Below are 144,179 nucleotides of genomic sequence, written 5' to 3'. Positions count from 1 at the left end.
TAGATGGCTTAAAACAACAAAAATTTATTTTCTCACAGTTCTGGAGGCCATAAATGCAGAAGTCTGAAATCAAGCTGTCAGCTGGGGTGGCTCCCCCCTCCCGTGGCTTGGAGGAAGTATCCATTCAATGGATGCTCATTTCCTTCCTGGTGACTGCTAACAATCCTTGCATTATAGACACCACTCCATCTCTGCCCCTGTCTTCACATCATCTTTTCTTCTGTGATAAGCACACTTCATTGGATTTAGAACAATGCACGTTACATTTCCAAAAATGTTTTTTGCAAATAGGGTCACATTCACGGGTTCTGGGAGGGCATATCTTTGGGGGGCCACCATTCAACCCACTAGAAGGGGAGTTGTGGTAAGACATTAAGCAGGTGAGTAGGCAGGACTTCCCATCTGATATTGTGAGATCACAGCATTGCTTGTTTAAAACAGTTTATGGTTCACTGATATTCAAATATTTGTCACTTACTTGATGTTTATTTCAGTCTATGCAGTCTTTCCTCATTTTATACTTGTGTGGTTTGGTTTTGTCCTGACAAGACAAGTCAATTGTTTTATTTTATTATTATTTTTTAATGTTTATTATTTATTTAGTTAGTTAGTTTTTAATTTTAATGTTTATTTTTGAGAGAGACAGAGCATGAGCAGGGGAGGGGCAGAGAGGGAGACACAGAATCTGAAGCAGGCTCCAGGCTCTGAGCTGTCAGCACAGAGCCCAACGTGGGGCTTGAACTTGAGAACAGCAAGACCATGACCTGGGCTGAAGTCTGATGCTCTATGGACTAAGCCACCAAGGCGCCCCAAGGCAATTGTTTTAATCAGAAAAGCACACTTTCCTTTACACATTTCTTTCTTTTTTTTTTAAAAAAAGTTTAGTTACTTATTTTGAGAGAGAGAAAGGGCAAGCAAGGAAGGGGCAGAGAGTGAAGGGGGAGAGAGAGAATCCCAAGCAGATCCCACACCGTCAGCACAGAGCCCTCTGCAAGGCTTGAACTCACGAACTATGAGATCGTGACCTTGAGCCAAAACCAAGAGTCAGCTACTTAACCAACTGAGCCACCCAGGTGCCCCAAACACTTCTTACCTCTTAAAGATGAAAAGTCCCTGAGTTGCTGTTGGTAGTCTTTGAGTTTGAACCTAAATTTTTCTACTTGCCTAGAACTTGTTTTAAATTGTTGATATCCTAGAGACATCATTTTCCTACTAATGTCTTTGTGGATTGATTTTCATTGAAGTATTAAAACCCTTCTATAATTAATGAATTCTCTTTGGCCCTCTGTGTTTCAGAATGACAAATAGTATCTAATGTACCTTAGATGAGAAAGATTCCAGTGGGATGTATATTTACAGGCTGTTAATGCTCATTGTCACATATCCCAGTGCCCATGGGTTTTTAAATTAGAATAAAGAAAAGGCTCTTTTTCTGAAATGAGGTTAATGACGAAATGAAATAAATTGCTCTCTCATGGAATTAAAGAATATTAGAGGTGAAGGTTTCTGTTGATTAATCTAATCTAGCTCATACATTTTACAAGCTAGGAAGCTGATGCAAGAGAGACTGACTTGTCAGAGACCACCCAGCCAGAGAGTAAAGCGAGAGCACTAGATCTAGGGATCATCCCATTCACCTTTACTGCTTAAAGGTAAATTTGCAACAGTTTTTCAGATTACGTACATAGGTAGAAACCCTGATGAAATGAAAATTGTATTTAAAATAGGAGTTCCTATTTCATAATGATGCATCTAGAATGACAAACCTGATCTTATCCTTCTTCAGTTGCTTATTCCCAAACCAGAGGATGGTTTCTCTTCCACCACCATTTTGCATCTTTCTAATTAAATATATTAATTGAATAAATGCATCCTTTGCTTTCTGATATTATTTTGTATTTCCTTCTGCCAATATCTCCCAATATCTGCTACTGAACTCCTTTCTTGTCATAGTTTCTCTTAACTTTTTATTTTTTCCCCAAAACTCTATTTAATATGTTTTACTATTTTCCTTCCATGGAATAAGTGGGAAGGTCAGAGGTTGGGGTGAAATGAAGAAGAAATGTGGAAAAGAATAAAGAGAGAGAGAGAGAGAGAGAGAGAGAGAGATTTCTTTCTAACTTTCTATTTCTTTTGTTTTCAGGTATCATTTTTTCCCAATGTTTTGCATAAACAAATAGAACTACATGTGCATCAAAAAGAAACTTATGAACTAAGTGTTTCTCAAAATTTGGCTTGTATCAGAATCTCTTCTGAACACTCTTAAAAATATGGTGAGTCCCATGCTGGGCCTTATGAATCTAAACATGTATAAGCTGGACATTGGCAGCAGGGTAATTACTAAATTTACATGAGCGTAAGTAATGTAAACTGAAATTTGCTTAGTGCATTAAAGCACTTTATGATAAATCTGTGTGAAGGAGTACTATATAGCCATCAAAATGTAGAGTGATATTAACTGACATTGACAAATGCCCATAATCTGGGGCATGAAGGTTACGGACAAGCTGGTGCCACTGGTGAAGGTCTCTCCGCTCATCAAGGTTACCTGAAACCTTGGGCAGAAGAGGAAAGGAGGATAGCAGCTGAGGAGAAAAAGAAGCAGGACGAATGGAAATGGAATGAGAGAAAACTGGCAGACGCCCAAGATGACAGCATGCTAAAGTGAGCCTGCCTTTGTCTGGAACAGTGTGCATGAATAAAGTTTTCCGTGTTATGTGATGCTTTCCAAAAAAAAAAAAAAAAAAAATCCCATCATCTGTTGAGTGAAAGGTCAAGTTAAAGCATGATCAGGTTTAATATGATCTCATTTATTTTAATGCATATCATATATGTAATATAATATATAGCATATATGCTATGTAGAATATTATATTACATGTATGCATATAAGTATAATGTCTGATAAACTACAGAGCCAGTATACTGTTGTATTGGAGACTCAATACAGTTCTGTTTTCAAATTTTCATAATGAGTCTATTATGAACCATGCATAATTGGGGGAAAATATTAAAATAAGAAGCTGCCTAAAGCTCCTGTCCTTAAATGACAATGTCAAGGAAACTTCTGAGGAGGCTTAAATTAATTAATACCATTTAAATAATTTACTACTGTGAAAAATGTTTTATTCATTTCTTTCCCGAGCTTACTCTTTTCAAACATTCTAAATTACAGATGGAACATGTTTAACTTAGCTCATAAATTAACCTCTTCATCTAGAACAGGGAGGAATACAAATTTCTGTGCCCACATTTTTTATTGTGGTCAAAGCTGTAACTCTTAATGAGGCCAGTTGATCAACATCTATGAGTGAGAAATTAATAAAATGATCATCGTTCAAGCCAGAAACCTTGTTTGGGTTATAGGTACTAGTGAAATATTTTACTAAGTTCTAACACTATGGTGTCTTGGAACATCAGTGAATATTTTATTAAAGAGGAAAAACACTGGTTTCCTCAGTGGCATTAACTATTTAAAAACAAGAAATGTAAAAATAAATCAATTAACTATTTCTCACAGATAAGGGTCTGGTTAATCATTTTGGGTCTCTGAGTAAAAAGTTCAGAAAAAAATGGACTTTCAGATTCTTATTGGCAAGGAAAGTGGTTTCCTAGATACTGTGCTATGCAGCCACTCTTACGAAGAGAAAAAAAACACAGACAAGCAGTGACTGTTTATGTTTCTCTGTGTTTTCCTTCTTCCTTTCATCCACCTCCCCGGTATATACCAAGGTGCACGAGGAAGTGTCCACTCAACATAGATGTTAATCGATAGGCAACTCTTGCAATTTAAGCATGTGAACATGGTTAATGTTTTAGAGTTCTCACGGAACACCCAGAAAGCTTCTCCTCCCGCATTAGTAGAGTCCTCAGATTTATCTTAATGATGCTGCTATTGTTTCTCACTAGGTCTGTTTATGTACTTTCAGCTAAGGGATACTAAGCCTAAAACAGGCGTGAGCATATTGTTATTGGTTATTACCATTAAAGTTTCTAGAAGACATTAATGTGAGTAATAGGAAATATGGAAATATACAGAGATTCTTTTGAAGTTGCATAAGGTTCTTGATAGTAAATGTGTTATGTATATGATATATACATTAATTTTATACATATAATTCATGTACATATGTGTGTATATATACATCTAATACATTTATACAGACATCTGTGTGTGTTTCCCCTGTGAACAGCATTATATATATATTTTTTAATGTTTATTTATTTTTGAGACAGAGAGAGACAGAGCATGAATGGGGGAGGGTCAGAGAGAGGGAGACACAGAATCTGAAACAGGCTCCAGGCTCTGAGCTGTCAGCACAGAGCCCGACGCGGGGCTCGAACTCACGGACCGCGAGATCATGACCCGAGCCGAAGTCGGCCGCTTAACCGACTGAGCCACCCAGGCGCCCCCAGCATTATATTTTTTATAAGGTTGGAGGAATTAGGATGTGAAACTTCATGAAATCTAATGTTTATGAGCATTTACTGTGTTCTATACTTGTCTTATTTAATCATTGTTACTACCTGTCTCTGTAAATTTCAAGGAACTAAAAACATGATTCTCATTCCAATATAGAATCAATATATACTAAAGATTTATTAACTCATTAATGAGCAAATCAACAACATAATAAAGCTGTTCAAAAAGCATTTTGAGGAACTGGGTATTTACAGACACATAAGACAACAGAATAAGACTGATCTTGAGGGCAGTAAAAAAATATCTTTTCTTTGGAGCTATCTTTTCCACCTGACAGAAATTACTTGCAGTTCCATTGTGTCTACCTTCAAATTAACATACCACTTCACAGAGTCTAAGATCTTAATTTATGTACAAGTCAAACACAAAGGTCTGTATGAAAATCAAACAAAGAAATGTTACCTTAGCTCACGAAATAATCCGTGGATAGGCTGGCTAAACAATGCCCAGTAGGATACTGAAAGTGTACCTTCACTTTCCCTGCCTTAGAGCCAAGTTTTAGATAATAACTTTTAATGTACTCTAACGTGTAAGTACTTTCATTATCCTCATTAATTTGTTAGGAGTTAAGAAAAAATATCAGACTCAAATATGCTAAGTCACATATATTTTACAAGGTAGTAAAAAGATTGGAGTTTGAAGTCAGCTCAACTTTATATTCCCATCTATAAACTGAGAAAAGCTATATTCATATAGGACCATATTTATTACTTGACTTTTGTCTTATTTATCTTATTTGACTGATTTGGTATTGTGTTGTATCATGAATTTTAAATGACAGTCTATGGCCAATTCTTTTGGTAGGGGAATAGAATATTAATATAGTGTTATAACTATAAAGATTTGACTTTGTATGCCTACGTACATTTCTCTATACATCTCTTATACCTCTTTCAAATGGCAAATTAATTACTAATCATGTGACTCTTTTCATGTCCCCAAAACTCTGGGCCAGTCAGCCCAGTTGATTATTGTATGTGACAAATGAGGTCATTAGGGGTTGCTTAGCTTTAATATGGAAAACACAAACAAACAAACAAACAAACAAACAAACAGAAAAAAACCCTCTTCAATGGCCACGGCCTGCGTCCCTAAACCAACTGGTTAAGTCACAAATATGTTGGTCAGGAGAGAGCAAAAGCCTACACATTATGTCTTCTAAAGATGCTATCTGTCATCAATCTTAGAAAAATAAATCCAGTTTTGTTAATCATATGTTTTGTTAGTTTTTGTAAATATCCTACATCCACTTGAAAAAATGTTTCACTTTTTTTTGGCACTTATGTGGCGTATATATTTCAATAATGCAATTTATTAAAAAAAAAGAAGGCCATATCCAAATACCTATTTATGAGTACAAATATTTGGAAAAGGCATAACAACGACTGTACTGAGAATATATACAGGACTTCTTTTGAAATAAAAAAAGACGTTCTGTGCTGTTTTATGAAAGATCTTGGGTTTGCTTAACTGATTCTATTATTTGTCTATATCTTGAAGCCCTTTAAATTCTTCAGATTAGTAATTAATTGTAAAATTATCATGAATTATTATTATTATGTGTACTTGATAGTCTATGTATCATTTACCCCAAGAATTTTCTAGGGCCAGCTTTCTACATTCAGTTTTTGTTGCTGTCATTAATGTTGTTTTTGCAGAAAACAGAAACAACAAAGAAGGATTAAAATTCCAGGCCTGGCTATATGATTTATTATGATGGAAAAAGTCTGATAGCCTCTTCTGAATCACAACACACTGGCTATCAATTCCCAGAATATTGAAACCTCTTAACCCTGCTGATATGAAAAAGAGCCAATGCAAAGCAGTTGAGCTCAGAGCTTTACATATTCCTCCATATGAATTCTTAGACATTTGCGGAATACCTGAGTCAGACCTGTCCTTGAATACATTTATTTGCCTCTCCTCGAGTTCTATATATATCACACAGCTCCCCAGGCATCCTAGAGCTCTAGCTGTTTAGGCTCACTCTTTTCTTAACATTGGCTTGGTCTCTGACCTCAAATATGGCAAAAATCAGCATCCCTCCTACATTGCTGAAGACTTTCTAGGGGCTTATGCTTTTCCAAGTCAGATTCTGTCCCAATTTCCGGCTTTGGATGAAATGCATTTTTTGTGTGTCTGTCCAACTGTAATTCTTCTTTATTCTCGGTCCTAAAACAGCCCAAACAGGAAACAGAGTCCTATCCCTTTAATCTCTCCCACCCATTCTAACCACATACCATGAGTACAAGCAGTGAATATGGCTTGTTTTTCTGAAGAATTGGGGTAATACAAAACTGGGTATTGGAGAGCATGTTCTTAGAGTTCTGTGTCATTCTGGTCCTTTTTTCTCCTTAGGTCTTAGCTATCCAGCATTTCCTGTGTCCCTTGTATCTTTCCTCAAATTTTTCACTTGTTTGGGGCACCTGGCTGGCTCACTCAGTCAACCATGTACTCTTGATCTCAGGATTGTGAGTTTGAGCGCTATGTTAGGGGTAGAGCATATTTAAAAAAAAAAAAATCCTCACTTCCTGCTTTCTACTCATTGCTGGGTTCCCTCACTCTCTTCAAATTATTCTTCAAATTCTTTCTCTCTCTTTCGCTTCTCAGACCTCTTTTTCTTCAGCTAGAATGACTTCCCAAGATGTTTGCTAAACAAGCGTATTCTCCCTAAAAGAATTTCTGCCACCAGCTGCTTTTTAAATCAAAAAAATAATACACGCATAAGGTTATAAAAATTTCAACAGTTAAATAAACAATCCAGAGAAAATCTGATTTCTTTCCACCTCATATTTCAAAGATCCCCATTCCCATGGCTCTCTTTCTCAAAGGCCCCTCATGCCAGATTCTTGGGTATGTAAGTATGAGTATACTCTCTTTCCAAAACATAGAGTGCTATATCTCACCCATTTCCCAGATACACTCTCTACCTCTCTTTCCCTGCTCAGAGCTCCATTAGGGATTAATCCACAGACTTGCTCACCTCTGGCTTCATGTTGGAAGATCTAAGGGGGAGAAGAGAGAGGTGGGGCCTCAGTCTGCCTTCCTAAGGTCCCATTGGTGACTCTCCAACTACTCTATCATTCCAATTCTGGTAACTGTGCCTTTCTTTCATCTTTCCAAGTCTATGGTTACCATGCCTTGCATTATCTCTAGAGGTTTCTCCACCCCACCCACATGAATTTATAAACAGTGTCCTTTGAAAACTCAGATGATCCAGTATGAATGTGGCCTGGTGGAATCCTAAAGATATAAATGGGGGCAGCATTTATGCAATTTTCTGGAGGTTAGATGTCAGGATCTCAGCTCACATGAAATCTACCTTAGGTCTTTATAAATGTAATTTTCAATCACACCTGCTGTAATTTATTTACCTGTTCCTTAATGTTGGCAGTTAGGTTTTTTCCTGTTTATGACACTGATGCAAACATATACCTTGTGTTTATATCTTTGCACGTATTTGTAAGTAAAAGCGTGGAATAAGTTTTAAAAAATAGTAATTGCCAGGGGTGCCTGGGTGGCTCAGTTGGCTGGGCGTCCGACTTAGGCCCAGGTCATCATATCACTGTCCACTCTGTGAGTTGGAGCCCCATGTCTGGCTCTGTGCTGACAGCTCGGAGCCTGGAGCCTGCTTCTGATTCTGTCTCCCTCTTTCCCTACCTTTCCCGACTCATGCTCTGTCTCTGTCTCTCTCAAAAATAAATAAACATTAAAAAAAAATAGTAACTGCTATACCAAAGACTATAAACACTTAAAATATTAGCCAATTGTATTAATTTATACTGCCTGTGATAGTATCTTGCCAATACAGTTAATTCCTTACCAAACCCATAAGTGAAAGATGGTATTTCATTGTCATTTTAACTCGCATCTTAAAAATTGTGAGTAAAAGCTTAACAACTTTCTATTTTTTTAAACTATTTTTTCCCAGAAAGTTCCTTTTTTCCATCTCTTATTAATATGTGAGCACTTATATATTAAAGAAATTAATCCTTTGTCTCTTTCATGCATTTCAGATACTTGTTTTCAGATTGCCATTGATTTTTAACTTTGCTTATGGAATATTTCCAATGAAGAAAATGTATATTTGCTTGGTAACAGTTCTCAATCATTTCTTTTAACGTCTTTGTTAGGAATACCCTCCCCATTCTGAGACAGTCAAGAGATTTGTCTTGTTTTCTTCTAGTAGTTTTGCAATGTCAGTTCTTATATTTTCATGTTTAAAGCTTCGAACCCTGGGCATTTTTAGTGTAAAAAATTAAGCAGATCTAGTTCCTTCCAGATGTTAGTATTGTTCCTTCACCATTTAATGACTAATCTTGCCCATTCTTATGACTTCAAAAGAGCACTTTAATATATATATTGAATTCCTATATTCATTTAGTTCTGAATTTATATTCTGTTCTATTGTTTTGGTAATGGAGTTTATTAGTTGATGGTAGTCTGCATTGACTCAATGATTACATCATTCCTTTACTGTCATTTCTTTATTCAGTTCTTTGCTAGCTGACATTCTCTGTACAGAAGGTTTTTCAAGAAGGGGTTCATGGGAAGCATACTATTTGACTTCTTCCATGTTTGAAAGTATCTGTTGCCTTTATGCTAAGCAATAATTTCTTTGGATATAAAATTATTGCATGACATTTTTTCTCCCTGGTGACTTCTGGAAATTAATGTAGAATTCAACACCCCTGTGGAGAAGTCTGGATCCAGTTAATTGTTTTCCTTGCTGTAATGATTTGATCTTTTTTGCTTGGATGTCCAGAAGAGACTCTTTCTTTTTTGCTGTGTACTGAGTATACTGATCAGTGTTGATTAGTCTGTATTTATTTGCCTTCTGGGACATGGCATGCACTTTGAACATGTTGACTTAAGCCTTCAACCTCCTGTACGATGGTCTCTGAGTTCACAAGACAGGGGCATCCCTTCCATTGTAAACACATTGAAAAGATCAATAAGAAGAACAGAGAAGCAATGCAATAACTGAATTGAGTACTGCTGAGGCTCTAACTCAGAGATGAAGAGATGGAAAACCACAGGAGAAATTAAAAGACAGGCAGGGGGAATGGGAAGATTCAACATATGCCAAACAGAATTCCTGAAGAAGCACATAGGGAGGATGGGGAATAAGCAATATTCAGAGAACTGATGACTGCAAATTTTTCATAATTTAAGAAAGGCATTACACACTGATTCCCTAGCAGTCTAAGTAAAAACATATTTCAAACACATAATAATGAAACCACAGAACATCCCCAAAGAGAGAAAATTGTAACGGTGATGGAGGGAAAATTATCTAGTAAAGAATGATAATCAGTCAAATAGCAACCATAGGTACCATAAGACAATGACACAATTCCTTCAAAGGCTGAAGGAAGAATAATTGTCAACCTATAATTCTATGCCAGGCTAGTAATCATTTAGTACTGAGGGCAAAGTAAAGTCGTATTTATACACACAATGATTGAGGGTTTAAGACCACAGACTCTTGCTGTAAGAACTATAAAGGATGTATTTGAGCAAGAAGGAAAATGAACTTAGATGAAACAGCTGATGTAAGAAGCCATGGTAAGAAGAGAAATGGATAAAACATCTTAGAAAAAAATACAGAAGTATTAATCCTAAAAGCTGCAGCAACTATAATTTAAAAAAAAAAGAATTTGGATACCATATGATTTCACTCATATGTGGAATTTAGGAAACAAAACAGATGAACATAAGGAAAGGGAAAAGAGAGAGAGAGAGGGAGAGAGAGAGAGAGAAACAAACCATAAGAGACTCTTAATGATAGAGAACAAACTGAGGGTTGCTGGAGGGGAGGTGGGTGATGGGATGGGCTAAATGGGTGATGGGTACTAAGAAGGGCACTTCTTGGGAGGAGCACTGGCTGCTGTATGTAAGCAATGAATCACTAAATTCTACACCTGAAACCAATATCACACTATATGTTAACTAGCTAGGATTTAAATGAGAATTTGAAAAAAAAAAACAAAATAAAGAAATTTGATGGGGTTTAAAGCAATAAAGATAAAATGGTAGGCATGGCATATTATATGGAATGTAGGCTGTTTGGAGAAAAGTTAAATTGCTTTGGATCTTTGAGGAGACACTGATAATTTTAGAATTACTTAAGAATAATAAAAATTTGGGGGCGCCTGGGTAGCTTAGTCATTCGAGTGTTCGACTCTTGATTTAGGCTCAGGTGATGATCCCAGGGTGGTGGGATTGAGCCCCATGTTGGGATCCGTGCTGAGTGCGGAGCCTGATTGGAATTCTCTGTCTTTCCCTCTGCCACTTCTCTGCTCTCTCTCTCTTTCCCTCTCCCTCTCAAAATAAATATTTAAAACAATAATTAAAATTTTAATATGCATGTTAAAAATTTGAGGATAATCAATAAAGTAATAGAAATAGAATGTAGGAAACAGTAAAGGAGAAAAGGCAATGAAATCAAACTTGATTAATCAAATGCAAGACTTGATAGGAATAAACAAAGCCAAAAAAATCTATAATGAATAGAGATATTCTTTGTTTTTAGTTTGTTCAACTATATTTTTGAATTTTTTTTCTGTTGCATTTATTCTGTTTTCTTCTTCAGCAATACCAAATCCCTGATGAATTCTGCTGGCATCTTTTTTTAATATTAGCTTTATTGAGGTTTAATTAACAGAATTATAGTATCTTTAACGTGTACATCATGGTGGTTTGATATATGCATACATGAAAGGAATCCCCCATCTAAACTAACACATCTATCACCTGTCTTTCACATCTACTTTTTCATTTACTATTTCACTTTGCTCAGTTTTCTCAAGCCTGTTACCTCACACCTCTGATTGTATTTTCACCAATATCTGTTATTCATTTATTTCTGCTCTCCATATGGATATTTTTGTGATGGTATTATTCTTCTCTTTCATTTTTCTCCTGAGCTCTGCCGGTTTATTTTGCACCTGCTTCCTTGAGCTCTTGTAAAACTCTCTACACTTATCCCAGGTAAGTGTGTATGTGTGTATAAAAATTCTTTGGAATTAAAAAAAATCTATATTGATCTCATTTATGGTATAATTTTTCTGGTGTGTGGTTATCTGCCTACCTTACATCATGTCCTTTTTCCTCTTGTTTTTCTTGTGTTTTATGGCGGCCCCTTCTTGACTATTTCTGTTTGGAATGGAGTTATTCCCAGTGGAGTAGCAGGTAAGGGCCAGGGAGCGCCCCCGCGGAACGGCTGCATTACAAGATGCTGCCTGAGAAAGTGTTTACCACTTTGCCCTGTGGCGTAATTCTTATCCAGCTTAGCAGTTGCACTGGTTTTTCACGAATCTCTATATGATACAATTTTCCAGGATGTTTCCCTTTGCCTTAGCTTTCACAACTGTGCAGTTTCTAGAAGCTGGCAGCTCAGGGTTGCAGGTCATCCAGGGTTTTGCCTCCCCATGATACACTGCTTCTTATGGACATAGTGCGTCTGTACTTTGCTGGTTGGACACTTCCCCTGCCACACGACAGAAGAGGTGAGAGAAGCCCCTCAGGCAGCCCAGCTATCACCTCTCCTTCCAACGGCTCCAAGAGCTCTGTCCCAAACGGTCTGAGTAGGGATCCTCTTCCAGCATTCTCCATGACAATATTCCCAGGCTTCCTTCATATGTAACTGTTCAGAATCTTAGGTGTTTTCTTGCATCATTGAAGATTTTTCTTGTATTACTCTTATTTACAGTTGATTTCAGGAGGAAGAGGTGACAGAGCTATTTTTTCTTAATGTTTATTTATTTTTGAGAGAGAGAGAGAGAGAGAGAGAGAGAGAGGCAGAGAGAGGAAGAGAATCCCAAGCAGGGTCCTTGTGCTGTGAGTGCAGAGCCTGATGTGGGGCTTGAACTCACCAACCATGAGATCATGACCTGAGTGGAAACCAGGAGTCTGACACTTAACCCTGACTGAGCTGCCCAGGCGCCCCTGAAGAACTATTTTTATTTCATTCGGTTAAACTGGAAATCACCTTTTGCCAGCCTAGCCTTTTTATAACAAGTTACCTCCTGCTACATGTCTCCTTTTACTGTTTTAGCCCCTCTCTCTGTGGGAGTGGAGAAGGGCTTACCAGAAAGGTTTTTCTTAGAAGTAGGAAAAAAGTCATTCCCACCTTATTTTAATGAGACTTCTATTTCATCAGATCAGTATTCCCTCTCCACTGCATAGCATGGTTCTTCAGAACTGCCATACATGATAAAGGCTCCCAAGAGATTTTAAGGTTATTTTACAAGCAGACCCAGAACTCAATCAGGAATGTTTAAAATTAAATGTCTTTATTAATCACAACGCAATTCACATTGCTAAGATTATTCTACCATTAACCGTTTAAAGACTTATGGGGTCTGGGGATGACCGGTATGTCAAATGTGGTGGAGTAAAATTTATTTGTTGTTTTGTACTATCAGTTTCACAGTTAATGCATATTGTTTTGGTAAGGTGGGATTTTAAGCTATCTTTATCATACAGCAAAAATAAGGACTTTTTACAATGGAAGTTATTTGAAGAAAATTCACAGCAGGACCAGAGGCAAAACCAATTATAACTCAGTAATAATTGCCAGTTGCTGCAAATTATGTGAACAAAAGCCCAACAGATGCTTTTCATTTGACCAGGGGTGAAGATCGTATAGCCAAGGACTCTACCTGAAGTCACTTCATATCCTCTCCTTAGTACACTGGCTCTCCCAAGTCGCTGTGGAGCCTGGAGAGACACTGAACAATCATTCCCTATCTAGTACACGTAGTCCTGAGGAGGTTAGTGTGTTCAAAGGTGTCTAGTATTGTCTGTACACATCTGTGCTCTGGGTAAGCAAAGGGGTATCACGCCGAGTGCAAGCATTTCCACCTAGGAAGGCAAGTCTTGCTTATGAGAGCTGACCTTCTCCACCTCAGACGCTTTAGCTGACTAGTCTGGAAATACTTCCTGTTTACCTTACCTCTTCCTGAAGAAAGACTTCATTTATTTAAGGATAGATTAATCTTTTTTCTCACCTTGACAATAACCATATTTTTCATGCTTGTCAGATGAAGAATGCTAGGAACATAATTGGTTATATGTATAGATATATACAGATAGGGAGTTGTCCTTTGCTTTGGAAGCACGTTTACTGCTGTGTGTCCTGTCTCAAACCATTTATTTTTGGGATAAGTGACTGTAACTCTTTAACTTGGTCATTCTCCAGCATTCACGGTCACCTTTGGGGAGAGTCCACATCATTGTAATACTGAATTCATCCATCCTTCCCATTTATATATATATATATATATAAATATATATATACATATATACATATATATATGTATATATATATACACACACACATATATACATATATGTGCATATATACACATATATACATACACATATGTATATATATATATACACATATGCACACACATGTGTGCACACACACACATTTATTTATTTAAGTTTATTTATTTATTTTGAGAGAGAAAGAAAGCATGAGTAGGAGAGGAACAAGTGAAAAGAGAGTGAGAATCCCAAGCTGGCCCCCGCTACAACATGGGGCTCAAACCCACAATCTATGAGAACATGACCTGAACTGAAGTTGGCCGCTTAACTGACTGAGCCACCTAGGCGCCACCATCCATTCCACTTCTCATTTCTTTTGGGTCTCCATTTTTTCTGGAAGCAAATTATTTATTTATTTATTTATTTATTTATTTATTTATTTAATGTTTATTTTTGAGAGAGAGAGAGAGAGAGACAGATTGAGAGTGGGGACTGGTCAGAGAGAGAGAGGGAGACACAGAATCTGAAGTGGGCTCCAGGCTCTGAGCTTGTCAGCACAGAGCCCGATGCGGGGCTTGAACTTGAGAACAGCAAGATCATGACCTGGGCTGAAGTCTGATGCTCAACGGACTAAGCCACCAAGGCGCCCCAAGGCAATTGTTTTAATCAGAAAAGCACACTTTCCTTTATACATTTCTTACTTTTTTTTTTTTTTAAAGTTTATTTACTTATTTTGAGACAGAGGTATACTCTTCATATACGGTTTATAATCAGTGTGTAGATATCCATAAAACAACCTGCTAGGATTTTTATTGGGATTGCACTGAATCTATAGATCAATTTGGGAACTTGATAGATCAACTGATGTCTTAGGCTGGAACTGGATATTCTCTTAGGCCACATGGAAGGCTAGAGCTGACTGGAATTTGGTATTCCCTCTCCCCTAGGTCAATTAGGCTCTGATAATGCCCCAGCTAGTTGGGCTGTGGTTAACTCACAGGTTAATATTTGGGATGAGTTGATTGAATTTTATCCATTTTGTAATATAGTTAGGTACATTACATTTCCCATTTGCTATTTGTCCTTATGATATTTTCAAAGATAGAATATGCTATATGAATAACAGTACATTTACATATTTAATAATACATCATATTGCCCTGTTAATAGGCTTTTTCTCTATGCTCCGAGTGCCATCACATGCTCAGCCCATGAGGTTCTAGAGGACTACCTGCTACCAAACATAACCAGTGAGTGATGTCCCAGCCTTCCTGAGATGAGTGTTTCTACAATGGGTGTTGTTTTCTCTGCTTTAACCTCTCCTGCATTTTGAGCTCTAGTAAATAATTTTGACATAAACCGACTAACAAAGTTATGGTGCTACACAGTGCTTTATCTACTACAAAGGAAAAAGGAGGACCAGAAGCTAGGTTAGAAGACAGATTTTCTGGAAACTTGTGATACTTTCAAGGAACTGCTTGAGGAAGCAGAAAATTAGAGGATTGGTAGGAGTTTTTTCTTTTGACATTTTGAGGGACATCTTAAATATTGCTAAAAGCTGCGAGGATTGAAAAATTGCTTCAGTACAATACTTAAAATACTTCTCCATAGGAACTATAGAACCTCATATAACTAACTGTTACAGCTCTGATTCCTAGGAATTAATCTCCATGCTGAACTGGGTAAGTGTGCATATATTGTTTTCATTGGCTCTTTACTGATCTATCCTATTAGAAGAAACAGGTTTTCCAGTTAGTACTTTCTGGTAGTCACAAACCTATGAATAACAATAATTTTTCTCACTTTCTTTCCACTACTTTTACCTCTTCATATTCTCATCCAAGTGCATTGCTTAATTCTTGCCAGTCCATGTCTTTTTCATGATTTGAATGAGGATAATTCTATATTAATCATACTGATGCTTCTTGGTCTTTTAAAAATAAGAACATTTCTGTTTATCCCTATTTTATGAAGAGTTTTAACATCAGAAATTGCTTAATTGTATCAAATGTTTTTCTAGCCTCTATACAAGATATTGTATGCCAATAAATTTATGACAAATTGCTCAATCTTTTTGGTAGTCCTTAGGAAAGTGCAAATTAAAACCAAGATGAGGCACCACTACATTCTATCTGGAATGCTAATATTTATAGGGTTGATTACACCAAGTGTTGGTGAGAACATAAGGAACTTGAGCTCTCAAACCCTACTAGTGGGAATGTAAATTGATAGAACCATTTTGGGGAAATAGTTGCCATTATTTGTGAAATCTGAGCACACTCATATCATGAAGCAAGAATTCTGACTAGTAGGAATATAGCCAACAGAAATGCACAAATATGTGTGCGTTATAATAGTTTATAATGTGTGCATTATACTAGTTTTATTTGTAATTGGATCCAATTGCAAAGCAATGTTCATTCACAAATAATAGGATAGGTAATCAAATTGTAGTATATTTATACAATCACCTACTTAAAAATATACTAAATTTCTTTTCTTTGGTCTAATATGTTGGGTTATGCTAATAACTTGCCTAGGTTTTTGCATTTCTGGGGCATTCCTTATTGGTTATGGTGAATTGGTGTTATTCATACTTTTTAACCTGAAAAGACTGGCTTCTTTGTTTGTTTGTTTTAAGTTTTTAATTTATTTTGAGAGAGAGAGAGCAAGCACAAGCAGGGGAGGGACAGAGAGAGAGAGAGAGAGAGAGAGAGAGAGAGAGATTGAGAGAGAGAATTCCAAGCAGGCACTACACTGTCAGTGCAGAGCCCAAGCACAGATGGAACTCACAAACCACGAGATCATGACCTGAGCCTAGCCGAAGTCAGACTCTCAACAGATTGAGTCATCCTGGTGCCCCAAGACTGGCTTCTTTCTTTTGGTTAGCTCTGATATATTTAAACTTAGGTTTTTACATCCCTTGGGTTTTTTTTTTTTTTTTAGTGTTTTACCATGATTATTTTATTTATTTTTTTACATCCCTTGTATGGTAACTTAAATCCTTCCTGTGACTATGAACGTGTGAATTTTAATTTAAGTCAGGACCTCAGTATTCCAAAATTCTCTTCTCAGGCACAGAAGCACTGAAATCCTTTATCAAATTTACTTGAATCCTCTTTCTCACTTCAACATTTATCCATTTAAACTCTAAAATTATGTTAGTCACTAAAAGAATAGATGAGTTAGTCACTAAAAGAATAGATGGAGAAAATCCTGTGAGCCCTATGATGTCACATAGGATAAAAAAAATGGATAAAAAATTGCCTATGAATGTCCTTCATTAAAAGTTTATTCTGTATTTTAAATTCTATATTTTTGATTGCTTTTGGCTGCCACAGGTTATAGGATTCTTGATATGATAGAAGAACATTTTAATAATATCCTAGCTTTTATCTATGCATTTTATCTTCTACTTTTATGATTCATTCACCTATGAAGATGGCTCTTTTGATAAAATGCTCCTGGTAAATTAAAGTGAACTAACTTGTACTCCTTGTTACACTACTCAAAGGAATATATATAATCACGTAAAAGGTTAAAAGTAATGTTGATTGACTCATTCAATAATTATTTATTGCCTTGTTTTTGTACAAGGTTTTGGGGTACTACTGTATGTCATCAAAATAGAATCATGTACAGGAAATGATTTTTTAAAAAATTCAATGAACTGTGTCAAGTAATGAGTGTTTTTTTCTTCCTTCTTTTTAACGTGTGTGTATGTGTGTATCGATAAGAAAGATATCTCTCAAAGTTACCCAGGACTAACTGCTGTTTAGAATTCAAGGCGGTTCTGGGAATGTGGTTATTGCTTTGTGTGTTTAGTAGCCAGGTTTATGGACCCTCTCTCTAGGGTGGGATTGATCAGCTGGTATGTATAATGCCCACTTGTCCTCTGCATCTGTTTCTATGTGTGCTGATACTGTGATTTCCCTTAGCTTTCTGGGAACCTGGGTGGTGGAAGCCTCAAACAGGAAGAGGAAACCTACATTTCACCCTGGTGGGTGCTTAAATAACACCCTTTCCCATGGAAGGCACAAGGCACTACCTTTTATGTGACCCAGCTGCTCTCTGTCTCCCGTGTCTTTGCTTTTCATTGTCTGTTCCTCCACCTCCAACCTCAAGTTTTCTGAACATATTCTTATTTCATCTGCCATGGGGAGGTTTTTTTTTTTTTTTCTAGGCAGCCTAGAGGCTAGTTAGGGGCATTGGCTGGCAGCTCAGATTCTCTTTAAAGCAAAACTAGCAATCTGTTGAATAAACCAACATTATGCTGAGGAAAAAAAAATGGATAAAGCAAACACAATCTATTAATTTTTCATTTTGACCTATCAATTGCTTTAACTAGACAGATGGGCCTTAACTTTATGCTTTATGCTATAAACTATAAACATAATTTATATGCTTTGTGACACAGATATGAGACAAAATTAGTAAAGATAGTTTGAAAGATTTCTAGAAAAAAATTTTTAAAAATACACTAAATAAAACATTTGCCCCCATAGACAACATAATCCCTGTGAAAACTGGAGCAGGTGTGGTTTGTGGAAAGGGCACTGAATGAGGCTGATAACATCTTGGCTCTCTGCCCAGCTCTGCTACCTTATTACCATGTGACCTCAGGCCAGATATTGTACCTTACTGAGCTTTAGTGACATAATAATACTTGCCAAACGTACCCCAAAGGGATGTTGTGAAAATGATAGAAAGGTGGTTTGAATACTTGAAAACGCTATAGGGCATTCTTATGATGGGAAAGAATGATTTTGGATTTAGGATGAAAGGGTTAAGGAAATTTGGGTCAACTGCTGAAGTAGAGATTGTTATTACTACGATGGTTTTCCTTTTAAATGTTAACCACAATACAGTATCACCTTACAGCTTGTATTTTTTCATATATATAAGATTATTAAAATCTGCCTTTAAAGTGATTGTTTGCTTTCAAATGTAAGACACTTATTTTAATATTTATTTAATACAACCTAAATAAGATATAGAAAAATCTGCTGATTTTTCTCAGCAGAACTCTGACTGTATTTATAATGAAAATCAGTGGGGAAAATGGGCTTTATTTAAGAGAAGTGTCTGTGCCACAACAATATCTTAGAATATATATTCCATTTCATAAATCACACCAAAGTCTAATTCTTATACAATCTACACCCCAATAATGTAAGTAAAAAATTCAAGTATCTAAGCATAATTCATCAACCCAACAATTTTCTTTAACTGAATATCAGATGCTGAGACCATGTGTTTAAATATATAAAATTACCATATTTAATCAGTGATTGTAATATAGAGGTCTGAACCTTAACCAACCATAAAAGTAAGATTCTATGTGCTTTCATGCATTCCTCCACCTCCACCCCCACCCAGTTTAGAGGAAAAAAACAAAAAACAAAAAACCTTACAGATTTTTATGCTACCAAGGTTGTGAGCAAATCCCAAACCCTTAATGGATATTGTTTATCCTCACTCAGCACAGACCAAGTAAAATGTCACCCACCTCATCAAACAAGTACATTTTTCTATTCTGTTGTAATCACAATCTCAGTAATATATTTCTGATTAATATAAATAGAAAACCATTAGTTTTAACTTATTCAGTTTGACACGCAGATATTTAAGAGCAGGGGGCTCTCATAAACAGAAAATAATAGAAGGAATACTTGGTAGTAATAAATGTAAAACAAAGCAGTTAAATGAAATTTACTTATGTCTTACTATTGTTAAGTTTTGTCTTATTATAAGTTTAAAGTCTTACTGATGTTATAAAATTAAACCTTGATATTATAAAATTAAACTTTCTGCAAGGTCATTCCTCTGCTGTGGGCTTTACCTGGCTCCTGAAGAAGTGTCAGTTGATAATCTGGGCTTGAAAAGGTTTGGTTAGCATTTCTTCAGTTCTAAGTATTTCATCGATTATTGCTTTACAAATGAGCTGAGACCCTGAGGCATCCTTCAGACTACTGGAAACTTAATGGATGACTCAGTAGGAAATTTGGTATTTAAACAGGAAGAGACCGGCATCACTCTTTACTGTTGGCAGAGTGTGATCTAAAAGAGATAAAAAAAACAACAACAACCAAATTTAACAAATATTCTTGTTGTGCTTAGTAGGTACCAGGCTCCCCAAAGCTCTTTAGAGGCATTACCTCATTTAATTTAATCCTTACAACAACCCTAATAGGCAGTATGATTATCTTCTTTAGCTGATGAGGAAATGAAGGCACAGGGAGCTTACGTAAACTTCAAGGTCACTTGATCAGTGATTGGGATTCGACCCCTGGCTCCCTGGCTCCAGAGGCTTGGCTGCTGACGCTCTTTGTGAGTGGTGATAAAAGAGGTAACAGGCACACCAACTAAGCTGGTTTTCTGGTACGCTGCTTTACTCCAGAGGAGAATCAACCAGTCTTTTTCTTTTTAGAACTAGTCTTTTTTTTTTTTTTTTTTAATTTTTCTATAATGGACTTTTTTTCTTATTGATGTACAGTTCACATACAATCTTATATTACTTTCAGGTACAAAGAATGATTCGATATATGTATACTCTACAAAATGATCGCCACAATAAGTCTGGTTACCATCTGTCACCATGCATAAATACAAATTTTCTTTTTCTTGTGATGTGAGCCTTTTAAGATTTACTCTCTTAGCAACCAGTTTTAACAAGTACTGTAGTGAACCTGAAAGAGATACCAGTGGCAGTAATCTATGCCAGCCAGGCACATCTATACATAGACGTCAGATTTCTTAAAATAAGATTCATAATCAATTTCTAAGATGTTAATACTTCCCTCTTCGTTTTATGATAAAGTTTCCTAATAAAAAGCCAACCTCACCTGAGACCTGGCCGTTGCTAAGCCAGCAGTTGAACTGGTGCAAATAAGATGAAAAGTCAGCAGGATCTGAGAAACTACAACTTTGCTTCCTCAACATTCATGGATTTCTTTCGTTTGCAAAGGTATTTTTTTAAGCGAGTTTTATCTTGTATTTAATGGGGCGCCATTTGTATTTCACATTTCCCTTAAGCATCTAAAAATGTTACAGAATCGTGTCATTTCCTTTCACATTAAATATCCAATCAACCAGAGAAGTTGAGTAACTTGTAAGTATCCCAAAAAACAAAATGTTAAAAAATGAATTTGAACTTGGCGATTTCATTCAGTCATGCGTCCAATGGGATGTGAGGGAATCTCTTATGTGCCAGACATCGTGTTTGGCATTTTACAGTTATCCGGTTTAACCCCACAGCCTTACAAGGTCACACCCATCATCTGGGGGCCGAGAAAAGAGGCTTGCAGAGGGTAGTAGCTTGCTATGAATTTCACAGTTAATAAAAGGCCTTAGTGAATTATAAACTCAGATGTTTCAGGCTCCACGGAGCATAGTACTATTTAAGAGACGATCCAAGGCCTGGGTATCTTGCTAAGAAGGTACCAAATTTGCTGGCAATCAAATGATGGTTCAATACCACCGCATCTGGAAATAGTGAGCAAATCATGGCGGTAGGGTGCATCCAACCACTTCCTAACATGATTGGTTGAAATAGAAACACCTTCACATACGTTGGAAAATGTGACATAGCTAAGGATCCGGACTTCTTCACTTAGCTAGCAGGAAGAAGCAGCTTTTGAACAAAAGGGAGACCACGGCCTAGGAGGGGGGATTAAAACAATTTGCCTACTGAAGCTGGTTGGTGCTGCAGTACTCAAGGGCCAGTTGACTGCACGGAAGTCTTTTCCGCCACGCCTGAATGGGTATAGCTACCGTGGGACCACCCAGTGCTCACCTTCAGATGAGAGGGCAAGTCCCATTACAAGGGATATATACACAGATCCATAACACATCCTGACAATATGTTTCTATAAGAAGTGCGAGATGGAAGGTTTCATTAATCTGGGACTGGAAAAACCCTTGTTCCCGGAGCGTGGTATTTTGGGAGGAAATTACACCATTGAAGTCCCCTCCTTGAGATACCCTTTTTCCTCCAGGTACATCATACTTCTTTATCGATCTCCAGGGGGAGGCGTACCCGAAGCTCAAGACCAGTCCCTCAACGCCGAGGGGCGCGGGGTCCCCGGGCTCGCGGGGGCGGCAGTGACGCAGGAGGCAGCGGCGGCCCAGGTCGCGGCGCGAGGTGGGGGCAGGTTGCTCCGCGCGGTGCGGCGCCAGCCAATCAGGAGGCGCGGTGTTTCGGGCGAAGGGAGGAGAGTGGGTGGGTGGGGGCCTCCAGGTTTCCTCCGGTGCCCGGGCAGCGCCGCCTGCAGTTTCGAGCCCGAGCGCGGAGCCCCGCGGGGGTCTCCGGGTGCGCCCGCCGGTCCCGGTTTTCCGCCTCTTCCCCGCCCTTTCGGGCCCGCCCCCTCCTGCGATCCAGACGCGGCTCAGACGGCGCCCGGCCTCCTCCTCTTCGGGCCCCCGGCTCTGCCCGCAGCGCGAGTCTCCCGGTCGCTCTACGCCTGGTGTCCGGGGGCGGAGTGGGGGGGGGCGGCGCCGGCGGGGGCGCCTGACCCCGGGCGGGCGGCGGTAATGTTGCTGCGGTTGCCGCCCTTGCGGCCGGGCGGGCAGCTGGCGGTGGCAGGAGCCGGGGTCGGAGCGCGCTCGCCGCTAGCCGGGACGCCGCCCTCGCCTGCGCTCGGCTCCCGCGGCCGCCGCGGGGCGCCGGGGCCCGGCGCGGCATGAGGAGGTGGCTGCGCGTCCGCGAGCGCTCAGCTCCTCGGCCCCCAGGGCCCCCGCGGGCCCCCGCGCGTCGCGCGCGCCGGCTGCGGCCCCGGCGCCCACGCTAGCCCCGCGCAGGCACGAGACGCCGCGGCCCGGACGAGGCGGCGGCGCAGGCCTGCCGAGCGCAGGCGGGCAGCCTCCGGAGCGCGGGGGCTTCGCGTCCCGCACCCCGGTGAACGCGGGTAGCCCGGGCGTGCTGCATTTTGCTGCCCCTCTCCGCAGGGGCGCCGCGGCGTGCAGCCCGCGCTTCTCCCCACCTGCAGCCCCTCCTCCCGCCGCTGCCGGTGGGGGGGGATAAAGCGCACGTCCTTGCCCTTCCTCGGCCTCTTCAGGTCCTGCTGTCCCCCCCCACCCCACCTTGCCAACCCCCCCCCCCCGCTCCTCCCCTCCCCCGACTCTCCGGCCTCCCATTCATTCCGTGCGCTGCCTCCCTCCCCTTTCCTCTTTCCCGCCCCGGCCCTCCCCCGGAGCCTCCCCACGCGGACCCCGTTGCAGTCTCGCTATTCTTGGCACATTCGTGGAAGTTTAGGGCCTGGATGGTGCCCCCAAGTCCGGCCTGAGAACGCAGCCCGAGCTGCTGGCCGGGAACAGGAAGATGTCTGTGCTCAAGCGGATGATGCGGGTCTCCAATCGCTCCCTCCTTGCCTTCATCTTCTTCTTCTCCCTCTCCTCGTCCTGCCTCTACTTCGTCTATGTGGCTCCAGGCATCGGTAAGCACCGAGACACACCCTCACTTCTCTCGGTCACGCCGAAGGAAACGGAGGATGTGCACTTACGGGATTTGGAAGGCGTGCGAACAGGGGCCCCGGCAGAAAGCGTTTTATTTGAAATGTTATTTCAGGAGTGTCAGATAAACTGCTTGGGGGGCATCGCTTTGGTACGTGAGTGAGTTTCGTTTGTGCACGTTTGAATAACTTGAAGACTGCATTAAACGGACACAGCAAAATTAGGTGTGGTGACCCCGGATGCCCTGGTTGCTTTCTTGAGTATTCATGACAGCGTTATTCACTTAATATCGGGTCCTTTAAGCTTAAACTCAGTGCTTAATCTTAGTTTTATTCACACACTCTCAGATATAATAGCTGATTGTAAAAATATGATGGAGAAACCAACACCAGCGAATGTGATTGAGTTCAAGAATGTATGTTTTCAAGTGTTCTAGGTCACTTTTTTAGAATGGGGTCAGTGAACCTTTGTGCCACATACTTCAGGAATTTTTAGGCGATGAGTTTTCTTATGAAAACAATGCTCCATTATTTTGTCTGCTTTTCAAGGGTAGGTAGAGTCTGCTACCTGTTAGGATGACTTCTGAGATAAAATAACGATTAAAACAACAATTTTGTGGGATAGTTTGTAGTTTAACTTTATCCTACTTATCATTTTTTGGGCCTTTGGCCTAAATACCCTTCTTAATAATCTACTTGAATTGGCTTATTATATATTCTAATTACTCAGCCCCCTTTGGTTGAAAAGGTGTCAATGTGGCATTCTAGCGACTAAAACCTAGGAACCTCATATGGGATTAAAACACATCGTGTCTCCCAAACTTTTTCTGGGTTTTTCCTGGTTATTATGTAGTTAATGTTAAATATTTATGGTATGTATTTAATGTTAGTGTATTTAGTGTAAAATATGAGTTTAATGTTAACTTAGTATTAATGTGGATCTCCTATTATTTCTTTTTAGACACTGGTAGGCTTTTGAGCCAGTGCCATTTCTCCCTGGTTCAGGCAAAAATGAATGGCCTCTTATACAGTGAAAACAACTGCAAAATTTTGAGATGGAATTGTTATCAGGATATTGTCTTGTGCAATAGTAGATTATATTAATGACTTTCAGGGGAGAGGGAAGAAGCAAACCTTATTGAGACGGTTTTATTTCCTAAAACAGGATCACTGTATGATTTTTTTCTTGATTAAATTTTTGGATTCAAGTAAGATGTTTAAACTCAGATAATGATGCTTGAGAAGACATAAATTGTTGAAACCTTGATGTATCCCAAAATAGAAGTTTAGGTTAAAGTTTGAAGAGGTGTGAATATTTTAAAATATTATTTTCCTTTGATGCAGTTTTTTCCTTAGGCTGAATAAAATCCCCTGGAAACCTGTAGAAGAAATGACAGCGATAGCTCGGTGGATTTGAGTAGTTAACCAAAATATTTGGTGGCTGTTCTTAAAATCTTCTGCCATTTTGGAAGTCTTATAAGTTAACTCTTACCGGGGCACCTGATGGCTCAGTAGGTGAAGTGTCTGAATCTTGATTTCAGCTCAGGTCATGATCTCACAGTTTGTAGGATCGAGCCCTGCGTCAAGCTCTGCACTGACAGCACAGAGTCTGCTTGGGATTCTCTCTCTCCCTCTCTGTCTGCTCCTCCCCCGTGCATGCATGCTCTCAAAATAAATTTAAAAAATAATAAACTCTTCATTCTGTAGCAATTTTTACTTTGTCATGTAGCTCTCTCTTTAAAGGTTGGAAATCTTTGGGTGATGTTATTTTATCAGATATTTAACTTTGAGAGGTTTTGGAGAAAAAAGTTTTTTTTGCACTTAGGCAACAGTTTTGTTTCTTGGTATTTTGAGTAACTTGTTGAACTTAGGTTACTCAAAAATCTAACCAAAGGAAATAAATTCCAGCTGTTGCTTCTTAGTCATCCCTTTTTCTTGGTGCACTGAATCTGTAGATTCCTAGAATTCAGTTGATGTGATATACTAATACATTTTTCTCACTTATATACTTAATGTTTGCCATAACATTATGGTATGTCATAAAAAATTTGGCAATTTTCATACAGACAATTAGGCTGACACAGTTTAAACTACTGTTTTTGTGGGTCTTATAATTTATAACTTAAAAAAGTTGATTAAAGCCAGTTAAGAATGAAAATCAAAACTTACAAAGTACTTAAGAATGAAAATCAAAACTTACAAAGTACTATCAATTTATTATATCGTCTGTTTCCCAAACCAAGTATTATTTAGCAAGAAAAAAAAAGTCTTATTTTTCTTTTAAGTGTTGGGAAGCAGTTTTCCAAAATTCACATTTTTGCCTGAAAGCTCAAATTTTACCATTGGCAACAAATACTGTCAGTTTTGTTTTGTTTGTTTTTTTTTTTTTTGAAGTGTCCGGCTCACTTTGTTCATTTTTGGGAAAATGTAGGTCAAACACAGGAATCTAACCATAGTTTGTCAGTTCTCTAAAATAAAAATGATAGTTTATGTAAAATGTGGCTAGTTCAGCTCACAATGCAACAGTCAGTGCACAAGTTGATTTTTAAGATAACCATGGTACTTTGGTATGCTACAGAGATGCTTATGAATACTTCCCATTTCATGACACGTTTCTTATTAATGAGATGTACCCCAAACTAATTAGGTTCTTATAACTAACTAATTTGCATGAGGTGTACAGAGAATCTTCTTGAAATAATTCATATTTAATTATTTTTAAGTTTTTTAAATTCATTTTGAGAGACAGAGAAAAAGAAGGGACAGGAGGACCAGAGGGAGAGGGAGGGAAAATCCCAAGCAGGCTCTGCACTGTCAGCGGGGAGCTGGATGCGGGACTCGAACCCACAAACCGTGAGATCATGACCTGAGCCGAAATCAAGAGTCGGACGGACGCTCACGTAACCGACTGAGCCACCCAGATGCCCCGAAAGAATTAATCTTTTAGCCTGAATTACATCTTGGGGCAAAATTTTCATGTGACTAAAATACATGTTGTGTAAGAGGGTACTTTTTGTTGATCTTAAATAAATGTTTCAAATCTCTTCTGTTAAAAAGCCCATATTATTCCTATCCACACCAACTTATTGAGTAGACATTAATTATATTTTCCTGCCTTTTATGTCCAGAGACCTATTTTTGTCATGCGCCTTCCTCCAGGCAATCGGTCTGTCGTTTTTAGTTCCTCTTCCTCAGTCTTCTTTACCTGTGTTTCTCCCTCCCTCTCTCTCTTCCCTCTGTGTAGTACCACACAGTTGTAGACAGCCTGATCTATTTCGTTTCCAGTGTTTTCTGATGTTCAACAGTTTTTTTGGCTAATGGGTGTCAAGCTACAATGAGTTCCATCAAACTCTATGCTCATTATTCTTAAGAATATTTTGAAACGTTTTCCTTGAAATTTCTAATTCATGCTGGAAATACAGGGATAGTCTTTATATCATGAACTTTAGTAGAAGGGAAATTGGTCTGCAGACTACCCCCCCAGGAAGTCCATAGACCGCTTCCCCTAGCCCACCTGGTAGAGTCAGGAGCCATTAATTGTTTCTCATTCTCTTTCTGCTTTTGTGCAGGATTGCAAAAAGATGAGTGCAGTTTCCCCCCAAGGTCTTGACCTGGCTGGATTGCCAGTGAAATTCCATTTAGCATGAAACAGTTTCCATTGTAACTTCCAACACAACGTACTTCTATTTTCCTGCTATAGTATCAAAGGAGAAGATGAGCTGACTTCCAAGTTCATTCAGTAAACACAAGTGGAGTATCTCACATAGGCTGGACATTGTTTGAGGCACAGAAGATAGATGACTAAGACGCAGTTACTTCCCTCATGCTACAATGGGATGAACATCAGGAAAGAGCTATAGCCAGTCCTTGGAAAGCATGCTTTGTGGAGTGTGGGCTAGTTACGGGTATCCAGAAGGAGCTGGTGGTTGGAGCAGGCCATTGAGAGTTTTCCGGACTAAGCAATGGGACAGCATGGGCAAAGGTACTTAAAAACAGAAGTATTTCCACCCGGCTACCACTTAGGATGTGGAGTGGCAGGTCAGCCAGTATTTTGGTGTCGAGGACCCAAAAATTCCTGGCAGAGAGAAGCTGGACTTGACTCGCACAGGTTTATCAAAGTGTCTATGATTAAGAAAAAGAGTTGATGTACCTATAATTAGTGGGGTAGTATGGCGGAGAAGATTGCATAACTCCTTTGGGAATGGGGTTTCACTGTCTATTTGACTCACCAGAGCTTCCGACCTTTCCTAGACATGCTGACAGGCTGTTTTATTCTTTGAGTAGAGAGGTGGAATCTGGTTGGGGCACTTTGGTCTGAATTCCTATGGTACCTTTAAGGAATTACCCGCAAGTGCTTTGTTAGCGGGCCTCTGGGCGGTTTGTGAGCTCTGCTACTTCTGGTGTAGCTGATGGGTGGTCAGAGTGTGGGGGTCTGTGTGCACGGGTATGCGTTATGGGAGACGGTGGCTTAGTTAGGTCATTGCTGAGAGCCCCCTGACATTTTTTTTCTAAATTTTTATAGATTACTTTCATAGTTTTTTTTTTTCCATATGAAATCGTCTCAGTTGTTTCTTACAATGGTATCCATTTTCAAAGCTTTTATACATTTATCCTGTAGTTGTATTTCTACTGATTTTTCCTGAATGTTTAACATTGATGCCCATTTAATTTTTTTTTTTTTTTTCCTTGCCTGAGTTCCTCTTGGCTAGCTCAGAAGGTGGCAAGTTGCCCTGCAGCTTTCTTATCATAGCCCTTTAGCCTCCTGGCCCTGGCTGTGTGAGCCTGGTTGTGTTCTTTTTGAGCTGTTGAAGTTTGCTTTGTGTGTCAAAGGTCCACTGGTGTTTTCCTCACCAAGTTCTCTGACCTACATGGCTCCTTTTAGGGTTTCTTTTGATTTGGGTCTTGGTGTCAGTGGTTTCTTCCCTCCGGGCCTTTCTTTGCTGGTCACTGATCCCAGGCTCAAATTTTTGTCCTGGGAGTAGCAGGAAACATCAAAAGTTTTGAAAAGGAGAATGATGCAATCCTTTGTTTTAGAGCATTTCTTTTAGCATGGAGCATGATTGATAAAGGGCAGAACCAGTGGCAGGGAGACCAGGTAGGAAGTTATGTCAGTAGCTCAGAAAGTAGAATATGAGAACCTGATCAAGGTCATAGTTGGATCCAGACAGAGTTGAGAGGATGTGAGTAGTGACATTGAAGGCAAGAGAGAGGCTTTAGGAGGATGCTGGTATTCCAGCTTAGACAGCTAGGTGGCTGGTAGGAGGTATAGACAGGCATGTGCTTTGAGGGAGCTATTTTGGTTTTAGAGAGAGTGAGTTAGGATATCCTAACTCTTTAGAGAGAGTGTGGGATATCCAGGAAGAACATGTCAGTAGGTAGGAAGACGCAAATAAGAACTTAGAGCCTAGGAGAGACGTCTAACAAGAGAGAGATTTGGCTGTCTTCAGCATATACGTAAATGGTACTTACCTATTTCTCCCCCAACACACCTGAGTGATAAAACTAACTCCTGCAAGTAGAAGTAACTCGTCATGTCAGTTACTGGTAAACATGGGGCGCTAAGGATTAAGTCGAAATATGGAGGAGGCCTAAGTGTAGTTTGAAAAGTTTCCCAAAAGGCTCTGTTACCCTATTCATTCCCCAGTCTCACATAGGCAGTCAATGTGGTTGACATCATGGGAAGTTTGGATGGCCACTCAAGGAGAGCTTGTGGAAGCTGAAGAGAAGATAGCCATGGATGAAATCTCACAACTTAGGGCAAGTGGAGAAATAGGAACAGGAAAATGAAGGGAGAGAGAGATCATAGGAATGAAGTGAGGCCTTTGTGAGTGAGTGAATGAATGAATGAAAAATGATGATTAGCAAGACAAGTGTTGCAATGGATTAATGCTTAGAAGAATTCCCAATTTGGTAAGTAGGAGGTAAGTAGAGAACGGATTATAACATGTGGTCTAGGAAGACTTCATACTGCAAATGTTTGTCTCTACAGGACACTGTGGTTCAGCATTGAACAGGATCCACAGGTCCTTGTCTTCATAGACCATATAACCCGTGAGAAATCCTCACAACTGAAGAATAACTATTCTAGAGTACAGTGAAATGCCATTTGTTGTGGATGCACTGGTTGTGGGGTGGCACTAAACTAATTTAGGCATTATGCAGAAGACAAAGATGAAGCTGCGGCCAGAAGCTTAAATTAGGTACTTAAACAATTGGCTTGGGGGAAAAATATTTCGTGCTAGATTGGAATATTTGAAAGCTAAGAGGTGAGGGGGAAATGGAAAGTTAAAAAAAAAAAAAAAGTTAGGGGCTAGAGCATAGAGTACAGAGAGGAGTGTGGGCTGGAGCCAGAGAGATACACATGGGTCCAGTCGGAGTGATCCTTGTAAACTGGGTAAGAGAACTTGGACGTTAGCCTGAGGACAATGTCAAACCATTGAGCTTAAATTTTAAGTAGGAGAGTGACGCAATCAGATTTGCATTTCAGAAATATTTAGGCGGTACCACTATGAATGGATTAAAGGGAGCAGGATTGGAATTAGAGCAGGTAGAGTGGGATAAAGCATATAGGTACATTAGTTTTGGAGATGGGAGAAGAGAGGACATAAAGATGTTTGCTGTAGCAAAAAATTAGATAATTAGATGAATATGGAGAAGGAGGTTGAGGGAGTTCGTACTAGATTAGGTAGGTGTCTGAGTTATCTGTTTAGAGTGAGGGGCTCAGTTTATTTGATCAAATCTAAGTATAGAGTGAACTGTTTCCTAAACTAAGTTAAGAGATTTGGTTTCTGCCTTGGTGCATGCTAGAGGCTTACTAAAGAATTGTTGAGTGGCTGAATGTTTCTAATTCAGTCCCTTCTGTTGGTAGGGCGGCTTCTTTGTTCTCTTACCAGCTGACTAATCAATACCATTGGGATGTTGGATGTTAGACACCTTGGGAGTTTATGGAGGGTTGGACTGAGAATTAGGAACAGTAGAGAAAATTGGATTGGTCAGCATATTAGTTATCTATAACTTTGTGAATTACCCCAAAATGTAGGGGCTTAAAAGAACACATATGTATTATCTCATAGTTGCTATGGGCCAGGAATGTGGATATGGTGTGGCTGCATGCCTGTGGTTCAAGTTCTCTCACGAGTCTACAGAGTATTGAGGGTTGATCAGGGTTGTGGGTGAAGGCTCCACTGGGGAGCCTTCCAAGTTCACCCATGTAGGTTTGGGCAGGATTCAGTTCTTTGAGGGCTGTTGGAGTGAGGGCCTCAGTTCTCTGCAGGTTGTTAGTTGGAGGCCTCCCTCACTTCTTGCCACATGGACCTCTCCATAGGGCAGTTCACAACCTCATCACTTTTGCCGTGTTTTCTCAGAAAAGAGCCACTCAGTTTGGTCTACAATCAAGGGAATAGGAGGCATTCTTAGAGACTGCCTACCACAGTCAGATTGCCATCCTTGAACAGCATATGTAACTCCACTATGTTGTTTCAGTATATGTGAATCTAAATCCTAGGGGCCTGTGGGAATTAGGTATTTTTTTTTTTTAATTTTTAAATGTTTATTATTGAAAGAGAGAGAGAGACAGAGATAGAGACAGAGACAGAGTGTGAATGGGGGAGGGGCAGAGAGAGAGAGGGAGATACAGAATCTGAAGCAGGCTCCAGGCTCTGAGCTGTCAGCACAGAGCCCAATGTGGGGCTCTAACCCACAAACCACAAGATCATGACCTGAGCCAGAGTCGGACACAAGCAACTGAGCCACCCAGGCACCCCGAAATTAGGTATTTTTGAAGAGAAAATTTGTTCGTTGAAATCTGACAATGCTGGGGCGCCTGGGTGGCTTGGTCGGTTAAGTGTCCGACTTCGGCTCAGGTCATGATCTCACGGTCCGTGGGTTCGAGCCCCGCGTCGGGCTCTGTGCTGACGGCTCAGAGCCTGGAGCCTGTTTCAGATTCTGTGTCTCCCTCCCTCTCTGCTCCTCCCCTGTTCATGCTCTGTCTCTCTCTGTCTCAAAAATAAATAAATGTTAAAAAAAAATCTGACAATGCTAAATACCATTCTTCATGTTATTCTTCCATGAATACATTTGAGGTCTGTTAATGTGGCAGAACGAGGTAAATGATGTATTTATTCTGCAGCAGTGTTTACCATTACTGCCTTTTAATGTTTATTGAAGGTAAAAGTAGCCACGTCTGTGGATACTTTTAAAAGGGAACTCCTAATCTAGGTTTGTAGTCTCTGTGTGGCAGGTATTCCAAATACCAGTTGGAATTTAGCTGGGAACAGGATGGATTTTTCTCTTGAGGCAGTGTTATTATATACAGTGGGTAGTTTCCTAGCCCATCGTGTGGCCAGCCTGTTTATCAGAGGATATACTACAAGGCTTATCAGGACACTTGGCTTTGTAGGCCTTAGGCTCTCTGGCGGTCAGAGCTATGGCTGCCTGTTTCCCCACTGGAGCCTCTAGGTTTGCTCCTCTGTTCAAGGGCCGGGGCCATGGGAACCTTGGACCCAGAGGCCTTCGTGTCTCTGGAACCAAATCTTTGTGCAAAGAAAGAAGTTACAGGAGAAAGATCCCAAATGTAGCCCACTGCTTCACTGTTGGAGCTTCATAGAGTTGTCCTTGCCACACCCCCAGCCCCATGCTAATGGAATAGTCTTGTAAAGAAAGAGAAGGCAAGACTGGCTCCCAAAGGTTGTCACCTGTCCGAAGTCTCACACGTTGTTGTTGGAAGAGCTGAAATAGTTTTCTGGCAGAGCTGAAATGTACAGCTTGGGGTATCTGACTCTTCCACTGTGCGTGAGTTGAAGGACCTGATCATTGTTGCCCTGGAAGATGGTTTGGGGGAAGTATGAGCTCTGTCTTCTTCAGCTTAAAGGAAGACCACGTAGAAGAGAGATGAAACTTTTTTGGATAGCGTCAGATAGCCATAAAGGTAGTTTAGTTACAAAGAAGCAGATTAAAAAAAAAATTTTAATGTTTATTTTTGAGGCACAGAGCATGAGTGGGGGAGAGGGGACACAGGGTCTGAAGCAGGCTCCAGGCTCTGAGCCATCAGCACGAGCCCAATGCAGGGCTTGAACGCACGAACCGGGAGATCATGATCTGAGCCGAAGTTGGACACTTAACCGACTCAGCCACCCAGGTGCCCCATGAAGCAGATTTTAAGAAACCACAGCATTCTGAGTTGTCAGTAAACAATGAAATAAGTGCTTCATAAGCATGTTTTTAATCCGGGGGTAGATGACCACCTTTTAAGGCTGGAGAAGGTGCTTTGCTTGGGAGACTGGTCAGACTTCTAATAGCCTCTTACACTCAGTTATGCTATGTTAACCTCCACAGCACCCTTGCTCACCCAGCTTAGGGGCAGACCTGTTCCTCCACCTGTCCCCCCACCCCCACATTGCCTTTTATGACTTCCTTTCCCTTTCAAGCCTGCGTTTCATGTTTGTCTTAAGTAAGTGTGGGGGTGGATGGGGAGACTGCAGGGAGACAGTAGAAAGAGGTACATTGCAGTGATTTTTCTAGAGCTTGGATTTCCTAGGTCACTTTTGGGAATTCCCAAGAGCATTGATTTGTGCACTATTCTCCTGGTCAGTTTTCCTGGCTGCTTTAGACCGAGCTGGCTGTTGTTACCACTGCCTCAGACTGCAGTTTACCAGTTTAATCAGAACAGCCTGTCCCTGTCATCTCTGTCATCCTTTTTTCCCCTTTTCCCTCTGTATCTGTTTTTCTTTTCTTTTCTTTTCTTTTTTCTTTTCTTTTCTTTTCTTTTCTCTTCTCTTTCCTCTTTTTAATTCATGGAGGACACAGTGATTTAATATTTAAAAGACTATTTTTTTCCATTTTTGCCTTTTGTCAGCATAGTAGCAAAGAGAGTACTATACAGGTAATATTGTGATTTATGGTGAAGATCAGGCTGATTCAACGTTGAAAGTAGGTTTTCCGAGGATACCTACACCACCATTAACACGCCTTTGCAAAATTAAGACTTTACTCCAGTTAGTACTGGACATTTTTATCCCATGTCTTGGATTCACTGGGGAATTTCAGGTAACACCCCAATTTTATTTTTCTCTAGTATATAAATCCTGCAGTGAGCCAACTTGATTTGTTATGTTTCATCAGCATACTTGTTTTTAGTCATATCAAAACTTGGCAAAGTTTAGTTTAAAGCCACAGCAAAAACCCTCAGTTAAAATAGGAAAGATAGCTTAAAGGGTGTTCGTCAGCAGTTATATTTTTGGCTGCGTGGCGTGGCGAAATGTTTAGGAAAACATACTTAGTAATTTTAAATCTGAAATTTGTAATTAACTTGTTTTTTTCTCCAGAGGCATAATAAATATGGCTTTTTGCTTGCATCTATGTTTTCATGATTAATTACTCGAGTGTGTGAAAGTCTTTGATTCGACCAAATCATCGTGTGATACCATTATACTAGGAGGTAAACTTAGATTCTTCCATGTCTGAATGAACTGTGCATGAATTAGAAAGCTGTGTAAAGAGGATTTATTTAATATAATTAAACTGATGTAAAAGGACGTTCTAATTTTTTGCTTGTTACAAATGTTATTTTTAAAGAGTTACTACAAGCAGTGGTTTTCAAACAGGAATGTGCTTAAGGTGGTTTGCCTAAACAAACTTATTTCCTACGTTTCATCACCTGAGATTCTGATTCTGATTCTGGTTCATTTTAAATATACATCTTAGGTAATTCTGGACCCTGGGAACTTTATTTCTGACAAATACCGCAACTGGTGGGTGAAAAAAAGTTAAGTGCTTGACAGGTTTACCTCTCTAAATTAATCATCTTATATCATTTGATCTTTCATAGAAGAAATCTTACTTTTTAAAAACTAGATTAACTTGTTTATAGCATCATGTTTTACTGGAGTGGAGATGGCTGTCATGGTGAAGAATTTTTTTCCTCCAGAATAGAAATGGACAGAATGGACAAATACATCCTTTAAGACAACCAGGATCATGTGTTTCTTTGTGAATCTGCACTGACTATGTGACTGAGTTATAGGTTGATCTGAAATTTGTTAGTGTTTTTAATTATTAGAAAGATACATTGTAATTTACTTAATCAGATCAGTAAAAGGGATTAAAGCAGATAACCTTGCATGTTAGCCGATGATTTAAAAACATTTTATATAGCATTTTTCTAGAAAAGTCTCTTTGTAATATTGTTACACTTAAGTAGGTATATGAAACTTGGTGCTATAATCTCGATTGAAATATTGGGTCTTGTTTTATTTTTAAATATTTGAGGTTTGCTAGTGTTAATGTGACCTTATTGAAACCATGTTATATATATTGTTTTCCTGATAATTACGCTAATACCTCAGAAATTATGATTTATGCAATTTCTAGTTTGACTCAGAGGAAGAGAAATTGGACTTTATTTTTATTTGAATCAAGAGACCTAAGGTAGAGAATTATAAGGTGCCTTGTTTATTGATTTGAAAATATGCTCTAGCTTTGGAAATCTTTGAAATTCATTTCCCACAGTGTCTCCTTCTCTCCTGCTTGTTACAGAATCATTTTCCTTTCATAAATAAGTTGAAATTTCAAAAGGTATTTTAATTGTGAAAACATAAGGAAATTGGGGATAATTATAAAACATATAGTTCAAATACTTTTCACCTTTTTTCCTCATGAGAGAATTAAAAAAAAAAATTACTTATTTTGAGCGAGAGAGTGCATGAGCAGAAGAGGGGCAGTGAGAGGGAGAGAGAGAATCCCAAGCACGCTCCGTGCTGTCAGTGCGGAGCCGTAAGATCACGACTGGAACTGAAATCAAAAGTTGGACACCTAACCAACTGAGTCACCCGGGCGCCCCACATGATAGAATTCTTCAGTAAAGATTCATTTCACATTCACCTTATGTATTCTGAAATCATTAATTTTCAGAAATTTAATGTTGCCTGGCTGTTTATTTATGGTTTGATCTTTTAGTCTGTAATTTCATTAGATAAGTTTCCTTACCGATTAGGTTAAAAAATCTATTTAATTGGCTACATTCTTCCTTCCCTGATTCCCTCATTTCCTCCTAATTTTCCTTTCCTACAATGTGGTGCATAATGCTTAACTTTTGTTTGTGCTTTAAAGAAACGTGTGTCTATTTTAAGTGAACAACAGTCAACTAAGAAATGTCAGTGCAGATTGATATCTTGTGTTAGTGTTTTCATATTGCTAGGTTCAGAGTCTATTTTTAGAATTATCAGCTGAGTTTAAACGAGGCTTCACTGATGATCTGCAAAAGTACTTCTGATGTTTTAGGTAGTTTATGCTGCTTTAGGATTTTGGTTTTTACAAAGGAACCTCCCTGACCCCTTAATTTCTGGTACTGCTTGGCAAATGGTAAGCGTTCAGTAAATATGTGTTGAACAAACACATGTCTCCACCCTGAACGTCTTTAAGACTGTTGGAAAAGTCCAATTTTATTTAAAAATATTTAATTTTGATCAGTATTCAAACAGAAATAATCCCCAGAAATAACTTAAGACTGCTAAATTGCAGAGTGGAAGTGGTAAAAGCACCAGTTGTAAAGAATTTCTTGTTAATTTTTAGTGTCTACATCAGCAAAGCTGTAGCTGTTGGCTAAGATCTGAAATAGATCTGTACCGTGTCTAACCACCGAATTCATTATTCCTTGATAAAATGGGATTCTGAATGCAGAAGAAGTCTTTCATTCTCTTTATTCGTTAGTCAGCCCATGACTCACTTGAAAGATGGGGAGGAAGTTATTGTAGGTTGGTAATTATTTGCACTACAGATTTCCTTGAGCCCATACCTGGCTTTGAATTATCATCACCATGGTGAGGTACTCTGCTTAAATAGTACCTTGACATAAAGTGAATTGTTTGTCTTACAGCCTGGCACAGCCTAGAAATTTGTTACTTTTTTGTTTTTAACCCAGGCAGTACTTTGGTCCTAGACAAAGTATGAACAATATTTCACATATTATCTGGCCTAATTCTGGGGTTTACAACATGATTAACAGAGATAATATGTTTAGCTTTACCATCTTGGATGAGTAATTTCTGGGAATTTGTTGAACAAGGGCTAGATGTGGGAAGAAGAAAACCTTTAAGCATCTGAAATAGATACTTAGAAGATTATTGTGAGTTCTTAGAAATTCAGAGCTATCTGATTCAGATATCTGTACTAATATCAAGGGGTGTAATGGAAGCAGTATTTTTCTTTTTTCCACATTGTTCAATTCTTTATGTGTTCTGTAGATAATATGGGAAACTATAAGTGCCCCTTCTGATTTCCTCCTCTTCTTCCTTGCACTAGTTGGAATCTGGTTGATCCCTTCTCACTCCCCTCAGAACTTCTTACATTGAAGATTTTTCTTTTTCTTTTTTCTTTTTTGTCCCTCCCTCTGCTCTATGACTTTCAACCATTGCTTCTAACACATTGCTGCCCCTCAGAGTCCTTCAGACCTGTCCTTGAATCCCAGTTTTTAATACCTACCTATGCAGCTTCTGAGTTTGTTTTTGGATCTTACGATGGGGAAAATTGTACCCATGCCATGTGGTAGTGTATTAGTTTCCTATGGCCGTTATACACATTACCACACACTGAGTGGCTTGAAGCAACAGAAATTTATTATCTCACAGTCCTAGGGACCAAAAGTCTGAAATCAAGTGTCAGGGCTGTGCTCCCTCTGGAGGCTCTCAAGGAGAATCCTTCCTTCCTTCTTCCAGCCTCAGGTGCCTCTTGGCATTCTTTGTCTTCCTAGGCTTGTGGCCACATCACTCCAGTCTCTGCTTCCATCTTTACATTTCTTTCTTCTCTCTCTCTCTCTCTCTCTGTGTGTGTGTGTGTGTGTGTGTGTGTGTGTGTGTGTGTGTAAATGATCCCTTGCCCTTTTCTTGTCCGTGCATTTGTCATTGGATTTTATGCCCACCCGGATAATCCAGGATGATCTCCTCATCTCAGGATCCTTAATTACATCTGCAAAGACTCCTTTTCCAAATAAGATAACATTTTCACCGCTTCTGGGAATTAGGATGTGCACATATCTTTTGGGGGGGGGGTCTCCATTCAACCTGATACATACAGGCAGTTTAAGAATTAAATACAATCATGGGCACATGGGTGGCTCAGTTGATTAGGCGTCCGACTTTGGCTCAGGTCATGGTCTCGCGGTTCATGGGTTCGAACCCTGCACTGGGCTCTGTGCTGGCAGTTTGGAGCCTGGAGCCTGCTTTGGATTCTGTCTCTTTATCTTTCTCTCTCTCTCTCTCTCTCTCCCCCCCCCCCCCCCCCGCACTCATGCTCTGTGTCTCTTTCACGAATAAACATTAAAAAAACTAAAAAAAGAATTAAATATAATTATATGTATATATATTTACATATATTTGTATACAGCAGGTAGCTCGACCAATGTAGGTACTCAATAAATGTTCATTCATTTCTCTTCTCTTTAGAAGCCTGTGCCCCCAACATTCTGCATCCTGGGATGATTTTGGCAGTTAGTACAGGCGTACCTCATTTTATTATGCTTCACTTTATTGTGCTTTGCAGATAATGCATTTTTTACAAATTGAATGTTTGTGGCAATCTTGCGTCGGGAAAGTCTGTTGACACCATTTTTCCAACAGCTTCTGCTCCATGTCTTTATGTCACATTTGGTTATTGTCACTATATTTCAAACGTTTTCATTATTATTATATCTGTTATGGTGATTTGTGTTCTTTGATGTTACTATTGTAATTGTTTTGGGTGTCATGAACCCAAATTTAAGACAGCAAACTTAATAATCAATAAATGTGCGTGTTCTGACACTTTGCTGACTGACCCTTCCCTGTCAGTCTCCCTCTCCTTGGGCCTCCTTATATTTCCTGAGACAAAACAATATTGAAATTAGGCTAATTAATAATCCTACAGTGGCTTCTAGGTGCTCAAGTGAAAGGAAGAGTTGCACGTCTCACTTTAGATCAAAAGCTAGAAATGAATAAGCTTAGTGAGGAAGGGATGTCGAAAGCCAAGACAGGTGGAAAGCTCTCTTGCACCAAACAGCCAAGATATGAATGCAGAGAAAAGGTTTTTTTCTTTTATTTTTTTATTTTTTAATGTTTTGTTTATTTTTTGAGGGAGACAGAGAGTACGAGGAGGGAAGGGGCAGAGAGAGAAGGAGACACAGAATACAAAGCAGGCTCCATGCTCAGCACAGAGCCCAATGTGGGACTTGAACTCATGAACCGTGAGATCATGACCTGAGCCAAAGTTGGACACTTAACTGACTGAGCCACCCAGGCACCCCATAAAGTTTGTTTATTTTTGAAAGAGAGCATGTGTGTGCATGCGAGGACAAGTGGGGAGAGGCAAAGAGAGGAGACACAGAATCCTAAGCAGGCTCCATGCTGTCAGCACAGAGCCCAACATGGGGCTTGAACTCATAAACTGCGAGATCATGACCTGAGCTGAAATCAATGAGTTGGATGCTTCACTGACTAAGCCACCCAGGTGCCCCCAGAAGAATGGTTCTTGAAGGAAATTAAAAGCGCTACTCTGGTGAACACATGAATGAAAAGAAAGTGACACAATCTTATTGCTGAAATGGAAAAAGTTTTAGTGGTCTGGATAGAAGATCAGACCAGCCACAACATTTCCTGAAGCCAGAGCCTAGTCCAGAGCAAGGCCCTAACTCTCTTCAATTCTGGGAAGGCTGAGAGAGGTGAGGAAGCTGCAGAAGAAAAGTCTGAAGCTAGCAGAGGTTGGTTCATGAGGTTTAAGGAAAGAAGCTGTCTCTATAACATGGCAGTGCAAGGAGAAGCAGCAAGTGCTGGTGTAGAAGCCATAGCAACTTATCTAGAAGGTCTAGCTAATTAGTTAGGTGGTTCCACTAAACAACAGATACCCAGTATAGACAAAACAGCTTTCTATTGGAAGAAGACACCGTCTAGGACTTTTATAGCTAGAGAAGAGAAGTCAATGCCTGATTTCGAAGCTTCAAAGGACAGGCAGACTTTTGTTAGGTAGGGGCTAATGTAGCAGGTGACTTTAAATTGAAACCATCTCTCATTTGCCATTCCCAAAATTCTAGGACCCTAAGAATGATGCTAAGTCTACTCTGCCTGTGCTCTAGAAATGGAACAACAAAACCTAGATGAGAGCACATTTGTTTACAGCATGGTTTACTACTGAATATTTAAAGTCCACTGTTGAGACCTACTCAGAAAAAAAGGTTTCTTACAAAATATTTCTGCTCATTGACAAGGCACCTTTACTCAAGAGCTCTGACGGAGATACACAATGAAGTTAGTATTTTCATGCCTGCTGACACAGCATCCATTCGGTAGCCCATGGGTCAAGGAGCCATTTTGACTTTCAAGTATTATTTAAGAAATACATTTCATAAAGCTTTACCTGCCATACATAGTGATTCCTCTGATGGATCTGGGCAAGGTAAGTTGAAAACCTGGAAAAGATTCATCGTTCTAAATGCTATTAAGAACATTTATGGAGGGGAAGAGGTCCAAATATCAGTATTACCAGGAGTTTGGAAGAAAGTGATTCTAACCCTCATGGATGACTTTGAGGGGTTCAGGACTTCAGTGGAGGAAGTCACTGCAGATGTGGTGGAAATAGCAAGAGAACTAGAGTTACAAGTGGAGTCTGATCATGTGACTGATTTGCTGCAATCTCATGATAAAACTCGAGCGGGTGAGGAGTTGCTTTTTATGGATGAACAAAGAAAGTGGTTTCTTGAGATGGAATCTGCTGGGGAAGATGCCGTGAAGATTGCTGAAATGACAACAGAGGATTTAGAATATTACATAAACTTAGTTCATTAAGCATTGGCAGGGTCTGAGAGGATTGACTCCAGGTTTGCAGTTCTACTATGGATAAAATGCTAGCAAACAGCATCACATTCTCCAGAGAAATCATTTGTGGAGGGAAGAATCATTTGATGTGGCAAACTTGGTTGTTGTTTTATTTTCAGAAATTGCCACAGCCATCCCAGCCTTCAGCACCAACACCCTGATCAGTCAGCAGCCATCAACTTTGAGGCAAGACCCTCCATCAGCGAAAAGGTTATTACTTGCTGAAAACTCAGATGATGATTAACATTTTTTAGCAATAAAGTATTTTTTAGTTAAGGTATTACATTGCTTTGGGGCACCTGGGTGGCTCAGTCGGTTGAGCATCCGACTTCAGCTCAGGTCATGATCTCGTGCTTCGTGGGTTTGAGCCCCACTTCGGGCTCTGAGCCTGGAGCCTGCTTCGGATTCTGTGTCTCCCTCTCTCTCTCTGCCCCTCCCCTGCTCGTGCTCTGTCTGTCTGTCTCAAAAATAAATAAACATTTAAAAAAAAAGCTATGTACATTGCTTTTTAAGACATAAAGCTGTTGCATGCTTAGAGTACAGTGTAAGTGTAGTTTTTAGATGCACTGGGAAGTGACAACGTTTGTTTGACTTGATTTATTATAGTAAAATAAATAAAATAAATAAATTAATTAATTAAAAAAATCTATTGTGGTGGTCTGCAGCAGACCACTGCAGCAGTGTCTCTGAGATATGCCTGCATCAGTTCAGAACCTTCCAGCTCCACCTCCTATCCCACTGACGTCTCTCTCGGTGGCCATCAGGCAGTCCGGTCCTTGTCTTCCATCCTCCCATGTGCCAAGTCCCCATAGCTGTGACCTGTTCTCCCTGGCACCTCCCAGTCCACAGTCTTCCTAACCTTATACTTCTGGCACTTTCTCACCATTGTTAACATTACTTCTCATCTTCACAAAGACCTCAAGTCCGCTCCCCTTTTTTCTTCTGTGTTTTTTTTTTTTCCCCCCACACCATCCATCCATGTGGACCTTTACAAATCATTTTCCATTGCTTCCAAACTCTACTCAAGTTGGGTTGTTTACTCCCGGATATGCTCAGCACCTGTGTACCCCACAGCCTCTATGTACACTGTCCCATCAGTGGAAATGTGCTTTCCTGTCCTTCCTTTTACTTCTTTTTGTGCCTTAAATTTAAATGTACTTTTTCTTCCCTCTACTTAGGCCACAGCCATGCTCAGGTTTCTCCTATTCTAAAAGACAAAACGCACTTTCCCTTGACTTTGCTCTCACAATTTTCTCTGAAAATTGTTTTCACTTTGCCACTACCCACTTTACTCTTTCCTGTTTGCCTTTTGTTTCCATTGCTTCCCAGAAACTCTTCTCTTAAAAGATTGACAGTGATCTCCTAATAGCATTTTTAAGAGGCTAAATAGTATGGTGGTAAAGAGCTAAACTGCTGGGATTTGAATTCTGCCTCCACCACCACCTGATAACTGTGTGACCTTGAGCAAATTACTTAACCATGCCTCTTTTTTTTTTTTTTTTTTTTTTTTTACTCTGTAAAATGGGAATGATATTAGTACCTATCTTGTACGGTTGCTTGTAAGGATTAATTCGGTTAGTGTATGTGAAGCTTTTCTAAGGATGCCTGGTAAGGAGTATGTACTGAATATTAGTGTTTTACTTTTTTAAGCTGTTATTTTTTTTTAAGTTTATTTATTTTGATGGGGGGAGAGGCAGAGAGTGAGAGAGAGAGAATTCCATGTAGGCTCCATGTGGACAGATGCAGGGTGCAATCTCACGAACTGCGAGATCATGACCTGAGCTGAAATCAAGAGCAGGATGCCTAACTGACTGAGCCACCCAGGCACCCCAAGCTATTCTTTTTAGTTTTTCTTCTTAGCCTTCCTGGCATTTGATATAGTTGACCATTTCCTCTTTCTCCTGCACTGTGTTCAAGCTCAGACTAATTCATCTTGGGATCTTTTATCTATGTGACCCTATTTGCGGTCTCTCTCCATGCATCTGAATTTATCTCTTCTGTGGATCATTTTTCTACAGTAATTCACTGCCATATTTCCCACTCTTTTTTTTTTTCAATTTTTTTTTAACATTTATTTATTTTTGAGACAGAGAGAGACAGAGCATGAACGGGGGAGGGTCAGAGAGAGGGAGACACAGAATCTGAAACAGGTTCCAGGCTCTGAGCTGTCAGCACAGAGCCTGACGCGGGGCTCGAACTCACGGGCCGTGAAATCATGACCTGAGCTGAAGTCGGCCGCTTAACCGACTGAGCCACCCAGGTGCCCCAATTCCCACTCTTAAATACATGTCACCCCAAGTTGTATTTCTTGCACCTCTTTCTTAGCTCCAGTGCTACACTTAAAATGTACCTAACTCACATAATCTCCTTCACTGGGTTACTTTCTGTTAAAGGATCTGTGCTAGCGTGTCGTAAGGTTAGGAACGTGGTATTGGGACCAAGGGGATATTGTGTTTGAGGCCTTTGAAGCTCGGGAAACATTTCCAGGTCAGTGCAGACTGGCACATACTCCTTGTCTTTTTTCACTGAATACTGAATACTTTTTTCACTGAACAAAGCTAGATGTGGAAAGAGATGGGGAGACACAGTACATTCCTTAGTTTTCTGCTGTTGAGAATGAGGCAAGTTCATAAATTTCTTGCCTCGCAAACCCAGGGTGAGATGTCTGGAAGTTGTAAACTGTTGATTTTTGAAGTTTTTTTGTTTTTGTTAAGTTATAGGTACCCCCTCCCCACCCCAAAAACAGAACAATGTAAATAAATTTGTCTCATAAAGCAGAGGCAAATAGCAAATTAACTAGAGAACAGGGCATGATTTTAATTAAACAGTGGTAGTTTTTAGTGTATTTCTGAGTTGTCTCAAGACCAAAGGGCAAAGCTGAGAAAGTTTTTCCTATTTGTTTTCTGAAATGCAGTTTCTTACCCTTGGAATAGAAATTTTAGAAGAGGATTTTGTCGAATTTGTTGGTTTGCCAGTAAGATACTCCATTTTATATTTGTGATAATTAGCAGTCATATGGTTATTTGTGGTTAATAATGTAGGGTGTTTGGAAATCAGGTAGTTGGAACCATTCTCATGTTGGTTTAGTGTGCCTTGCAATACTTTGACACCTTGCATTCTTCCCATTAATGACAACTCTAAACAAAACAGCTTCATTCCCTAATGGATTTTGATCTTTGGGGATTAAACCCACGAGGACCATTAACCTAAGGAATGTAACTCAATTAGCTGTAAATGATTTAAGACAAACTAATAGATTTTCCATTTGGAGGGCTTGGTGTCTTGCTTTCCTGAATTTTTTTCTCTATCCATCTAACGAGTAATAAATGCATTCTTTCAGTAAATGGTTCACCTTTGTCACAGTTGCCGGCAGGCTTTTTTTTTTTAATTTTTTTTTTATTTTTTAATGTTCCTTAGCAGTTTTGTTACCTGATGTTTTGAAGTTTTTAGGACCATTTGACTTTGATGTTTCTTTTCTATACCCGATGTTTTCCTTGCTGCTTAAATCTGACTTGGATTCAAGATGTCAGACAATTTTCTGTATATGAGTTGGTGTGTTAAAAGGAAAAGCAATGTAGTTAAAAAAAATTCCATTTCTAGGACACATGGTAGTGCATCTACATTCTTACTCGCACATCCTTGCTTAGGCTCAGTACTGTTTCCTGGAGGCTAAGACTTTGACAGGGGCCTCAGTCCTGCTGCTTCATGACAGGTCTTTTCCCCAATTTGGTATGGAACAAGTCTTACAAGGTATTTACATCACCGACAATAAATTTCCTACGTAAGTTCAAGTTTAAATGATCCAGGGTATTGAAAACCAGTTGGCATTAGTTTTCTATTTGATGGTTTTTCCCTGTATCAATTCAGTTGAAGTTTTGTTTTCCTACATTTGTTTTGGTTGGCTATTCTTTTGTTTTCATTTTGCACTTTGTTTTCTTCTTTCTTTTAAAGTCCACTGAAGGGCAAAAATGTAATAAAAACTTGTGTTTGTAAACCCACGGGTGTAATAAATTCAAGCCTAAATGAGTTATATATAATTATAGGACTGCTTTCTAGAGAGGATGTAGACATGCTCTTAAAATGATTGAGGTAGAACTTATGTGAAGCTTGGATTTCTGTTTCTGTCTCTGTTACAGATTGAAGGTAAGAGGAGAGTGTTATTTTACTCTGTTCTCTACTAGTTTTATTTACTTTGCTCCTTTGTATTTCGAGCAAATTAACATTGACATAAAAAATGGGAAAGGAGGTAGTAAACATTACATTTTGCTCATCTCTTTGTATCATCTCAAGGAAGTAGAATAAGAAAATTAGTTGGCATTTAAGATTTTTTAACTTGGCATTCATTTTTTGAGAGTGTCATTACAGTGTTCAGGGTCAGATTATTTTAAAATCCTAAGAGTCATTAGGTGAACCTTGCAGTTTTTTGGTTTTGCCATGAAAATGATCCTCCTCCCTTTGACTGTGTGGAGTTCATGATGTTTTGGTCGTATGCTTGGAGAATTTAGAGAAGAAGGGGCTTTAGAGAACAGCCAGGGCAGTACTGCCTTTTTTAGGGGAGGAAGCCAAGATTCGGTGAGCTGTCCAAAGTTATGCCTGCATTGTGCTTGTAGAATCATGACTGAGAAAGAAAGGATCTTTTGATTACTTCTGTGCCTCTCTGAAGAGGCCTGGCATCTCTTAAAGGCAGAGATTTTTGTAATCTTGGTCAATTTACCAGTTTCTCCCAAAGGAAGACATTTGGGGCCTAGTTCGAAGCACTTAACCACTAAGAATTAAATGTACCAACTTGAAAATGCACATTGATTTTGATTGTGTCTGCTTTTACAATCCTGGTAGGTAGATTTGTGATTGAAAGGGAGTGTAAAAGTTCCAAGAAATTAACTCACTAGAGAGAAATTACCAAAATAGGTATTGATTCTAGGTCATTCTGCCCCCTAACTCTCCTTCCCCAAAGACACTGAGAATTTGCAAGATCTATTGTGAGATTCGTATTCATACTAGATGTGGTGATTTATGATATATTTATGATTAGATAAGGAATGCTTGCCTTTGTTGGAGTTTTGATTTGAGGGAATTCATATAGAATTAGAGAAAGTATATTATGTGATTGTATATTTGTAGTAAAATGCCTTTTTTGAAATTTCTAAGTATATTTTATGGTAGAAAATAATTTATGAATAAAGGAATTATGATATTCAGTTAGTCTCATTCTATTTGATGGACATCACTACTTAAATCTTTCATTTTTATTGTTTTAAAAAAGCAGTTTGTTTTATGTTTTTGTTTGTTGTTGTTGTTGTTTTTTATATTTTTTTTTTTTTTTAAGAAATCTCTACTCCTAACTTGGGGCTCCAACTTAAAACCCTGAGATCAAGAATCCCATGCTCTCCCCACTGAGCCAGCCAAGCACCCCTGTTTTTATAAGTTTTTGATAATGGGCAGTAATCATTTTATATTTCTGTTTTCTCTTTGGACATGCTGATTAAGTCAGTTGGGGTCTGTTGGACAGTTCCTCATTCTGACTATTATTTTATTAAATTAAAAACAAAAGCATACTGAGTCATGATACTTCATCTTTTTTCTTTTGTAGCCAACACGTATCTCTTCATGGTACAAGCTCGAGGAATAATGTTGAGAGAAAATGTGAAAACCATAGGACATATGATCAGGCTGTACACAAACAAGAACACCACACTCAACGGTACAGGTGAGATGGCTAGCTGCTTCCTCCTTCTCTGCTTCTGTTTCTTAACGTTTGTAGCGAAAAGAGGTAAACCAAGTCTCGCAGCCTCTGGTTTTGTCTCTAAGTAACTCTGTTAATGATGAAGGTGTCTCCTACTGTCTGTGCGGGGAGGTTCTTGTACTGCGTGAGCCAGGGCTGTCCCATGTTTTAGGATATGTAAAAGTGTTCTCACAGAGAGGACGGGGGTTTTGTCCAAAGATACTTAATTCTTGCAAGCATACAATGCAAAAAGCTTTTCCAATTCACCTATTGTCAAGAGGAATTAACCACAGAGAGAGTAGTTTATCCATATTAGTCCTTTTGCTGTCTCTCTTTATGCCCATTCTGACTCCTAAAATGTTTTTCAACTATGTCTAGAAAATACTTACTGTTTTTAATTGCAGAAGATTCTTAATAATTGTATGGCTTTTTAAGGGGGCTTCAGGAGAAATTATTGAAGATTGGAAATCCGTAGCTAGCTGCTCTTCTTTAAAAATATTATCTGGAAGTAGACTCTCCATCACAATCACATTTGGTTAAAACTTAAGTAATATGCCCAAGTAGTGCTTTAATGAAGGTAGACTTGATGTAAATAGCTTTAACTACTGTGGAAGAATGCTCATGCCCCCATGTGGCAGAGTTTCTGCGGTGTCTCCTGAAGTGTTATTAGAGGTTACTTAAAGGTTTTAGTGATTCATTGTCACTTGTTGCATCCTCTATATTCTCATTTTAAGCAGTTAAAATTAAAGATTTGGAGTGCCTGGGTGACTCAGTCGGTTGAGTGTCCGACTTCAGCTCAGGCCATGATCTCACAGCTTGTGAGTTTGAGCCCCGTGTCAGGCTCTGTGCTGATAGCTCGGAGCCTGGAACCTGCTTCAGATTCTGTGCCTCCTTCTCTCTCTGCCCCAACCCACTCGCATTCTGTCTCTGTCTCTCCCAAAAATAAATAAACATTAAAAAAAAAAGATTTAATTTATGTCAATAGTTCTCCAATGTGCCATTGTAAACAAGAGGGAGACACACACACACACTCTATTAATAGGAAGTCCCTATCTTCCAACCATAGATCTTCTTAAAATGTCTGTTAAGGTGGGTAATAGTTTTACCCTTCTAAAAAATTCAAGACTGTATCATATTGATTCTTAATTTAATTTCACACGTGCTTCTACGAAATCCATTCTAGCCATTTGCCTGATTTGTTTGATGATGTCACAAATCAAAACACTCTTGTTTTCTCCCTTTTAATTTTAAAGAAATTTCTTTTAGAAAGACTGTCATTGTACTTGGAATTTTAATAGTATAGTAAAAATCTTGTTAACTGGTCTTCTGCTTTAATTGGTCTTCTGAGTAGTAGGTCAGTGTTAGGAGCAGTTTAAACATTATAAAAGCTTCTTTAGGACTTGTTCTGGTTGAATAAGTTGATTGTGAAAGTGTTCACTAAAAGTTCACTCCACTGAACAGAAATACTCAGCATCTTTAGGTTACTGTATTCGTATAAGGGAATGCTGGACTTCTGTGCATGATCAGGTTCTTTTCCTGGGGCATGAATAAGTTTTATGTGAGAACATTGAGCTTGATTAAGAGAATTTATTACTGAGTCAAGACCCCACAACTGGAAGACAAGAAAGAAATGGGGAAATCCTCTTTCCCCCTTTACCATCTCATATTTTCTTTCTTTTTAAAAAAAATTTTTTTTTAATTTTACTTCTTCTGAGAGAGAGAGAGAGAGAGTCAGAGTATGAGTGGGGGAGGGGCAGAGAGAGAGGGAGACACAGAACCTGAAGCAGGCTCCAGGCTCTGAGCTGTCAGCACAGAGCCCGACGCAGGGCTCGAACTCACAAACTGTGAGATCATGACCCGGGCCGAAGTTGGACGCTCAACCGATTGAGCCACGCAGGTGCCCCTTCCATCTCGTATTTTCAATAGTGACCCAACAACTAATGCCAGCTTTGGTAAGAGTTGGCTTACTTTTGTTAACCTTTGAAAACTTTTCACATGGTTCCTTCACTGGTGGTAACACTGTTCTCTGGGGACAGTCATTGTATCAGCTACAGATCGGGATTGGTCATAAGAAAGACCCGGCTGCAGTGGCTTAAGCACATGAGGCTTTATATTCTTATGTCTGGAAGTTGGCTATCTGTGGCTGTGGTGGAGAGTGTCCTCACACGCCTTCCATCTTCTGCTCTGTCACAGAGTTTTACAGTCTGAGGTTGTTATAGGGCCCCGGTCCTTATATTTGTACTTGGGTCACTAAGAAGGAAGAAAGGAAGAGGGAAGAACAGAGGGACCCTTTTAAGGAGACTTCCCAGAAGTTTCACATGGTATCTTTGTTTAAATCTCGTTGGCCAGGACTTTGTTATAACAGGCTATAAATTACAGTTTTTGAGCTGGGTACACTGGTGCTTTGAATGAAATTGGGGTTCTGTTACCTAAGGAGAAAGAGAACATGGAGTTTGAGAAGGCAACTATGAGGCTTTTGCCATGTTCACTGATATTGAACAATTGGTATGGTTAGTGTACTTTACCAGATACTGGAGATACAACATTAAGAACAATATCCTCCCTTTGTATGAGGATCTCTAGGCTTTTGGGAGAGATGGAAGCATACATGGTTATTTATAATACTGTTATTTCTTTTCTTTTAAGTTTATTCATTTTGGGAGAGAGAGAGAGAGAGAGAGTGTGTGCATGTGTGTGCGTGCAAGCACGGGCGTGTGTGAGTGGGTGAGGGGCAGAGAGAGAGAGAATCCCAAGCAGGCTCCATGCTCAGCACAGAGTCTGACCCAGGGCTCAATCCCATGACCTTGAGACTATGACCTGAGTGGAAATCAAGAGTCAGATGCTTAACCGGCTGAGCCATCCAGGTGCACCAATATAATGCAGTTTATTTCTGCACAGACATACAGATATAATCTGCAAAAAGGAGATAATGGCCAATAGGTGTACAAAGAGCTAACTGAACTCTAGGGGAAAATCGATTAACATGTACTGGCTCATTTAAAATTTAACACTTGATGGCAAATAGATTGTGATATTTCTAAGCACACATTTGATTTCAGAAAAGGGTTTTTAACCTCTTACCTGGCTTTCTGAAGCACCAAATGTAAATACATACTGTATGTAATACTTTTGTAAAGAAATTACACACTCTCATGATCAAATGATGCTTTGCCTTATAGCTACAGAGTTAGTCAAGTTTAGAAAACAAGATGTAATCAGTGAATAATTACCGAAGCAGAGGATAGTTGTCATGCAGCGTTAGAAGTGGTAGGTTTGTTAGAAATAACCCAGCACACTTCCTCGTTTGATAGATGCAGGGTCTGAGACGCCACAGGCAACACACCATAAACAGCGGTAAACAGGCTAGAACTCTCACTGAGTTTCTGTACCTGTTTTAAGCTGCCGTTTGTGGGAAAAACTACGCCCTTGAGGGTCCTTTTTCCATTAGTCATAAGGTCCTATGAGAGCTGAGGAGGGGACCTGCCCAGCAGTTTTCATTCTGTGTCTCTCTTTCCTTCAGGTGTGGTGCTAGAAGAGAGGAAGAAGGCTGGGGGCCCAGAACTCATTGTGTTTTCATCCATCCATTCATTAGATGAAATAATGTCTATATTTTACAGCAGTTGTGGTAGATCAGTCTCAACTGCATCTATCATGCATAACCTTTTAAAACTGCTCCTGATTTTGAAAGCAGTGGTTTTACTTGATGGACCTAAACACTTTTGTGGGAATAATGATTTTGTGGGTTTATTACAGTATAGCCTCCAAAAGCTTAAATTGTTGGCTGTATTATCAGTTGTGAGGTGTTCATTTACAGTAAATTTTTTACCATGTTGTAGATACTTTATTAGATACTGGAAATCAAAGGCAATTTGGTATCAAAAAAAAGATATTCAGACTAGTGGCATGGGTTGAGTGGATGGATTTATACATAATACATTGGGATGACATAAGTCCCACTGGACGCAGTACTCAAGGGGTGCGGAGACTTTTCTGTAAGTCTGGCAATGAGTTGAGACCCTTATGATCATTTGTGATGATGTGGCCAAGAATAACATGTTTAGCTCCAAAACTTTGTGTTTAAAGGAAGTGAATATATTCCTGTTGTGTGTCTTTGAGGTTTGTTTTATTTTTAATGGTTCTTTAAAAACTGATGCAAGGGTACTTTGCGAAAGACTCAGTCATTCTAGCACTAAAATAAAAAGTGAAACAATCCTCCAGACCTCCCGTTGCCACCAGGCTTCCCAGGGGGAGCTATCGTTAACAGTTTGTTTTACAGAAATGTCTAGAGAGCTTATTACTTCTGTGAGTTGGATGTAGATTTATAGAATCATAGCAAGTGGCTAAAAGAAGGAGCCAGACATTAATAACAAGAAATAATAAATTATGCACAATAAGAAAATACTCTTATTTAAAGTTAACTACATGACATGAAGAAATTGCTTGGGAATTTTGAGAATGTTAATATTTATCTGCCTCAGGATTATAAGAAAATGAATCTTCTGAACACATAAAGTCCAGGGACAACCTTATTTATCTGCTGTTTTTAGCTCCTACAAATGCATAGTGTATAGTAAATGCCTACTATAGTACGAGTCCCCATAAATGAAGAAAAGTTTTTTGAATATAACTTGAAATTTGATCTATATCTGGATATATTTTTTAAAAAGCATCTTAAGGAGGAGCGCCTGGGTGGCTCAGTCGGTTAAGCGTCTGACTTCGGCTCAGGTCATGATATCGCGGTTCGTGAGTTCAAGCCCTGCATCGGGCTCTGTGCTGACAGCTCAGAGCCTGGAGCCTGTTTCAGATTCTGTGTCTCCCTCTCTCTCTCTGACCCTCCCCCATTCATGCTCTGTCTCTCTCTGTCTCAAAAATAAATAAAAACGTTAAAAAAAAATTAAAAAAAAAATCTTAAGGAAAGAATCAGAACTTTAATGGACTTACACTTCTTTTATGTTCAGTATCTTAAATCATTCAGATATATATGGGGGACATATAGGGTGTGGACTGCTAGAGGGGTCTCAATGCTCTTGGTGTGTCCCTGGTTACAAAACAATTAATGTCCACTAAACGCCCCCTCCCCTTTGGGTTGGAGGATTTTCTTTGTTGAGTGCTTTCCAGGGCTCTTCTGGAGAGGGGCATTGGGAGGATTCTGTCGCTGGGGCTTTCCAGCTTCCTGGTGGAATAGGCCTTAGCAGTTGTACATCTTATCGTGGGGTTTCCTGGCAGTAAATGCACTTCCCTTAAAACCTTCCCCGTGCCCTGCCAAATTCATAACTGGGATTTCCATGTAGTCCTTTAGAATTGGACCTTCTCCTCCAGCTTCTGTCTTCTCCTTGGTACCAGATCCCCTTATACCTCCTCTTGCAGCCTCTGCAGGGTCCCGTTCAGCATGTGTGCCTGGGGGTGGGGAGAGTCTCTTTCCTCGGAAGTGCCATCCTGGAGCCCGGGCTGCATCCCTTGTCAAATTCATTTTGATGATGAGTGAATATCTATGTTAGGCAAAAAGTATGCAGGTGTTTGGTATTTGATTATTCTAATATAATTCATATTCAATTGCCAGGATTCTACCATTTTTCCACAGTGAGAGGGTTTAGTTTTTCCAGTTTAGTGAGGTATGTGATTTTTACCTTTCGCCTTTTGCTTGCTGGTCACTGACAGACAGGCCTCTTTTTGCAGTCACATGCCTCTTCTCCTCTTTCTTCTCTCTTTTCATGCAGACCAGTTCAGATAGGAATAACTGTTTCAACAGAGCAGATTACTGGAGATTGAGAGAATATCTTTGCATTTTCCTAAAGTGTCTGCTAGAGCTTCATTTCCTGTGGGGACACGGTTTATGACCTAGGAGACAGACAGTAGTTTAATCAGCTGTTTCCGAGTCTTGTCTCTTACTGCGTGTTGGTCTCATTCTCTTAGACTGGCCTCATTTTACATAGAGGTTATGGTTCTCAGGCCTGAATCTCAGAACCTTGTTACAGAAAGGGCCGAAACATGATCTCTTTGGTTCCAAGTTCAAAATTCCTAAGGTTCTACTGTCCCAGGTTAAGTCACATGCACGTCTCTGAACCAGTCACTCATAGCTCTAGTCAGTGAGTATATATATGGGCTCCAGATTGTTCTGAGCATTTCTCTAACTGAAACCTGAAAATGGCTACATGAGGTAGGCACAGGTGGGAAACTACATTGTCTTGCCCTGTGCCACAAAGCTAGGGCATTTTGGAGCAAGGATTTGAACTCCCCATTTGACTGTGGCACCCTAACTAGTGCCCTCCCTGTATGCTGTATAACTTGCAGTATCTAAAAATAATGGACCTAACATGAGATAGAGCTTCACAGCTCCCCAGGGACTGCAACCTGCTATTGCTATTGGGAATGAGTAATTTAAAGATTTAAAATGGGGGCGCCTGTGGGTGGCTCAGTCGGTGAAGCGTCTGACTTCAGCTCAGGTCATGATCTCGTGGTCTGTGAGTTCGAGCCCCGCGTCGGGCTCTGGGCTGATGGCTCAGAGCCTGGAGCCTGCTTCCGATTCGGTGTCTCCCTCTCTCTCTGCCCCTCCCCCGTTCATGCTCTGTCTCTCTCTGTCTCAAAAATAAATAAATGTTAAAAAAAATTAAAAAAAAAAGATTTAAAATGGACCGTATTACAGAAGTAACTTGAGTGGTAAATCTCAGTTTCTTAAGTGTGGGGTGGTGAGAAAACAGTACTCCCACCCCTCTGCTCCGTGGTTACTAGAAGCATTGTGCTGTGACGGTGTGGTTGTCCAGGATACCCTTGGCCATTTGACGGTGGAGAGGATTCCCTGGTATACTTTCACATTCCCTTTTGATCTTGCTCAGCCGGGGGAGGGATGGGAGCAGGTGTTCTCCTATGGTTACAGATAAGCCTGCTCTGTATGTATGCACAGATCTGGCCAGGCTGCTCTCTAGACTTTTCCCCAGTTCCCTTGGGAAATCATGCTGAGAGGTCTTTTCTAGCAGCAGTGAAGGGTGAATGGGAGAGTAGCCACAGCAGCTGCATTTGCTTTTCTCTGGTTCTTTGTAGATAATTGCTTTTAAGTACTTCTGTAGATTGCATACTGTAGGCCTTCTCACAGTGGTAGTGACATATTTCGTACTAGGAGCAAAGAAAGCAAAAGGGAGTTTTTTGGTTGTAACTTTTTTCTCTCTCTCCAAGATTATCCTGAAGGCAATAATTCAAGTGATTATCTTGTTCAAACAACAACATATCTTCCGGAAAACTTCACATATTCACCATATCTCCCCTGCCCAGAAAAACTGCCTTATATGCGTAAGTGTCATCTAATTTTGACTTAACTGTTTGCTTGTGTTATAATAAAATAATACAAATCATATGGTTTGAGCACACCATGCTCAGATCATTAACTGTGGGTGCTAATGTTCATGTTATGTAGCATGTTACGTGATATTTCTTTTTTGGACAAAGCATTTTTTTGGGGTGGGAGGGAGATTGAAAAGTTGAAGAAAAAGCTTATCGCTTACCCAGAAGCAACCTCTATTGTGAGTTTGATATGTGTTCTTACAGGTTATTTAAAAAAATTTTTTTACAGAAATAGGTAGACAGTTATAATGTCTCAAAGGTGTTAAGAATTTATATAAATTGTCTTAAGATTACAATTATTTCTAGAATTTGCTTGCTTAATTAAAAAAAAATTTTTTTTAAATATTTATTTGAGAGAGAGAGAGAGAGAGAGAGAGAGCCAGCATGAGTGGGGGAGGGGCAGAGAGAGAGGGAGACAGAATTGGAAGTAGGCTTCAGGCTCTGAGCTGTCAGCACAGAGCCCGATTCAGGGCTCAAACTCACCAACCATGAGATCATGACCTGAGCTGAAGTCGGACTGAGCCACCCAGGCGCCCTTCCTTAATTTTTTTAGAACGATCCACATTGATACATATAGATCTACTTATTTTCCTTAATTACTGTATTGTACATGTTTGAATAAGGGTACTACATTTCATTTACCTTTTTACCTGCTGATGGAAATTTACATGGTTTCCACTTTTTTGCTATCACAAAGTAGTGTTATTGGGAGCAGGACGGTACAGATTTCTCTGCATGTGGTACATATATGCTTGAGGGTTCATCCCTAGAACTGGAGTTGCTACATAGGCTGGCTTGGTTTTGCACCAAAGGAGCTGTACCAGTTTATTTTTATTTTTATTTTCATTTTTTTCAAGTGCTTATTTATTTTTGAGAGAGAGAGACAGAGAGCACGTGAGCAGAGAAGGACAGAGAGAGAGGGAGAGAGAGAATGCCAAGCAGGCCCTTGCTGTCAGCACAGAGCCCATTGCGGGGCTCAGTCCCACTTACTGTGAAATCATGACCTGAGTCGAAACCAAGAGTCTGACGCTTAACCAACTGAACCACCCAGGTGCCCTGGAGCTGTACCAGTTTATATCCTCAACATCAAAGCATGAATGTAACTATTTTGATATTGATAGACTTTTAAATTTTTGCTAATGTGATAAAAATATATTTTCTAATTTGTTAAAAAATGATATCTCGTTTGGATTTTCACTTTTCTCATTAGCAATGGGTTTGAGTAACTTTTGATGGGTTAGTGAGTGGTTTTGAATTTTCTCTCCTGTGACTCACTCAGTTGTGTGCTTTATTGATTCCATATTGGTTAATTGGGCTTTTGTCCTGATTAATGGAAGTTCTTTACATATATTCCAACAGTGACCTATTGTCTGCTGTATGTATTGTATAACAGCTTTTCACAGTCCTTGGCTTGTCTTTTCATTTTGTTTATGGAATCTTCTGTTTTATAGAAGTTTAAAGTTACGATATTTTCAAGTGTATTAATCGTGTTAAAGTTTTTGCTTTTTCTGTCTCAAGAAAGCTTTCTATATTACTCCAAGGCCGTACAAATACTCTTTTATTTCCTTCTAATAGTTTTACCATTTTGTACTTAACTTTTGTGTATGAGATAGCAACAAAGATGGTGTATTTTAAAAATATGTATTTTTAAAAATACATATTTTTTCAAAATTATGAAAACAGTACATGATCATTTAAAAGCCCACTATAATCACTCAGAAGCTGCAGGGCTATCATTTTGGCATTTTTTTCTTTGTATGTTTCCCCTCCCCCAATTTTAAGCATGATCTGTACAGATAAGCTTATATGTTGATTTTTATGTAATTAAAAAATTAAATAAATATCCTTTTGAATTGCTTATTTATCCTTGGGTTCTAAAGCACTCAGTATCAAAATGTGTTTTTTATGTCTTTACATAAGTATTCTTTCTTGAAGAAATTGGCCTTTGCCTATCATATTTATAAACTGAAAGTTTATCGTTGGTAAATTATTGAAATTATATATTTACAATCAAGAGTCCCCTTTCAATGTCATCTAAGGCCATGGGTCTCAAATTTGGGGGTGCATCAGAATCAGCTGGATAGTCTTAAAATTCAGGTTGCTGTGCTCCACATTCGGAGTTTCAGACTCCATACATCTTGAGTGGGGTCTGAGAATTTTCATCCCTAACAGGTTCCTGGGTGCTGGTGATCCTTGGGCCACACTTTGAGAGCCACCAATCTGGAGTACGTCCTACTCTAGCCACCAGCCTAGAGTAGGCTATATCAGGCCTGAGGAACTTTTGTGATTCTTGGTCCCAACCTCTAAGTGATTTTATTAATCTGACAGGGAGCATGGGTATTTTAAAAAAGATTCTCACTTGACTCGAATCTTCCTGTCTCTTTGCTGTCTTATAATAGAGAATGAAGCTATGATTTTTGTGGCCGTGTATTTGTCATTACTTTGTTATTGTAGCCCTGGTTTTCTAAAAATGAATGTTTTTGTCTGTGCAGTACTGAAACCACTAAGTAATGTTCTGTTGAAATATTGATTATAATAATTTCATTTTCATAATTTGCATATTCAAGGGTTTACAGTCTTAGGAAATCTTTCTGTTCTCGGTTTAGTTGCCATTTTCTTAATTACTGCTTTATGGGTACTAATTAAACTCTGTTTAAAAGCATCTGCCTGCCAGGCCTTCCTACTAGCACTGCTCTCCTCCAGCCCAGAACTTGTAGATGTCCCTGTCGTGGTGCTTGAGAGACTCTGTCAGGCCTGCTGCGCACTCACTGCCCTGTCACTGAATGTCCTGCTGCTACTGCTCCTTATCACTGCTTCCGTCAGAGTCTTCTTCACAAGAGAGGATCACACTGGTTGGGCGAGCCACCTTTTTCACAGAAGGCCTCCTCATGGGCTGCTGGCTTTGGGTCCAGCACCACCCCCATGTCGTAGTTAGAAGATTGGTCATGTACAAATAACTACTTAGAACGGGGCCGTGGGAACAGCCAATATAATGAGGCTTCTTCCAAGAGGGCCTTACTTGAGCCATCCAGGAGAGCCCCTTCACTGAGTCATGTGACCTCTGCAAAATAGAGCCTCACTTTACCTATCTGTAAACTAGGGAGTATTGTATCAACTTCACAGTGTTGCAAGGATAAAAAGAAGTGCAGTGCTTTAAGCTTGATAGACATTAGTTTGATATTCTCTTTCTTCCTCACTGCTTTGATGGAGCTACACGTTGTGATGATCAAGGGAATGAGAAACCTGGGAGAAATGGGTGGAGTTAAGGGGTTTTATACTTACCTATGTATCCCTATTTTTTTTTTAACTTCACAGGATTATTTCCCATTGATAATAGAGAATGGCATACCAAAATACCTAAGTGTAAAATCTTTTTATAATATTGCACAAAATAATTGAATGCAGTATCTCCCTAAATAATAGTTAAACGAAGTCCGTGTAGGGAGAAGATCTACTTTGATGAAAACTGTCCAAGTATGAATGATACTTAATTTTCCTGTAATTTTCACCAAAAGTGAAGTTGAGGCTTAACATTGGTGTGTTTGATTATCTAGCTGTAGCTTCTTTTTTATTTTTCTCTAGTGGAGCAATGGGACTGCCAGCACTGGATTACCATAGAGATAAACTTGTGGCTTTTCCAGCTGGAATTTAGATAAAATGGATTTCATGGATTTCAGCAATATTTTACATTCAGTCAATTATACCATAAAATCTATTTTATAATTTTTTTTTAATGTTTGTTTATTTCTGAGACAGAGAGAGACAGAGCATGAGTGGGGGAGGGGCAGAGAGAGAGGGAGACACAGGATCTGAAGCAGGCTCCAGGCTCTGAGCTGTCAGCACAGAGCCCGATGCGGGGCTTGAACTCAAAGATCATGAGATCATGACCTGAGCCAAAGTCAGACGTTTAACCAACTGAGCCACCTAGGCGCCCCTGTAAAATCTGTTTTTTTTTAATTTTTTTTTTAATTTTTTTTTTAACGTTTATTTATTTTTGAGACAGAGAGAGACAGAGCATGAACGGGGGAGGGGCAGAGAGAGAGGGAGACACAGAATCGGAAGCAGGCTCCAGGCTCTGAGCCATCAGCCCAGAGCCTGATGCAGGGCTCGAACCCACAGACCGCAAGATCGTGACCTGAGCTGAAGTTGGACGCTTAACCGACTGAGCCACCCAGGCGCCCCTGTAAAATCTGTTTTACTGTGTGTTATTTATACAATATGAGTGACTTCTTTGTCACTGTTAGTATTTATAGATCCTCCAGAGGGCTAATCCATTTTCAGCTTTCTTAAATTTATGTGAGACTCTCCTTGCTAACAAAGTAAAGTAGAAATTTCACTTTTTCCAGACCTAAAAAATAACAAGTGCTTAGCGTGGATGGTTTGATTTTTGTGAGTGAAGCAGAGTGGGGAAAATGTCATTTGTGTACTTCGCATTAAAATGAAGGTAGACTTGCCTGGAGTTTTCCTATCTTTTAATTCTTCGAACAGAATACATTTCCAGTAACTTTCATATATTTTGTCCTTACTGTTTGTGGAATATTTCCCTTTATGGTTTAACCTTGGTAATTGCTATAGTTGCTAGACTTAGGAATATAACAAAAGCTATAAGGACTTTTTGAGATGAATTTCAATAACTCAAATGAAAATCAGGAGAAAGGGACAAGATAAGTACACTTTAGAGAAGCTCAAAGAATATGTACTATGACAAACCATCATGCACATGTGTACTGTAAAAAGAGATGGGAACCATTTTCGAGTGAACCGTGGCTGCACATGTAGTGGCCTTGGGTTGTTCACAGGGGCAGGCAGAGGAGACACGAAGCTGAATGGCCCTGTGTCTAACAGCCAGAGCAGGTAACACGCTCACAGAAAAGCAGCGTCCTCACTATGAATGGGTTATTATGTGATGAAAGGGAACCTATGGTTCATTCGAAAAGGAAAAGGGAGATGTCAGTGAGAGGGGACATTGTAACTGGCTCTTGCAAGATAGTTCACTAGTAGCTGAGGTAACAGTGTCAGAGCCTGAAGGGTTCTGTGAGAATGGAGGGTGGTCTGTTGTGACCAGGGTGGGAAGTGAGGCTGGACAGGGAGGGGAGGGGCCTTGAAGGCCATGTGGGTTCCAGGAGTCCCCGGGCATCCATGAGATAGGCCTCAGAGGGAGCAGGGCCCTTGAGCATATATGCAAAGGGTTGATTTGTGGCCTGTGTGCCTATCTCTAGGATGAGTGTACAGTTTTCAAAGGGTCTGGGGCAAAAAAGGATAAAACAAAATGAACAAAGACCACTGCTCTAAGCAGATGAGTAGTGTGACTAAGATGGTATTCAGAAAGACTATTCTGATGAGAAGTGGAAAAATGGATGAAAATGGGAAAATACTAGAACGTGGAAGACCAGCAAGGAGCTTTCTGCCTGGGCCAAGAGGAATGACAAGAGCATATGCCGAGTCTGTGGCATTGGAGAGAGGACAAGGCACCAAAAAGAAGCCCTAGGGTGCCATCGGCTAGATGTGGTGGCCAACCAAGGGATCAGGGTTAATGAGCAAGTTTCTGGCTTGGTGATTGCTAACTGAAACAAGTAATGCAGGATAAACATCACATTTGGAGAATAAGGAAGTTAATGAGGAAGTTAGACTTGGGCCTTGTTTAAAGCTCAGGAGAGTTAATTTGGGGTCTGAATTTCATCAGAGAGATCTGGGCTAGAAACAGAGGAAGTGAGACGGGAATGCTAAGGGTGGGTCCCTGGAGAATACTGGCACTTGTGGGGGCAACGGGTAGTCAGTAGCAGAAGAGAGAACTGTCAGGGACATGAAGGAGTCAGGGAGCAGTGTCCCAGAGGCTAATGAGGACACAGTTTTGAGGAGAGAATGTTCTGTCTTGTGACATACCTCAAAGCAGATGGAATGAAGACCTGTGACAAGCCATTGAGTGTGGCATAGAGAAAACAGAGGCGACACCAAATGCAGTCTCAGTAGAGGGGTAGGGTAGGGTGCAAAAGACACTGTCCAGAGAAGTGACTCAGAGGGATATAAAAACTTGTTGGTTAAAAAAAAAAGTGTGGTGGGAAAGGGAAGTAGAATGGAGGAAGGTATCTGGAGGAGGTGGGGGCAAGGGAAGAACTCTTTAGGAAGATATGGACTTGAGCAAGTTTTGGGGAATTCCAGAGAGACTCTCGAGATGGTAAATACAAGGAAGCAGAAGGGAAGTATCCATGGAGCCAGATTCTGGAGAAGTTTACAGGAAACAGAAGTAGGTTCAAGTCAAGGAATTAGCCTTGGAAAGCAAGAACCTCTTCTCCCCTGAGGCAAGAGTATATATAGTTCATTGGGAGATGAGGTGGAGAAAGTTAGGGGGGTTCATGCCTATTACTTCAGTGTTCCTGATAAAGTGGGAGGCCATATACGTATGAGAGGTTGGCCAGGAAGGCGGGACTCAGTGGTGGGCAGTTCCCGCAACTGAAATGTGTTCATGTCCAGCTGTGTGGCCACAAACATGATTCAGGGGTGTCTACTGACATAGGAGCTTTGAGAATGGGTCCAGTAACCTTCATTCTAAACAGCTATGCCTCGTGATTCTTAGCCACGTGACCAAAATTACTGAGCTGCTTATTAGAAGACCAGATAGACTGGGCAAATGAGGATATAGCAGAGTGAAATTTAAGCCAGAGCTGACTGGCTTTCAATTCTGACACTGCCAGTCCTCCTAGGTAATGGTGATGCTTAAGGTATGAATACAGGTCAGAGTTTATAAGGATGATGTACTAAAGAAAGAAAGAAAGAAAGAAAGAAAGAAAGAAAGAAAGATAGATATACAGGGGAGGGGAGAGTACCTCCTGGTCAGTAAACAAGGCTGGATATTTGAAGGTGGTACAATTAAAAATCACAAACTTCAAAGGAGGTGAATTCATGAAAGAAGGAAGTAAGTGTGTGTGTGTGTGTGTGTGTGTGTGTGTGTGTAGAGTGTAGCTGTAAGTCTGCAGAATACTTTCTTTTATCCCTGGCTCCAAGATTGTAGACCTAGGAAAGCAAGCATTTGGCACAGTTTGAAAGGGAGAACACGTTTTCATTTAAGATGAGGGGTAGGGTGGTATTCTAGGGAAGACACTGAAGTACAGTATATGGAAGCTTCTTGGCAATGAAATGGTTCCAGGAAACATTTGAAATCACGGGAGGAGTATATGATATACCATATTTTCTTGACAAGATACATTATAAATTTCATAACAGCTTTTTGGGAACAAGAAAGAAGCAGTACATGAAATGCACACGTTGTAGGGTGTGTCCCTGTGTCAGGATGCGAAAACATAAGTCAGTGCGTGTCTCAGAGTTGAGGAAATACAATAATAGTTGTGGATTATGACACTAAAGGAGATGGTCAGTTTATCAATAGCTGGGGACTAAGAAAACAGTTTGGAAGACGTGATAAAGGCTGCGGGGCTTTCAAGGGGGGACCAAAGGTTCATTGGGTGGTTTATGAGGGAAAGGTGAGGACAAAAAGCAAAGACTGTTAACTGGAGGTTCAGGTAGTCATTCAGAGTAAAGTGAGAGAAAACTATAAGCAAGGGAAGAAATTGGGTGTTAAGAGCTGTGTGTTGTGACCAGTATTAGGAGATGAGAACTTGGGCTATATGGAGGCTGTTATTTTGGGTCATTTACGTGTGGGACACCTGTTGCACAAATGGCTTACAGGCATATTTTAGTACCTGGTAGAGCCAAGGGGTGGAAATAAAGTAGGAAAGAAGCAGGAAGAGAGGTGAGACAAGATTGGACATGGCCAGCTTTGCCATTCCTACCCATTCATCCATCCATCCATCCATCCATCCATCCATCCATCCAGTGTCCAGGCATTGCACTTTGCATTGGTGATGTGTGGCTAAAAACCACTCTGTGTTTAGAATACTTAGATTTGGTCACTTCAGGAGTAGTTGAGTAAGAAATCGTCTGTGTAAGTAGGCATAAAATTCCAGAAGTTGAGAAGCCTAAGTAGTTCCCTATTGGGAATAGGCAGTTTCTAGTGTTGGCCTCAAAGGAGGCAGTGGATGACTAGGGGGGTGTGATGCCTGATGTAGCTGTTTAGCCTTGAGCTGTGTGTGCTCAGGCAGCAGCCCAGGGGGAGTGGGAGAGAATGTGTATCTTAACATAACAATCCATTTTTTGACTTTGGAGAGGAATTCACCTGATGGGATATTTCTTCGGGAAATTCATGTCTTTCTCAGCACTGTCAATCAGATCTTTGGGTTTCTTCAGATCTTCCCGGCCATTTGAAACCCTGAGGGCAAAGTGGTGATAAAAATCAGAGTATCCAGAATTAGGCTTTAGATACCAAAAAATAGATATAGGCCCTGAACTCAGTCACAGGAAGCTGTGGATTTTTAGAGAAAGCAACTCTCTGGCTAGAGATAATATGCCTTACATTTTACTTGAAATGTAAGAAAATGTAAATATAGGTAATTCATATGCATTGACTATTATTTTAAGAATTATGTTTTAATAGAAAAAGTAATATCCTAAGTCATGTCACGTGATATGTTGTAGGCCACACTACCATGAGCATGTGGTTTGGGCCTGCACACTAACGGACCCCAGACCCATTTAGGTTTCCAAACTGGGTGGCATTGTCACATGTCTTGCTAATTCAGCATTAGAAAATTATAGTAAATACCATATATAACCAGTGATGCAACTAAGTTTTTCTCAACACATAACAGAAGTAGTTTGGCATCAGGCTTTGTTGACAGGACTGATGGGTAGCTTACAACTGACTTTTGTTCTTCCACTTGACCTGACCCTCTCGCGAACTGGCAGCCCCGATTCTATTCAGGCACCGAGTTCTGCTCTTTCCTTTTAACTCCATCCAGTTCCACCTTCCAAATAGTGAAAATCAAGATTTGATAGATTACGTTATTTACATTTGTGTGCTGATTGGTGGCACTGCTGGATAAATTGATTTCAGAGACTATATTTTTGACTTTTTAATTTCTTTTTTATTTAAAAAAAATGTTTATTTATTTGTTTTGAGAGACAGGGAGAGAAAGCATGTGTAGGGGTGGGGCAGAGGAGAGGGAGAGAGAGAGAATCCCAAGTAGGCCCCATGCTGCCAATGCAGAGCCCGACATGGGGCTCGATCCCATGAACTGCTAGATCATGACCTCAGTCGAAATCAAGAGTTGGACGCTAAACCGCTTAACCGACTGAGCCACCCAGGCGCCCTGACTTTTTAATTTCTAACTGGGGAGAGAGCATACGTTCTCACTGGAAAAGCTCAGGTTAGCACAGGTGCTGAGTGAAGATTGGGGGTTCTCTGTGGAGTTCAGCGGGTCCTTTTTCTTCAGTTGCCCTTGGCATCTCAACAAGTGAAGTAAAGGGGGGCTAGTCTGGCTGATTGCTTATGTTTTTACACGTAGAGAAAGTTTTATCCTCTTCTGGTTTTAAAGCACTGGAATGCTTCTTTGAGTGAAACCTCAAGGGGACATCCAGTATGTAAAGGAGGTGACAGTCACTTCAGTGGGTGCAGTGGTGGGAGGACCCCAAGTCTCCCTGAGAGATGTTTTTCTACTGAGGATCGTTTGGAAACCATGTCACCTCTTCCCGGCCATTCTCTGTAATGTTCCCTTTTCCCTTCACTTTCTGTGCATGGCATCTTTCCCCTAACACCTTGTGTTGAGAAGTGAGCTGGTGTATTGAATTAAGAATATGCAGATTAGGGGCGCCTGAGTGGCTCAGTCATTTAAGCGTCTAACTCTTGATCTTAGCTCAGATCATGATCTCAGGGTTCGTGGCTGAGATCACAGCCCACATCGGGCTCTGTGCTGACAGCATGGAGCTTGCTTGGGATTCTCTCTCTCTCTCTCTCTCTCTCTCTCTCAAATAAATAAGTAAACATTAAAAAAAAAAAAAGGAATATGCAGATTATGACCCGCTGGATGAGGTTAGCACAAGCCATTCACTTGGGGTAGGCAGGTAGTCCCTCAGCATCTGAGCTCCCACTTTTGGGGAAATGAAATTCAGGCAGTCATTTTGACTGGAGTTACAGTTTCAGTACACCCATACACAGGAAACAGAGTCATAGGGTTTAATGACAGATTCCAGAAGCAGGGGGGCTCAGTGAGCTGGGAGAAGGGCAGTCTTCTGTTCCAGGTTGAATGAGCAGGAGATAGAGAAAGGTAGCCGACACCTATCACTTATAGGATGGTTGGGACAGAGGTCACTTAACTTTTTGGTGGGCTTAACTCTAAGTGATTATTTTAAAAGATGCCCTGACAAAAGCAAAGCAGAAATTTATGGCGGAAATCCTAAACTCAAGTCCTTATCTAAGTGACAGACTCTGGGTGTGAGCAGGGTTATCATAGTGTGAAATGCCTAGGCAGCAACTCAGAAAAACAAAGTTGTTTTTGCAGAAGAACAATGGTTGTTTTTCTCATCACAACTGACCCCGTGATGCCTAGGCATTAATCTTTAGGGAAAATCATAGGCACTATCTGAACAGTGGAGGTATTACAAGCCACTGGCAGGGTTTTGGTCATCCAGCACATGAAGCACCTAAGCAAAGCAAAAATGCCAGTCAGCAATATCTATAGACAACAATTGGAAATGCTGTTTGTAATGACCCTCTCCATTTGTTGAGGTCCAGCAAAGAAAATAAACCAAAGCCCTTGGATAAGGTTAAGGTAGGTATTTGATTAAAAACCTGGGTAAGATGATGGAATACATATACCTGTTGGGCTATCTTTTGTAAATGTGTCTGAATGTTTCCAGAATTATTAATATTCATGCAGCAGACGGGCCCTTTACAGCACATATAGCTTCTTCCCTGGCCAGTAGATAATCTAAAACTAAACGGTTATCCAAAACTGTCTGCTGCTTCAGGGCTGGGCTTTGGTGTAACAGTCCAGTGTGTTTGGCAGGGTGGCTGACAGGTTGCTGTTTATCTTAATAATTTGTTGTCGTGTGCCTAGTGGGGTGGCAGCTAGCCCAGTCCCAGTGAGGGATAACAGCAGACCTGTGCCCAATATAATGGGGTTGAATACTGTATGCTTTTCACGTGAGGGGGCAGAGATACGGATTGGCGGGTCCTGTTCAGCGATGTGTAAGGGTAGCTCCAGGGAGACTGAAGTACACTGGTAGGAATAGACAGGACTCGTGGGGGCTGGCGCGGAGGCAAATGCATTGGAGGTTGAGGGAAGAAGTGCACATATGGAGAGCCACGTATCTATGACAGCCCCAGGGCATTGCACCCACAGTGGACACTAACTGCTTAATCAGGGAAGCTAAAGTAAGTTGGAAGTCCCTCCTGGATGGTTGGGCATTGAGGCCCAAGGCCACAGGAGTGGTTCTCCTTGGGACAGGGTGTAGATCATAAGCATCCATGTGGTGTTGGTTCCTGGGCAGATACGGAGGATTATAAAAGGCGGTGGGGGCTCCTGCCAAGCATCACATAGTGTACTGCAAAATGTCCTGCATGAGAGCAGTTGAGCACCATGGACAGAGGTCAGGCAAGCCACAGGGGCGTACAGGGAGAGCCTTTTGCTGGTCAGATGGGGGCAGGATCAATATATTAGCTTCGTAGGCCACTAACTCGGGAACAGCCTTTGTTGAGCCTGGTAAGATGTCTGGCAATTCTAGCAGCCCTCAAAATAAGCTGTGATTTCTGCCTATTGTATAAAAAATATTTAAGACTGTCAGAAGACTTGAATAGGAGGATTGTCTATTTTGTGTGTCCTAGTGGATAATTAGGGAACTGTATGGGTAATTGTCCCTCCCAGAAGAGAGACAAGCTCTGGGGAGTTGCTGGGTCCCTAGGGCAGAGGCCTTGGCAGCTTCTACTCTCAGAGGTCAGAGTTTGGGAGCCCAGATCCTGGTGCCAGGGCTGGGACATTCCAAGCGGTAATGACATTTGCCTTCCAGGTGGGCCGGTGGTCTCTTGAAGAGCCCACAGTGCCTGAGCAAAGACTTCCGGCTTGTATTTGAGCTGTCCTGGATTGGGGCCCGTGATGTCCAGAACCACTCACACAGAGGGACCTTTGGTCATCTAATGAGAGAGTGAGCTGAGTTGAGGTGCCACTCCTCCATGGGGACTGAGAAGCGGCCTGGAAGCCCTAATATCTCCGGGGGCCCTCTGTTGGGTTCCTGGCTGAAGGGGGGAGAGGGGCCATTTGCCTTTACTGGCAAACAAGATTTGGGCTTCAGGAAAATTATCTTTTTCATGTCTAGCTACAGCATTAATGTGGTCTAATGCCTATTATGCCATATCTAACATTGCTGTGAATTGTAACAGTATGGCCTTATAATTGGGTGGGGGTGCTTTAAGAAGAACTCCTTAGATTCTGGCCCCGAGGGCACCCTCTGGGTTGGAAGTGGCCAAGGGGGTCCGTGGAAGCATGCCCATTAGCCCATCCCAATTTTATATAAGCGGAGGCATGCTTCATCTAGGCTTGTCTACGCGCAGGGAACCCGGGCTGTAATAACTGTGATGGACGGACAGGCCTGGTGCCAAGCCATAGAAACACACATCCGGTGAGGCAGCTTCTTCCTCTCATCTCTGTGGACTCCGGAGGCTTGTGGGGGAGGTCTCTTCCTGAGAGTCTATTCCTGTTTTTGTCTGCATCTCTTGCCCTGGTGGCTCGATGCATTTGGGAGTACTGTCGTTGTGGTGACAAGTCTAGAGGCTCCTCCAGGGTGTCTGTAATAAAACAGGCCCTCAATACCTTGGGTTGTTTTTTTGGTACAAGTTATGAATTTTGAGGACTTTGGCCAGTCTGGCCAGGACACGCATCTCAGCCACTGTAACCAACAGTTCAGAGCCAGTTCCAAAGACCTGTAAGAGCCAATTTGCACCCTTCTCCCCCTTCCTATGGGCAGATTTTTCTAGAAAACCCTTGCATTTCTATTCTGTATAATTAACTTGTCTCCATTTCTTTTCACCCTGGTGGTTGGGCGTTTTGGTTGGAAGGATAGCGACAGGGGACACCTGGGATGGAGGTTGCCCCTTCCCGGACTCGTGCTGCCACACCTGCCTTTCTAGGTTGTTCCAACCAACCCTCCAAGTGGTCGGGGTTCCCCTCCACCAGTGCAGCAGTAGCTGATGTACTGGGGAAAGCTCCCAAGCCTCAGGAACATAGCACCGGTGATTAGGCGTGTTGATATGCCACGCTGTTCGGTACCGAACAGGCCATCTGAGCAGGGGTCTTACAAATGTCTAGTGGTTTTTCAACCTCCACTGGGAACTTGGGAGGAGCCGGTACCGTGTGTTCAGGGGCCCTGCTTTTGTGGCGGGAATGTGTCCTGCTGTACCACACCAAGGATGGGACTCCTGACATCCCATGGGGTTGGGGGGGTGATTTGCGACAGCAGCAAGCATTGTGGCAGCATAGGAGGTTGTTGACCTCAGCATTGTGTCCACCCAGAGGTCCGTGATGCCCCTGGTAGAGTCACCTCTCTCATGTGTTAGGGCTGGCTTTCCAAGCTCAACACCCTAGTCCCAGCCACCAACAGCGTGGGCCCAGCAGCCAGCCACACCTGTGGCACTAATCTAAGAGAACTCCCTTCCGTGTCCCTGCCACTGCCCTGCCCTGTCCACTGTCCCTGCCTGGGGAAAGGCGGCAGGGTCCTGCTATTTCCACTAGCTCACCTTGGCCCGGTGCTGGGACTCTTGCATGTGAGTATTGCAGATTACCTCCAGACCTGGCACACAGCAGGGACTTGTTTAGGGACTAGTGGGAAACACACCTACTGCTGACTGGAGCCTGCTGGTGGTCAGCTTTTCAGGGGAGTCTGCCTTTCACTGCATCGACAATTTAGGGTGGGGATTTGTGAACAGTACGCAGCCGTGCAAAAACAGTGCCACAGACTGCCAGCAAGCAGTGGGTTCCTTCCCAGGGAGACTGAGTGGTCTGGGAGAGGAAGTTAGTAAGCCATTTGTAGCTCCAGGGCATTGTATGGGGGTACACACTGCACCCACGATCCCATCATTATCACCGGTTGTGTTGAGAAGCAGAACTGGTATATTGAATTAAGAATACCCAGATGCCACCCACATGGGGCAGGCAGGCGCTCCCTCAGCATCTGAGCTCCCACTTTGGGGAAATGAAACCCAGGGAGTCATTTTGACTGGAGTTACAGTTTCAGCACACCCACACAAAGGAAGTCGAGTCACAAGATTTAATTACTTCCAGATCCCAGAAGCAAGGGGGCTCGGTGAGCTGGGGGAAGGGCAGTCCTCTGTTCCAGGTTGAATGAGCAGGAGAGAGAGCAACTATCACTTACAGGGTGGTTGGGGCAGAGGTCACTTAACTTTTTGGTGGGCTTAACTCTAAGTGATTATTTTAAAAGGTGCCCTGGGGAAAAGCAAAGGAGGAAGTGATGGCAGGAATCCTAAAGTTGCATTCTTATCTCACTGGTGAGACTCTGGGTGTGAGTATGGTTATCATACTTTGAAATGCCGAGGCAGCAGCTCAGAAAAAAGAGTTGTTTGTCTCATTGCACTCCACCCCACTAATTTTGTGCTTCTTCTTCCTCTCCTCTTTCGGATCACGCTTTTACTGTTCCCAGTAGTGGCCATCCTATCTTGGAGGCCTGTCCCTTACCATCCGTCCCCCCTCACCCCCAAAATAGTACTGTTGCTGTGACCACTGGCATGACAACTTCATGCCACTGGGTTGTCTTTGGCCTTCAGCCAGTATGAGATTAAGATTTCAGAGGAAAGAGCAGCAAGCACATAGGAAGGCAGCTGAGGGACTCTGAGGACGGTGCGTGGGGGGCAGGCAGAAGGGAGGTTGGACTCTGGATGCCTCATGCATTAGAGATGGTTAAGTGGTGGGCACCGGAGGCCCCGCCCATTGAGAAGAGAGACGTAAGACTTGCCTCTTCGTTTGCCAGTGCATGTGTGTTTGAGATGAAAACGCAACAGCAAATGAGACTGGAGGGCCCTGCTGACAGTAATGATGATTACAGCTGTTAAAGCAGTCATGCTGGAAAAAAGGCCCAAAAAATTGGTTTAACAGTGCATATAGAATACCAGCCTCAGTTACTCATATGAACTGCCTATTATTTATAATGACTATCATTTTAGCAATCATGCATACCATTAAGTGCATCAGATTTGTTTGTGTGAATTTTATTTGATTACAGTGGTAGATTCAGTCTTTGTCAGCTGAGCTGGTACTTATATTGATCAGTCTTACGCTGTGAACCTCCCCTTTCTCTTTGAGTTCATACGTTACTCTTTCCTTTTAGGTGAGCCTCATCTTTCTAAGATTAGCTACTTTGCATATCTTACCACCCAAAAGGCAGGGTAAAAGGCCACAGATGTAGTCAGGAGAACTGGCAGACATTAGAAGGTTGCACTTTTCTCCCCCCAGCTTACCCTTTGAAATGTAGACATTTGTATTTTATTTAATTTTTATTTAAAAAAAATTTTTTTTTAAGTTTATTTATTTTGAGAGAGAGACAGCATGAGTGGGGAGGGGCAGAGAGAGAGAGAGAGAGAGAGAGAGAGAGAGAGAGAGAGAATCCCAAGCAGGCTCTGCACTGTCAGCGCAGAGCCCGACGCCGAGGCTCGAACTCACAAAACCGCTAGATCAGACCTGAGCCAAAACCAAGAGTCAAATGCTTAACCAGCTGAGCCGCCCAGACACCTGGCATCTGGTTTTTACAATGCTTCTCGCTGGCATGCCTGAGTGTTTAATGGAAGCTACTGATACTCCTGCCTAGTTAGGAGGAAGGGAGGGAGGGGAAGAGACGCAGTTGTGAAACCTTAGGGTACAGAACGACAGGAGGAAAGGAGAGGGCTCTCTCAAAGAGGAATTGAAGGTTTTATATGTGGAGTCATGGCCAGTCAGGCTCAGACGACCTGAAATGGGAAACCTCATTTGTTGGTATGTATTTTATGAGATGAAGAGGTTAGACCTAATTTAGTTCTGTTAGTTCTCAGTTCTGTTTCCGACTGAGTTAATGGAAATGACTTTCCACCCAAGAGTCTTTTGTCATTTCAGTGGTACACAACAGAAAAGCTAGTAGTAAAAACACCTCCAGTAAGATATTTGTTAACTCAGAAAGTGAGTGCCTGGTAGGCCAGGAATATCTTAAAAGCCTGTAGTTTTCCAGTTTTGCAAATCAAGGGGATACTGGGTAGGTGCTAAAAATATAAATTGCTTAAGTTGTGTTTGCAAATTCTCTCTCTTAAATGTCAGTAGAGGACAGTAGGAACAGCTAACGTATATTGAGTGTGTACCTTTGTGGTTGATGCTGTTGCTTGATCCTTCTCATGGCACTGTTTCATCTAGTGGACACAACCACATGGGGAGGCAGGTGTTACCATCTGCTTTTGCAAAGAAGGAGGCTGAGGCACAGAGAAGTTAAATAGTGTCCCCAGTACACAGAAGGTAGGATTTGGCGGTTTCCTGCCAATCTAACCGCTTAATTAACACTTACAGACTGTGCTCTCGTGCTACCTATGTTGACTATGTGGAAATTAAAAGTAGTTTTAAAATATGTGACTAAATTGTCAAATTACAATAATAAGCTAATCTGTAATGACGTGCAAACGTTTCCCAAAGAATATTAAAAATATTTGCTGTATTAAACAATTTGATTTCTCTTATCTTTGGCTGATTTACCAAAGATAGTGGAGTGATTTTATAATTTATCATCCAAACTAAAACTGAAAGGGAATGATACTAACAATCATGTGGTGATAACAGGAATAAACTGTACTGTCCTGGCAACTAAGTTATGCCATCAGCCCTACCGATTGTTGTTTGTCTTGCTTCGTATTAAAACAATTCTTCACGTGTTTGACCTTCTAGGGGGATTCCTCAATGTCAATGTAAGTGAAATCAGTTTTGATGAAATTCATCAACTCTTCTCCAAGGATTTAGATATTGAGCCAGGAGGTCACTGGAGGCCTAAAGACTGTAAACCCAGATGGAAGGTGAGGTAAATTTTTTCATAAGTAATATAATTGTTACTGTGCATTTGAGGAAAAGTGTGCTTGATTCAGAATATATAGTGAAATATATTTGTCTTCAAAATGTAAGGCAACAGAATTTTTGTATTTAATGTATAGGTATTGACAGTTCAGATAGGATTTAATAGTGTTGCCTGGGAAGGCTGTAACCACACCTCTGCGTATATACAAAATGTGTGCTCGTGCGTTGTCTCTTGGAGATCCTGGTAGTAAATGCCTCATTTGAGATTGGCTTGGAAAACAGATTTTTTTGTCACCATTCTGTTTGGAATGGGCAGAGGCTCTGACTTTTCTGCCTCCTGCTGCTGTCCGCAACGCTCATTGTCACCTGTAGGCATGGCCCTACCGAGTCCTGGAACTGTGACTTCCAGTTGGGTCTCACACTGGGGTGTTCTTAGAGTCTCAGCATCCTCAAGAGGCTGCTTGCAGGTCACAGTGGGACACAAAAAGGAGAACTTTGGGTTCTTCACCTCTGTTTCAGAAGGCAGAGCACAAGCTTTTTATCTTTTTGACTTGTCAGACTTCTACGTAATGTTTTGTTTGAAAAACTCTAAGGGAATGGTCTGCCTCTGCGGTTTAAAAAAAGTTGTAAACCCTGATTTAAATCAGAGTTGCTCACAGTACTGTGAAATTTGCGAGTGGGTGCATATATATATATATATATATATGTTCCTGTAAGGTGGTTATGTTTGAGTAGGAAATAGCATTTACAGAATTCAGGTGAAAACTACAGAGGATTGAATCAATAGTTATATCCTGGAGGATTGTGATATAGCCTTAATTTGGGAAAAGTTTTCAGTTCCTCTTTTGAATATTAGTATTTTGCTAAAATATTTGTCTTTTGGTACAAAGAAAAATCACTGCTGTGAAGGAGAATGTAGATAAAAGTGCTCTGACTTAATTGGCCTTGAACTCTTTGTGTTGGGGAAGTGTGTTATTTCTATCTGCATCTCTAACACCAGATAACACTATATTATCTTGTCTAAGGTAAGCACTAAACCCAGTTTTGCTGAATTGAGGTTACAAGACAAATAAATGTCTTGTTACATTTTTTTTTAAGTTTATTTATTTATTTTGGAAGAGAGAGCATGAGCAGGGGAAGGGCAGAGAGGGAGAGGGAGAGAGAGCCTTGCTCTAAATTATTAAATAAATGTTAGGGTGTTTTTTTTTTTTTTTTTTTTTGCCTCAAAGAAGTTGTGAAACTACTTAAATGGATTCCAGTACAAATTTTGGCAAATCATTTATTTTACAGTTGTCTGGTCAGACTCCGTTAATAAATGAATCTTCATATTTCATGATTGATTTTTCTCACATTTGTATACAAAATAGGACCTAATTTACACAATTCTACTTTTAAAACAGATCCTGGGCAAATAAATTATTTTTCTTGGGTGATGAGTATGTTGAATGCTAATAAGAGAAAAAAGCATCATTAATCTCAACAGCTGTGGGGTAGCATAGAGGTTGGTCTTCTGACGTGTTTAGGTGGGGTACAGCATACTGCTTAGATGTGCATTGTGCACTGTGGTAGAGTAATTTGGGATTGGGAACATTTAGTGTTCTTGTTCTTCCTTCATTGATTGGTCTATATCAGACATTGGATTTTAAATTTTATGGTTTGCTTTCTTCTTCTCACTTTCTGGGAGAAAAGTATATCACACACAAGTAGTTCTATTTAAAGATTTTAGTAGACTATAAACTCCGTGTGAATGACTAGGTAACAATATTGAAAGTGGAGTTCCCAAGAGCAAGCTAATTCAAGGATCTAAAAATAAGCTTATTTTATTTAGGAACCGTATGGTAATGCTGTTGTTATTTCAACTTGATGCAAACCGTTCTCAGAATACAGTTTCTGGTTCTGAGCTATGCAGCTAAAAGTATGAGAAGAGATTTGGACATGATTCAGAGGTGACTGGTACTTGCCGTGTTTAACTAATTAAGGGCATTCCCCTTCTCTCCCTGCCTCCAACCTGTTTACATTCTAATGATGTCCCATTCTAATCTTGGAACAGAGTTGAGAGAGAGGGAAAGAAGGAATTACTAGATTTATGTTAAACGTCTGCTACCAACTTGATTCTTAATATTTGAGGTTCTTTTTCTTTAAAAAAAAAAACAACTAAGTTCATTAATGGCCAATTAATTGGAACTGAGATCTTTGAAACCGAGTGATTTCAGCAATTCTCACGTATTTTGAACACTACAGGTTCCCGTGGAAAACGGGTTGGAGCACAGATTGGAGGCCTTATACAGGCAAGCTTATTTCTAAAGGGGTTTGGAAGAGGAAGATGATAATGCTTTTCTGGACATTAAAAGGCGAAGTGTTCACCTATGACCTTGCTTTTCCATGCAGGGGTCAGGTGGAGGTCTGAACTGGAGGTCTAAAGCCTAAAGGCTTAAAGAAGCAGGCAGCTGCCTGCTGTGGGTGTCTGCTCAGAGGCAGGGTTCCATATCTAGTCCTCAAAGATGAGTCTTAGCATCTATTTCAGAACTACCCAGGGTGTTTGGTAAAAGTGAATATTCTTGAACTTAGTCCTCAGACATTCTGATTTTATTGGTGGAAAGGGACAAGAACCTGCATTTTTTTTTTTTTTTTTTTTTTTTTTTTTTTTTTTTTTTTTTTTTTTTTTTTTTTTTTTTTTTTTATCAAGTGCCTCCTGTTTGAGAAGCTCCCGCAGACACTGGAAATGGGGAGGATGAGGACGATGGACCGGAAACCACTGACGAAGAGAGAGCACAGCAACTTCTACTGTGTTCCGTCTTTGTCAGTGGCACAGAGCTACCGCACCCCTCAAGTAGGCAAGTTTGCAGCCAAGTCGTCTAGGGACACTGTAGCCGGTGGTGTGCCTGAAGTTTGAAGAAAGTAGGACAAAAACTTAGTGGGGAAAATGTATGTAGTAAACACTTTTCTTGCTAATCTCCTCATGGTGAGTATAAGAGCACATAAGCAAGCAAGAAATGTAGGTGCATAAATTCAGTAAGATTAGTGGCTTAAAGTGGGAGCAAACTGAATGGGATAATTTTGCTTGAACAAGAGGTGGCGAGGAGGGATTGGTGAAGATGAAGTGCTGTTTTGCAGAAGATAACGACCAGATGTTGTCTGTCTCTACTGGAGATGCATCAATGGGAGAGTGGCTCGCACAGCAAATTAGGGCACATGTGAGAAATGTCCTGAAGCAAAGGTTATTGAACCTTAAATATATTATTGCAGGACCCTGAGATCGTCGTTTTCTAGACAATAATTTGTAAACTGTTGAGAATGTCATTCCACCGCCACAAGAAGGGACATGCCAAATGAATTTTTAAGATACTGTTTTGCTTTATTTTAATAAAAACTTTGCTTTAGGCATGTTCAAAATATTTGATAATGGTCTCATTAAAATGTGGCCATTTATTTGCTATTAAGACAACAGTTTAGCTTATTTTGAATTTGCCAAGACACTGGTAGTTTTTTTCTTTTATAATATTCTCAGTTTCCTTGTAAGGTTAAGAAAAAACCCCACAAGTCTTGATATTTTAAATGCTTCATTGAACAAATTGCTGATTTAGAGGCTATGACCTTGTCTATTCTTATATGTTCAACCCATCACTCAGCATAATTGTATTTAATTAATGTGGACCATCTTTAATGTGGACTCGGCAGCTACTTAATAGCTTCTTCCTTTAAATATCTTCCTTTAAATAATTCGCCTTAACTGCTTTTGTAGCCCATTTACATTGTCACAGGCGGCTGCCTTGTGGCCAAATTCAGAATGAGGAAGGGCAAGCTTGACCCTTACTTCTGCAGAAGTTACCACACTGTTCACATCTGGTAAAGCCAGTGGTAGGGATTTGTTCTTGCCATCTGACTTCTTCCCCTTCTTTTACTTTTCGTAGTCATTTGCTCTCCTAAGAGTGAACGTAGGGGTCCCTAGCTGCCTTGGGAGTTGTGTTGCTTTGGGAGTTCTGTGACTATGCCAGCAATGAATACTGGACACCCATCAGCAGGTCCCCAGTCAGTGGGATGTGTGTAGAATGAGCAGTGGCCGCCATGTTGGGGGTGGGCAGACTCTTGGATGTGAGTTAGCCTTGCTCCGGCAACCTTGTGGTCCTTACGTTCAAGAGGTACCTTACGGGTGAACCAGAAGGGAATGGGATTAAAAGTGCGGCTGGCAGAGAGGCACCAGAACCTCTTTAGTTCTTACAACTCACTGAAAATAAAATAGTGCACACATGAAAATATCAGTGTCATAGCAGCCATTGTCTCTTTTTCTGCTGTCTCATCAGCATTTAGGGAAAACTAGTGGTGGTGATTCTAGTTTAGACATCTTCAGTTTTGCTAAACTACCTTTTGTGGGTTTTTTAAAATGAAACTATTTTAATAATTTAAAAATTTCTCTATTTATCCTGGTAATGTAAAATACATTAGTAAATGTTACTATTTTCTGTTGACTGTGTCTAACGTCATGACCTGATTTTACAAATAGGACCAGGTCCAGAACCTATGCCCTCTCAATTATTTACATTTATTCATTCAGTAGTAAAAATTATTTGGTATAGGTGAAATTTTAGTAAATCCCAGATATAATGTTCCTACAAAGTTTTCTCTTATAACCAGTTTAAACTGTATTTTAAAATCCAGAATATAAAGTGACACATAGATACTGTAATTAGATATATTTTGACTGTTAAGTTCTTTGAAAATCTAATGATTTGGGGATTTATAATCTGTATAAAACATTTGTTTTTATTTCAATTTGCATTAGAAAATTCACAATTATAATAAAGCCAGTTTAGCTAAGAAAAGCAATGTTTAGAAAACATTTCATCATTTTCAAGGACAAAGTCTAAATTGTAGGGTAAGTTAGCTTGTATGACAAATCTTGGATCCAAGAAATAGAGGATTTGAGTAAGTGGTGGTTAATAATTATTCATTTATTCCTATTTTATATATAGATGGTGTTTTTTAGTCTTGCTTTTAAGAGCCCCAATAATTTTTCTTTCCCACTAGGAGAAACATCGATTTACTGAAAAACTACTTAATTTCCATATATGTGTTTTTTCTTTTGTTCTTTAGGTAAAAAAAACTCTTTGGACGAATTTCTTTGTTTTCTACTGCTTGCATTACTTTTTCTTTGTTAAGCTTAACATTTTAATGTAATTTTACTATCAATTTCATTTTAAACTCAGTATTATCCTACCACTGAAAAACATAAAATATCAAAAATTTAATTTTACATTTTGATTAAATGAAAAATAACTAATATTATTATGAAACTTCTATGATATATCTGTTATATTTCTCAAAAATAACTCTAGGCTGAATAAGCCATGTGTAAGATAGTAGATATTCAAGTGGAATGTCTTTTAAATTCAATTTTAAAGTCAGAATTTATTATTTACGATCTAATTTGTGTCAAGTTACTCTTGACACATCCCTTCCCCACCCTCCTTATATCCAATCCATAAACCAGTCCTGTTAATTCATTTCTCACATGTTCCAAAAATTCATGTACCTCTCTTCTCCACCCTCACCTCATTTCAAGCTTCCATTACTTCTTGGCTTAACCAGCTCGCTGAATCGAGTTTTGGCTTTCTCCAGTCTGCTCTCCACAGTAGTCTTTGCCATCCCCAAACCTGATTTTATCAGGCCTTTGAAGTCTTTCTAGGACTTCCATGGTGACCATACGATAAATAAATATCACAATGTAAGGAATGGCCCTCAGAACCCACTTACACCTTCCAGGTTCACAAGACTGGAAATGGAACAAAGGCAAAGGCCAGGTCTGTTTTTTCTCACTGTTGGATCTCTAGTGAGAAAATCTATGAAGGTTTGACTTTAAAATTTTCAGAAATTTTTAAGGATCAGTTTTTATCTTTACCTCTAGGGCTTGCTGTGCAATATTTATCTACATATGTGACTATTTTGTTTTTAAAGGTGGCAGTTCTCATTCCTTTCCGGAATCGCCATGAACATCTCCCAATTTTTTTCTTGCATCTGATTCCAATGCTCCAGAAGCAGAGGCTGGAATTTGCCTTTTATGTCATTGAACAGGTGAGAATATTTTTCAGAATGGTAAGTATAGTGGAACTTGAACTCTTTGATATGGTGGGATTAAAAATGTTTAGTTTAGGGCGAATCTTTGGTTTTATATTTTGGTAAAATCTCATTTGGGATTAAGCGTATTATATATGCCACATTTTGTTAATCCATTTATCAGTTGATATGCTCCTATCATTTTTAATCATCATGTCTTACCTATTAAGGTGAAATGTTGTTCTTGAATTATTTTTCATATTATCAGCTAATTTTTTCTCCATAAATATTCTTCATGTCTCACTATTCCATATATACAATTTCTTTCAGTCTTATTTGAACCCTTTGGAGATATTTGCCATACTTTTGTTTTTTTCCATTCCTGTCATTACCTAGTTTTATATTAAGGTATCATCTTGGATTTCTTAACTTATCTTTCCCCCACCCCACCTCTCAAACACTAGGGCATTTGCTGAATTTTATCAGTGATTTCTATGTAGCATTTCTAACATGTACATTTTGTTTGTATTTCAAATATATTGTAATTTGGCTACTTTGGGCTTGATATTGATAACCTCATTTTATCCTGATACTCCTTCTTTTTACTCACACTAAACCTGACTAAAAATGTATTTCCTTATTTATCAGTAGGCATAAAGTGACCTAGCTTATATTATTAGATGCTTATGGGTATTTTGTGTGGAAAATATTCAAGTTTTGTTCCTAAGATTATTATATTTAGTATGTTTTTCCAGCTCCTTTGTGGCTTATTTTAGATCTGTTCTTAGCTTTTTGCCTCTATTTTTACCCCTGTGAATGCTTGCTATTTATTAGAACTTATACTTCCCTGTATGTAAATTACCCCTGTCAGGTTTGTTCCTGTGCATATGATGATGCATATAGTACATCTATGTGCTTTTATGTACTTTTTAATGTAACAACCTGTACTATGAAAATGGATTTTTTTTTTTTTTTTACCTGATAACAAATCACAATTTCTAGCTACTTTCAGGATAGCCATAAGTAAAAACTTCTAGGTCAGTTTTACCAACTGCTAGTTTCCTTTATTGAAATTTCAGTCTCCTTAATGTGTTGGGAGGTGAGACGTCTGCATCCGTGTTTTCATGGTCCTCCCCCCTCCCAGCTGAGCTATCGAAGAGGGCACAGTGTCAGTGTTTGTAAAGGGATATTCTTCTGAGAGTTCAGAACCACTGAGTTTTTGTGTGTGTGTGATGGAGCAACCTTTGCAAAGCAGCTAAGATCCATATTTTATAAACTTCTTAAGTCTAAGTCTCAGCCTTGATCGATATTAATTCAGGCCCACGTAGTTGATCGTGGGTGGTTTTGAGGTAGTAACATCTTTACCACATATGAAATAGAAGAGTGGCTTTTCTGCTGGACTGGTGCCCAGAAGTGCTAAGCAATTGAAGTTCGGCTCAGAACTTCAGTTAAACGTGGGAGGTTATACACATATTTACCACTTCTCCTTTCCAAACACCAAAAATGAGAGTGAAAGAAAAAAAGGTTTTAAACCAGAAGGACAAAGTGATGGTCATCGAGAGATTTCAACACATTTCTGGAAGTCAGGAAGTAGATGGAGCACTGATGACTCCCTTAGCAAAGCAGGGGATGTTCAAAGCCCCGTGCTTGTTGAGGATGATTGTGACAAGAATGGAGGCAGTCTGCTGGACAAGCTCCTGCAGGTCCTGGCACTTGAGAGATGTCACAGACGGACCGTAGCACTGGCCATAAAGTCACGGGATTGATTTAAAAAGTTTGATTACAAAACAGTCACATTCCCAGTTCCTCATCTTTGCTCGTGCTGCCAGGTGATTGTTGTGTCTTGTAAGAAATGAAAGTTTATCCTGTGGAGAAACCACACCAAAGACCTGACTGTGCCAGCACAGCCAAGCTGTGGGGTCTCGAAGCAGGAGGGGTTGAGTGAGTCTGCATACGGACCCTGGGGATCCTCAGGCCTTTTCTCTGTCTGGGGTTTTTGAAGCCAGCAGTTAGAAATGAAATCCCCCCAGCCCCTCCAGCTGACAACAGAGCATAACTTGTGTCTTTATTAGAGAAATAGATTAGCCTCAGAAAGGAGATGCCTGATGTTGTACTTAGACATCTCCAAAGGAAAAGGCCAGCTCATCGCTTTATCACCTCCATGAAGCCCTTTCATTCATTCAACAACAGGGATACAGCAGGGAACAAACCAAGGCAAGGCCCCTCGTTCTGGTGAGGAGAGATGGGCAGTGAATCATTCATGATGTGGCAGCTGGTGCTCGGGGCTAAAGATCAGGGCAAAGAGAGCAGTAAGGGCATGGACACGTGTTCTTTTGTATAGAGTGTTCAGGGAAGACCTCTCGGAGGAGGTGAAGTTGGGGCAGCCCTGACTAGAATAATGGGGAGTGGATTCCAGGTGGGAATACGATCCAACAAGAGGGAGAGTAGATAATAGAGACAGTGAAGGGAACAGATAAAATCTTCAAAGAACAACAAAAGCTCATAATCAGTATCCACAGAGAATAAAGATCACGAATCTGCAAAAATAGGACATCATGAAGAATAGTCAGAATAAGGAAGTTACTGTAGAAGAAAATGTCATTATTAAAACAAAATGTAGAATGCTGGAAGATCACTAAGAAAATAACTCCTAAAACAGAACTAAAACATAAGAAGTTAAGAAGATCAATCAGGACAGAATGTCACGGGGGTAACCACTTCCAAGATGGCCCGCAGGGATTTTGCCTCTGTGTAACTGGGCCCCTGAGTGGTCTCCAGCGAATACGGGCTGACTTGCGTAGGCAGCCCAGCTGCAGAAGGACAGCATGTGGCTTTTGAGGGCAGGTCATAAAAGACCTTGCTGCTTCTGCAACTTGGTTTCTTGGATTACTTTCTCAGGGAAGCCAGCTACCAGGTTATGAGGACACTCGAACAGCCCTGTGGAGAGGAAACCACATCATCTTGGCAGCAGCACCTTGCCGGCTGGGGGAGTGAGCCACCTTGGAAGTGGGTCCCCCAGCTGAGGCCCAGACGTCCTGGAGCAGAGATGAGGCGCCGGTGCAGTGCCTTTGGCATTCCCTATTCACACTTGGTGGTAGACTTGCTGAGCAGAGTTCTGGAAAAATAGAGCAGAAAAAAATTGGGGAGGGACTGGGAAGAAAATGACCAAAGAAATAATACAAGAAAATTTCCCAGAAGGAAAGACATGTCTTTGGATTAAAGGGGCTCACATGTGTATGCAAATAAAATACCTGCTGTGAAGCATTTTATTTCAAAATTTTAGAATACAAATTAAAAAGACAAGATATCGAGAAGGTTCTATAGGAAAAATTACCGGTGACTATGAATCTTCTTGGTAACACTGATAGCTAGAAGATTGTTGAGCCATGCCTTTATAATTCTAGGGGAAATTGATTTTTTAACCTAGAAGTTTTTACCTAGCCCATACATCAACCAGGTGTGAGGGTAGACTGATGGCATTTTCAAGCATTCATTGACTATATATATATATATATTTTTTTTTTTCATGCATCCTTACTTAGGAAGCTGTTGAAGGGTGTGCCTTAGCAAAGAGAGAAAGCCAAATCAAAACAGGGGTGATGTAGGGAACAAAGTCCTAGGATGAGAGTCACACGTTGTCAGACCAGTCCAAACTGGAGCAAGAATCAAGGGCAGTGGGAGCTGGAGTCGAGCTTGAGGGGGTGGAGAAGGAATTGATAGGTGACTTGATGTGTTTGAACTACATCAATTACTAATAAGTAGAGGACATATCTATTGAGGTTTTTGTACAGAGTAATAATAGTTACATAGAAAACTAAGAAAACAGAAGACGGTCATTAATCCCAGTTTGAAAAAGAAAGTGGAATCCTAATTCACTCAACACTCCAGAAATATTTATGCAGTCCTAATAATGCAGATACTATTGCTTTTACCAAAAATTATTATATAACTACATTGGGAAAACGGATGGAGGGGCGTGAGCATGGTGGTGTGAATCTTCAATGACCACGGTATGAAGTCAGTGGACGGCGTCTAAAGTTAATGAAGCAGGGAAACATCAGAACTCTTATTACCTTGCAATATGGAGAAAAGTACTATTTAAACTACTAGAGCAGGGGAAATGCCTTACTTTTGGAAGATGAACTTATTTTTATGATAAGCTATTAAATATTATGTCCACATTTAATAAAAACAAAATTTTAAAACCTTAAAGGAAAGCAGTTTGTTCAAGCTGATGTTGATGTGCCAGTAATGACCTTATAATTTAATTCCCTTTCCTGTATGTTCTCTCCTTTTCATTGGTGAAGAAGGAAGCTGTAAAAAGTAAAGGGATTTCTGTTACCTCAAGTTAGTGTGGGACTCGGGACTAAAAATTCATTTCTCACTCCTGAGGCAGCACTCTGGTGGTGACCATGTTGTGTGTCTCATTTGTTCCTGTCATTGTCCTTTTTTGCTGTCTTTGGAAATGATTTTGAGAAATATTGCTAAGGCATGGATAATTGCTCTTTAATTTTCCTCAGATGTAGAATGAAACTTTTTACTGCCGATGCACCTTAATAAAACTTTCCTCGTAAATAAAGGGAAGTGGTTATTCTGTAAGAAGTTGGGTTCTGTGTAATAAGTTCCCATTTTCTTGTCCCTTAAAGTGCTCTTGGTCTTTATCATAAGCAAGAATAATAAAAACAGAAAGTGGTTGTTGCCTGGGAACTTTAATATACTTTTCTTAATAATAAAAGAAAATGGTTGTAATAAAGAAGTTGGGTTTTGTGTAATAAGTTCCGACTGTTTTCGTCTCTGAATATGTCTGTGTCTTTATTGTAAGCATTAACAATAGGAACTTAGCTCTCTTTGGCCTTGTTCTAGAACAGAAGGGCTACTGCATGCCGAGTCACAGTTCATTTCCTGCTTCTCTTAGACTTGACACACATGGAAAACTTCACTAAAAAATAGAACCTGTATTATTTTTCATGGCTTTTTTTCCCTCGTCATAAATGATCTATATTCTGATGTATTTGGAATAAAACAGAAAGATGAATTACATCATTCTGTAAATCTGGTGATCTGACAGTACACTAGATAACAACAGTGTTTTCTTCTCTGAACCAAAGCACGAAAGAACATAGTATATCCGCATATTTGAAGATCCTGAAATATTTCATTTTATGTAGTTGATTTGGATGTATTTACAATTATTATCTCACCCTGAATCAACAAGTTAGAAAAAAGCCAGATGACAAAGGCTGACCGTATTTGTGTTTTTCTCTGCAAAGACCGGCACACAGCCTTTTAACCGTGCGATGCTCTTCAATGTGGGCTTCAAAGAGGCCATGAAAGACAGCGTCTGGGACTGCGTAATCTTCCACGATGTGGATCATCTACCTGAAAATGACCGAAACTATTACGGTTGTGGAGAAATGCCGCGTCATTTTGCAGCAAAGCTGGATAAATACATGTATATGTGAGTAATACGCAGTCCTCCTGATGCCATACAGTAGACTCACAAAGTCATATCATTGACGTGGGAGTTCTGTTACTGTGCCTGGATCTGAGAGGGCTCAGAAGCCTAAAGAGTGTCTTTAACTCCACTTGGTCCTCACAGGGAGCCAGGATATAGAGTCACTTGCCTGCCCTCTGGGTGCTTCCTCACTCAGAAGTTTGCATGTGGGGTGGTGGGAGAGAGAAACCTGGGTTCTACATCAAGCAAATGTGGACTTAACTTTTGGTTCCCCATTTAGCAGTGATAGGACTTGGTTAGTTTCCCGTACCTCTGCTGCTGGTGTTCTTGTTTCTTGGAGTCAGAGAGCCCATCCGTAGGGCTGTGTGAGATCACGGATGTTGGGCCTGCCCTGCGTAGGCGCACATAGCACATGACGGCTCCCTTCTGCTTCCGCTTTTCCCGTGGTTTGTTTTAGTGCAGGGAAGGCCCTTTCTCTGCAGTGTGTCATTCTCTTTCTGAGTTCTAGGTTCTTGTCTTGCCTTTAATAGTAGAAGGCAGGGTTTTTATGGTGGTTTTTTTTTTCTCTCTCTGACTTCACGTACCTTGAAATGAAAAGTCATCGGCGCTGATAGTAACTGAAATTGACACAGAAGCATTTACGTCATCACAGTTTTCCTGGCTGATGGAAGTGGAGAGCAGACAGGCAGCCTAGAGCAGGGCAGATTGTTCCTACATCACAGTTTTGCCTACTCCCCAACCTGCACACTAGAGAAGGCAGACAGTCTCCTGGACATGACTAGGTTAATCAGCACTAGGATAGGAAATGAATGCCTTTTTTTTTTTTTTTTTTTTTTTTTTTTTTTTTTTGCTTGTCATTATTAAGAAACCTTTTCCTTACTATTGCAGTGTCTGAACTCCAAGTCTGACATTACCATAGGCTTGGGGAAGATCATCCAGGTTCAGGATCTGGTTCTTGGAAACTCAGTTTTGGTTAGCCCAATACAGTCAAATTAGATCCAGAGTAACTGATTTTCACTAAAAAACATTATATAGATCATATAAACTAAAAATTTTAAATGGATTTTTCTTACTTGAAAACATTAACTTTTAATGTAATATGATCCTCAGATCTACCTAGACTAACCCCACGGTTAGTAGGGTATCTTGGAAGTTTGAGTAGAGATTAGAATGTAGTTTAGGGAGAATGGCAGCAGATTAAGGAATAGGCCTGATAGTGGGTAGACTTCAGGCCATGGGATGAAGCCTGATGAAGGATCTCTGCCCCATAATGGTGCTCACACTCTGATGGCTGCTGACAGAAAAGCCCAGGCCCCCAGATTAGTGACTCTCTCCCTTTGGACAGTGTGACGTAAATACTACTAGATTTTTTTGTTGATCTTCTGTTTCCTCTTCTTTAGTTTATTTGTTCTACCTTCATTTTATCTAATCTTTCTCCATTCTGGTTATAGTACAGTTGATTATTTCCACTCAAGCAGAAAAATAAGTGGAATTAACGTACTTGCCAATTTGTACATGTTGATCAATGTACAGACACACACATTTATCTATATCTGCCTCTCTGCTGATCTTCAGGTTTCTCCCAGACCACTAGCCTGGGGAAGAATAACTGACTGGTATGGGAAACACAACAGTGCCATGAATGCCTTTTGACCCTGTTGAACCCCAACTGGTGTTATAACTATGGAATCCTTACTTCCCAAGTGTGAGCCTGTTCAGTCTCCTGGGGCAGTGATTGTCTTTGGAGTCAGTATTGCTTTTATTGTCTTTGGGTGCTTTTGGTCCATGGTGGGGCCAAGATTGCTTTCTCCTGCAACCAGTGAGTTCCATGCAGGAGCTGCTTCTCCCTTCTTCCGTGGCCACACAAGCTCTCAGCTGGCACACAGCACTTCTTCCCCGCAGGGAATGAGGTGAGAGTCCCTCCGACAAAAAATGAGATCTGCTCTCTCCCTCTGTCTGAGGCAGCTTTGCTATAGTCCTGGCCAGATTTCCCTTATCTTGATTTACACAAGCTGTGCATGGTCGTGTTTTCCCTACTGGCCCTCCACATTTTCCCCAGTGGCTCTCCCTGGCCTCTGTAGGGGCTGTGGCATGCTGCTTCCCAATAGCATTTTGGGGCCACAGGAATTTATTCAGAACTAAGTCTAAGGATGCTACCTTGAGATCAGAAAAACAATATGTAAACGAACAACTTAGTTTGACAAATTCCTTGGAATATGAGTTAAAGAAAGATAAGGAAAATAAAATCCAAATTAAAAACTACCAGGTAGTCATTTCTCAGAGAAAGGCAATTACTGTATGATCTCAGTTGTATGTGGAATCTAAAAAATAACCAAACTCACAGATACAGAGGACAGATTGGTGGTTGCCAAAAGTGGGGGGGGGGGATGGGTAGGCAAAATGATTGAAGGGGGTTAAAAGACATAAACGTTCAGTTGTAGGATAAGTAAATATTTGGATGTAATGTACAGCATGGTGACTGGAGCCAATGATACTATATTGTATATTTGAAAGTTGCTAAGAGAGTAGATCTTAAAAGCTCTCATCACAAGAAAATGAAGAATTTTATAACTATGTGTGGTGATAGATAATAACTAGATTTATTGTGGTAATCATTTTCCAGTATATACATATGTGAAATCATTTTGTCATACATCTAAAATGAGTATAATGTGTTATATGTCTACTATATCTCAATAAAGTCACTTATATATATATATATGTGTACATTAGTACGTTATCTATATGTTAGTACATTAGTACATACATATTAATATGCATTTATATATATTAGTACATTAGGCATATATTTGTAAATACCCATGAGTGTTATGGTATCATATCAAGCAGGTATGATTATCATAAGAACAGGCAGCTAGTCATTTCAAAATTAAATGCTAGAGTTGTCTTTATTAATTTATTTTTATCCCAGCCTCTGTAATAACACATTTATAATTAAGTTCAATTAATTTAGGACATTTTATTAGCTTAACAACATCTAACATTTCATGAACAACCATTGATGTATTTAAGCAAGTTTACTTTGGTGTGGAAATCTCATACAATTTTTGAACACTGGGTTTTGAGTCTGACAAAGTAACAATATTGAATATTAAATTTCAGTTATCACAAGTGTTTTATTTTGCATTTTACCTCACACATTTAGATGCTTCACTAGGATATAAAAATGTTTTGTTTCTTGGTGCACTTTACATTTCCCAGAATATGATTTAATCAGCACAGTTGTTTATATGGAAAATAAGAGTGTATTTTGCAAAGCACATATAAGACTGAAAACTTGATTTCATATGGCAAACTGTTTTGATTTCATTTTTAGAATGCTGTATTCTGCTTTCTTTTTAGTCTTCCATATAAAGAGTTTTTTGGTGGTGTAAGTGGACTGACAGTGGAACAATTTAAAAAGATCAATGGTTTTCCTAATGCCTTCTGGGGATGGGGAGGAGAAGATGATGACCTTTGGAATAGGTATGTTGAGGTACAAATTGCTTAATAGAGTTTTCTGTAAATTTCCTTTTATTAGTTAAATAGCACTTTGCCATTCTGAGGAAAGATTTTGTGGGGGTGGAAAATTTTTGAGGTTCCTAAATCCTATTTTGTGTTTGTCCCTTTCTTCATGAAGAATGCCTTCTGTCTTCACTTTACAGAACAAACTGATGGTGACTGGAGGGGAGGTGGGTAGGGGGTGGGTGAAGTAGGTGATAGGTATTAAGGAGGGCACTTGTGATGTGAGTACTGGGTGTTGTATGTAAGTATTGAACCACTAAATTCTACACCTGAAACTGCATGCTACCTACACGCAGTTCTACATTCTAAATTCTACACCTGAAACTGCACCTACACTGCATGCTAACTAACTGGAATTTAAATAAAAATTTGGAGGAAAAATAAAGAGTGCCTTTTGAAATTGACAACTCTGTAATGATTTCATTCTGTTGCATTTTAATTTTTTTTTTTTTTTTTTTTTTGAGAGAGAGAGAGCACAAGTGGGGAAGGGGCAGAGGGAGAGAGCAAATCCCAAGCAAGTTCCACACCCAGCGCGGAGCCTGATGTGGGGCTCAGTCTCACACCCGTGAGATCATGACCTGAGCCAAAATCAAGAGTCAACGCTTAACTGATTGAGCCACCCAGGCATCCTTCTTTTGCATTTTAACTTGAACTCACGTAATCAATTTTATGTCAGATTTTATTCCCTGATATTTTCATTTCCATGTATTATAGAGTTCACTATGCTGGATATAATGTAACAAGACCAGAGGGAGACTTGGGGAAATACAAATCTATTCCTCATCACCATCGAGGTGAAGTCCAGTTTTTAGGACGGTAAGTTTAATATCACTTTCAGATAACAAAGTTTCAAAATTACTTAATGTATGAAGGATTTTTTAAAAAAGCATTGCACCCCACAAAAAAAATCTCCAGGGAATTGTCTGTTGATATTATTTTTCTTTATCTAAAGAAAAGAGATGTACATATGTATTTATGTTATATTAATGAGAAAAATCTTCTCCAGGGACTTGTGTGTTAATGTTATTTTTCTTTATATAAAGAAAAGAGATATACATATGTATTTATGTTATATTAAAAAGCCCAGGTTACCATTTATATAAAAACTGTTTCCTGGAGGCGCCTGGGTTGGCTCAGTCAGTTAAACGTCCAACTTCAGCTGAAGTCACGATCTTCCGGTCTGTGGGTTTGAGCCCCGTATCGAGCTCTGTGCTGACAGCCTAGATAGAGCCTGGAGCCTGCTTCAGATTTGGTATCTCCTTTTGTCTCTGCCCCTCTCCCGCTCACACTCTCTGTCTCTCAAAAATAAATAAACATTAAAGAAAAATAAAAATAAAAAGTGTTTCCTTGACATAAAACATATTACTTCATAAAGCGTTAACATAAAATATTTTATTTCTTAAGGATGTCTAAGTTGTAAGTGTGCAAAATAATTTTTTCAGGAGGCATTTTAAAGCTAGTAAAAATGCTAATTTAGAATGGTTTAGAATTTTTTTTTTAAGTTTATTTATTTATTTTGAGAGAGAGCACAAGTTGGGGAGGGGCAAAGAGTGAGGGAGAAAGAATCCCAAGCAGCAGGCTCCATGCTACCAGCACAGAGCCCGATGTGGGGCTCAAACCCGTGAAGCTGTGAGATCATGACCTGAGCCGAAACGAAGAGCCAGATGCTTAACTGACTGAACCACCTAGGTGCTCTGGTTTAGAAGGATTTTTAACTATGCATGAAGAATTAAAATTGTACAGAGCTTTGAGAGCTGTAATTACAAGAATGATCTTGAGCATATTCATCAGGAGTTTTTTCTTTTTAAACATGTTGCCGTTATTTTTCATTTTCTTCTCTAACACTGTAGGTATAAATTACTGAGGTATTCAAAAGAGCGTCAGTACATCGATGGGTTGAACAATTTAATATATACGCCAAAAATACTGGTTGATAGGTTGTATACAAACATATCTGTAAACCTCATGCCAGAGTTAGCTCCAATTGAAGAGTATTAAAAGAAGTAGCTGTCATGGCAAAGCTAGACCACAATGCTGATCACAGACTTGGAGTGTATTCTAAATGGAGGTCAGTGAATGGACGTGTCACAGTGCCCTGATCCGTGAGAAGAGCCAGCTGTCCTTAGTGTTTACGGTGTGAGATTATATGCTATCACCCATCCTGGACTCTGAGACACTCACCCACGGCAAGCACTGTGGAGACTCAGTGCCGTTGCGGAAGTCTGGAAGTTAAGAGGGCCTCCCTACAAAGAGAAAATTTTTATACTAACATATATAATTTAATTCAAGAGAATGCTTTATTTCTGTTTAAACATGTTTTGTATATATGTGATGTAAATTAATGTGTTCAAATTGTTGAAAAAGATGTGTTGCAGTTTTGCATGTAATTGGTCATGCCTTTATTGGACTTTTCCAGACATTTTTATTTGCATGGAAAAAAACAATGCAAATTTATGTCACTAAACAAAGGTTAACCCTTGTGTGAAATGAAGGAACTGTCAATAATTGACAGCCAACTAATACAGTAAGTGGTTATACTAGTTTTGAGCTTTAGACCTTCAGCCTCTTGTGTGGAAGTCACAGCTTTCTTAGGGTTCTAAAGGATAAGAAGAAAGGAGTTGAACAGCTCTTCTTCCTACCAGGATTACCTGTTTTTTTCCTTGGCTTGCAATCTCATCAGATTTTGCTAAGTCACAGCCATATTGTTTATGCACATTGCATGAGTATTACCAAGAAAATCGTAAACGTTGTGATGTAACACGATATAAAGGACCTCTTTATGTTAACTGTCTTTCATGTATCTTTGGTGTAATTGTCAGGGACTTTGTGCCTCAAAAAATGTTCCCAAGGTTGTGTGTGTTTGTACACTGTATTTTTTTTTTTAATTCATAGTGAACAGCACTTTTATTATTTCTAGTTCAGAAGAGCCAAAAAACAATTTTCATTAAAAAAAAATCAAAATGATTTTTTTTAAAAGAATGAGCTATGGAAAACCCAGTAGTACTTATAATATACAAATGAATTATACTATTAGATAAGAAATTAAATGTTCTATTTTTATGAAGATAAATGCTTAGTAGATGAAAACAAAGTTTAATTCTGGGACTCAGAATTTCAAGTTTTGAAGGGAACCTTTAATGCCGGCCAGTTTTATTAGAACTATATATTTTTTTCACTTTTAAGAAATTACATTTCTGGTATTCTTAAAATTGCCTCACTGAAAGCATAATTTAATAGAATTATTTTAAAATACATAATCAGTTATTTAAATGCGGTGACATTATAGGACACTGCTCTGAGAACAGGTCTTACTATCTGACATCCAGTGTATTGCTTTATCTTCAAGTTGGGTGAAGTTTTCATGGCAAACCAAACCGCATCCTTACTTTGAAAATTATCCACTGTAGTCAACCAAAGAGTCTACAAAATCTTAACATTTTCAGAAATTTAAGACAAAAAATTATGCATCTCTTAAGTGAGTCTGCAAAAACAATGAAGAACAAAAGAAATCTATCTATGAGGGATGTTGGGATAACATTTGCCTCATGGATTGTTCCCCTAAAACAGAAACAAAGTTATTTGTCTCAGGTTTAAGTTTAATTGTGAAGTGTTATTTTTTTATGGCAATATTGGCAATACAAATGACCACAAACCAAATCATAAAATAATTGAATTTCTTATACTTTGAAAAAATGGATTGCTCTCCCTTTATGATACCAAACAGAATTTTCCATATTTATTTCTTAGAATTATTTCCAAAATATTTGCCTTCCTTTTTTTTTGGTGGTACTCAAAATAACAAAAAAATCGAACCTTCCAAAAAATAAGAGATTTGTTCTTAATTTGTGTATCTGTTCGTTTTGGTCTCATAGCCAACGCAGTTTGTTTAATTTGGTGAAATGCAAGACGGTTGGGAATGTTAACATTTGTAATCACTAACAAGATAATAGGGGCATAGGAGCATAATTAATCCAATAATACTTAAATATTTTTTTAATAATTACATATTTTAATTGTGGGGAAAATTAGGGCTGTTTCTGAGTCTTATACGTAAAACATATATTTTGCTTTTGAAAGTGAAGCTGCCCACGTTTTGGAATCTTCATTTTGATACACACTCCACAGTTTCAGGAGCACTCAGTTCTACTAGTATCTGCCTTATTTTCTTGGAAGTCTAATAGCAATTTTTGTTTCATGAGTGAGCCATATTACTTAGCTTTCTTCAGTTTTGAATATGCTATGTCATCCTGTGAAAATCATCTCATTAATTTCCTTTTTGTCTTTTCCGTTTCCTTTTTGTTTTGTTTTGCTTTTTAAGCGCACACCAAAAATTGATTTTTGCCTATAAAGAATGACTTTTATGTGTTTCCGTAAGAGTGATATATACACTTTCCTCAATTATCTTTGTTTTATGAAAATAAACCTATTCCATAAAAATTAACAAGTCCATTGCAAATGCAAATTCTCTGTCGTTACGTTTGGTGGATTTATTAGTGAACGTGTATTGATCGCCTGCTCTGTCAGCGTGAGGTATGTCTACAGAAAACATATTTTATTTCTGAACACATCCAATCAAGCAAGTTGAAACCTTTCGAAAATTATGAAGACATCCTCTGATAACTTATCGGTTGTATTTCTTAGTTTCAAAGTCAAGAAACTTATGTACGTAGACATGGCACTCTTACAAGGTCCCTATGGCACTACTGGGAAAGTTACATAGTGCCTTTCAACTCCAGAGAGAAGTAATGATTAATGGATCTGTTGGTAGAAAAGAGATGGAAAAGTGTACACATGAGTAATTTTTTAAATCTACATTTAAATTTGTATTTTGCGAAAAGGTGTTCAATAAGAAAACTTCTTTACAGTGTTATGCAAACACGTGATTATGTATCAGAAACTTGCTTAGATTCCCTTTCCAACCAAAATACTGCTACCCATTTTAAAATAAAATGGAAAAATGACCAATACAAAATTCTCCTTCTTTCGGAGGCTGCCTACAAGTGAAAGCAGATTTTGTGTCATTTTATTTGGCCTTTCCTTGTATCTGTTGTATTTCTGTATGTGCTCGTTAGACAAATATTAGCACTCTGGATTTATTGCCTTGTATTTGCAAGTATGCCAACTGAGAGATCTAAAATGGCCAGTGTGGTTTATCTGAAAGAGGAAGTGTACTTAAGATCATTTTATTTATTAGATCTGAAAGGCTTCTACATAAATGCACTGAAATAAATGCTAGTAATTTCTTGTACTCTCATTTTTTTTTTTTTTTTTTTTTTTTTTTTGCTTCTCATGGAAATGTTTGTACTTTTTTATCATTGTCTTTTATGAAATACAATGTTCTAAAGACTTCGTGTGACACTGTAGTTATTTTCGCTCAGGAACTTTTTGGGGGTTTTCTAGGGTTGTTGTTGTGTTAGTTTTCCTAAATTTAAGGTGAATTGTTGATAAATACCTTGGTTGCACTGGGATTGCAACAGAAGCATGAAGTGACCACAGTGTCTGCCTTTGGAACAGTTTTAGTTAAAAATAAACATTTAGTGATCTCCTCATAGCCTTTAACACAGAAAAGACACAGCGATATTTAAATATTTTTCGTCAGGGGCGCCTGGGTGGTTCGGTCGGATAAGTATCCGACTTCGGCTCAGGTCACGATCTCACGGTTTGTGAGTTCGAGCCCCGCGTCGGGCTCTGGGCTGACAGCTCGGAGCCTGGAGCCTGCTTCAGATTCTGTGTCTCCCTGTGTCTGCCCCTCCGTTGCTTGCACCCTGTCTCTCGCATTGTCTCAAAAATAAATAAATGTTAAAAAAATTTTTTTGAAAGAAAAGACAGTGCTATAGCACTCAAAATTATACTACAATTAAAAGAAAAAGATAAAAGTTACAAAAATAGAACTTGTGTATGTTTCTTAGCACATTCTTATATTTTCATGGACCTGAATTCAATTGCTTATTTAATCTTCCTAACTCCATCAGTTGAACGGTATGCTCTGGAGGCTTTCTAAGAAATACCAGACATTACCTACGCTCATGGAATTTATTGTCTTCCGTGGGTAAAATCGATATGGAAACAACTGAAAAACCTACATACTGGCAAATGAGGTGCTCAATTGTGTCCTCTGTAAGTGTTGGTTTTGTGTTCCCTAATGCAGGGTTAGGCCAATAGAGTATCTGTGTAGGAGAAGCTTTTCCCAAGGCACAGAATATTTCTTAGCAGTAAACCCTGTGCTTCAGAAGGATAGTTGAGATAATTGTCTACAATTGATCTTGAGGATTTGTGGTTAACTTTTTCATAGGACTGTATAAGCAAAGACTCTGGAATCAGATTGACCTGAGTGTGAATTCAGAGATCCCCTATTATTAGCTGTGAAATTTTAGCAAAATTTTAAATCCCTGTTGTCTTCAATTTCCTGATCTTGCAGCTGAGGATCATAGGAACTACCCGAGGATTGCTGGAGAGATCCAATGAGCCAATCCTAACCGAGCACTTAGCACAGTGCCTGACATGCTGAGCAAAAACTTGGCTTAAATTAAGCCAGTTTTCAGCTCAAGGCTAACAAGCTTTTCTTTCATGCAAATTGTCTTGGATCATACGTATTTTTTTTAATTAATTAATTAATTTATTTTGAGAGAGGCAGAGCATGAGTCGGGGAAGGGCAGAGAGAGAGGGAGAGAATCCCAAGCAGGCTCCGTACTGTCAGTGCAGAGCCCCACACGGGGCTTAAACCCACGAACTGTGAGATCATGACCTGAGTCAAAACCAAGACTCAGCCGTTTAACCAACGAGCCACCTAGGCGCCCCTCTTGGATCATATTCTAGGAGTGATAAACTGTGTTCTTTGATTCTACTAGGAAATGAAGTCAGTGATTACCCTCTACATGACAATGTATGTAAACAATTAGTAAAACTGGCAAAGGGCCACAATTAAATTTTAGCAGTAATAGTCATGAGAATAAATACAGCATATGGGAATCAGGCTCTGTTTCCTCAGAGGGTTGTGTGATTTAAGTAGCTGATGTGGAAATCACCTATTACGATACTTCTCTTAATGGAAGTCATTCAGTAACTTGAAGCTTCTCTCGGTATTGCTACTGAAGAAGTTACATGTCCACGTGGGCCTGTACTGCTTTTTCTCTTCTACCTTGGCTTTGGGGTTTGGCTTCTTCACCTCTCTTTGTCCCAGTGCTCTCAGAAGACTCTTCTTCCTCTGCCTTCCATTCTTTCTCCCTTCTCCCCTCTTTGGTCAGTAACACTTTCTAGGACCACTGACTAGCCCTGTCTAGTAGTATGTTCTATGATGATGGAAATGTTCTGTGACTGTGCTGTCCAGTACGGCCACTAGCCACATGTGGCTGTTAAGCACATGAAATGTGTCTAGTGTGAGCAAGGAACCAGATGTTTAATTTTGTGAAATGTTATATGTTTAAAAAAATTTTTTTTTAATCTTTATTTTTGAAAGAGAGAGAGAGACACACAGAGTGTGAATGGGGGAGGAACAGAGAGAGAGGGAGACAGAATCTGAAGCAGGCTCCAGGTTCAGAGCTGTCAGCACAGAGCCCGACGCGGGGCTTGAACCCACGGACCATGAGATCATGACCTGAGACGAAGTTGGATGCTTAACCGACTTAGCCACCCAGGCGCCCCAAATTTTAGATAAGTTTAAGCAGCCACATAAAGCATATGATCTCTACACTTGCAGAGCTTCAACTTCATAGTCTCCCCAAGTACATGCAGGAGACTCTCAAGTCAAATCTCCAGCTTAGAATTCTTAGCTCCTGACCCTCATTGTCAACTATGGACCCATCTCTACCTGCTTGTTCACAGAAATGTCCTCAGCTGAATTTATCATGTCTCCCTTCAAAACTTAGTCTTCCTCTTGTTTTACCATCCACTTAGTAACTCAAGGCCAAATCTGAGAGTCACCCTCCCCCTTCTGCTCAGCACAGTCAACGTGAGCTCCACCTTTGAAGTCTCTCTGGAATCTATATGGTCTTTTGTTTCTGCAACCATTGCCTGGATCCTCCCCAGTCTTGTCTTACTGCAAAGGTACGCCTGTTTTGAATCTGTCTAAAATATTGCCACAAAAATTGTGTCTTTCAAAATACTACCTTGCTTTAAATCTTTCAGTGGCTCCCCATTGCCTACAGGAAACAGTCCAAATGTTTCTGTTTGTCATGTAAGGCCTTAAGATGACCTATCTTCCGCCTGCCTCTCTAGGACCACCACCTCACTTCTCATCCCTCTTGCACCCTTTTTCATTCCCCAGCTGCCTGTGAAAACTCCCACCTGCCCGGCCTTTGCTACCCTCCTCCATGAGAGGGTCTCCTGCGTATCTCTTAAGACACTAGCTCCTCTGGAAGCTGTCTCTGGCCAACCGAAGTCAAATGTGCCACTCACTCCCTTACATTCCTACTCTACAGTACTACCCTATTAAAGCATGTCTCCTGCCATTACATTTATTTGTTTATGCATTTTCTTTCTCTCTTGAAGACTGTTCACTCTTTGAGGGCAGCGGTCTGTATCAGTTGTTTTTGGACACGGAGCATCTAGCACAGTGCTCAGCGAAAGAATGATTCTGCCCGGGCAACACTATTTGCCATCTGTTCAGGCAGCACACTCCATAGCATTCTAAATTACTGTGCTGTTAATACATATGCCATACCTACTTAAAGCTGTGTTCAGCAGGATCAGTGCCTTAATTAGGACCATTAAGTGCCAGGGCACTTGGGTGGCTCAGTCGGTTAAACGTCCAACTTCGGCTCAGGTTGTGATCTCACGGCTCATGGGTTTGAGCCCCGCATCACGCTCTGTGCTGACGGCTCAGAGCCTGGAGCTTGCTTCAGATTCTGTGTCTCCCCATCTCTCAGCTCCACCCCCGCTCACACTCTTTCTCTCCCAAAAATAAATAAACGTTAAAAAAAGGACTATTAAGTGCCATCATCAAAATGTATCTGATGTTTCAGATACATTTCAGCCTAACCACAAATGTATGTGAATAGGGAGTCAGCCCCAAGTTTTTACTCAACATATTTTTAAAATTTAAAAGTATTTATTAAGCTTTAGAAAATTAATATAGATGAGTGCATAAAAAGAATAGAATAGTGAAGAATTCACTGCCAAGACAATTTTTATTGACGTTTTAAAAATCCTAGAAGGTGGAAATCCCCCTTCCAGCAAAATAAATGTCACAAGACACTACTGTGTTGATGAAAGAATGAGAGCAGATCCTGGGAAACACCTGGCTGACTTAACACCAGAGAGAAGGTGTTAATTTATCTCTGGAACATAATTTCTATCTTGAGGCAGTTTAAAAATGTATTTACTTGATTTCCAAAGACTTTATTTTACACAGTTATCCCTCCCCTTGTCTCTTTCTTCATCTGTTTTTCCTTCTTCTCTTCTACCACCACTGTTAGAATCCATAAAAAATCACGGTGGCAATTCGTTTTGCTTCAGTCTTTATGAAATCCTGTGAGTACTTTTGTTCTGGCGGAACAGGGTCACCATGGTAACCAGATTTCCCCTTCATTATTCTCTTAATCTCTTATCCTTGGACCTTGTATAAACATCATTTTGCATAGGGTAATTATGCAGTCTTAATCTATCTGGCAACTGCTGGCAGCCTTGTTTCTGGTATCTCCAACCCCAATATTTCTGGGCATTTATTAAGCACCTGCTGTGTCAGGCACTGTGCTGTGCTGGGCACATGGGAGTGAATAACGCAGTTCCTTCCCCTGAGTGGTCTACGGCCAAGCAGGGGAAATGCTTGCCAGGGGCTTCTCATGGGGACCACCCCTTTGCCTCTAAAAACTTTATAACCTACTCGGAAACCAATTAAAATATGGACAAAGTCTTGGACAGGTCATATAGAAGAGGGAGTTCCCAAAGAGTTGTGTCCACAGGGCCTGTGGGAGGAGAGCATCACCTTGCTACCACGGAGAGGGCAGGGGTGGGGAGTGGTAGGGACAGGGTTTGGCCACTGCTGCTGCCAGTTGGGGGTGGAGAGGGCCCTGGTTCTTCTGTAGTGCCTTCTGGAGAATAGACAGGTATAATTGGAAAGTGCCTGCCTGCTGGCCTTCGCTCTTCCTGGTTCTTGGGCTACAGTGAACTAGCTTTTCTTGGGGGACTCTTCTGGGGGTATCTGTTGTCAGCATTTCTGAGCTGCACACATCCCTAGCACCCAGGCTGGGATACTGAGGGGGCAAGAAAAAAACTCTCAGAATTCACCCCTGGGTTGTTTCTCGTCAAGTCCCCATGTCCCCAGGGAGTTGGCCTTCTTTACTGCTCCACCTCTCAGTCTTCTGGTAGGGTTTCATTGTTGGGCGATTCGTGGGAGAAGTGAATGGGATGCATCTACCCCATCTTGTCCAACTCATAGAAATGTCACATAAAAAGAAAGATCAGGAACTGTTGTATCTTGACTGTGTGTCAGCACAGTAGTTGTGACATGGCGTTATCACTTTGCAAGATGTTACCACGGGGAGCAGGACTTGGCAAAGGGGACAGGGATCTTTCTGTATTGTTTCGAACAACTGCATGTGAGTCCACAGTTACCTCAAAATTAACAATTTCATTAGAAAAGAGGTAAAGGGCCCTATAGGAAAGATGATCGACTCTTCTTACCAAGAGAAGGACAGATGAAAATCACATGGAAGTACCACATGGAAGACTGGCAAAAACCCAAAAGTTTCACCGACACTTTGGGGGGGCTGTGGAGAACCAAGTGCTCTCATACACAGGATGCAAAATGTCACAACCCCTGTAGAGAAGAGTTTAGCATACCGAACAAAATTACTAAAGCATTTACCCTTTGTCCCAGAAATCGTTTTTGAGGCATCTATTCTAAACACACATCTCTACAGATACGAAAAAACATGCCTACAAGTTTATTCATGGAGGTGTCACTTCGAATAGCACAAGATTCAAACTAAGCAGAGGGAACTGGTTGAATAGTCACCCACACACTAAAGCGCTTTGCAGCCATATGAAAGAGGGCACATCAATTCTCTGTTCTGATATGTACTGCTTTCCAGGCTAACAGTGTCCTGTGGGAAAAAATAAAGTTCACAAACGATATAAAGTGCTGCCTTTTGTGAATGAAAGAAGGAGAACTAAAAATGTATGTGTGTTTGCTTCTCTTTTACAAAAGAGCGGCTGTCAAGACAAACCACCGACTCATAAAAATGGTGGTCTGTGGGGAGAGGGAGGGGAACATTGGGGCAAAGACCATGGGGTTGGCAGTGAGACTGATTCTTTAGGTGTGATTGATTTTATATAGTTAGGAACTGGAATCGTGTCAATGTTTTTACAAACTCCAAAAATTAAATTTAAAGCAAACCCTAAAATCGATTTTTAAAAGAAACAAGTTGAAAAATGTATTTGGGCAAAGCAGAACAAATGTTGTTTTTCATGAGCTAACAACTAACCTTAGCAATAAAGAAAATAATTCTTGTTTGGTCATTGTTTTTGCTACATTGGAGAAATGTCACTGCTACCATGTTTGCATGTTTTACCAGCTCTTTTATTCTTCCTATTTTTACTGTACATTTTTCTTTTTCTTTCTTTCTTTTCTTTTCTTTCTTTCTTTCTTTCTTTCTTTCCTTCTTTCTCTCTCTCTCTCTGTCTCTTTCTCTGTAGAGTTTACTTTGCATTGTTTTTTTTTAATTTTTATTTATTTTTGAGAGAGAGAGAGAGAGAGAGAGAGAGAGCGAGCATGGGCACGAGTGGGGAAGGGTCAGAAAAAGGGGGACAGAGGATCCAAAGTGGGCTCTATGCTGACAGCAGAGAGCCTGATGTGGGGCTTGAACTCATGACCCCTGAGATCATGACCTGAGCCAAAATCAAAAGTCAGACACTTAACCAATTGAGCCACTCAGGAGCCCCTACTTTGTATTGTGATTGTGACAAATGTAATAACTTCTCTTTTGTGGCCGTATCAGTGGGTTTGGCAGCCCTGCCCAAGACCCTTTCCCAGGGAACCTGCCTTAGCCAACTCCTCAAAGGAGGATTTCCACACACCCTGTAGCTCTCCTGGCCACTGTTCCCTGGACAAAAGGTAGAGCCTTGCCCAGAGAAAGCACAGCAATACACAAACAAAGCCAACCAGATTCTCTGAAATTTGAAGGGACTTAAGCACTGAGGCAGGTAATTTGGGGGTGGGGACCAAGTCTAAATTTCCTTCCACACGGTTAAGCGAGCAGAGAAGCTGGTCTGCAGAGAGAATGAAGAAGACTCCTATTGGGAATCTTGCAACCCAGACGTAGATAAAAAGGTAGTTACTTCAGTTCCCAATGCCTTTCCAGACCCAGTCCCTGGTGAGGCCCAGCTGTGCCCATTCCATTTGTGTTCTGTGAGAAACATATGAATCCTTATGTAAAATCCCTTGTCATTCAAGTTTGCTGGGCTGGGTTTGTGTTTCTTAAATCAAATGACCCCTAATTGAGACATCCATTTCTCTTTTTTAGAAAGTATTCTTTAAATTTTTTGTAATGTTTATTCTTTTTTTTTGTTTATTTTTTTAATTTTTTAAATTTACATCCAAATTAATTAACATATAGTGCAACAATGATTTCAGGAGTAGATTCCTTGATGCCCCTTACCCACTTAGCCCATCCTCCCTCCCACAACCCCTCCAGTAACCCTCTGTTTGTTCTCATATTGAAGAGTCTCTTATATTTTGTCCCCCTCCCTGTTTTTATATTATTTTTGCTCCCTTCCCTTATGTTCATCTGTTCTGTGTCTTAAAGTCCTCATCTGAATGAAGTCATATGATATTGTCTTTCTCTGACTGACTAATGTCACTTAGCATGATACCCTCCAGTTCCATCCACATAGTTGCAAATGGCAAGATTTCCTTCTTTTTGATTGCCGAGTAATACTCTATTGTGTATGTATACCACATCTTCTTTATCCATTCATCCATCAATGGACATTTGGGCTCTTTCCATACTTTGGCTATTGTTGATACTGCTGCTATAAACATTGAGGTGCATGTGTCCCTTCGAAACAGCACACCTGTATCCCTTGGATAAATACCTCATAGTGCAATTGCTGGATCAGAGGGTAGTTCTATTTTTAATTTTTTGAGGAACCTCCATCCTGTTTTCCAGAGCGGCTGCACCAGTTTGCATTCCCACCAGCAGTGCAAAAGAGATCCTCTTTCTCCACATCCTCACCAACATCTCTTGTTGCCTAAGGTGTTAATGTTAGCCCTTCTGACAAGTGTGAGGTGGTATCTCACTGTGGTTTTGATTTGTATCTTCCTGATGGTGAGTGATGTTGAGCACTTTTTCATGTGTCAGTTGGCCATCTGGATGTCTTCTTTGGAGAAGTGTCTGTTCGTGTCTTTTGCCCTCTTCACTGGATTATTTGGTTTTTGGGTGTTGAGTTTGAGAAGTTCTTTGCAGATTTTGGATACTAACCCTTTATCGGATATGTCGTTTGCAAGTATCTTCTCCCATTCCGTCAGTTGCCTTTTAGTTTTGCTGATTGTTTCCTTCTCTGTGCAGAAGCTTTTTATTTTGATGAGGTCCCAATAGTTATTTTTGCTTTTGTGTCCCTTGCCTCCAGAGACGTGTTGAGTGAGAAGTTGCTGCAGCCAAGATCAAAGAGGTTTAGCCTGCTTTCTCCTCAAGGATTTTGATGGCTTCTTGTCTTACATTTAGGTCTTTCATCCATTTTGAGTTTATTTTTGTGTATGGTGTAAGAAAGTGGTCCAGCATCATTTTTCTGCATGTCGCTGTCCAGTTTTCCCAACACCACTTGCTGAAGAGACTGTATTTATTCCATTGGATATTCTTTCCTGCTTTGTCAAAGATTAGTTTGGCCATATGTTTGTGGGGCTATTTCTGGGTTCTCTATTCTGTTCCATTGATCTGAGTGTCTGTTCTTGTGCCAGTACCATACTGTCTTGATGATTACAGCTTTGTAATACAGTTTGTAGTCTGGGATTGTGATGCCTCCTGCTTTGGTTTTCTTTATCAAGATCGCTTTGGCTATTCAACGTCTTTTCTGGTTCCATACAAATCATAGGATTGTTTGTTCTAGCTCTGTGAAGAATGCTGGTGTTATTTTGATAGGGATTGTATTGAATATGTAGATTGCTTCAGGTAGTATCGACATTTTAACAATATTTATTCTTACTATCCAGGAGCATGGAATCTTTTTCCATTTCTTTGTGTCTTCTTCAATTTCTCTCATAAGCTTTCTATAGTTTTCAGTGTATAGATTTTTCACCTCTTTGGTTAGATTTATTCCTAGGTATTTCATGTTTTTTTGTGCAACTGTAAAGGGGATCAATTCCTTGATTTCTCTTTCTGTCGCTTCATTGTTGGTGTATAGGAATGCAACCGATTTCTGTGCATTGATTTTATATCCTGCAACTTTGCTGAATTCATGAGTCAATTCTAGCAGTTTTTTGGTGGGCTCTTTTGGGTTTTCCATATAGAGTATCATGTTATCTGTGAAGAGTGAAAGTTTGACCTCCTCCTGGCTGATTTGGATGCCTTTTATTTCTTTGTGTTGTCTGATTGCAGAGGCTAACACTTCCAATACTATGTTGAATAACAGTGGTGAGAGTGGACATCCCTGTCTTGTTCCTGACCTTAGGGGGAAAGCTCTAAGTTTTTCCCCATTGAGGATTATATTAGCATTGTGTCGTTCATATATGGCTTTTATGATCTCGAGGTATGCTCCTTCTATCCCTACTTTCTTGAGGATTTTTATCAAGAAAGGATGTTGTATTTTGTCAAATGCTTTCTCTGCATCTGTTGAGAGGATCATATGGTTCTTGTCCTTTCTTTTATTGATGTGATGAATCATATTAATTGTTTTGCAGATATTGAACCAGCCCTGCATCCCAGGTATAAATCCCGCTTGGTCGTGGTGAATACTTTTTTTAATGTATTGTTGGATCCGGGTGGCAAATATCTTGTTGAAGATTTTTGCATCCATGTTCATCAGGGAAATTGGTCTGTAGTTCTCCTTTTTAGTGGGGTCTCTGTCTGGTTTTGAAATCAAGGTAATGCTGGCTTCATACAAAGAGTCTGGAGGTTTTCCTTCCATTTCTATTTTTTGGAACAGTTTCAAGAGAATAGGTGTTAACTCTTCCTTAAATGTTTGGTAGAATTCCCCTGGAAAGCCATCTGGCCCTGGACTCTTGTGTTTTGGCAGATCTTTGATTACTAATTTGGTTTCCTTACTGGTTATGGATCTGTTCAAGTTTTCTATTCCTTCCTGTTTCAGTTTTGGTAGTGTATATGTTTCTATTTCTTCCAGATTGCCCATTTTATTGGCATATAATTGCTCATAATATTCTCCTTATTATTGTTTTTATTTCTGCTGTGTTGGTTGTGATCTCTCCTCTGTCATTCTTGATTTTATTTCTTTGGGTCCTTTCCTTTTTCTTTTTGATCAAACTGGCTAGTGGTTTATCAATTTTGTTAATTCTTTCAAAGAACCAGCTTCTGGTTTCATTGATCTGTTCTACTGTTTTTTGGTTTCAATAGCATTAATTTCTGCTCTAATCTTTATTATTTCCTGCCTTCTGCTGGTTTTGGGTTTTATTTGCTGTTCTTTGTCCAGCTCCTTAAGGTGTAAGGTTAGGTTGTATATCTGAGATCTTTCTTCCTTCTTTAGGAAGGCCTGGATTGTATATAATTTCCTCTTATGACTCCTTTGCTGCGTCCCAGAGGTTTTGGGTTGTGGTGTTATCATTTTCATTGACTTCTATATACTTTTTAATTTCCTCTTTAACTGCTTGGTTAGCCCATTCATTCTGTAGTAGGATGTTCTTCAGTCTCCAAGTATTTGTTACCTTTCCAAATTTTTTCTTGTGGTTAATTTCGAGTTTCATAGCTTTGTGGTCTGAAAATATGCACGATATGATCTCAATATTTTTGTATTTACTTAGGGCTGATTTGTGTGCCAGTATGTGATCTATTCTGGAGAACGTTCCATGTGCACTGGAGAAGAATATATATTCTCCTGCTTTAGGATTAAATGTTCTGAATATATCTGTTAAGTCCATCTGATCCAGTGTGTGATTCAAAGCCATTGTTTCCTTGTTGATTTTTTGATTAGATGATCTGTCCATTGTTGTGAGTGGGGTGTTGAAGTCTCCTACTATTGTGGTATTACTATCGATGAGTTTCTTTATGTTTGTGATTAATTGATTTATATATGTGGGTGCTCCCACCTTTGGTGCATAAATGTTTACAATTGTTAGGTCTTCTTGGTGGATAGACCCCTTGATTATGATATAATGCCCTTCTGCATCTCTTGATACAGTCTTTATTTTAAAGTCTATATTGTCTGATATAAGTATGGCTACTCTGGCTTTCTTTTGTTGAAGTAACCATGATAGATGGTTCTCCATCCTCTTATTTTCAATCTGAAGGTGTCTTTAGGTCTAAAGTGGGTCTCTTGTAAACAACATATAGAGGGGTCTTGTTTTCTTATCCATTCTGTTACCCTATGTCTTTTGATTGGAGCATTGAGTCCATTGATATTTAGAGTGAGTACTGAAAGATATGAATTGATTGCCATTATGATGCTTGTAGAGTTGGGGTTTTTGGTGGTGTTCTCTGGTCCTTTCTAATATTTGTTGCTTTTGGTGTATATATATATATATATATTTTTTTTTTTTTTTCTCATCTTTTCTCCCCTCAGAAAGTCTCCCTTAAAATTTCTTGCAGGGCTGATTTAATGGTCACAAACTCCTTTATTTTTCGTTTGTCTAGGAAACTTTTAATCTCTCCTTCTATTTTGAATGACAGCCTTGCTGGATAAAGAATTCTTGGCTGCATATTTTTCTGATTCAGCACACTGAATATATCCTGCCACTCCTTTCTGGCCTGCCACGTTTCTGTGGATAAGTCTGCTGCAAACGTGATCTCTCTTCCCTTGTAGGGTAAGGACTTTTTTTCCCTTGCTGCTTTCATGATTCTCTTCTTGCCTGAGTATTTTGTGCATTTGACTGTGATGTGCCTTGTTGATGGTTGGGGTTTTTTTTTTTTATCTAATGGGGGTCCTCTGTGCTTCCTGGATTTTGATGTCTGTGTCTTTCCCCAGGTTAGGAAAGTTTTCCGCTATGATTTGCTCACATAACCCTTCTACCCCTATTTCTCTCTCTTCCTCTTCTGGGACTCCTATGATTCTGATGTTGTTTCTTTTTAATGAGTCACTGATTTCTCTAATGCTTAAACCATGCCCTTTTGCCTTAATCTCCCTCTTTTCTTCTGCTTCGTTATTCTCTGTACATTTGTCCCCTATATCGCTGATTGTCTGTTTTGCCTCGTCCATCCTTGCCGCCGCTGCATCCATCCATGATTGCAGCTCAGTTATAGCATTTTTAATTTCATTCTGGCTATTTTTTACTTCTTTTATCTCTGCAGAAAGGGATTCTAATCTATTTTCAACTCCAGCTACTATTCTTATTATCGTGATTCTAAATTCTGGTTCAGACATCTTGCTTGTATCTGTGTTGGTTAAATTCCTGGCTGTTGTTTCTTTGTGCTGTTTCTTTTGGGGTGAATTCCTTCGTTTTGTCATTTTGAAGGGAGAAAAGGAATTAATGAGGTAGAAAAATTGAAATAAAAATAAAAATTAAAAAAATTAAAATTAAAAATTAAACACACACCCACACACAAATTGAATAGATGATGCTAGGTCCTAGGTGTGTTTTGGTCTGGGTGTTGAAGGTGGTTTGACAGACTAGAGAAAAAAGGGGGGGACTGGAAGAAAAAAAAAGGAAATTGAGAATTTGAAAAAATGAATACACTGAAGTAGACTGAAATGAGATGATGGGGGTAAAACAGAATTTGAAAAAATATACACAAATGTAAAGAATATAGTAGAAAAAAATTAAAGAAAAATATTTTTAATAAAAATTAAAGATAAATATGAAAATTTTCTTTTTCTGTACTTAAGAAAAAAGAAAAGAAACGAAAAGGAGAAAAAAGAAAAAGAAATTGTTTGAAATTTTGAAAAAGTGAGTACACTGTAGTAGACTAAAATAAAATGATGGAAGTAAAATAGAATTTGAAAAAATTTACATAAAAGCAAAAAAATAGTAATAAAAATTAAATAAAAATATTTTTAATAGAATTTGAAAGTAAAAATGAAGTTTTTCTCTTTCTGCATTCAAGAAAAAAGAAACAAAAAAGAGAAAAAAAGAAAAAGAAAAAAAGGAAATTGTTTGAAAATTTGAAAAGGTGAATACACTGAAGTAGACTAAAATAAAATGATGGAAGTAAAGTAGCATTTGAAAAAATTCACACAAAAGCAAAACATATAGTAATAAAAATTAAAGAAAAATAGTAATAATAAAAATAAAATAAAGAATATAATATATTATATATAAATAAATATATATAATATATAATAATATATAATTATAATATAATAAATAATAAAATAATAAAAAGTAATAAAAATTGAAAATAAAAATGAAATTTTTCTCTTTATGTATTCAAGAAAAAGAAAAGAATTGTAAAATAGAAAAAGAAAAAAGAAAAAAAGAAATTTGAATAGATGAACCTGCTAACAGATTGACGTAGGACTGAAATTGCTTCGTTTTCCCCTAGAAGTCAGTCTGTGTAGCTCTTTATAGTCCATAAATTAAACCAGCAGTGAGACTTGTGTTCTTGAAGAGGGAAGTTGGCCCAGTTGGGCGGGGCTCAGTGTAACAGCTCCACTCTCCACTAGATGGCGCTGCTAGCCTACTGGAGTGGGTGCTCATAGGTGTGTATGCGCATGTGCGGGAGCGGTGAAAATGGCGTCAGCCCTCTACCCAGTCTGTTCTCCCAGATCAGCAATCGCGCACCCGTCCTTTGTCTTCAGCTCTCGTCCACTCCCCGCTTTTTCACTCTCCGAGACCAGGCCCCAGGCAGTACCTCTCTCCTGAGTTTTGTCTCAGATGCGACTGTTTTCCCCGACCCCTCACTTCCGACGGACTGTGGCTTTGACCCGTTCTGCCCCTCTGCGGGAGGGTCTCACCAAGCAGTGGCCAAATGAGCAACGGCTGAATATCGGTTGCACCCAGGAACACCTGCTGGATCCTGCTGCTGCCGGTGCCCTGAGGTCTGCGGCCAGGTGCCAGCCCGCCGCAGAAAAACTGCGCGAGACAGTGTAGCAGCAGCATTTCAGGGATTGTGGAAGATCACAACACACATCTGGCACCAGGCTTCACCCTTAACGACCTTGCCCAAGCACGAGCGAATGTGGCTGCCTTCTGGGGTCTGCTGGGACCAGGTGGCTTCAATAGTCTCTACCAAATGTCCTTCCAGCAGTGGAACCGCTTTTCCCAGTGTGGCCCAAGAACCTCCCGGACCCCACTCTGTTCCTGGGGATTCGTCCTTCCACCAGAGCACCGCCAGGTATGGAGCTGCGGAGTTGCAGCCTTTGCGCTCCCCTTGTTTACAGTCTTAATGGAATTTAAACCCTCTCCTTTCTCCTTTCTCCCTTTTTAGTTTAGTCCCTGAGGCCGTTTCTAATTTTCCACTTTCTCTCCAGCTGCTTTTGGGGAGGGGTGCTTTTCCCGTATTCTCCCCCCCCCCCCCCCCCCCAGTTTCTGTCCTCTCTCCGCCCGCAAAAGCGGTTCCCTACCTTTCATGGCTTCTCACTCCCCAAATTCACCTCTTGGCGCTGCGTACCTGCTGAATTCTGTGGTTCAGGTTGTGCAGATTGTTGTGTTAATCCTCCAATCGGTTTTCTAGGTGTTCAGGGTGGTTTAGTGTTGGTCTGGCTGTATTTCATGGATGCGAGACACACAAAAAACTTCCATGCTGTTCCGCCATCTTGGCTCCTGCCCCCTAAAGTGCTAGGTGCTTTCTAGGCCCGTTTTATGTCATCTACCTCATTACTCCTCCTCAGAATCACTCTGAAGGAGTAGAAGTAGGGATCAGTTGAGAAGCCACAGGAAAGAGATTCAAGGCAGAAGAGAATAAATTAAATGCTTCCCATTCAAGATTAATCAGAGAGCATATGAGAAATTTTATAAACCCCAGAAATTTACAGGCCTCAGAAAAATCTTTCTAGAAATTGATTCCTGACTCTAGACTTCAACCTTCAAGTCCAACAATTTATTAAAATTAAGAAAAAAATGACCAACAAACATTTATTGTTCTTCTAAGTCTGCAGTCTGCTTCTAAGTTACAAGCAATATAGCATTGCTTTTATAATGTGCTTTTGTAAGGAAATAAAATTTATCCAAAGGCTTATGAGTATACATTGGGAAATAATTGAGTAATTTTTTAATAACACTTTTTAGTAGGTACTTATCTAAAAACATCTTTTGTAAGTCATTTCCTGGGAGTAAATGTAATTTTTTACTCTAAGCCTCGTATCAAAAGTATTGTAATTACCACTCCCATGGGGAGAACAAATTGAATAGGAATCATAAGACCACAGAACTTAGGTCAGGAAGGAACTTTAATCGCCTCTTGGCCTTATGACTAAGATCAAGTAAGGTCAGGAAGGAACTTCAAAATCATCTAGCTCATTTCTTTTTCTTTCTATTTATTTTATTAGATATAAACTAAAACAAAGAAGAAATATAAATGGAATTTACCACTCCTCCACCAGATGCTTGTAAAGTTCCTGTCATTCAATCTACTCCCTGGCCAGGAGACTGGGTTTAAAACTCTGATCGGATCAGTCCATTGCCTTTCTTTACCTTTATTTACCCTAGCTTCCCTTTTACTCATGGGTCCTTTACTTCTTAGCATAAGCCTTCCATCCTCAGCTACTCTATATGCAATATCTAGCCTCTAACTAAACCAAGTTGCTTGCCTTTCACTGAATATTTAATATGCTCTCAAATCTCTGTCCCTGTGCGTTCAGTCTCTTCGCCAGGAATGGCTTTTCCTACTCATTTGCCTGGTGTCTCCTACTTAGCTTCTAAGGATGAACTCAGGGGGTCACTCCTCTGTGAGGTCTCTAGGTCCCCAGGAATCAGGGCAAGTTTTTCTATTATGCCCCGATAGCATTTATATCTTTCAAGGTCAGTGCAGACTCTCTTTCCTTCTCTCTTTTCTTTCCTTCCTCCCACCCTCCCTTCCTCCCTTCTTTCTTTCCTCCCCTCCTTCTCTTTCTCCCTCCATTTTTCTTTCATACCTCTCTTCAGGTGATCAATACGTGTGTGTGGAATAACCAATACATGTGTGTTGTTACAGATTGAGTAATGTTTTTCCTCCCAAGATATCCACGTGCTAATTCCCCTAATCTGTGTGAGGCACTTTGCAGATGTGATTAAATTAAGGATCTTGAAATGGGGAAATTATCCTGGATTCTTTGAGTGACCCTATCTGATCACAAGGATCCTTGTAAGAAAGGGCCAGGAGCCAAGGATGCAAGAGGCCTCCAGAAGCTTAAAAAGGCAAAAAGGAGAACCACTCTTTGAGGTCAAGCATCCAGAAGGAACACAGCCCTGCCAATACTTTGATTTTAGACTTCCAGCTTCCAGAAGTGTAAGAGAATGAATTTGGGTTGTTTTAAGCCACTGGATTTGTGGTAATTTGTTATAGTGGCAATACACTAATACAGCAATACTCATGCCTAAATGCATTAACAAGTCAGACCTTTTAACCTATTAGACATATTTTTTAAAATGGTTTGTTAAAGGGAATAGACAATACACATTAAAAATAAAATGGAAGTGTCTGTGTGGCTCAGTCAGTTAAGCTTCCAACTCTTGATTTTGCATCAGGTCATGATCTCAGGGTTTGTGGGTTCGAGCCCCACATGAGGCTCCACACTGATAGCATGAAGCCTGCTTGGGATTCTCCTTTTCCCTCTCTCTCTGCCCCTCCCCTGCTCACTCATGTGCTTTCTTTCTCTCTCAAAATAAACGTAAAAAAAAAATAGAGGACAAATGTTCATCCTTTGTAGTCAAAGAATAAAAATTAAAGCAATCATGAGATATAATGATAGAAACATTTCTATTAAGCACAACTGGTAAGGCTTCAGTGTGATAGAATTTTTTACATTAATATGCTCATACTCCAATATTACTCCAAGCAATATAGTTCTTGAGAACTTAATATTACCATGGATTGTTTTAAGCCTTTTTACATGTATGGTGACAATTGGTCTTTAAAATAACATTTTGGAGGAGGTGCTGTGATTATTCCCATTTTACAAACAAAAAAACCCCAAAAAACAAAAAGACAGCCAGGCATGGAAAGCTGATGTAATCTGTGCAAGATCAAACAGCTTGTAATGGTGAAGCCCAGATTACTTCCCAGGCAATTTGATGCTCAGGGTCCCACTTCCACTAAGAGATCCTTCTAGAAAATGTCAAGTCATTCACATAATTTAACAGAAGCAAAAAGCTGTATGCTTCATAAAGGTGTTCGTTGTGGCCCTAACTTCGAGTCCCCCAAATGGAGACTATCGAAGTATTATTACTTTTTGAAAGTAATTTTGAGGTGAAAGTTACATTATGAAAATTTCAAAAAGTACAAATTGCAATTATTTTATATGTAAATATGAGAAATTGTTCATGATAACATAATTGAAGCATGCAAATAATTTTACATGATTGCAACTTTATATAAATATGTTTATAGTATTCTACTAATGAAAATCATTCTATTGTGGTACAACTATGTGTTAACTATAATTTTAGTCTTCTAAACATTAAGTTCCTTTCAATAAAAGTATAATAAAATAATTATCCTTGAAAAAACTCTGCCAATTTTATTCTCAATAAATCACAGGATTGAGTCTTTCAGTTTAGCAATATGCATGAGAAAGCCTGTTTTAGAACCATTATTGATTTTTGGTACATTTTTATCTTAACAAGAGAAGATGAATATTTCTATAGCTGTATCATTTGAGACATTCTTGATCACAAGTAACAAAAGAACTAAATCAGTAAATCCAAAATTGTTTTAAAATTAAAAGTGTATTTAAAAAAACTTTTTAAAAAGTATGTATACTTTTTCAATAAATAAAATGAAATTTTTTTTATAAATAAAAATGGATTTCAAAAAGAACGCTGCATCAAACACACTTACAAAATAAAGAAATATTGGTTAATGCCAATGAAAATTCGAGAAATATTAGATGTTTTGGCTGCTCCAAATTGTCACCAAGTCTTACTTTCTACCTTTCTGGAACTGGTTCCCCCCTGAAGGTCACCCCTCATAGTTAGGGGACAGCTACCAGCACCTCCCAGGCTGCACTCTTTTAGGGGGGGTGTATCACTTTCTTTTTTCACCATGGAAGAAAAGTCCTGGCTTTCCCTCTAATTGGACCATGTTAGCTGAGCACCCCTAACCTAAAAGATGCCAGAATGTTCATGGATTTTCCTGTGTGTTTGCCTCTTCCCCAGGCAGGAAAAGCCTTGATTCCTGACCAGACCCCAAATTCTTATGCAGGACCCTGACTCCCCATGGGGGATCCTCACTCCCTGTGCAGGCCCTGACTCCCCACAGTGAGGGGGCTCCCATCCCACGATGCTTCTCTGTGGGGTAACCTGAAATGGAAAGGTCTGTCTTTGGAAAGATGCTGAAGCAAAACCCACTCAATAGGCTCTAGTTGTAATTTGAACCAATTACAACAAAAGGGACTCTTGTTCTTTTGGCCCTGGCCCTAGGCAGAAGAGCATTTTAGACAGGCTGTTTCTATTTTTAAACATTCTCAGTGCCTAAGTTCTTGAAGTCACTTCCTGGATGCAGAACCTGTACTCAGTATTTGAACTTGGTTACTCCCAGGAGCTGGTGGTCTTTCAGTGTTTCTCAACAAACTGGTTCCTTTCATGTAGATCTGGTAGGGTCATGCTGCCATTTCTCATGTGTCTGTGTGAGAGGAAAAACCACCTGGTAAAACCCAAAGACCTCGTAAGGGCCCACACGAGAACTATCTGCCTGTTCCGAGCCAAGCCTTTCACTTACTTCTTCAGCAAATATTTATCGAGCACTGACTATGTGCTGGACACTGTTCTGCAGATACTTTGAAATATATTCCAATGTATTTTCCAAATACTCTTTCCCAGGGAAGGCTGTAGTAGTGTTCGTTCAGCACGGGTCATCTAGACAGCTGCTGGGGGCTCTCAGGCCAGACCCAGAGTTCTCTTCCTAAGCCCACCACTGTATTTCCACAGCAGGCTTTATACCCAGTTTCACACCCTCTGGCCTCCTGGGGAGTGACATTTGTGGCAGGGACAGCAGGTGGTGGCTGCCGAGCATGGAGGGGAGCACCACATCTCTAGTGTTTATTTAAGCAGGCTTCTCATACCCCTCTCTCCTTACTGGCCGACAGTGGTTCCAGAACAGACCGTCAGCATTTGCATTGATTGCCAAAGATGAATGACCATCTGCCTTGGCTTGAAATTAACTGGGGCAGTACTAACCCACAGCAAATGGGGAACTGGGAAATGGAATTGATTAGGAGCTTATTTCCATTTTGAGAGGCAGTGAGAAGTAATGGGGCTGAGGGAGGAGTGTGTTCTACGAACTGTGAAGTAGAAAGAAGGATGGTTGTAAAACTGAGGGTTTGGATGAGAAATAAAATCCCTAGGAAGTGCTGCCTGTGTGGATTAAATGTAGTTTAAGGCATAAATACTCTAAATGTCCTTGTTTGGCAGGTGCCATCCAAATGTTTCAGAAGCTATTTTAATACTGGTGATTTTTGCTTTCCGCCAGCTTCCAAGGTATAAGATTAAAAAGCTTGATTACCTCAAGTTCAGCATGGTAGAAGTTGAGCTCAACATCTCTGCCTACAAATCTGCCCTTCCGTTCATATTCCCGGGCTCAGTGGCTGGCTTGTTCACTCAGTCTGCTAGCCATGATCGCCAAGATCATGGCTGAGACTTCATGGACTCCTCTAATTCTCTCATTCCCACAACAAAGCCACATTGCTACCTGCGGATTTTCTAAATACCTCTATAGACATTGGGGAAAAGGGGGAGGGGGCCGGGAAGTAGCTCATGCACTGAGGAACTGGCCTCAATGTCATCACAAGCTAGTTTGGGGCTCACATCTGGGCAGTGTCATTCCATTGGACGTGACAATATCACAGAACATCAATATCATCAAGGTTGCTCTGAGACCATGATAAAGTAAGACAAAAAACCAAGTCACCATGAAACCCACAAAACACCAAATGTCCCCTCTCACTGAAAGGAGTAACTGCTTCTGCTTTATTACCAAATTGCAGTTCTTTCTCTTCTCTAGTCTGCCCTCCCTACAGATGGACAGACCCCTGAGACACCACAGAATTGCATCCATTTTCTGACAGCATCCAAACTAGACGAAATCCCACTTCCTCAGACTCTTCCTCAAATCAGTTGAAGCCCAAAACCTACAATAGGTTCTTTTCAACACTCTAAGTGAGACACTTTATGGTTCCCCCTGGTATGTGTTCTCTCTTCCTAGAAAAGGCAATAAACCCAAGTGGTTCAACGACATAAATGTGTTCTTGGTGGATTTGGGCTGGAGAGTATTGACACCATTCTCTTCTCTCTGTTCTGGTTGCATCATGTTCTTTATTATCACCAGCTTATAAAGCTGTAGCAACGTCAAGTGTGTTATTCCAGATTTCAAGGTTCTTTCTCTCTGATTCCTCTTTCAAGCAGCCATGAGATTACCTGTCCCACCCTCAGCAGCACATTGCATGAGACTTTCTGTTTATCAAAAATGGGGCATAGTGTTTGACATTTTGACAACATAAACCCCTAGATGTAATACACTCAGAAGGGCATGATATCACTTCTGTGGTATTCTTACCAAAAATGTATACTCTCATTTCAATCATGAGAATATGTCCGGTGAATCCAAATTGAGAGTCATGCTACAAAATGACTAGTCAGTACTCTTCAAAAATGTCAAGGGCATGAAAGGCAAATGTTATGGGTTGAATCATGTTTCCCTCCAAAAAGATATCTTTAAGTCCTAACCTCTAGTACTTCGGGATGTGACTTTATTTGGAAATAGGGCTATAGCAGATGTAATTAGTTAAGATGAGGTCAGACTTGTCAGAAAAAGATAAATACTGTATGATTCTGCTTATATGAGGATCTAAAGTAGCCAAATTTATAGACACAGAACGTAGAAATGGTGGTGCCAGGGGTTGCTGTGTTGCGGGGGAAATGGGAAGCCATTGTTTAATTGGTATAGAGTTTCAGATTTGCAAGATGAAAAAGTTCTAGAGGTCTGTTTCAGAATGATGTGAATATACTCAACCCATTGAACTGCTAGCTAAAAAATGGGTAAGCTGGTAAAATTTATGTTATGTGCTTTTTACCACAATACAAAATATATAAATTAAAAAAACAAGATGAGATTACTCCTGTGTATGGTGTCCGGTAAGAAGACAGCCATAGGAAGACAGAGGTAGACACTGGAGAAATACAACTGCAAGTCAACGACCCCAAAATCATCAACAAGTCACCAGAAACTAGGGAGAGGCAAGGAAGGATCCTACCCTACAGATTTCAGAAGGAACATGGCCCTGCCAATGTCTTGGCTTTGGACTTCTGGCCCCCAAAACTGTGAGACGATAAATTTCTGTTGTTTTAAGCTACCTGGTTTATGGTGCTTTTTAATGGCAGCCCCAGGAATTTACTACAGCAAGGAAAGACTCAGAAACTTACAGACTAGAGGCCACTAACAAGGATTAATTATATCAATGTTATTCTCCCAGTTTCGAATATTGGGCTGTGATCACGTAAGATGTTAGCATTAGGATCCGGTAAGGAGCTCTATGTGCTATTTTTTCCAACTTTTCTTCTCTGAGGCTAAAACTAGTTCAAAATAAGATGTTAAAACAACAGGGCATACATAGCAACAGTTTTCTAGATATGTTTCCTGAGGCAAGAGAAACAAAAGCAAAAATAAACTATTGGGACTGCATCAAAATAAAATCTTGTGCACAGTGAAGGAAATAATCAACAAGACTAAAAGACAACCAGTGTCTTTTAGTGTGAGAATATATTTGCAAATGATATACCCAATAAGGGTTATTGTTCAAAATATATGAAGAACTTATACAACTCAAAAAAACAAATAATGCAATTTAAATGGGCAGAAACCATGATCAGACATTTCTCTAAAGAACACATACAAATGGCCAAGAGACCCATGAAATGATGTTCAACATCATTCATCATCAGGGAAATGCAAATCAAAACCACAACGAGAGGGGTGCCGGGGTGGCTCAGTCGGTTGAGCACCTGACTTCGACTTAGGTCATGATCTTGCGATTCATGAGTTCGAGCCCCACATCAGGTTCTGTGCTGACAGCTCAGAGCCTGGAGCCTGCTTCAGATTCTGTGTCTCCCTCTCTCTCTCTCTGCCCCTCCTCCACTCACACTCTGTCTCTCTCTCTCTCTCAAAAATAAATAAACATTAAAAAAAACACAACAACACAGTGACCTAGCATCACCTGTCACAATGGCTTAGACCAAAACACAGGAAACAACAAGTGTTGGCAAGGATGTGGAGAAAAAGGAACCCTCGTGCACTGTTGGTGAGAATGGAAACTGGTACAGCCACTGTGGAAAACAGTATGGAGGTTTCTCAAAAAATTACAAATAGAATCACATATGATTCAGTAATACCACTACTGAGTAATTACCCAAAGAATATGAAAACACTAATTTGAAAAAATATATACACCCCTATGTTTATTGCAGCACCATTTACAATAGCCAAATTATGGAAGCCACCTAAGTGTCCAGTGACAGAAGTCTAGATAAAGAAGAAGTGGAACACACACACATATACACACCTCCACCACACACGTACCACAATGGAATATTATTCAGCCATAAAAAAGAATGAAATCTTGTCATTTGCAACAAATGGATGGATCTAGAGGGTATAATGCTAAGTGAAATAAGTGAGGCAGAGAAAGACAAATGCCATATGATTTCACTCACATGTGGAATTTAAGAAAAAAAAAAAAAGCAAATAAAAAAAAAAAAAAACAACCCAGACTCTTAACTATAGAGAACAAACAGATGGTTGCCAGAAGGAAGGTGGGAGAGGCATGGATGGATGAAATAGGTGAAGGGGATTAAGAGTACATTTACTGCAATGAGCACTGAGCTCAGCTATGGAGCTGTTGAATCGCTATATTGTATACCTGAAACTAATGTAACACTGTATGTTAACTATCCTGAAATTAAAAAAAAAACAAACACACACACACACAATAGGACATAGAGGTTGTTTCCTTAAATAAGAAATGCACTCTCACATTCTAATTTAATCATGCCACTTTTCTGCTAAAAACCTTGCATTTGGGATGAGAGGAACAAGTCCTCTATGCTTGTGTTCACTAGCAATTGCTTGGGGTGGTGCATAAGGGGTCTCACAGGCTGTCCGCCATCCTTCATGCTGGCCTCCCTGCTCAGGCCTGTTCTCCAGCAATACTGACCTCACTGGGCTCATGTCCATGGCTTGCTTCCCCACTGTTGGAATTTATATGACTCCATTAATTTGTTATCTTTTCTCTGATACTTTCCTTCTTGTCCTCAGGTCACGTCAATCCCCAACCACTCCCTCATATTCCAGAGCACAGCCCTGGGCCTTGGGGAGGAGAGGATGCCAGAGAGACACAAATATATGTAGAAATAGTACAAGTGCACATTCCATTTATTTTCTCTATTTATATCTGAAACCATGAGAAAAATATTCCTTTTCTCCTTTGCCCCTAAAAGCGCTGACTGGCTGGTCTTACCTCAGAGATGAGTCTCCAGGCTTTAGCAGTGTAGCACCTTGAAATATAAGAAAGGTTAAATGGGGAGAAAAATGTACTAATTAATTCATTGACATGTGACCGGATTAATAAATTTTACCTATGAAGTCTGGGTTCAAAGTCTCAGGACACTGAATTGATTTTAATGATGATCTCAGGTTCCCTACAGGTATGATACATGGCACAGGAAAGACTTCAAACAGAGGCAATCTTAATCCTTTGTTTAAATGTTTATTTATATTTGAGAGAGAGACAGAGGCAGAGTGCGAGCGGGGGAGGGGCAGAGAGAGAGGGAGACAGAATCCGAAGCAGGCTCCAGGCTCCGAGCTGTCAGCACAGAGCCCGACGCGGGGCTCCAACTTGGGAATGGAGAAACCATGACCTGAGCTGAAGCCACCCAGGTGCCCCTAATCTTGAAATAGATTGCTGCATATAAATGTCTCATTAAAATTATATTTATTTGAATACGCTTTATGTGGACGTTATAGCAGTATATTTTTTCTTCTTTTTAAAAGGGCAGGGACATTTTAGGAGAATGAATACCTGCCCTTTAAAATGACACTGCTGTTTACCTTTACCCTCCTCCCGGTCCACACTCATCTACACTCACAGTCAAATGACATTTGAAAGGAGTTGTGACAGAGGATTTAAGCACGGCTGTTCTGGAGCCAGCATGTGATACCTGATGTAAAGTCTTCAGGAATTTTATGAGTTGATTATCAAACACAGCATTAAAGTCTATTAAAATAAAGGTAATAAATACTCAAATCTCATTACCTTCTAATCATCTTATCTGTGCTCTTGAGGTTACTTATGTCTGTGGTGTCTGCATGGTGGAGATACTGTGCTGTCCAGCTGTGCTGCTTTTTTCTTCTCTTTCCAGCTCTGCGTTCATGAAGTGACACCATATTGGCTGCTTGAAGTTGGCCATGGTGGCATTATTAATGCCACAGAAATTGGCAAACACTACAAATCTGGGCTGACGTTTTTTTCTCTGAAGAGCCAGTTGTTAAATATCTGCTATCAAACACATATACACACATGCTTTCTTTACAAAGGCTGATTTTATGTTTTCGTGTATGGAGATAAATTACTGATTCAAACATTAGGAAGTCGACATGGGCCAGAGGGATAGTTTCATTCGACTCTCCTTTAAAGCACGAGGTATTTTTCAATCCACCTTGTAATTTTCTTCTGGAAAAGGCAAGTGAAACCCATTCATCACGTATATATTTTATAATCTAATATTCATTCTTTTTTCTGAATTCCCATGGGTACTGCACTTGTCCAAATCACGCTAATCTACACCTCAAACATTTATTTCTGCAAATGAATTGGGCTGGTTCCCCTGCTTCTGCTTCCAATCGATCCCACCAGGCTCATTCCTAATAAGCTTTTTTTTTTAAATTTTCTTTCTTTCTTTTTTTAATGTTTCTTTTCTGAGAGAAAGAGTGCAAGTGGGGGAGGGGCAGAGAGAGAGGGGGACAGAGGATCCCAAGCAGACTCTGCATTGACGGCAGAGAGCCCGATGTGGGGCCTGAACTCAGAACCATGAGATCATGACCTGGGCCAAAGTCAGACACTTAACTGACTGAGCCACTCAGGTGCTCCAAGCTTTGTTTTCTTAAATTCAACTTCCACCATGTCATTCCCCTGGTCCAGACCCTACAAGGCCTCCTTATTACCATACACATGTTTTTCAAAGGATGGATATAGTCCCTATATTAGGGTCCTCCAGAGAAATATAAATATAAATATACATTTATATTAAATATAAAATGTTAATTTATTTATACTTAAATATACATATTTAGAGAGAGAAAGATTTACGTTAAGGAAATCGGCACATGTGATTGTGGGGGCTGGCAAGTCTCAAATTTTCAGGGCCAGCCAGCAAACTAGAGATCCAGGGAAGAGTTGATGCAGTCTTGTCTCTAAAGGCAGGCTGCAGGTGGAATTCCTTCTTTCTCTGGGGGCCTCGGTATTTTTTTAAGACCACCAACTGATTGGATGAGGCCCACCCACATTATGGAGGACAATCTGCTTTACTCAAAGTCCACTGATTTAAATGTTTATTACAGGTAAGGTGGTCAAAGGGTACAAACTTCCTATTATAAGATGAATAAGTTCTGGGGGTGTAATGTACAGCACGGTAACTATGGTTAACAATACCGTACTATATACTTGAAAGTCACTAAGAGAGTAAATCTTAAAAGTTCTCATCACACACATACACACAAGAGGTAACTATGTGAGGTGATGAATGTGTTAACTAGCCTCATTGTGGTAATCTTTTCACAGTATATATGTATATCAAATCCTCATGTTTTACATCTAAACTTATACAATGTTATGTGTCAATTATATCCCAGTAAAGCTGGAGGAAAAAAATGTTAATCATGTCAAAAAAAAAGCCCCAAAACCCCCAAAAAACAAAAAACACCTTCACAGCAACATCTAGACTGGTGTTTGACTAAAAATTAGGTACCTAACTAAGTACTTATTCCTGAAGTTATTGGGAAATTGATAAAACATGATAAAGATCCTTCTAGATTTAGGGAAGTAGGAGATGTGTGTTTCTTATTAGTGAGAAAGGCCATGAATGGAATTAATTAAAATACTCATTTATCTCTTGGGTGTTTTTATGGGAAAGAGAATGGGGCTGATTGGAGGCCACCGAGGTTGATATGTTAGAAGCAGATATCATTGCTTTTGTAGGTTTTTGGCAGGACTTTCTAATTAGCATTCGTTGCTATTTCAAGCGTTTGGGTAAGCAGCTCTTTTCAGGCTGAGTGAATTAGGAGCCGACAGACCACTGTAGCAAGTCTGTTTCTATGCCTTTCAGGGCTTTCCAAAGCTCTCTGCACGGCTTTGGGCAAGTTACTGAATCTTCTGTAGCTCAGCTTTCTTATCCCCAAAAGGCTTCCAAAACCTAGCGTTCAGTGATTCTATAACCCAACTTACTTGCCGTCCAGTTTCCCCCCATGATTTTTTATCTCTCTGCTTGTGACAACCCAGTTCCCACCCTCCTCTCTGCAATCATCACACCAATTTCCATCAAGGTATCTTGGCTGATGTAGTTTTCTACAACTTAGATAACTTTCCTTTATCTGTCACACCTAATTTTCAAATATAACTTGTAAATATCTTTAATATACACAGTACTTTTATAAATCAATATTCAGTAAACAGACCGCCTCCAAATGAGGTGAATATGCAGTTCACAAGAGGTTCAAATGGCCAATAAACACAAGATGACATGTTCAGCATCACTAAGTATAGAAAAGAAATCTAAATACCTATTAAGTGTAAATTTTGACTTTCGGAATGTTATATTTCAGTGAATACAAACCCAGGATAAAATCTGGAAGAACGCCATAGGAGACTTTATTAGTTTCCCAGGGTTGTAGTAACAAAGAACCACAAAGTACCAAAGTACCACAGCAAAGTACCTGGGTGGCTTAAAATAACAGAAATTTATTGTCTCGCAGTTCTGGAGGCTAGAAGTCCCAAATCAAGGTGTCAGCTGGGGCCATACTCCTTCCAAAACTTAAAAAGGAGAAGACATCTGTTGAAGGCGATTATTTCTTGTCCTTGGCTTACAGCCACAACACTCCGTTCTCTGCCTCTGTCACCACATGACCCTCTCCCTGTGTGTCTGTGTCTGAATTTTCCTCATTCATTCATTCATTCATTTGGAGAGATAGAGAGCATGTGCATGCAAGTGGGGGAGGGGAAGGGAGAGAATCCCAAGCAGGCTCTGTGCTGTCAGCGTGGAGGGGCTCGATCCCATAAACTGTGAGATCATGACCTGAACCAAAATCAAAAGTCAGATGCTTAACCCACTGACTGAGCCATTAAGGACACTAGTTGTATTGGCTTAGGGCCACCCTAATGACTTCATCTCTACTAATTACATCTGCAGACTCAATTTCCAAATAAGGTCACATTCACAGGTACCGGGTGTTGGGACTTCAACATACGTCTTCAGGGACCACAATTCAACCCTTAACAGTGGCCATGAAAGGCATAAGCTGAGATATTAATACATAACAGCAAAGAGCAAAGGATAAAGCATCATTTCAGTGGAGGAAGCATGGACAGAGGACTATCAGGGACCAGACAACACATGCCAAGATGCTACATAGCATCCAGAAGGGAGAGGACATTCAGAAAGGAAGGAGAAGTCTGGAAGTTAAACTAGAAGTCAAATGGAATTGATTTTAGTGGACAAGATTAGGTTTGTTGATACCAAGAAGACATGAGCCAGGAAAATTAAAAAGTTAAATTCAATTCAGGTATATATGTGGCAGATTCATATTTTCAATCTGCTTGGGCTATAAAAATCCATAGCTATTTAACAGCAGCCAAATTGAAATGTAGCATTTTATAAACATGCATGTCGGTGACCAATACAATCATTGTAAGTATTAGATTGAATCTTACAAAAGTGCCAATATTTGGTCATTTAATCTATAAAAATGGCAATTGTATGTGGATTAGCTTTAATATACATGGGAAAAGGACTTGCTAACCTCATTAACAGAATCAGAGGCATTGATTTTGCCACATATATTTGGGGGAAAGCTTAATACATGTCAAAAAGCCCAAACCTACATTCCACTTTCTTCAAATTTCTGACTCCTTCTACACAGTCAGCAAAAGCATGGCAAGGTTTTAGATTTGAATTTGGAGGTAAATGGAATGGCTGCTTAGGTATGTTGAGGCCCATCCCTTGGGTCAGACCCAGGTGGTCCCAGGGAACCCTGGTTGGAGCTTGTGCACAAGAAGTAACTACCTCTGCCCCAGCCACACAGGGGTGGGGTGGGGGGTGAGAGGTGTTGCCTGATGACAAGGTTCCCAGCATGGATCCACATTGTCTAGAAGATGAATTCATAGCTCTAGCAGGTGCCATATAAAGCCCGCCTTCACTCCAACCTCCTTTCCCTCTGTTTCCAGTCTTACTGTGGCAGAGATGGTTCTTGACCAACCCAGATCAGTGCTTTTCTCCAGAATGTAATCATTCTGGGAAATGACTCCTGGTCAGGAACCACATTGCTCCGTGCATCTAGAATGAGACCATGCCACAGGTTCTGGCCAGTGAAATGTCAGTGGGAATCACATGTGTCACTTCAGCACAGAGGGGATTAAGACCATACTTTCTCTATTCTTCCAGTCTGTTGATCAGGTATCCTTTGAAGCCACAAAATAAATCAAACCTGGGCCCTGAGTCACCATAGAGGAAAGCCACCCTGGGAGTCACCAGACGAAGAACTCCTACATCGGACTTGGCGTGAGTGAGAAATAAAGTTTGGTTTTGTTGAGCAACAGAGATTGAGATTGTCAATGTAGCAGCACAACGTAGCCCACCTCAATACCTCCTACACGTCAGCATCCTCACTCACCATCTGTTCCCTCACGAATCACGTTGTTTCACTTGGTCTGGCCTTGCAATCTCTGCTCTTCTCTACCTAGAATAACTCCTCCCTTTTGGAGCTGGTGAGTCGCCAAGATTCAGAAGTGAAATTTATTCTGAGTCCTTGTCTGACTTCGCCAGGCTTTTTGCTACCAGCTTTTTCCTCCCCTTGCTGTGCCTTGTACCGTAGCCTCTGTCAAATCATGTTGACGCAGTCATCTTCTCAAAAGGCCATGAGTTCTTTAAACACAGGCACTAGATCATATTCTGTATGTTCAGAGCACCGAAAATAGCGTTTGGCATGTAGTGGCTTCTCCATGCATGAATTTTGGATTAGTCTGAGTGAGTTGGGGGTGTGAGTGCTCTCTGATTACATCTTTTAGTCAGCTGACTTGGGGTGTAGTTGGTCAGAACCGGATTAGAGGACTTGAGCCACTGCAGGTCTGTCCTCGTACAGCTGTGCTACTCTGAAAATCAGTAAAGCACTTAAAGGGAATGCACAGAATAAAGAAGTGGGTCCTCAGAGCTTATCTTTTGCTATTCACTGAAGGTTAGAGGAAACTCAAGCTTTCTCATTTTCAGAATGTGTTTTTTTTTATGTTTACTTATTTTTGAGAGAGAGAGGGAGAGAGAGAGATAGAGAGAGAGAGAAAGAGAGACTGTGAGCAAGGGAGGGGCAGAGAGAGAAGGAGACACAGAATCTGGAGCAGGCTCCAGGCTCCGAGCTGTCAGCACAGAGCCCAGCGTGGGGCTGGAACTCGCAAACTGTGAGATCATGACCTGAGCCAAAGTTGGATGCTTAACCAACTGAGCCACCCAGGAGACCCTAGAATATGTGTGTGTGTGCGTGCGTGTGTGTGTGTGTGTGTGTGTGTGTGTGTGTGTGTGTGTTTGAGAGAAAGAGAGAGAGAGAGGGAGGGAGAGAGAGAGAACATGTGAGCTGGGGAGGGGCAGAAGGAGAGGGAGAGAGAGAGAATCTTAAGCAGACTCCACACTCAGCACAGAGCCCATTGTGGGGCTCCATCCCACGACCCTGGGATCATGACCTGAGTTGAAATCAAGGGTCAGATGCCTAACTGACTGAGCCACCCAGGTACTCCATCAGGATGTACGCTTTTAGTGGCCTCCGACCATGCGGCATATGTGCTTAGCTTGAAAGACGTTAGGAATTGGGATTTCTCCCAGAATTCAGCCAGAGACTTTTTTGAGTTCTTTTGCTTCTCTCTAAAGTTGGAAATTTTGTTTTTGTTGAGAGGACAAGGGAATAAAACAGTGAGTCCAAATGAAACAGGAAGTGCTTTAATAGGAATGTTTTATTGTCTCTGCCCAAGTTTCTACCATAGCGTATAAAGTGAAAACACTGCATTAATAAAAATGGAACACTATCGGTTACACAAAATCCTTCAAACCCACCCAAGGGGGAGTCCCTCATTCTTTGGGTCTGCTGACGAGGGCCGTGGTGGAGTAGGAGTAGGGGCTGAGCAGGGCAGCGATGGTGTAGTGACGGCTGCCAGAGTTGTTCGCTGTGAACACCACCTAAGAGAGAGCAAAGACAGCGTCCATTTCTCACAGAGCCTAAAATGCGAGTCACGGGGAGAGAGGTCACTGGAAGTCCATTGCCAATTTAACCCATTTTATTTTATTACTTCTTTTTCTGAAACACCTTGAGCAAAAGGCAAAAGTCCAAATAGGCTGGTGAGACTCCACGGGGGCCTGGCGCAGCCCTCGGAACGAGATTTCTTTAACTACTGCCTGTAGAATCAGGTCTCTCCTTTTTTGTTTAATGTCGTTTTTACAAATTCACACTAAAAATCAGGGTGGCTGTAGCCTGACTGAGAGAAATCACAGAGAGCCTGGATCCTCTTGTCCATTTTCTTGGTTTTAGGGAAAAAAAAAGGAGAAAAGGCAGTAACGGGCATTCAGTGATGTGAAGACTGAAGAATGGTGACTGCCATTCCTGCGGAGATACCCGGAGACCTAGAATTTTAGAGCTGCCGGAGAATACTCTTTCTACTTGATAGATAAGTAAACTAGACCTCTGAGTTAGTGTTTGGCCCACGTTTCTACAGGACAGAACCAGGCTAGGAGTTAAGTCTCCAATCTATAAACCCAGAAATTTCTCTCTCTCTCTCTTCCTTTGCATTTTTTAACAAGTATATTTTTATGTGGATAACAAGCAATGAATTTGAAGTAAAAGCATCCTAGGGTTCTATTTACAATAACAGAGTGTGGAGGATCATGTGGGAATTTTGAAATAGACACACATAGGTTGGAGCTCATTTGAGCTTTCTACATGGACAAATTGTTAACAAAAGTGTTGTTCTATTTAGCCATGTACTTCAGGCAAGTTTAGTAGAGCTTCTGAGACTCAGGCACTGGAATAGTCTAGGAGGGATGGATTTGGCTCAGGAGAGTGATGAGGGGCAGTGAGGAGGTCTTTGATTTTACTCATTGTGTACACAGGCCTTGGAATGGACTTGGGACACATCCTGGATAAATATGTTTTGTTCCTAATATGCAAAAAGAAGGCTTGATTATTTGGGGACAGGAGAGGAAAGATCTGATTAAACTATACTGAAAATAAAAATAGCATGAGGGCAAGAGGAGGTAAGAATCACCGAGAATCTCTCTGAAGGAGAAGAAAAAACATTCCTTAAAGGCCAAGTGTCTAAAAGAACTAGGGAAAGCTTGTTCTCTCTTATAGTGACATTGGCCTCCAGCCCCACTTGATTCTTCCTGAAAACTGTAGATGGCATAATCTGTGCTCAAAATCCCATGAAATGAAGAGGCCTGATAGTTCCACAGGACATCTCCCAACTTTCTCAGTAAGTATAACATGGCCACCTGCGTCATTGGCTAGGGAGAAGGTGACTAATGTTGAGGAATAGCAGCTGTCTGGGGAGGTCTTGATCAGAAGAAGCTGGCAGGGAAGGAACTCCTGGCTGGACCCGCAATCACCAGTTACTGAACTGAGGTGTCGGGCCTCACTCTTGCCTAACTGCTCTCTCTCACTCTCCATATCCATGCGAGCTCCAGGTTGGGCTGAATGTCTGACCTAATATGTCTTACCTCCGTCCCTTTCCTTCCACACCAAGGGCAGGAATGTGTTTTCACTTCTGAATTTCTAGCACTCAGCAGCGTGTTTGACACATCAAAGGCTTTTATTTTCAAAATGTTAGTTGAATGAATACTAAGAGGGTAAATGATAGACAAGGAAGCTAACATCTAGTGACTAGGAACAACATATCATGGGCAGTATGGCAGCGAATGTTCTCACATGGTCTCTTTAGGCTGAGACCAGAGCAGACACGGGTTCCAAGGAGGCTGATCTAGGGCAAAGGCTGAGACTCTAGGGACACCTCTAAGCCCTGTACTGTCTAAACTAGGCTCTTTGTCTTGCCACCCCACTGAGAAGGAACAGCCAAAGGCAAGCTTCTTGGTGGATGGGGCTCCCTCGATGCTTTGTGAGTCAAACAGCCCCCTGCCCCAGTTTTTCTGGCAACACTGTCTACTAAAAGAACCCTTTTCTGTCGATTGAAAGTCTCATCCATGACTAAGCCAGAGAGAATTGTTCCCTTTCGTGCTGAGCTATTTTTGATGCAATTATTTGATCTTTGACTCTGACCAACATGTCTGGATTGTATTTCCATGACAGCCATCTGTTTTAAATGATTTAAGGAATTACATACAAGGAGGAGGCAGCAAGAGTGGGCCCATATATAACTCTGAGGTTCCTACTACCTCATAAGCAAAAAACAGAGTATGAACCAAGGGTTGCAAATGTGGCCTTATTATTATTTTTTTTAGCCTGACTTCTTACTGGAAGAAAGCTGAGGCACACCTGAGGCTAAACCCTGGGACCTGTCGGTAATGATTTCTGGCCCTCCCTTTACTAGCCTGTGACTTTTGGCAACTTGTTGAACTGCCCTCTGCCTCATTTTCTTTCTCTGTAAAATGAGGATAATAATAGGGCCAACCCCAGTGGGCTGTTCATGAGGACTGAATAGGTTAAATATAGAAAACACAATAGCCTGGCAGGGGTACATGCTTGATAAGTGGTATCTATTGTGTCGCCCTTATTATTTTGAATTTACTGTCTCTATATGCATTACCCCAAGTCACTTACCCAAATCTCTGGGAGCCAAGTGTGTTTTGGAATAAAGCGTGTTTTCAGATTTCAGGAAGTAAAATGATGTGTCAATGATTTGTTTCCCTAGGTAGGGTCTGGAGAGCTGCCTAGTAATCCAACATGCTAACAGTTCTTCAGCTAGCAAATATTCAAATATTCCCATTCAGTGGAATGAAAGAAGACGGTAAGGAGCATCATGTAAATTCAGGTCATGTTACTCAATGAGTTTCCACCAAACTTAAAAATAAACTTTGCTCTTCAGAGTTTTCTAGATTTCTGACTGTAGAAACAGAAAAGGGAATCTGTGCTAGTTCAGTTTCCCAGTGACATTTCCATGGTATGTGGTGTGCAAACTGGGCATTGCCTGGGATGAAAAACAAAAAAATAAAAATAAAAGACACTCATGTGTCTCTATACTCTCACCTCTGCATATTCATGGAACGGAGAAATGCCAAGTGACTTCCAGTAGGACTTGGTGTCTATTTCCACTTTGTATACCCCTTCTACAAAATTCTCAGCAGTTGTGAGCCCATGGAGCTCTCCAAATTCACTGGTTTTCCTAGAAGGTACAAAATTACAGGTTAAGTTAGGCATTAGGGGAATAAATGCCATGGCAAGCATGGCAAGGTGACATCACGCACATACGCGTGCACACACACACACACACTACACTACACATATGTGCAGTGTATATAAGTGAGGGGAAATATATATATATATATATATATATATATATATATATTTATATGTATTTTTATTTACAGCAAAACCTTGGATTGTGAGTAACTTGTTCTGCGAGTGTTCCGCAAGATGAGCAAACATTTCTAATAAATTTTAACTTGACAGATAGGCAATGTCTTGTGATACAAGTCGTACGTGGCGCCGAATGTCACATGATTACAACTGAGCCAATAGTTCCTGAAATTTGCTTTGATATACAAGTGCTTTGGATTACAAGCATGTTTCTGAAATGAATTATGCTCACAAACTAAGGTTTTACTGTGTGTGCACGCACACACACACACACATATTCAGGAAAAGGAGACGAGAAGGAAAGGTGAAATTCTGGTAACTGTCTGAAATTAACTGACAAGAAATTTGTCAGAAATGTTTCAAAAAGCTTATTGCAGATTTTTCTTAGGAGAACAGAAGATATAGGTGTAATGTTTCACTTCAAAAATAGTCATTATCGGGTGCCTGGGTGGCTCAGTCGGTCAAGACTTCGGCTCAGGTCATGATCTCATGGTTCGTGGGTTCAAGCCCCATGTAGGACTCTGTGCTGACAGGTTGGAGCCTGAAGTCTGCTTCAGATTCTGTGTCTCTCTCTCTCTGCCCCTCTGCTGCTCATGCTCTGTCTGTCTGTCTGTCTCTCTCTCTCAAAAATAAATAAACATTAAAGAAAATTAAAAAAAAAAAGAGTTGTTGTGATTCACGGTTGGTGTTTGGGTGAAGGTTTGTAACTACCCCTTGGAAGTGTCCATAAGCTGCTTTGACTCTGCAGTTCCCCATGACATCAGGATCTCACTGCTTCCCTCCCTGGTGTCAGGGTGTTTTTCAGAGGCAGTGTCATTGGAACACACTGGGGAAACCCCAAAGTATAATGCATCTGAATTTTTTATTATTTATTTATTTAATCTCTTTGGTAACACTTTTCCAACAATAAATACTAGGCAGTTCCTTTTAAACAAATGACTAGGGGACTTCTATTTCCCTTTATGTACCAGCTCAGTTGCTGATGTTAGAAATTGCTCTCCATTAGACCTCAAAACTGACAGATAAAAATGGAAATTGTCTTCACTAACTTTCATCACTGCCTTTCCACCTTTCTTCTTTTCTAGGAAGAGAATATTTAATTTCTTTTTTTTTTGTCTTGTCATAAAAAGTTTCACACGAACATCTGAATATTTTATGTGTTCATTCTATCTCTTGCTTAGAATATTCCCTTAAGTACTTTCCACATAGTGCTTGGCATTTTAGATAAACATAAATGGAGTCACAAATAAAAACTCAATTGAAACTACACCAATGAAAATGGTCTTCCCAGTGATGGGTGAAGAATCATAATGTGGTTCTTGAGATTCAGTGAAAACCCACAGAAATTTACCATCCTGGAGATATAAACGCTGAGCAGTATTGTTTGGTGCTGAGGGTTTCTTGGTTGCCCTTTCTTTCAGTTAGTTGGTTTAGGTTTGCTAATGTGCATTTTCTTTGCAATTCTTGTTAATGGAGGTGGAAAAACTCTATGAAAATTGTAAAGTGGCCAACGAAGGGGAGAAGTCATTGTTGTACCCTGTGTTGGGCGATGGCTCTGCTTTGCATATGCGTCTTTCTTTTCTGTGTCTTTTTGTCACTGAGTGTGACAGTCCCAGCTTTTCACAGAGTAGGTGCTCCACAGTGCTTGTTAGACATAAGTGCTGGATTCTGGATGATCCAGGAAAAATGCAGAGAGCTGCCTCATCAGTGCTGTCCCTCGATTCCTTTCCTTTCCTTTCCTTAATAAAGTAACACAAATTGTACATCTTGCCTAAAATTCCAAGACACGGGAGCCTGGCTGGCTCAGTCAATGGAGCGTGTGACTCTTGATCTCAGGGTCGTGGGTTCAAGCTCCATGTTGGGGATAGAGATTACTTAAATAAATAAATATTAAAAAAACCAAAATTCCAAGACAAGGACCCCAGCTTGAATGTTATGCAAGGGCACCAGGGAATCTGTGACACTCCTGAAATTCTATATATGGTGTGTGCGTGTGTGCATGTGTGTCTGTGTGTGCATGTGCGTGTGATTTTACTGGGCGCAAAGGACCATAGTTTTCATTACCTTCTTAAAGTGGCCTGTGACCTAAGAAGGCAGTGAACCACTACTGGAGTAGACGAGGTGCTGACTCCTTTTCCCTGCTACTTGCCCTGAATGCTGCTCCCCCTCTTGGACACTTCCAAGCTAACTAAGCAAAGCGAGAGGAGGGCGTCCTCCCCAGGGCCTACTTGACCTCTGCCTGTGTTTTCAATCTACCTGAAGATTCTTCAACGAATGATGTGAGCTGCTCTCTCTAACAAGTGGCAGGAGAATGAGGAGCTAGAATGAGGTCCCATGTCTGGGTTTCTTGGGCAGCTTACCCTGAGGCGAAGGGCTCCCAGCTCTCATCAGCAGCCTTTTTGAACACTTTCACGGCCACGTTGACAGCAGGACTTCCTTGGACAGCGTCTAGGACTTTGACCATCAGGGGACACTTGGATTCACCAGTGCCCTGGGCATAGAGAAGACCAGTAAGAGGTCAACAAAACTGGTTAAGAGTGAAAGGAGCTGTTCTTTATGGTGTTAGAAATCTGGAACAAGGCAAGAAGTCCATGCCAAGTCCATTTCCAGCATTGTAAGTGTTGACAGTTAATGAGCTCCCCTTCTCAGTATATAACACAGACATGATTGTTCCCAAAGAAAGACTGGTTTCTGCCTCCGGACATGCTGCCATCGACCTGGAACATGTATAATGAATTTTAAAGGAGAAAATAGGCCCTCTGAGAACAGTTGCTTTGTTAAGCCTTGCCATTTGAGTGGAGTTACTAAAAAGATGCAATGTGCCACAGGACCAAATAGCTTGTTATTCCTGAGAATGTTTTAGTCAGCTGCTGTTGTAGTAATTCCCTCTTACTGGTTGTAAAATAATGTCGACTACTTAAGGATGCATTTTATAGTATTAGTTAATTCTTCTAGAGGACTTAAGCATTCAGTATTCGACTAGAATGTTGTCCACCCAGCCTTTCAGAGATTAATCCATAGATACATTTTGATGAGCTGAAGGGAAATAAACTTTATAAAAGGATGCACATCTGACAACGCAATATTGGTAGCTTCATGAATATCATATTTTTATTCCTACCATATATTCGAGGAAATTGAGGCAGGGAGCCAGGCACCGTAAACCCAGTGCACCAAAGCTATAGTGGGGAGCACCCAGGGTCCAAGCTCTAGGTCAGTGAGCTCTGCAGAACTTCATTCATTTTGCAGTTTGAATCGATGATATTTAAAAGTCGATGCTGGGTACCCTTGTCCTAGTAACACAAGCTGACTGGCAGAGCTGGGAGAGGGCCCTTCTACTTCATCAGGTATACACAAGAATCATCTAAAAGGACTTCACAGAATCAAACACTCACCGCAGGGCCAGCCTCAGACACAAGTACCAGTCCAGCAAGGCAAAGGAGGAGCAGATGAGAAGCCATCCTGCCAAGAACGAGAGAGCCTCTGTCTGTGCTGGCTGCCCACAGCTTGGGGCTTTTATACTCACTTCTCCCAAGCCATGATGCTGATCCCTGCCAACATGACTCCAAACCTGCTGATTCTGATTATTGACTTAGTCAACAAAGAGAGAATAAGTAACTCATACAAATATGAACCTTGCCTAGAGAGATTAGAGCGTAGGAACATTAGCTCTATGAAATATTCTTATTCTTAACAGGTCATTTGACCAGCTTGGTCACCAAAACAAAAATAAGCAAAATCAAACAAAAATATTCTTCCTCCTTGGCAGGATGCAGCAACATTCTTGAGATATTTTTTTTCCTCCCTGACCGATTTCTCTGCATGCTTTTTCATTTTCTATACATTTTGTCTTTTGTTTTATATGCTGGATGCAAGTTGTAATGATGTATTTCACTTAGAATGACATTTGGCCACACAGGGTTAAGTACAGTGCATTCGAAAACATCATTGCACTGGATATACATCCATGGGTCAATAGGAGAAACCCTTGATGGTGCTTATATTTTAAAAAGCCTATGTTTTAGCCAAACTAAGTCATCTGGAACCTTTGCTTACTCAGCAGTTTCTCCACCAGTTTTGTGTTCTTCCCAGACAAGGTTCATCTCAACTCAAGAAATAATGATATATTTCAAACTGGCATCAAAGATCCTGAAATACAGAGAACCAGATATACTTTACTCCTTCTCCTGCACTAATGTGCAGGAACCAAGCTGCCCAGCTGGTTATGAAATCTCAAGAATCAAAATCCAGGAGCACCTGGCTGACTCAGCTGGTGAAGTGTGCAATTCTTGATCTTGGGGTTATGAGTTGGAGCCCCATGTTGGGTGCAGAGATTACTTAAAAAACAGAGTCACAATCCAAATTTCTGGGCGGAAGTAACGATGACTGTGAGAAATAGAAGTTAGGGCTGACAGCAGATTCTCTTCCTTGTCGTGAGTTACACATCTAGAAATTATTAGTATTTGATGATTCATTGATTAAGAGCTAACTCAGGTGTATGTGTGCACACATAATATGTCTGTGGCTTTATTCATAGATTCATGAAGACAAGGTTGTCCTTACAGACACATGCAGATGATAAGACAAAAATTCTAGACAAATACACGTCAAGGATAAGTCTAGTTTGGAGGAGCGAGGGCAGGGAAAGAATTCCCGCAGCTGACAGAGTCAGGCTAAAAGAAAGTTGACAAGCAATCATGAAGGATAAAGCGCTTTCAGGGAGTAGTGGAAGGACAGGGAGGCATTTCAGGAATATGGAAATGTGCAGAAGACTCGGGGAGAGTGGACTGACCACATGAAAGCAACAATGAGCAAATCCAGTTCTGAGTATAGCTGGGAATGAAATCCTATAGCCTTGGAGTCTGACTCTGACGTGGTGCTGGAAAGAGTTTTGAGTCTGGAGATAGATAAACTGAGTCATCCAATTCCTAATTCTGCTGTCTTGTTTCTGGGATGACCTTCTCTATGTTATTTAATACCTCAGACACACAGCTCATGACTTTGTTAAGTAGAAATACCTAATATTTTACCTCAAAGGACCTTTCTAATAACTTTTAATATGAGATAATATAAAAGCTCTTTGTAACCTTAAACCACTGTCCTGGTGTCAAGGATAGTTATAAGAATTCAGTTTAATATCTCTGCTAAGGAGAAAACCCTTTCTCTAACGTTTCACATATATTGTCATCTGATTTTTCTCTTGACTTGTTTCCGTTGCTCAGAACTTGGATGGACTTGCCTGTTGTTCTGTTGCTCAGAACTTGCCTGTTTTCTGACTGTGAACTTTAAATATTTGAAAATTCTCTCATATCCCAAGTCAACCTTCTATCTTAGCACTACGCTCTGTTGGAACCTGGAAATGTCCCCCGCAGACATTGTGAACTGGCAAAGCCAGGCTGCCACCAGCCCCTAGACATGGTATGTATGACTGTGGAATGTTTCTTTAAATATTCTGAAATAGTTCCAAAATTAAAAGTTGAGACAGTGCTGCGGCGCCGGGGTGGCTCAGTCAGTTAAGTGACAGACTCTTAATTTTGGCTCAGGTAGTGATCTCACAGTTGGTAAGATGGAGCCCTGCATCCGGCTCTGTGCTGACAGTGTGGAGCCTGCTTTGGATTCTCTCTCCCTCTCTCTCTGCTCCTCCCCCACTCGTTCTCTCTCTCTCTCGCTCTCTCTCACAATAAATAAACTTAAAAAAAAATAAAAGTTGAGACATTGTGTAAAAATTTGGATTCCTGGATTTTCTTGAAAAATCAGAAAAGATGGCAGCACTAGGCCCTTATTGACGCATGGCAGTAAGCTCTCACTCTCAGACATCACAGCTCACGAGGCCTCCCTCCAGCTCTGAAGCTAAGCAACACTTCCAGTGGCACTATCAGGCTCGAGCTTTTTTCTTTCCGTATCCATGCCCTGTTTGACTCATCTTCCTGGAAACTTGGGCCAGCAATCGCTGGTCTTCTAACAGCCATTTAGATAGTGAATGAAAAGCTTGGTTTTTAGTTTTTGTGTTTGTCTTTTGTTTTGTGTTGCCAAACAGATATTCCCACTTCTTTGGGATTCCTCTTCAGACACAATTCCTGAAACCCTCATCACCCAGAACTTCCCTCTCTGACATACTCTCTTTGGCCAGTGTTTCTCTTCAAAGGGAGCATCCCGGAGAAGCAGCTTATGGTGCCTTTTAGGTGAGAGAAGAGCAAGTAGGAAGGAAAAAGAGAAAAGGAGTGGAAATGCATTCTTGGTCAAAGGAACCCTTGTATGGAACCAGTGGCAATGAAAAATACAAGAAAAGTCCAGTGTTTCCTGCCTGAGTAGCAATCTATGATGACTGAGGGTCACATGGATAAACGCAGGCTCACTCAGATAAGAGGGCCTGCCTTCCCCATGATTATTTGAGTTTGTGAAAGCTCTTTTAGAAAGATGGTTACATGGGATCCAACAAGAGGGGTGAATTAGGGTCAAAGGTCACCACATTCCTGGAGTCCTAAATGGTTGCTGTAGAAACTGTGCCCTAGGGCAAATATAAGCAGCAACAAGGATCCAGAAAACAAAAAGGTGCCAGAAAACAAAAGGTGTGTTATTGAAACATTTTGCCATAAATTTGTCTTTTCTTAGTCATGTACTGTTTTTCCTCACGTCCTGACCATGGGACTATAGTGTAGATGTTTAATTGAGGTAAAAAAAGACTAATTTGATGACAACATTCCTCCTCCTACCAGAGAATATGAGGTGGTTAATGGACAATTCAGGCCTGCTCTTAATTTAAGTTTCTTCTGCTCTCTCCCTTATAATAAGCAGACTTATTTATTAATGATTTAAAAGTTACAATAGATTAACTCCTTTTTCTTCATTTAGTTTCTGAGGGTGCATGCCAACTACTAGCCAGTGATCTGTTGACCCTGAAATGCCTATTAATATTATTGCAAGTAAGCTGATTAGCCAGAGTGGACAGTTGGCTGGCCAAGTACTTGGACTGGGTCTCACGGGATGGATTGGGAGTGGTGTGGGGCCCTGGATCTTTGCAGGGTAAAGAATTCAATTTTGCCAGCTCCTCTGGAGGTGAATAAGCCCTGTGGGTTTGATTAATGGTAAGCAAATCATAAAAGACTCGTTTTAAAACCATAATACCAATTTAATTAATAGTCAGGTGGTTGCTGAGTAAGCAAGGAATTGCAGCAAAGGAACGTGACTAATTTTTTGAAAACATTTTATCCAGACTGCTGAAGAGCCTAGGAAATTTCCTTACTTCATCCTAGAGTATGCTTTCCTTGTGCTCAGAATGCTCGTGTTCACCTTATCTGGCCTACCTTTCCTCAGGGATTGCTGAATAAACACTGAAAAAGCTTTTTCCTTTGTCTCCCCTTCTTTCATTGTCCATGTGGACAATCGTGCAGGGAGAGGCAAATGTTAGCTAGGATATGTTAATTAGATCACGTTTCATTTTTCTATCAAGTGTGATTTTAGTTTCATGGTTGAATTTTAGTGCCCAACCTAGTTGGGAAAGACAATCGGGAACTCCCCAGCATAAGAATCTTCCACAGTTCTTACCCTGCAGGCTGCCATATTTGGGGACTACATAACTTCAAAAGCGGCAACCTCAGCCCCACATCAAGCTTGAGAAGTGACCCTGTCTCTATCTGGGGGACTTTAATTTACCTTATGTTAGTAGCTCAGATGAGTCAAAGTCAAAACACCCATGCCTGGGTCCAAGTTTATATGTGTCACAACAATCATACATTTGCTAGGAATTTTATCCATTAGGGGTTATTAGATGAAGTTAGAGTTTTGGCTTCTAGAGCCACTCAAAGTTCACCCACCCCCACCTATGATGGACGGGAGAGGAGATTCGAGGTTCTTTTATCTAGCTGGCAGGCTTTCTTTGTGTTTCTGTTTTCCTCTGCAGCTCTCATGCAGCTGGTGTGGCAAACCAGGCCTGACTTGCATGCCACTTGGATGGGCCTATGTGGCCATATCCTGTGACAGGTAAGCAAGAACCAGGCTATGGCCTGATGGAAGGGCAGTATGGAGCAGACTAGTTTCCTCTCCAAACATGTCTTTGTGATTGCCTGATAGCTTAGCTCAGTTCACCAGGAGACTGCCTGGGGTTTGGGTCATAGTACCAGCTAGAATTAAAAAAGATTTATTCAATTGATTTCATCTCTCTACCCATATCTCCTTTAGAATCAGTTTAGGACCATCATCTAGGATCCATGTCTTGTTCTTTCTTTTTTTTTTTTTTTTTTAAGTTTGTTTGTTTGTTTATTTATTTGTTTATTGAGAGAGAGGGAGAGAGAGAGAGAGAGGGAGAGAGAATCCCAAGCAGGCTCTGCACTGTCAGCACCGTGGCTCTCAAGAACCGTGAGATCATGACCTGAGCTGAAATCAAGAGCTACATGCTTAACTGACTGAGTCACCCAGGCGCCCCAGGATCCATATTTTGGTCACTTCTATATATCTTTCAAGTTTGGAAATATGACTAATATAGAGATATTTTAGGTTCATCAACTGAATAAAAACAAGCAGCTCTTGGGAATCTTCTGAATGTGTGCCATATGCTAGCTAGAGATATCGAGAAGCATATGTCTCAAAGTTGCTTGTAATTTCATTATTAAGAAAATATATTTGTCATTCAATGGGAAACAGTTGATGAAGTAGGTAATTATTCAGAGAAGGAGGAAGTCACTTTTGGGGTCATGGAAAGCTAGTGTAAGAAGTGAGATTCAAAGATAAATATAATCTAGATCAGAGAAAAGGAGCAGTGTATATGATTTCTGTCCCATACAAGTAAGGAAGCATTGGACACCTCAGCTGGACTGAGTGGAATGAGAAGTTAGTGCCATGCACACTGTGTCACATGGAATAGAGGAAAATCTGAAAACAAGGATTAGGAACCAAGCATAGAATTTGATGGAAGCATCAGTTTTAAAGGGCTAGAGAGAGAGGTTAAGACCAGGAATGAGGCAATGGGCTAGTAATGGAGACAACAGAGCAAGCAGGTGAGGAGGGGTAAGAGCAATTCCAGAGCCTGAAGTTTGATGGAGTGTGAACTGAAGAGGGTTCCGGATGCTGTGCTTTCCCAAAGTTTCCGCTCCTGTAAGAATGATAAGATCTGTAGCAGCAGCACTTGGGGTAAATGGAAGGGTCTCCTCCATTTGGAGGTGATGAGCCTAGTGAACCCAGTTCCCCAAACCCTACCTGGCTACTCCAAGGGCAGAGGGGACCATCCCAATATATCTTATATATTCCATTTGTTACACATGGATTGGGAATTTCAACCATGACATGTTGAGACCTAGTTATAAGTGTTTGGTTATATTTGTTGTTGCTATTGCTGATTTTATTGGGCCCTTGGAGGTGAATTTGTGAAGGATAAGGGAGCTGGTCTCAGCACTGAGCTGTTAGGACAGAGGAAGTGGAAACCAGAGGGAGCAAAAGTGCAGAAGTGGAAGAGTATCAGGTCTGGCCTGAGAACAAAGAGTAGAGATGTGTCTACTGTATGAATCATGGATTATATGACCCTAAAGAGATGAGTCAGGAACATAGTTCTGAGTTAGATTGTGCAAGCTCTTCAGTGCTTTCCTGGGAAGTTTGAGTTTTACTTATAAGCAAGAACATAAACCTTCTTGATAATTTTTGAAAATCTTTATAATGATGCTATTTCCATTAAATGGGCAAATATATTTTCTTAATAATTAAATTATACACAACATTAAGGTATATGATTTTGGTATCTCCCACTGTGGTGGGACACATGGCTTCACCTTCAGAAGATGTTCAATTACAGTAGCCTGTAGCACTCTGCCTCATGAAGTCAGTGAGCCCATTGTCACTAGGATATCCATGTGAAAGCTCCCTGGCCATTGGTCAGGACTATCGTTCAATGTCATTGACTTCCTTTGTAATCCTCTATGTTGAATTTTATGCATGATGAGGTTAAGAACCCAGGAAAAGAGACAGAATGAGCCCTAGTCCAACATAGCTTGGCTGTAATCTAATGGAGTGTGCTAGCATACCTAGAGAAAGAAAATGGCAATCATCCCTGGGGCTGGTCGATAGGGGAAGGAAATAAAAAGGAAATTGTAATGTTGGTGGCTTGGATTAGAGATTTGTAGTTTTATGGACAGGACTTTCCCTGGGGTAAAAAATAGTGCTGCAGAGATTGCCCATGGAGATAGAGGATGTGTTGGTCCTCCTGATCTGTGTGATCGTTGAGTTTGTTATGGAATAGCACTACATTGAAATGTTTATTTACACTTCAGCATTATGAGCTTGGCCACCGAGAGTCCATCTCTGAGATTTTAGATGAAACAGTGGTTCGGAGCTTCCACAGTTGACTTTGGACATTGGTTGGCTCATGTGAATTGGCAAATTCACCTAATACCCCTGAGGGCAAGGGCCAGCTGGGCTTCACGTGGAGAACTGACCTCCTACAATGTTACAATAGTTATTAGACTGGTGTGGTGTCATTGGCTTAGAAGGAAGGGAATTTCTTCAACACATAATGTTAAGCAGAAGGATGCCAGAGGGACAAGGTGTTGAGGAAGATGGAGGGGAAAAAAATGACTTTTCATTTTAGAACTTAAGAAGATTAGAACGTGTCTCTCTGATAGAGAGACATAAGGCAGTGAATAAAACTAACAACATAGTAAACTGAAGGTCTCATTTATGGGATGAGAGTATTTGCATATCTAAAGACAGAGGGCAAAAGGACAGTTCAAGGTTAACCCTACTCAGATGCCTCTGTAGCAACATTACTGCTCATCTATTTTCCATATAATCTTTTCTATAAGCTCCTGCCAAACTAATCTTCTTAATGCATACCTCTGATTACATCACATCTCTCTTCAAAAGCTTTTTCTCACTTCCCATGGCCAGCCAAGTAAAGTTGAATGTCCTTTCTTGGCATTCACAGATGGCCAAGACTTAGCTCTTCTCAATCTTCATTTATTGCTGTTGTCCTTCAGACACCAGCTGAACGCTGGACAGTTCCTGTGACCTGCCAGCCATGGCCCTTATAACCTTTCCTTGTCCATTCTCCTTCAGGCTGTGAATTGCCTGAAACAAAGGGGCAAACAAAGCTCCCAGAAGCTTTTTGGTGTGTGAAAGACAACCCTGAATGGAGGGTGAGGCTTGAGGCAGAGGTTTTCAGAGAAGAGAGAGCTTTGGGAGCCTAGCAAGGTGCTGATGAAGGCCCTAGTCACAGAGAGAAAAAGCCAGATGAATGACAGTTATGAAGGTAGAACTAAGAGATTCTGGTTCCATCAGGAATGGAAAGTGAGTGAGAAGGAAGAGCCAACCAGGACTGGAGTATTTTAGCTTGGGAGGCTAGTCAGATGATCAAATTAGTCACTGTAACAGTTAGAATTATGAAAGAAAGTGAATCTAGTTTGGGCCATGTTGAGTTGAGGGGATTGAGAGCCAGGCATTCATGTCCAGATGGTGGTTGGAAATAGCCTGGGATGGAACTTGAGGGGAATCATGCTGGGGAAGGGAGTTTCAGAGTCATGAGCATGTGGGTTGGATTCCAGCGTGGGTTGGATTTCTAGGTCACCAATAGCCATTAACAATAAAAAGTTTGAGGATGGAACTCTGGGGTCAGCCAACACTCATTTGCTGACAAAAGCAAGAGAAGCCTGAAACAGAGGTTTTTCCCAGGTGGAAGTTACTTCTCTTCTGTGAAGTGCTTTACACCTCTCTTAAACATTTATGACATTCAACAGACTTGTTTGTACTCAGTTTCTCTTTCCCAAAACAATAGCACCTGGGGAACAGAGGCAATACCTTCTCAGTCCCTGGCACAGGACCTGGCACCCAGGATATGCTCAAGTATTGCTCATTGAATGATTCCATCAAGGGGTGAAGTCACTTCCAGTGCAGCTAAGTTTTGTTTTCTCTCTTAGTGAATCAACACTTGCATTGTCTTCTATAAGTGACTTTTAGTGTTTTTGCTCTTGGCTGAACAACTTAACTGGCATTCACCTATGTTCTTGGTTGCATGTGCCAGACCGGGCCAGGCTGAGTCTGAGCTCTGACTCCTGCTGCATCCCCCAACCGATACCTTTGTTTCCTGCCTGCTTGCCTGGGCCCATCTTCATCTTTGCCCAGGTTACTTTCCATGGACCTCTCTCTGGCTTCTGTATTGGCCTGAGGACTCACTTCCTCATCTTTGGTGATGGACTCAAATCCAGTCCATTACTATGGTTCAGCGGGATGGATGGAAGCCTTTCCCTTGACATTGGGATTTCTTCTAGAACTTGCACTCTCCAAGACAATTTCACCTCACTTACTTAGCTCAGAACAGATTTGGAAACTGGAACAAATGGCTTTATTCTGTGTTGCTAGATAAATCTTTTGTGTCTTTGAGGTCAGAGGAGCAACTTCTTCCTTACCACACATCCTAGATCAGTGTTTCCTAAAGTGTTTGGTCTCAGACCAAGAGTGTGAGCATTCCCTGGAAACTTATTAAAAAATGTTGTCTAAAGAGTCACCCCAAACATACTGTAATCTGAAACTCTGGAGGTAGAACCCAACCATCTGTGTTTTAACAAGATCTCCAGATGATTCTGATATGGTCTTAAGTTTGAAGACCGCTGTCTTAGATACAATTCATGCTCAGGAGGGAGATTGGGCCTTGGAGCCCAGACTCTGGACTCTGTTTCTTTCATAGCTCTGCCACCTTCTAGTGGGGTAACCTTGGCCACATTACTTAACCTGTCTGGACTTCAGGGGTTTTTTTTCCTTTATGAGATAAAATTTTTGAGTCATGTGATCACAAATTGGAGTCACAGTACTCTATGGCTCTTGAACACTCCCAAAGACAACAACACAAAGTTCTCATAGTGTCAGTTAACAGGGCAGAGCTTCAGGGATGGCTAGTACACTAAAAGGGCGAGGCTGGCTGGTGACCAAGTGCATGCTCCCTTTAGTGACCTCCAACCTTGTTCAGAAACAAATCCATTTGGTCAGGTGTCCATGCAGTAAATAAGAACCTCTTTGCCAAAGTTCTGTGTTGAGAGAGGTTAAGCAAATAATCTATGACATATGGGTTCTATTGAATGAGGGTCTGTTACTTTTTTTTTCTTAATGTTTATTTTTGAGAGAGAGAGAGAGAGAGAGAGCAATCTGGGGAGTGGCAGAGAGAGACAGAGACAAAAAATCTGAAGCAGTCTCCAGGCTCTGAGCTGTCAGCACAGAGCTGGATGTGGGGCTCGAACCCACAAGCCGTGAGATCATGACGTGAGCCAAAGTTGGATGCTCAACCGACTGAGCCACACAGGCACCCCAAGTCCAGATCTCTTAAGCTGGTATAGAAAGAACTATTTGCAGATATTAGTAGCTCAGGGAGACTGATGCACAAACAATGGTCAGCCCAGATTTCAAAAGGCAAAAGGATTACCCAGATAGTGGCTCAGTGCTGCTGTGTTTTAGTTACTTATGAATTCAGCGGAGGAGCTTGTTCATTGTGTTCTCAATTTAAAGAGTTGAAACTACAAGGTCACTCTGAAAATGAGTGCTGATTCTTCTGGAAAAGTAAACCATGTCATTAGCTGCCTGTATAGTCAATACAATTCCCTTGGAACACAACTCAGTTGCTAGTCTTTTAATGCATATTCATGCCAACACTATAATTCTTCAGTTGGGACAAACGTGTGTGTAAAAAAACCAAAATAAATATATCCATAACTTTATTTGAGTCATGTATAACCCCAGTTGGCCTTCTTCCCACTGTTTAGTTCTGAGATTTGCTCCAAAGTCCTGATGAAGATAAGCGCTGTGGCCTGTGAGTTTGGATCAGCGGTTTTCCCAAGAGCACCATTGTGTCTGGCCCCCAGCATTTGCAATCTCTTATCCCCATTCCTGAGGGGGCTGTGGGGCTGAAGGCAGCTCCTGACCTGGGTAAGCTGCCCCTTCTAGCATCACGCACATCCCCTGGAACCCTTCACACACCTAGCTTCCACCGGGAGACCTCAAGGGCTATCCACATGGCGTCTGTTCTCGGAGTTCCATATTGATGACTCACTGCCCATTCTTAAATACGGTTACAAATATGAGTAAGTGGGACATTCTTGCTCATATTTGCTTTTTGAAATCTCTTTGTTAGCAATGCCAGCTGAGGGCATATTAATTAGAAAACTCAGTAGGGGCTCTTGTGTGAAGGGGGAACTTTGAATATTTGAAGGATGAACCATTTTTTTAAGCCTTCCAGGTATCTCTCTGCTTTCTTAGACAACGGCCATACTCAAATCTGTCCACATCCGCCTGGCTGTAAGGACTGCCATGCTTATAAATAAGTTTTTCTCTTGAGAGGTTAGTGTAGCATAGTGGAAAATACATGGTCTTTGGAGTCAGGGACTCTCAGTTTGAATCGGCCTTGCTTCACACTAGCTGTTTTACCTGGGTTTTCTTACACAGCTCCTGAGGATTAATGCCCTTACCTGCTAAAGAGCAATGTAAATAGTACCTGCCTTGTAGGAAGGATTGAATGCAATAATGGATGAGAAGCACAGCACAGTTATCGACACACAGTAATTCATGATGTTGGTCTAGTTAGGAGAGGTGGGCTGGGGAGACTGGCAGGCTTGCCTTATCTTTTGTTTAAGCAATTTAATCTTTGGCTCTGTTTGTTGTGGATACTGTACAGAGGAAGTTGCAAGCCCAAGGCTGTCTGTGTCCAGGTCCCAGCTTTTTGGATGGGCATCACTATTTTACAACTCAGTTTAAGACTCATTCCATTTTTTGCCCTAAATGTAATCACTGTCATCATACAATATGGAAGTACTGTCAGAATTGGAATATTTGTTAACTTGGCAGTTGCCTCTTGGAAAATGAAACATGTGGAAATGTAAGTAATTATTAGGGCATTCAAGTGATGCCCATTTATTTCATTGGGGCTCACTATGCTGAATGGCTATCACTCCAGATGGCTTGGGGAAATAAAGGTAGTGAATCAAGGAAGGAGAGAGGTCCTACTGTTTCTTTTAATGCTGGGAAATATGATAAAGCGTGATGGTCTCCTCTTCCATGCCATGCAAAGATGGGACTCTGAATAACCATCATTGTGGAGGGACAGCCATTGGAACTGGGCCTTGTTGTTTATTGTAAGTTAAAATAGAACTGTTAAATCATATTGCTTAAGATTGCTGCTCCCAGCAAATAGGTCAAGGGTGACATTTGCATCAGTGGCATTTAAACTTTGTCCTAGGCTTTGAGGTTCTGTGATTTCAGAAGCTTACATTTGGCAGGCTCAGAAAGTATCCATTCGAAGAAACTGACTCTGCAGCAGGTTGAGTTTATAAGTGGGGAATTTGGAGCCTGGGCTCCATTTAGCAGAATGTCGCCTGCCTGACTGAATGGGGAGAGATTTCAGTATTTGGCATGTGGCATGTTCAGTGATTATCATCTTTTCTAATATGACATAGAAATTCTTTTTTTTAATGTAAAAAATTTCCTGGACCTGAACTTTTATTTAGAAAAAAAAGTCTATGAGAAAAAGTTAATAAAAAGGCAGCATTGCCTTGGAATGACTTTGTATTCTATATATCAAAATGTGCATGTGTCTGTTTGAAAAATGGTAACCAATTTCTGGATGAAATAGCAACTTCGGTCACCTTCAGTAGTTTGTGACAAAGATCAGCAGGTCCTTTGCCTCATCTATGAGGCCCACAGAGGATGGTTCTGAAGGGAGAGCTCTTGTGGTTTCTTCTGCTAATGCCTCGTCTATGACAGCATTTGGGTGGAGGGATTTCAGTGAGCAATGGAGATCTTGTGGCAAAGGAGGTTTCAAGCATAACCTTGCCCTCAAGCAACAAATACCTCTTGCTGGAAGAATGTGTTAGGAACCGAGTTTATATGCTTGAACCCAGAAGCAGGTATAAATAAAGAGCTTGACTGGTAGTTCAGACTAAAATTGCCCAACATGCTTGGGAAAAGGAGAGGTGCCAATGTTGGGTTGTGGCATTGAAGAAGACTTTGTGGAGGAAAGACTTTTGATGGGGGCTGGAGTAAAATAAAAGATCCAAAGATCCAGAAAAGAAAGAGCATAGAGAGGGGAATTTCCATGAATCTTTGCCTCTCTAGCCCACATCTTCACCTTCTCAATGTTCCCTCCTACTTCTTCCCTCTTATGCCCCCATTTTGTGCATCCTGCTAGCTTGCTGTCTCTGTTTTATGGCTTGTGTTGTGTCTCTGGCAGAGAATGAGGAGGGTCACTCTCCCACGAAAGCGTATATTGGTTCACGTGCAATATACTCCAGGCTTAGCTGGGAGGCCGATTAAGGTGGGATCCTGGGAAGAGGGGGCTCTCTGGACCATCCAGGGTCTAAAGCCCCTAGATTCACTGCTAGGACCTCAGGCACAGTTGTTCTGAAACCCACTCTGGCTTTCTCTTGCTGCTTCCTTCCTGGTTTTGCCCCGCAGTTGTGCTGGGTACTCTCCCCTGTGCAGCTTTTAGAGCCGAATCACAGATTAAGATCCAAACCTCTGAGGCAGCCCCTCTGCTCTAAGCTGAGCTCATGGGAGGGCGCTGCACTGTGCCTTCAGGTCTTGCCCAAAAGTGGCCTCCTTATTCTTGGGGATGTTCGCACAGGCCCATGACTTTCTGGAGAGGAATGGCCTTGGTAGTTGAGAGCTGTTGGGGAACAGGGGACGTCTTTGGAGCCCTGGTACCATGTTTGGTTGGGTTCTTGGCTGAGATTTGATATTCAAAACCATCAACTTTATTTTGCTTGTTCTTTCAATTTAGAGTTTGAACATTCTGGGAAAGCAGTATAAAAAAAATGATTTATCAGGGGATTTTGACAATGGTTGATTTCCTTTGAGAAGGATAATCTGGACTTGAATGTATAAGAGTTGCAATTTCAAGTCTGTATGGGACCAAGCTGGGTGAGTGAAAGCTGGTGGCTACAAGGGAAATGATGTATACATGAAAGGAGGCCTGTCTCACCATTAGATTTTAGGAAAATTGGTCTTCTCTTCCAGGCTTTCTCCCAGCTCCAGGGCCAGAGCTGCTGGATCAGCAGGGAATGGGAGGGTAAGAGGTGTTCAGAAAACACTCCTCAAAAAGATAGAGTAGACATTTATTCGGTGCTGTCTGGCTGGAGCATCATTGTGGCTGTGAACTTTTTTGGATATTCGCATCTGTTTACCTTTGGCATTTCTCTTCTTCATTAGCAGGATTCATCATGCTCTGTTCTTGCAGAGAAAATCTTGGTAAGCAGTCACATCTTATTGTGAAGTTGTTCCCAGTAATTCTATGCCTCTTCCTGCCAAGTGGAAGACAAGCTGGGGTCCCCCAGAAGTAGATAATGGTAGCACGGAGTGGAGGAAAGAACATGAGCTTCGGGTCAGACAGCCCCGTGTTCAAACCCTGCCTTGGCTACCTGCTGGGTGAGTGGAGAAGTTTCCAGTTCCTCTTCAGTAGAAGAGTGATAATAGTGCCTATATCGAGGGGATTGGTAAGGATTGGAGGAAACAAGATGTGGAAAGCACTGGTTTAACAAAGAACCAGCTCTCAGTAAATGTCTATCCCTTCCTTTTTTTTTTTTTTTCTTTCACTTGAAAGAATGGTTGCTCATAATACTTAGTTTCAGTGTGTTGCCTTCATTCAGCCAGGCCTTGTTCTTTAGCTGCCCAATTATAGAAACCTAGAACAGCTGTCCTGGAAGGCACCTCAGTATTCCCCAATACCATCTCCTACTTTACAAATTAGAACACTGAGGTCCAGAGAGGTACCGCAGCTTGCATAGAATGGCACCCAGTAGGCATCAGTGAGGGATTGCTCTGTGCTAGGCATTGCACATTTAATTCTTAACAATAGTTTTGTGAGATACTCGAGCACGGAGCCTGATGTAGGGCTTGAACTCAAGACGCTGAGATCAAGACCTGAGCTGAGATCAAGAGTCATACACTTAACTGACTGGGCCGCTCTTTTTATCTACATTTTATAGATGACAAATGGAGAAAGATTTGGGCAATTAACCTACACTCTACCAGGCAAGGCCACACAAACCTTCAGCGAGGAAACCAGAGCTGGGACTGAAATAGATTCTCTAGGCTCCACCTTCTTCTACCCAAGGATGGTTTTCCAACACCTGAATGGGACAGTCTACCTGAAGGTCTTTATGTGTTCTTTGAGATCAAGAAAGGTCCTTAATTAAATCTACAAGAGGATCATCCACAGACAAACATCTAATAAAATTTTTAATGTTTGTTTTTAAATGAATAAACTTTATTTTTTAGAGCAGTTTCAGGTTTATAGAAAAATGAATGGAAAGTAGAGAGAATTTCCATATACCCTTTCAAATGCCCCACCATACAATTCATGAGTGGGTACGTTCCTTACAATTGATGAGCCCAAACTGATACATTATCATTAACTAAAGCCCATAGTTTACATTAGGGTTCATTCTTTGAGATGTACATTTTGACAAATGTATATTGACATGTATCCACCATCATAGTGTCACACAGAATGGATTTACTGCCCTAAAAATCCTCTGTGCTCCTCCTATTCATCCCTCTCTCCCCCAACCTTTATCTTTTTACTGTCTCTATAATTTTGCCTTTTCTAGAATGTAATGTAGTCAGAATGACACAGTATGTAGGCTTTTCTGATTGTCTTCTTTCACACAGCAGTAGGCATTTAAAGTTCCTCCATGTAGGTTTGTGACTTGATAGCTCATTTCCCTTTATGGCTAAATGGCATTCCATTGTCTGGATGTATTACAGTTTGTTTATCCCTTCCCCTACGGAAGGACATCTTGGACCTTAGTTGCTTCCGAATTTTTGTTGCAGACTTTTGTATGGTAGAAATCATTTTTGGTTGGCAGCTAGAATGACTGGCCCGGCTTTAAGAATAATCTCAGCTTCTCCACTTCCATTTGTTTATTTCAATCTGGTTTGCTTCTGGGAAGAGCTGTCCTGGACAGCCAGGCTGGCGATGGCAACGTGTTGTGTTTCAGACATTTGTTTCATTAGGCTTCCCATTTTATTTTTGTTTTACAATCTGTTCAATAATCTTAGTCAACTTTAAATGAAACTAAAAATGTATTCCTGTGGTCTTTGGGGAATGATTTTCTTGGGCGATCAAATCAAAACACCCCTTTCTTTAGTTGCTAATATAGTAAACGAGGGAAGGAATTGAGAGAAGGCAGAAATAAAATGAGGCAGACATTTTTTTCTAGTGTCATCGATGAAACAGCCTTGGTGACCCACGTATTCTAGTAAGCCATGTATAAAAATGCACTCATGTGTGTGTCTACAATCATAGGCTAGGGTGGGTTACAATACTTGGAAATGACCACACGAAGGGCCCCAATCAGAGATAGGGTGGTGGGTGGGTCTGAGGGTTCTGGAAGATGGGGAGGGTCCCAGGTGAAGGAGCAACACTCACAGCAGCTGGCTGTTAGTCCCTGGGGCAGATAGGTGGAGCATACACCTTGGCACACCTACCTGTGGAGGCTGCCGCTGTGCATCAGGGCCAAGTTCAGGAGCCTAGGTGAGGCCGTCAGGATAATTTGTGTGCAAGTATATTTTATGCCAGGCTGAAGGCAAGACTGAGGTCCCCAAACAAGAAGGATGATTAACCAAATACATGCACCAAGGTCCTGCTTACTTTTTATGCTGAAGTATACTTATGCATAACTCAAGGCCAACTGGATGCTTAATTATAACTCATAAATATTATTTTTTAATTTTTTAATGTTTATTTATTGTGAGAGAGAGAGACAGAGCATGAGCAGGGAAGGGGCAGAGAGAGAGGGAGACGCAGAATCCGAAGCAGGCTCGAGGCTCAGAGCTCTCAGCGCAGAACTCTATGCAGGGCTCAAACTCACGGACCACGAGATCGTGACCTGAGCCGAAGTCAGATGCTTAACCGACTGAGCCCACCCAGGCACCTCTAACTCATAAATATTATTTAAAATAATGACTGAATTAGTGTTTACTTCTGGAAAAGATGGCAGTGAAATTCCCACCTGTGCCCTCAGTGGAAATTCAAATATATTCTCCATATTGATAAAGACAGCCTCAAGCATGTTGTAGGATAAGAATTATTTGTTGGATGCATTATCCACTGACAGGTATAAATATTGCTGTAATAATTACTGCCGAAGAGCTCCATGCAAACAAATACAT

The 144,179-nt window shown here is 40.5% G+C and overlaps 2 protein-coding genes across 11 annotated transcripts; one reads left to right on the top strand and one right to left on the bottom strand.

Annotated features, from left to right (window-relative positions):
- Positions 1-22,914: 22,914 nt before the first annotated feature.
- B4GALT6 (beta-1,4-galactosyltransferase 6) lies at positions 22,915-121,217 on the top strand. 10 transcript variants are annotated; one of them, XR_006209864.1, is made up of 10 exons: positions 22,917-23,193; positions 45,634-45,750; positions 52,936-53,049; positions 69,897-70,021; positions 75,972-76,088; positions 81,341-81,528; positions 84,889-85,011; positions 85,765-85,866; positions 118,928-119,044; positions 121,053-121,217. XR_006209864.1 is itself a non-coding variant. In XM_042962046.1 (10 exons), exons 4-10 carry the CDS (start codon positions 53,046-53,048, stop codon positions 87,046-87,048), a joined length of 807 nt encoding a protein of 268 aa, XP_042817980.1. In that variant the 5' UTR covers positions 26,808-27,190; positions 45,634-45,750; positions 51,326-51,377; positions 52,936-53,045; the 3' UTR covers positions 87,049-87,977. The 10 variants fall into 10 exon arrangements, 9 of the variants coding, with proteins under 9 accessions (XP_007093119.1, XP_042817977.1, XP_042817980.1 ...); XM_042962046.1 differs by lacking the exons at positions 22,917-23,193; positions 118,928-119,044; positions 121,053-121,217 and adding exons at positions 26,808-27,190; positions 51,326-51,377; positions 86,901-87,977; XM_007093057.3 differs by lacking the exons at positions 118,928-119,044; positions 121,053-121,217 and adding an exon at positions 86,901-87,977 and having other exon boundaries at positions 22,915-23,193.
- TTR (transthyretin) lies at positions 120,465-127,535 on the bottom strand. Its single transcript, NM_001290601.1, is given in 4 exon segments — positions 120,465-120,703; positions 123,720-123,855; positions 126,410-126,540; positions 127,445-127,535. Coding segments are annotated over 4 exon segments (441 nt in total). The 5' UTR covers positions 127,511-127,535; the 3' UTR covers positions 120,465-120,595.
- Positions 127,536-144,179: the final 16,644 nt, after the last annotated feature.

This window comes from Panthera tigris, chromosome D3 (genome assembly GCF_018350195.1).
Source record: "Panthera tigris isolate Pti1 chromosome D3, P.tigris_Pti1_mat1.1, whole genome shotgun sequence".
Taxonomy (NCBI): domain Eukaryota; kingdom Metazoa; phylum Chordata; class Mammalia; order Carnivora; family Felidae; genus Panthera; species Panthera tigris.
Note: the sequence above shows the minus strand (reverse complement) of the source record. Positions and strands in the feature narration are given on the sequence as shown.

Bases quoted from the DNA above. Each gene is read 5' to 3' on its own strand.
- B4GALT6 (XM_007093057.3), top strand. From the start codon at position 23,079: ATGTCTGTGCTCAAGCGGATGATGCGGGTCTCCAATCGCTCCCTCCTT. The intron at 85,012-85,764 runs GTATGTTGAGGT...CATGTATTATAG, and splicing joins GATGATGACCTTTGGAATAG to AGTTCACTATGCTGGATATA. The intron at 85,867-86,900 runs GTAAGTTTAATA...CTAACACTGTAG, and splicing joins GAAGTCCAGTTTTTAGGACG to GTATAAATTACTGAGGTATT.